General features: G+C 36.4%; 6 protein-coding genes and 1 non-coding gene across 10 annotated transcripts; 3 read left to right on the top strand and 4 right to left on the bottom strand.

Moving 5' to 3' along the window:
• Window positions 1-14,419: 14,419 nt before the first annotated feature.
• LOC109188620 lies at window positions 14,420-15,552 on the bottom strand. The gene is made up of 2 exons (XM_019339249.1): window positions 15,472-15,552; window positions 14,420-15,175 (listed from the first exon to the last, which is right to left on the bottom strand). The coding sequence occupies exons 1-2, from the start codon at window positions 15,550-15,552 to the stop codon at window positions 14,420-14,422; spliced, it is 837 nt and encodes a 278-aa protein (XP_019194794.1).
• A 2,983-nt stretch (window positions 15,553-18,535) lies between these two features.
• TRNAS-UGA lies at window positions 18,536-18,617 on the bottom strand. The gene has a single exon. It is a non-coding gene; the product is annotated as a tRNA-Ser (tRNA).
• Window positions 18,618-19,968: 1,351 nt separating this feature from the next.
• Window positions 19,969-21,784, bottom strand: LOC109188634 (acidic endochitinase-like). Its single transcript, XM_019339263.1, has 2 exons — window positions 21,449-21,784; window positions 19,969-20,704 (listed from the first exon to the last, which is right to left on the bottom strand). The coding sequence occupies exons 1-2, from the start codon at window positions 21,740-21,742 to the stop codon at window positions 20,084-20,086; spliced, it is 915 nt and encodes a 304-aa protein (XP_019194808.1). The 5' UTR covers window positions 21,743-21,784; the 3' UTR covers window positions 19,969-20,083.
• Window positions 21,785-35,939: 14,155 nt separating this feature from the next.
• LOC109188630 (protein ABIL1-like) lies at window positions 35,940-49,941 on the top strand. Of its 4 annotated transcripts, XM_019339258.1 has the most exons (11): window positions 35,940-35,950; window positions 45,272-45,366; window positions 47,913-47,995; window positions 48,273-48,423; window positions 48,499-48,598; window positions 48,687-48,776; window positions 48,843-48,939; window positions 49,067-49,153; window positions 49,266-49,318; window positions 49,410-49,510; window positions 49,594-49,941. In XM_019339258.1, exons 2-11 carry the CDS (start codon window positions 45,286-45,288, stop codon window positions 49,630-49,632), a joined length of 882 nt encoding a protein of 293 aa, XP_019194803.1. In that variant the 5' UTR covers window positions 35,940-35,950; window positions 45,272-45,285; the 3' UTR covers window positions 49,633-49,941. The 4 variants fall into 4 exon arrangements, with proteins under 4 accessions (XP_019194803.1, XP_019194806.1, XP_019194804.1 ...); XM_019339259.1 differs by lacking the exon at window positions 35,940-35,950 and having other exon boundaries at window positions 44,945-45,366; window positions 48,849-48,939; XM_019339257.1 differs by lacking the exon at window positions 35,940-35,950 and having other exon boundaries at window positions 44,947-45,366.
• A 6,987-nt stretch (window positions 49,942-56,928) lies between these two features.
• LOC109188619 lies at window positions 56,929-61,199 on the top strand. The gene is made up of 12 exons (XM_019339248.1): window positions 56,929-57,213; window positions 57,301-57,387; window positions 57,493-57,596; window positions 57,854-57,904; window positions 58,055-58,226; window positions 58,314-58,820; window positions 58,899-59,366; window positions 59,441-59,650; window positions 59,742-59,930; window positions 60,030-60,193; window positions 60,284-60,439; window positions 60,527-61,199. The coding sequence occupies exons 1-12, from the start codon at window positions 56,929-56,931 to the stop codon at window positions 61,023-61,025; spliced, it is 2,892 nt and encodes a 963-aa protein (XP_019194793.1). The 3' UTR covers window positions 61,026-61,199.
• Window positions 61,200-63,183: 1,984 nt separating this feature from the next.
• On the bottom strand, window positions 63,184-65,567 carry LOC109188598 (protein CURVATURE THYLAKOID 1A, chloroplastic-like). Its single transcript, XM_019339229.1, has 5 exons — window positions 65,302-65,567; window positions 64,708-64,802; window positions 64,409-64,516; window positions 63,810-63,881; window positions 63,184-63,403 (listed from the first exon to the last, which is right to left on the bottom strand). Exons 1-5 carry the CDS (start codon window positions 65,444-65,446, stop codon window positions 63,338-63,340), a joined length of 486 nt encoding a protein of 161 aa, XP_019194774.1. The 5' UTR covers window positions 65,447-65,567; the 3' UTR covers window positions 63,184-63,337.
• A 5,557-nt stretch (window positions 65,568-71,124) lies between these two features.
• Window positions 71,125-71,985, top strand: LOC109188618. The gene has a single exon (XM_019339247.1). It carries the CDS (start codon window positions 71,125-71,127, stop codon window positions 71,983-71,985), a length of 861 nt encoding a protein of 286 aa, XP_019194792.1.
• Window positions 71,986-131,035: the final 59,050 nt, after the last annotated feature.

The following is a 131,035-nucleotide window of genomic DNA, read 5'->3' as shown; positions in this document are numbered from 1 at the left end:
ATTATTTTAAGTAACAAGAGTATACTATAATCAAATGAAGGAAATCTCTATGTTTAATTACCATAATAAGATTAAAGTGTTAAATACAGGTTGGTAATATTGACGTAATATGTACATTTTTAATTTTTCCTTTAATTAGGGACGCGTACGTAATATGTGTATGTTTATTTTTCTTTAATTACCCACTGTAATATGTGTATGTTTAATTTAATTTCTTATACAGGCAGAAAATTTTATCATTAATTCCAATAAAAATGAGGTCGTTTTATTATGATTACAATATGATAATTAAAGATTATATATTATTCTTAATTAATAGTATACTAATTATGACGTCCATGTAATTTGAATAATTATGGTAATTAAAGAATATATATATATATATATATATATATATATATATATATATATATATATATATAGGGTCAGGTTCCTGTGAGGTCAGGTCTTCCCGTGCGGTCAGTGCGGCATACACCATTAGGTATGCATAAATGCACCACACAGTGTTCGTAAATACACCATTATGTGTTGTGTATTTTTTTGTGTGGTGTATTTTTTGTCATTTCATTCTGGTGTAGTTTCGAACACTGTATGATGCATTTATGCATACCTAATGATGTATGCCGCACTGACCGTACGAAAAAACATGGCCTCACAGGAACCAATATATATATATATATATATATATATATATATATATATATATATATATATATATATATATATATATATTACAACAAGTATGAAAAATAGTTTAATAAAAGTGTAATGTGTGAATTAATTTCTTAATTATCATAATTATTAAAATTTTATTCAAAAGTAACAATTAGCATATATGTGTAATACTCCGTGAATTGGAACAACTTGTATAATTGTATAGACGTAATAATCCGTGAATTAGCATAATACTAGTAATCTGTAAATTGGAATAATTATCATAAGTTTTTAAATCTCCTTTACTTATGGACGTAATATGTGTATTATCAATTTCTTTAACTGATTAGATAAAATTTATATTACAGAAAGTATTAATTCCTTAATTGCAATAATTTTTAAGATTTTATTCAAAAACAAAAGTAATCAATGGAAGTGCACGGGTGGTTGGACTTCCATGTGGAAGGTTGTGAGTTCGAGCCTCAGTGGAGGCATTATTAGCTCTTTGTGTTTCAGTAGGTTGAGAAAGTATATGAACAGATACTACAATGTAATAGAGTTAGTAGCATTCAAAAAAAAAAAATGGAAGTGCACGAGTAATTGATATTTTTTGAAGTAAAAAAAAAAATATAACATCTTCGTGAGAAGGGATTCTCTATGTTTAATTACCATAATAAATTTAGATGTTAAATATGGTTGGTAATTACCACGAGTTATTTAGATGGTAAATAGTATATGGTAATTACCTATATAGATTACCATAATAAACAGATTAAAATATATGGATCAATATTATAAAAAAAGGAGGAAACATTTTAGGTAAGATATATTAGAAAAAGTATCAATTAATTAAAATATGATAAGAAATTTATATGGCCCTTAGGGTTGGGGTTCAGCCTTTTGGAAGAATGATAAGAAATTTATATTAGAGAAATTATATTAGGAAATTGATTAGCTACTATCAATCCTGCTAATTTTTCCTAATTCTATATTTGTAATTACTGGTATAAACAATTTAATATAAAAATTTAATTAGGAACTTATATTATGAGTTTTGGGTTATTATTATTATTATTATTATTATTATTATTATTATTATTATTATTATTATTATTATTATTATTATTATTATTATTATTATTATTATTATTATTATTATTATTATTATTATATTAAGAAAATTAAATTAAGAAATTATATTAAGAGTTTGGGATTATTATTAGAGGAAATTTCAATTTTGGTCATATGACTATAGGAGTCTTGTTAATTTCAGTCCTTGACTTTTAAAAGTATCAATTTAGTACCTTAACTATGCAATTTTTGTCAATTTTGGTCACCCCGGTCAAATTGCCGGCCAAATTTTGCCAAAAAATTTTAATTGTTAAAATAATGAGGGTATTCTGGTCATTTCACGTCTCTTTTCTTCTTCCTAGGTGTGTCTATCACTTCCTCTCCCGTTTCTAGCGAATGCAATGAACTAAGATGATGCGAAAAGGAGGCTTGATGATATTAAAGATAGGGTTTACAGGGAGAAAGAACGTCGGAAACAGGAGAGAAAGGGATGGACTCGCCGGAGAAGAAGAAAAGAGGCTTGAAATGACCAAAATACCCTCATTATTTTAACTATTACAATTTTTCGGCGAAATTTGGCCGGAGTGACCAAAATTGACAAAAATTGCATAGTTATGGTACTAAATTGACACTTTTGAAAGTCAGGGGCTGAAATTAACAAGACCCCTATAGTCATATGACCAAAATTGAAATTTCCTCTTATTATTATTACGTATTATACTATTATTATTATTATTATCATATCATCATCATCATCATCATCATCATCATCATCATCATCATCATCATCATCATCATCATCATCATCATCATCATCATCATCATCATCATCATCATCATCATTCTTTATCATCATCATTCATCATCATCATCATCATCATCATCATCATCATCATCAATCATCATCATCATCATCATCATCATCATCATCATCATCATCATCATCATCATCATCATCATCATCATCATCATCATCATCATCATCATCATCATCATCATCATCATTCATCATCATCATCATCATCATCATCATCATCATCATCATCATCATCATCATCATCATCATCATCATCATCATCATCATCATCATCATCATCATCATCATCATCATCATCATCATCATCATCATCATCATCATCATCATCATCATCATCATCATCATCATCATCATCATCATCATCATCATCATCATCATCATCATCATCATCATCATCATCATCATCATCATCATCATCATCATCATCATCATCATCATCATCATCATCATCATCATCATCATCATCATCATCATCATCATCATCATCATCATCATCATCATCATCATCAATCATCATCATCATCATCATCATCAATCATCATCATCATCATCATCATCATCATCATCATCATCATCATCATCATCATCATCATCATCATCATCATCATCATCATCATCATCATATCATCATCATCATCATCAATCATCATCATCATCATCATCATCATCATCATCATCATCATCATCATCATCATCATCATCATCATCATCATCATCATCATCATCATCATCATCATCATCATCATATCATCATCATCATCATCATCATCAATCATCATCATCATCATCATCATCATCATCATCATCATCATCATCATCCATCATCATCATCATCATCATCATCATCATCATCATCATCATCATCATCATCATCATCATCATCATCATCAATCATCATCATCATCATCATCATCATCATCATCATCATCATCAATCATCATCATCATCATCATCATCATCATCATCATCATCATCATCATCATCATCATCTCATCTATCATCATCATCATCATCATCATCATCATCATCATCATCATCATCATCATCATCATCATCATCATCATCATCAATCATCATCATCATCATCATCATCATCATCATCATCATCATCATCATCATCATCATCTTAACATCAAAATAGATTTTAAATCAAGGCTACAAAAATGTAATACTATTCTTACCGAATTGATCCCTCGACTATTGTGAAATTATCAATTTGGTCCTCAACAGTTTTTCATGTCCAATTAAGTCATTGATTTTGAAAATGTTAACCAATTTGATCCTACGTTTATTTTGCCGTTAGACATCCGTTAACTCGAGATTAAATTGGTAAATTTTCTTCTTCTTTTTTTTTTTTTTGGGAAGAAGGAAGGGGGGGTTACCCAACTAACGCTAATGTAAATTGGTAAATTTTCTTTAATACTTGTTATTCTATGCAATCACATACTCTCTTTGGGTTAGCTCTCAAACACTCAATGCACTTGTGTTTAACCTCTCTCTACCCAAATCCTCTCTAGCCCCTCCTTGATGAGATGAATACTCACTTTTCATTCCCACTAGAAACCAACTTTTGGCCTTCATCAACGGAAAATATTGGCTTTTTTAAAGGTTTTGAATTTAAATTTTGTGAATGCATGAACCTATATTTTGGCCCTGTTTGGTAAAAAAATTGGCCTATAGGTCAATTTTGGCTTATTTGACCGCTATTAATTGTTTGATTTAGTTAAAATATCAATATAAATGTTTGGTTAATTAGCTTTTTGCAACTCCAAAAGGCTAAAATTCAAAAAGTTACTACAATCAACTTTTTCAATTAGCTTTTTGATAAAAAAAATTATACCAAACAGCTATCAGCTAATTTACCAAACCCTTTTCTACAATTCGCTAATGTTATCAACTATTTATATCCTCTAATTAACACAATCAGCTAACATCCATTTTACCAAACAAGACCTTTATATAACCAAAATTCAAGTTCGAAAGGAATTATGATATTTAAAAAAAAAAAAAAATGCAAGCCATTCCAATATATATAACTTTGGGGTCGGGGCGGCAAAGTTTACAATATTAAAGTGTATAATATATGTTGAGAGATAATGGTGGACCAACTGGTATCAGCATTGCATGAACTGCTCCACAAAGGCACAAAAAATGCCAGTAAAGAACAAAAAGAGAAAATATGAAGCCAACACCTATCCCTCTAGTAAATGCCAAAAACTCTGATCCATCTTCAATTCCGCCCATCTTAACGGTGAAACAAACCCACATTTTTGCAGTAACCTTTCTCAAGGTTGATGATTAGTATTTGTACACAAAGAAGTGATACAAAATTAATTAGCAAATTCTAATTAATTCCAAAAGGAAAAAAGACAATCATTTGTGGGTTTTAATTTTCTGAGAGAGTGTACAAATTAAAGGAGAGTTTTATTTATTTGTGGGGAAGACAAAATTTACAGATAGATGCATCCAAGAAAAAACAAAAAGGGGGATGAAAGAGCAATTGCCACAAGCCTTGTGAGCACCTGTTTTAAATTATATTCTTCCTGTAATTAAAAAATGCAACATTTTCCCAAGGAATATTTATAGAAAAGAAAAAATAAATAAAAAGAAGATGAGAGATTTATCATATATATCACAACATGCAAAAGCCCGCTGTAGCGTTGAAGATGAAGTAATATATATAACTTAAGTACTATATATCTAACAAGCCTGCAAGCCAAATGATTTTCTACAGTGGATAATTGCTTCAGTAATGGAAGTTTGAGCATCTGGTGATGAATGGTATGCAGTAGTGTAGTGCAAGGGAGATTCTTGTGGTGTATTGCTACAGCTTTTGGTTTTTCTGGGATCATCAGAATCAGAAGAAGAAGCTTTACAATTGATCTGAACCTCCATGGCCTTTCTGTTCAGATCATCAACTTTGGCACAATTCTTTCTTGATCTTGATGAGCCCCCTAACCTTTTGCAGAACCCAAACCACTTTCCCAGGATTCTGGTTCCTAGTAGTTTCTTCCATTTCTGGCTGATATAATCTTGAGGCTCCTTCTTGCCCCTCACAGAAACCCAGAAATTATTAGCAGGCGTCGCAGGTGCTGAAACTGCTTGTTCCACCGGGGGCTTTGGACGGTGGAGATACACGGGTATCATGTGCCCGTCTGAGAAAATTTCATCGGCGTCTACTAGCAGACCAGACTCTGATGAAGCATTAATATCAAACCTGAAATTCTTGGCTTCATCTGCTTCTGAGAATCTCATGGAATGAACCACCGAAAAGGCTATGTCTTGGTCTTGATGTTTGGATTCGGAATCTGAGAGGCTATCGAGAGAAGGTGGTCTCGCGTTCAACAACCAGCTATAGGAGAAGCTTTCTATGGCAAGAGGATGAGTTGCTTCCATGGCGAATATGCAGATCGAGAGAGAAAGAGAGAGAGAGAGTATTGTATATTTGTATTAGACACCAAGGAGAAATACTTTTATAGAGTTGCAGAAAAAAATTACCCCCGGTATTATATTATATTTCTCAATATAACACTCATATTAGCTTCCTTTTATAATTCATTCCATTTATTAACCAATACTTAATTACCTTATAGAGTTAATTTCATTTTTTGTCTTACATTCATTCCTTTTCTTTTAAAACTTTCCCGTTTGGTCTTATTATTATCGTTGAATGACCATTTTTTATTCTCAATCATCAAAGTTAATTATTTAATTGATTTTAAATACATATGGTATTTTGATTTATTCAAAAGTGTCGAGTCCTTTTCATTTTTTGGACATAAATTTTTATGTGTTATTCCACTAGTAGTCCTTTTTTTTCTTTTTCAAAACATCTCTGTTTGTCTTAACATTATTGTGGTATGATTATTTTTTGCCCTCCGTCAACAAATATGTTTAAATGACATTAGTAATTACTCAAAATTCCATATTGAGAAGTGAGAAATTTAAAGAGAAAGTATAAATTCAAAAAAAAAAAAAAAGAAAAAAAAAAGAGAAAATGACACCTTTTTTTTGTTTTGTTTTGTTTTTTTTTTTTTTTTTCTGAATTATATGTTTATAGCACATTATTCTATTAAATTATTCGAATATTCATATTAGCCCCCAATTGTTCTAAAAGTAGTGGATTTCCCCCTAATATATTAAATGAACATTTCTACCCTTAAAATAAACATTTTATTTATTTTTCTTCTCTAACAAATTATTGCTTATACATAGGGATGACCACGGTTCGATTCGAACTAAACCAGACACTATCAATCGAATTGAAAGTTTCCGATTATGATTCAGAACCTGAACTCAATATTTGGATTTCAGTTTATTAATATCATGAACCGAAAAACTAGATCCTAAACCGTGAACCAACTGTTTGAATCAGAACAACTAATAGCATTAGCTTAAAATTAGAACCAGATCTAATTTGAACTGCTGGTTTAAACTTTCTTTTAAAATAATCTAAAGGAAAAATGACACTTTTCCCCCTGAGTTATATACTTATAGCATTTTTTACCCCTGAATTATTCATGTAAGCACATTAGCCTCCTCAATTATTCTAAAAGTGGCGGTTTTCCCCCCTGATATATTAAATTGACATTCCTACCCTTAAAGTAAACATTTTATTTATTTTTCTTCTCCAACAAATTATCGCGTGTACGTAGGGATGACCACGGTTCGGTTCGAATTGAACCGGACACTATAGCAATTGAATTGAAAGTTTTCGATTATGATTCAGATCATAACCCAATATTTGGATTTCAGTTTATTAAAATTATTAATCGAAGAAAATGGATCCTGAACCGTAAACTGGCGGTTCCTGATCCGGTTCACGATTTTGAAGCGTCTTTATTTTAAAATTTTATTTTTTATTTTAAAATAGTCTAAATTCAATAATAAATGTATTTTATTTTTTCTTCAGTTTGGAACATGAATCGGCCGTTCCGATTCACGATTTTAATAAACTCTAAATATCGATTTTCGCTTCTAAATTGTAATTGGAATATTTCGGTTTGGTTGCTATAATATCTGTTCGGTTTGAACCAAATTGTAGTCAGAATTTGTTGGAGAAGAAAAGTAAATGAAATATTTATTTTAAGGGTAATATGTCCATGTAACATTTCAGGGAGAAAACAGTCACTTGAATAATTCAGGGGAAAAAAGTGCTATAAGTATATAACTTAGGGGAAAAAAGTGCTATTGTCCCATAATCTAAATTAAACAATTAATATATTTTATTTTTTCAGCTCGGAACATGAACTGGCCATTCCAGTTCGCGATTTTAATAAACTCTAAATATCAGATTTTGGTTCTAAATTGTAATCAGAACCTTTCGGTTGGTTTCTATAGTGTCTGTTTGGTTTGAATCAAACCATGATAATAATTTTTTTGAGAAGAAAAATAAATGAAATATTTATTTTAAGGGTAATATGTCCATTTAACATATCAGGGGGGAAACTGTGACTTAATAATTGAGAAAGAAATAGTGATACAAGTATATAACTCAAGAAAAAAAAAATGTTATTTTCCCTTTAAAAATAAATATGAAAAGAATAAACATAAAAAGGTGATGGATGGGCACACGTGAGAATGTTGAACATTGACCTCAATTTATTGGCATTTTAAAAGACAAAATGAAGATAAAAATATTTTATCTTGGGTGCATGCTCCATTGTCCATTCATATCAAACAACCAAATCGGTCAATTTTGGTATTCTTTATTTTTTAGTGGTGGTATTTTAAAACTTGTTTTGGTTTTTAGGTTTTTAATTTAATAATAACTAAAGGTATCACCGCCAATCTAACCTACAACACCAATCATCATAATCAAATAATACTTCTTACATCATCATTTATTTTGCTAGTGATTGCAAAAATCTTGCCACATTTTTCTCATTAAATTATCTCTAAATTTTCATCCGTTAACTTTTTTTTTTTGAGTACTATTGGCTCTGTTAAAATATAGTATCTATCTATATACACTTTCTTAACGTAACATATTAAAGCACAACCACAAAAAGTCAATGCCCTATAATCTTTCATTTAGGAGAGCAATTATTATGCCCCTTGACCACAAGGTAATTAATCCTGGGTGAGTATTCAGGGTGAGTATTCATAAGTAACAAATAAACATTACAAAAATTTGTAAACTTTACATAATGTCAGTGACGAAGTGACCATTTGAAGTAAAAGTAGGTGATCAAAATAGTAATTTTTTTTAATGAAGAAATGATTATAAAAATTATTTTTAAACTAAAGCTTTTTTCAATTTGGGGTTGTAAAAATAAACGCATAATCTTTATAGATTGGAGTCATTTTACCTGCCTCTACTACCACACAAAAATAATTTTTTTTTCATCTAATGTGATGATAGAATATAATAATATATGGTATATTATAATCAATTAATTAACATATAAATACATACTCATATGATGAAACTTGTGGAAATTTAGCAAAACTGTCAATATATAGTCAGAAAGGTTTGGCCACTAGAAGCATACAAAATCATGACATTATCTTATTTTAAAGTTAATTCCGGAGCCGTAACTATTATTCAATTCTAATTTTAAAGTCATCAAATTTAATCATGTAGTATTAAATTATTTTCAATTAAACTCAATGTTAAGGATTCACGCAGGGAAAATCTAATAATGGATACAATTTGAAATGATTCAATTGTTAAACATGTATATGTCCTATAAGAGTCAACATTTATTGTTTTGGGTATTAATTTCTTATTAAATAAATATAATAAATAGATATTTTATTTATTTTATTTTTGATATAGTTAATATTTGATATTATTCCGTACAATTTTTTTAATTCTTCATTCTTAAGAGTTAAGAATATGAGTGACGAAAAATTAATAAATGAAGTATTTTCTAATGATTTTATGTTTAAACAAATAGTTGTCCGTCTGGGTGGGCAACATTGAGGAGCCTTTAACGACTCTTCAATTAGGTTATTTAAAAAAAAAAATATAATCAAGGGCGTTTTGGAGAAAATTTAATTTTTCCCAAAACGCCAACTGTAAACGCTGCACTTTGCAGCGTTTGCACAACGGTTTGGAACAAACCGTTGCTTAACCAAACAACTTTTTTGACGATTTGACATGGTCTAACTGCCAAAAACAACGGATCCGCTGTTAACCAAACATGGCCATTGTATATACTCTAATTATACACCTTTTTGTTTACTCAGAGCAGTTAAAGGTTGGATTGACCTGCAATAGAAAGCATATATATATATATATATATATATATATATATATATATATATATATATATATATATATTTCGTTTTGTTAGCAATAAATCGGAACTGGAGCTTTGCTGGAAGGCCTTACTGCAAATATTGGAATAAATAATGAACACAAAAATATAATATAGCCATTATTTTAATTTGTATTGCAGGTTTGAAAGCCTTTAGCTCGTGAAGAACGAAGAACAATAAGAACAGTAAGAAGACAATGAAGAACAGAGAAAAGGATTCTTATTATTTTAGTTCAAGTTCTCTGTACAGCATTACATCATATATATAACAGCTATTCTAGAATCATACCATAAATATCAAGCTGTTACAAATCAAATCATTAATGCTAGAATAATGTCCATAATTAGATTTTACAACACTCCCCCTTGGACATTATTTGCCATAATCATGCCTCGTTAAAAACTCGCTAGAAAAACCCTGTGGGAAAAACCTAGTCGAGAAAAGAGTACATGATGTGTGGATAATCATGTGTTGCATTAGTTGTCTCATTAAAAACCTTACACTAAGAAAAACCCAGTGGGAAAAAATAACTTAGTTAAGGGAAAAAGAGTACAACTATAACCTTTTGGGTTTAATCTTCAGGATTCGCAAGAGTTGTTGGTCTTCTAGACCGATAATTTATGTGCACCGAGATGTTGTTGCTCCCCCTGAAGACAATAACCTTTCTAACCTACGCATACCGATTTTGTAAACATATTTCTCAAAGGTAGAAGTAGGTAAGGACTTAGTAAATAAATCTGCTAGATTTTCGCTTGATTGAACCTTTTGAACTTGTATGTCACCACTCTTCGGGAGCTCATGTGGATAAAAGAACTTTGGTGCAATATGTTTAGTGAGATTACCTTTAACATATCCGTTACTCATTTGTGCAACACATGCTGCATTGTCCTCATAAAGGACAGTGGGGGTCTTTCTAATACTCATTATTCCACACGAGTCTTGAATATTATGTATTAGTGACCTCAACCATACAGATTCTTTTGAGGCCTCGTATAAAGCAATGATTTCAGAGTGGTTAGATGAGGTAGCTACTAGTGTCTGTTTAACTGATTTCCATGAGATAGCAGTACCTCCAGATAGGAATACAAATCCAGTCTAAGATCTAGCATTATGCGGATCAGACATAAAACCAGCATCCGCATATCCCACTAATGTGGTGTCTTGGTTTCTTTTAAATAGAAGTTCAAGATCCTTTGTACCTTGTAAATATCTGAGGATATGTTTTATGCCATTCCAATGCCTTCTGGTTGGAGCAGCACTAAAACGAGCTAGCATGTTTACTGAAAAGGCAATATCAAGTCTAGTGTTATTGGCAAGATATAAAAGTGCTCCAATGGCACTTAAGTAGGGAACTTCTGGTCCTAGAATATCCTCATTATCCTCTTTAGGTCTGTACGGGTCCTTATCAACTTCAAGTGATCGGACTACCATTGGAGTACTAAGTGGATGTGACTTATCCATGTAGAATCTCTCCAATAATTTGTTTGTGTATTTGGATTGGTGTATGAATATTCCTTCAGGGAGGTGCTCGATCTGCAGGCCGAGACAAAACTTGGTTTTTCCCAAGTCTTTCATTTCGAATTCCTCCTTTAAACATAAGCATGCCCTCTTGACATCTTTGCATGTCCCTATGATGTTTATATCATCTACATAAATGGATATAATACAAAATCCATCAGATGATTTCTTAGTGAAGATGCAAGGACTGATATCGTTATTCTTATATCCTTGTTTTAAGAGGAATTCACTCAATCTATAAAACCACATTCTTCCTGATTGTTTTAAGCCATATAATGACTTTTGTAATTTTACGCTGAACATATTTTGATTTGTTTTTCCTTTACATAAAGGATTTTGGATGCCCTCGGGTATTTTCATATATATGTCAGCATCTAATGACCCATATAAATATGCGGTCACGACATCCATTAACTGCATTTCTAAATTCATTTTTACTGCCAGCGATATTAGATAACGGAACGATGTGCCATCTAAGACAGGAGAGTAAGTTTGTTCAAAATCTATTCCAGGTCTCTGTGAGAACCCTTGAGCTACCAGTCTCGCTTTGTATCTGACCACCTCATTTTGTTCATTCCTCTTTCGTACAAATACCCATTTGGATCCTACTGGGATCACGCCTTTAGGGGTAAGTACAGGAGGACTAAACACTTTTCTTTTATTTAGCGAGTTGAGCTCAGCCTCAATTTCTTCTTTCCATTTCAACCAATCGGAGCGCTTCCGGCACTCTACTATAGTTTTTGGTTCTGGATCCAGATTATTGAAAGAAATGTGAAGAGCAATTGTAGAGGCGAATTGGTCGTCGACGACTGTTACATTTCTATTAAGATTTTCTCCTGTTTCGAAAGAGTTTATGGCAGATTCTATATTTACTTCAACCAAGTCTTTCTCATTTGCTATCATATCTTGGTGAAGGTGTTCCGTATTCGCAGTGTTAGATTTATTTGTAGCACGTGCATTTACACTGGGTATTTCGTCTTCAGGACAATTTTGGAGTAACTGTGATTGTTTATTGTTTTTATTTTTCCGCGGATTTACATCTTTTGCACCAACTGGTCTTCCACGCTTTTGACGTTGGATAGTGTCGGTGTTAGTATTTGGTCCTTTGGGGACAATTATTCTTGATGGAGCATTTTCTGCAGGAATATAGGACCTAGTTACTCCTTTATAATCAGTAAACGCATCTGGCAGATTATTTGCTAGTTTTTGCAAATTTATTATTTTCTGAACTTCAAGTTCAGTTTGATTAGTACGTGGGTCAAGGTATTGAAGATCTTTTTCATCCCATGAAAATTTCTGGCATTTTTCCAAAGCTGGGCTTTTCTCTCCCCCTAATGCCGGGAAATGATCTTCATCAAACATGCAGTCAGCAAATCTTGCAGTAAACTGATATGCTGTCATGGGCTCAAGGTATTTAATTATAGATGGCGATTCATACCCAATGTAAATACCTAACCTACGATGTGGGCCCATCGAAGTACGATGTGGAGGTGGTATAGGTACGTAAACCGCACAACCAAAGACACGCAAATGAGAAATGTCTGGCTCATTACCACGTACAAGCTGTATAGGGGAGTAATCATGATATGCAGTTGGCCGGATTTGTAACAATTTAGCAGCATGCAATACTGCGTGTCCCCAACAAGTGACTGGTAGACTGGACCGTTGCAGTAATGGTCTAGCTATTAGCTTAATTCTTTTGATAAGGGATTCAGCTAAACCATTCTGGGTGTGGACATATGGTACAGGATGTTCCACCTTAATCCCCATGGCCATACAATAATCATCAAAAGCTGACGAGGTAAATTCACCAGCATTATCCATTCGTATGTTTTTAACAGGATAATCGGGTAATTGGGCATTCAACCTAATGATTTGGCTCATAAATTTTGCGAATGCCATATTTCGAGTGGACAACAAGCACACATGTGTCCATCGGGTGGAAGCATCAATAAGAACCATGAAATATCGAAATGGTCCGGATGAAGGATGAATTGGTCCACAAATATCACCATGTAACCTCTGCAGGAAGACAGGTGACTCAAAACCAATCTTAGGACGTGAGGGCCGAACAACAAGTTTTCCCTTTGCACAGGGAACACAAGTGTACTCTTTTGTAGAAAGAATGTTTGTCCTAAGAAGGTTATGTCCAGTCGAATTAGAAAGTATCCGGCTTATCATTGTTTACCCAGGGTGACCTAAGTGGTCATGCTATAGACCGAATGAATGTGTATCTTTAAATTTCACCGCATGTGAAATGCAGGAAATTTGGGGCCTGATATAACAATAATACAGGCCTGAAGAAAAGGAAGGAAGTTCTTCAATTTCCTTTTTCTGGTTATTGACCGTTTTGGTTAAGACAAGGAATTCTGTATTGTTTTTTGTTTTAGTTTCTATGTGAAGCCCGTTTGACCGAATATCCTTGAAACTAAGTAAAGTTCTTTTTGATTGAGGATATAGGAGGGCGGTTTCAATTATTAACTTCGTTCCGTTAGGAAGAATAAGTGAAGCTCTTCCAGAGCCCACAATAGGAATGTTATCATTTGCTATTGTTGAGAGTTTGCCTTCGTGTTCTTTGAGTGTTTGGAAAAATCTTCTGTCTGTCAAAACAGTGTGCGTGGTTGCACTATCGACCAAGCATAAAGCCGAAACATCCCTCATATCTGTATAGAGAAACAAGTAATTAGGAAAAGGAGGGATAGATATTTTATTCATCAGAAGATTTATTTAAAGAACATAGAGTACTCGTTCAAAAAGCACACAATCACTGAAAAAGTACGAAAGAAACTGTCGTGGGCAAACCACGATTATTACATAAAACAAGAATTATGGAAAAGAAAAGGAATCATTCTTGATCTCTAAAATCTTCAAGCTCATACTTCATGAGGTCATCATCATCAGCATTAACAAGTGCGTTTGCTTCTGGTAACGCAACATGGTGGGACTCATTTTTAGGTTGTGTTTTGTCCCTCTTCATCATTTGCTGATATGCCTCTACCAAATGCTTTGGGGTGCGACATGTACGAGACCAGTGTCCTATGCACCCACACCTATAGCAGGCTTGCTGCTGCCCGGAATGACTGTTTGATGAGATTAGTTGTCCTTGATGTTTGGGCTGCCTATTTTTGTTGCGGGAGTTATGATTCTTGTTGCCTCCATTTCTTCCTCCACGACTCGGACCCCTTCCATGACCTCTTCCTCGTCCTCTACCTCGGCCCCCCTAGTGTTGTTCGACTGGGCAACATTGTGTGCTTCAGGCACTGGTGCAGAGCCAACAGGGCGTGCATTATGGTTTCGCATTAACAACTGGTTATGCTTTTCAGCTACTAGGAGGGCAGAGATCAGCTCAGCATGCTGGGTATAGTTTTTGGCCCTGTACTGCTGCTGGAGTACAAGGTTACTAGCATGAAAGGTGGACAAAGTCTTTTCGATCAAGTCTTTGTCAGAAACTTCTTGCTTACAGAGCTTGAGCTGTGACACAATTTTATGTAATACTGAATTATATTCGGTGACAAACTTATAGTCTTGGAACCTCAAATTCAGCCAGTCATATTGTGCCTGGGGGAGGACAAGTGATATTTGTTGATCAAAGCGGTCCTTGAGGGATTTCCATAAAATGTAGGGGTCCTTTTCGGTAAGATATTCATTCTTAAGATCATGATTAAGATGGTGACGGAGGAAGATTAGTGATTTGGCCTTCTGGGCCGCATCACTTGTGGAATTAGCAATAATAGTATCTTGTAGCTCAGTAGATGTGAGATAAATCTCAACATCCAGAGCCCAAGTCAAATAGTTGCTCCCGTTTAGGGCCAATTCGGTAAATTCTCGCTTGGTTAGGGCAGCCATAATCTACAAAGATTATTAGGAATATTTTATTATTCCAAAATAGCCAACAATATAATTGAGAGATATTGATCAAGAAATATGGGTCCAAAACATAACATAACATAGGCTCATGTAGAGAATATCAAATCATTGGCCCAAAAAAAATTGATAAGGAATCAAAGAATGTTGGCCCAAAAAAAAAGAAAGGACATAGTATAATGGCCCAAAGAGATCAGATTATAGAAGCAATTAAAACATAGCATAAAGGCCTGTTATGATCTCAGGGAAAAAGGAATGCAGTAGCGGCGATCATCGCAGACCTGCCTAGCGCCGCCGCCGCCGCCGACCAACGTGCCGCCATCGCTGATTTGCCGGTCAGCATCGATCGTTGCCGATTCCATCTCCGGTCTCACGAGATCGAGACAGAACGCAGATCGGAAGAAATCCACGGCGATTCAGGTATGAAGTTCGAAAAACATATATTTTATTTCGATTTTGATTTTGGTTGGCGGAATATGAATTTATATATATATAGATCGGGGATGCTAAGCGCATATACATAAGCATACAGGCATGTACAAATTTCTGGAAAATATACACCCCCTTTTTAAAAAAAAATCAAGAAATTTGTTTATCATATATCCACTTTCTGTTAAGAAAAAAATTTGAATATGGAAAAAGGGTGTTTAAAAAAATTCTCCGTCTCTATTTGTCGGCTGAGATTTTTCGAATAAATAAATTTTCGAAAATATGGATAAAAGTTTCATAAATTTGTATATAATCTGGAAAAAAAAATTTCGGAACAAAAAAAATTGTTTGAGTCTATCTACCGTTTCCAGTTTTGTAAAAGATCCATGAACACAATGTGTATATGTCGAAACAAAAAAAATCATATGTATACGAAAAAAAAATGTATACAAAAAATCATATGTATATATTAAAAAAAATCATATGTATACGAAAAAAAAAATGTATCATCAATATTATTCACAAGAAATGCATATATATATATATATATATATATATATATATATATATATATATATATATATATATATATTAACATAAAATCTGATAGGTTCACAGTGTCTAAACATACTATAGATGTATATATTAGGGCTGGGCATTTCGGTTCGGTTTAACCGAACCGAACCGAACCAAACCGAACCGAAGCGGTTTGGTTCGGTTTGGTTTCAAACCGAAAAACCGATCGGTCCTAAGATTTGAGAAACCGATCGGTTCGGTTTGGTTCGGTTTAAAACCGAACCAAACCGACAAACCGATCGGTTTTTTAAAAAAAAAAATAAAAAAAATATATAATATATATAATAACTAATAATATATATAAATAAACTTTAATATAATCTAACATTCTAAGATCTAACCCTAATTTCCAGTTCACCCTTACCAGTTACGACAACACTTCACGCCTTCACGTATGCCATCGGTTTGATATGTGAAAAAGGAGATGTGCAACAAACATCAAATGAGTTGGATATATACTTGATGGAAAAGATTGAAATGCCAACTCCTAATAGATTGGGTATGCAATTTGATATTTTGTCATGGTGGAGGAAAGAAAGTATGAAATTTCCAATCTTGTCACAAATGGCACGTGATGTTCTTGCAATGCCAGTTTCTAGTGTTGCATCAGAGTCTGCTTTTAGCACTTCGGGCCGTATTTTAGACCAATATCGGAGTTCTTTGACACCGTATATGGTAGAGGCATTGATTTTGACACAAGATTGGTTACGGTCTTCACTCCAATCTGATTCAACAGTAAGCCTCGCTCAAATATTGGAAGAAACTCAGTTTATGGATATGCTTGCAGAAGGTAAGTTACAATTTTATATTTTTTTATGAATTTATGTATAGTATATACTATATTAGTTTATGCTTCAATATTTTATTATTTTAACTTGTTTTTGAACCTTTTGTTTTGTTGTACAGAGATTCGCAAATCAACAAGGCAACGTCATATTGATCTGTGACCGTGATGATGGATGAACAACTTAACAACCTATGAGTTTGGAATTCGTTTTGTTATGTTGATTGTTTTTGAATTGTTATGTTGGTATCCTTTATTTAGATATTAGACTTTGGATTTGAGTTATTGATTCATGTTTGTAATGTTTGAACTTTGAACTTTGGATTCTAATTTCTAAGTATGTGATGTTTTGGTAATTAGATTGCTATTAGTATGGGATGTTAGTATTTACTATTTAGTAGTATGTTTAAACTTTAAATTTTTATTTTGTTATATAACGTTTATATTTTAGATGTGGATTATGTGAATAGGTATTGTTTGGTAATTGGTAGTATGTTTGGAAAATTATGAAATGTTGAAATTTGATGAATGTAATTCTCGTAAAGTCTTAAACCGAACCGAAGACCGAACCGAATTAAATCCGAACCGAAACCAAACCGATTGAAACCAAACCGAACTACAATGTTAAACCGAATGGTTCAACTTTTTCTAAAACCGAAAAACCGAAACCGAAACCGAAACCGAAAAAACCAAACCGAAAACCGAAGTGCCCAGCCCTAGTATATATGTATACTACCAGTAAGATAATCATATGTCAAAAACCACATATTTTCAGATGCATAAACCATATGTGCGATTTTAGGCATAAAAAAAAAAACACAAATACATAAAACCATAAATACATGTGATTTTGAAGCATCCATAAAATAGCAAGACATAAAAGTTTATAGGATTACCGTTCACCGGGGTTGAGCGTGCTGATAACGTGTTGTATTGCAGGTTTGAAAGCCTTTAGCTCGTGAAGAACGAAGAACAATAAGAATAGTAAGAAGACAATGAAGAACAGAGAAAAGGATTCTTATTATTTTAATTCAAGTTCTCTGTACAGCATTACATCATATATATAACAGCTATTCTAGAATCATACCATACTCTATTACATCCTTATTACTATCTTTAATTTCTCTATTATTAAGTGTCCCTTTTTACTCTCCTTGTCTTCTTTCTTTCCGTAAACAATGGCATTATATTATGTTGATCTCAACAGCTTAACTTTTGATATTGCAATATGCTGCATATATATAGAATCTGAACTACTAAAATGTGATTGACTTCACTTTTATTTATGTGTAATTTAAGAAAATAGACTTAAGTCGACAATCACACAAATCATCAAAATAAGGAACTTTGGCATTGTTTAGTTATTGACAAATTCGTTTTGATTAAATATTTTTATTCCAAATTGTTGAAATTTCAAATGATAAACAAGTAACACTTTAAAATGATTTTTTACTCCTTAACAAAAAGCTCATCTTCCCTCTTCAAACTTCCTCGATGTGGGACAAAATAGGCACATATGGGAATACAATTAAGGCTGAACCAGTTGAACATATGATCGTCGACAGCAGGGTTCGAACCTGCGCGGGCAAAGCCCAACAGATTTCAAGTCTGTCTCCTTAACCACTCGGACATATCGACGCTGATGTTACATTAAGATTTTAAAATTATTTCTACATAATAAACATTATTCCAGGAAATTATTTGAATACTTCAGTATTCACTGATCCACGAGGCTGCAATGCTGCATCTACTTGGCAAACAAATGGAAACTCACCACTCTATCACTTCAATCTCTCCATAACCTTCCACCCCCAAAAACAATTTATTACGGAGTATTATATTATTATCATCCAAAGTAAAATGAAATTGTAAATATGCAACAAAAAATGGCATTAACGCGAATCATTATTGCATGGACAATGATCCATACAATTGTATGTATCATAAATAAAAAGTACACTTTTAATATACTAAAGGTACATTATTTGTATATGTAAAGTACATTATTTGAGAGTACATTAATTTAGTACAGAAATGTACATTATTTTATATATACTATCAAGTAATGTAAATTCAGTACACAAATAATGTACCTTTAATATATTAAAAATGTACCCTATATTCATAGTGCACACAATAATTTGCCCATTAACGCAGGTTACGCAGCTGCCCTGACCCGACAGAGCATATGAGAGAATGTAAATTATGATAACTCAGTTGAACACAGAAGCTACAGCTTTGTTTATATCTAAGTAATGCTCTATTGTACACGGAAGCTACACCTTTGTTTATGTCTAAGTAATGCTCTATTGTACATTTTAATTTCTCAATAGTTACTGATTCTTATTGTAATAATATAAGCTAAGGTATATTAATTGACTATGATTATACACAAGTCAAAATTGTGATAAGTAGAAGAGTCTTTTTGAGTCAAAGTGTGATTATACATTGATAGAGAAACAATTTTTTACCACATGGTTCACAAGTTGATAGCAAAAGATTGGGTAGTGGATTTTCAAGGATTGTTGCAACTTTTGAACATCTACTACTTGCTAAGTAACAACGAGCAAATTCAAATTTTAAGTTACACTCAACTCTCCTCATCTATAAAAGGAGGAACTCATTGCAATATTGTTCGAAAACATTTCATATTATTATATATTGAAAGACGTTTGACACTCAGCTAGTCCTCCTCATTTGCAATATTTAGTGACTGTTTCCACTTTCCAACTATACTTGGTTTGTTAAAGATATGTGTGGCTGATATCTTATGTTATTATATTTAGTCATAGTTTAACTCCTGTATAATAGTTATTAGGCTAGTTGTTGTAACTGATAGCTATCTTTTCTCATTTGTAGAGCTATTTACTGCTGCCTGTGGTTTCATTAATCATTTGTTCATAATCTTTACATGGTTGACATGGGAAGGCCAGAACCCATGCAAAACACTCTCCTTCTTTCTCTCTCTCATTTCATGCATCCAAACAAGTTCATGAGTAATTTAAGTCCATAACAATTGAAAATACTTGAGAATTTATTCACACGAAAAAGTTTATAGTAGTATTAGAAAACAAGTGCAGTGCAGGACTGCAGGTAGAATTGGATCAGACATGGTCTTTGATGGCAGAACTATAGCCTGTCTGATCATCATAGTACTTAGACCACAGCATAACGCCTCCATACTTAGCTGAACCCTTTATAGCTGGAAGCACTTGTGAAGTTAAATCAATGGGCGGAATAAACCCACTTCCAGCTGCATCAGGCGCAGCAGGCAATCCAAGCATAATGTTCTTAGCAGGAATGGCTGAAGTCCATAACTTCCATGAATTCTCCAGATTGGTTAGATTCCCTGAAGTGTACTGGCAGGGCGGGTTGTTATAGAACTGAACCCAAACGTAGTCGAAAAGGCCTGTGTTCAAGGCTCCTCCCACCCACTGGTCAGGAAATGGGCACTGAGGAGCTGCACTTAAGTAAACCTTACTGTTACTACTACCTCTAGATCTCCTCTTGCTATATCCGGACAGAAACCTGGCAAGATCATCCCAGTGTTCGCCGTTTCCTTGCTCGATATCGAAGTCGATTCCATCCAAAACAGCATCCCCAAGTGGTCGTTCCTGGGATTTTCCACCCAGGAAGTTGTTCCACAGGTAAGTGGCAACTTGTCTAGCGTCTTCTGAGGAATCCAGGGAGTAGGCTCCGGCTCCTCCTCCAATGGAGAGCATCACCTGTAGGAGTGAAATACATATGAGAGAACCTCTAAACTATACAATTCTTACTCTTTCTCTAGAAGGGTATTATCTTATGCGTAAACTAGGGTGCATTTGGAAACCGGAAAATGATTTCCGGAAAATGTTTTTCGAGTTTTCTGTGTTTGGTAAGAAATGGGAAAATGAGGTCAATGAAAAATGATTCATTAGTCAAAGGAAAATATGTATGTTTTGGGGGAAAATGACTTGCCCTTTACTTTTGGGGAAGTCATTTTCCAAGAGATAGCAAAATTTTTCGGGCCTAATTTTTTGTGGACTTTTGCAAGTCTGCCAACCAAACTCACAAACTAGGGTTTATGCAGGGCCAGTCCGCGAGAATTTTTTTTAATTCAAAGTTTAAGAAAAATAGTCTACAAATAATATTAATTTTTTTTTTGTATTTAAAAAGTTACATTTTTTTTAAATGTTAATATATATATATATATATATATATATATATATATATATATATATATATATATAAAATTAAAATTTTGAAGTATTCCAATTTTTTTCATTTTTCTACTCATTTTCTGGAAAATGAATCAAACACACAAGTTTTTCGTTGTGTAGCTAAACACTAAAGAAAAATATTTTATGGAAAATGACTTTCATTTTTCAGAAAACATTTTCCATGAGTTATTTTCCTACTTTACAAACGAAGCCTTAATGTAAAAAAATACCCTTTAAAATGTCATTTTTGCTAAAGAGTTTTAACATCACCTTCACTCCTTTTGCCTGACAGGATCTGATTTCAGAGGTGAGATTAGTGCAAGCGTTACTGTATGGGTCGCAGTGCCCGGCCAGGTTGATCATTGGCTTCCGGCCGCCACCAAACGTTGCAAGAAATGCGAGGTTGACGTAATCATAGTTGCCGGTGGCGCAAGTCTCCGACAGTGTGCCTTCGTTCCCGTTCTGTCCCCAGTAAATAGCAATTCCTCCGGCGGCGTTACAACCCACTGCTAACACAAGCGCAGTAAGCACTGCCACCACAATTAAAGCGTTTGCTTTGCTCATCTTTCCGGCCGCCGGAATACCTCTTGAGGCGTCTTATCTGTTGACAAGAGGAAACTAGATATGCATGGGTTTTATAGAGCAAGAGCAATGCGAAAATATGTGATTAAGAATGCTGCTAGTTTGTAGTTTTACAAGTCTGCGTAGCTGAACAGCTGCTCTACTCTTGACTTTCTTGCTGAAACATAGCGTACGTGCCGAACTCTACCCAAAATAAGTTGTCTTCTTTTTTGTTTTATATCCGATCTTCCTATTTTACTCATCTTTTAATTTTATTTCATTAAACAAATTATAATTTATATTATGCATACATTAAATACTTATTTTTCCACTTTCAAAAAAAAAAAAAATACTTATTTTTCCGCCATGGAACTTCTGGTCTAGTGGCACCATGTTGCTCTCCCATACGGAGTTGTAGGTTCTAGCCTACGTGACTCTTTGTGTTAACAGAGTTGGTAGTACTCAAAAAAATAGTTATTTTTCCCACAAAGTATCTGTCCTCTATTACATTGTAGTATCTGTTCATATACTTTCTCAACCTACTAAAACACAAAGTATCTGCCCTCTATTACATTGTAGTATCTTGAGGCTTGAACTCACAACCTTCTAAATGGAAGTCCAACCCGGGTACCATTAGACCACATAGTCCTGGTAATTCAAATAGTTATTTTTCCTTATTTTATAAATCTATTTTAGTTAACTCAAATTATGTAAATGGTTTAAGTACTTAATTTAATTTGTACATATTCTATATTGAGTTAATATCCAAAATCGTCCTCGACTATAGTGGTTTTTCTCAATTTTGTCCTAAACGACTTTGGTGACTTAATGTAGTCCTAGAGTTTTGTGTTTTTACTCAATTTAGTCTCTGACTCTTGTATTTTTGCTCAATTTAGTCCCCCATTTGTTATTCCGTCCATTTGTTGTTAAAAAAATAGACAATTAAGTAATTTTAATATTAGCATCTATTTACTCATAGACATGTAAAGTGCGAAATTCCTCTTTTTTTAAAGAATTACTCCCAGAATCACTCCTAAACCTGCGAATATAAAATTTGATTCGTAAGTCTGGGAGTAATTCTGAGTGTAATTCGTGCAAGAAAGAGGGATTTCTCACTTCGCAGGTTGAAAGTAAAGAGATGTCAATATTGATATTATTGAATTGTTCCTTTACTTAACACCAATTTGACGGAATAACAAACGGAGGACTAAATTGAGTGAAACACAAAAGTCTGGGACTATATTAGGTCACCAAAGTCGTTTAGGACGAAATTGAGAAAAACCACTATAGTCGGGGACAATTTTGAGTATTAACTCATTCTATATTGTATGATGTTCAATTTAATCTCTATATATACAATACAAATTGGTCAATTTAACTTTTGTACTATTCAAATTATTAACACCCCTTAGTGAAATATGCTGACATGGGAATTATACGGTTGTTAAATCAATAATATTTTAATAAATGTTTCAAGTTATGAGTTAGGAACTTATTTTTGTTTACTTGTAAAAATAGAAAATGAGTGTCTTACAAAAAAGGAAGTCGGACAAAAAGGAAACAAGATTCATTTATCAAGAAGGATTCAAGGTCTCAAGCTTCCTTTATCAAGAAGGATACGAAATATCAATTCAACAAAGATTGTGAATAAGAAAGTGGTCTATTTAAATGAAGATCAACAAAGCATAGCGGAGCTAAAAATTCAACATCTAGAGCGATCATAGAACTTGAGGATTGTTTAGCATGTGTATTATACGTTGTAATTTTTCTTGTAAGTCTCAGTCAACAATTTATTATTATTCTTTATTGGGTTAGACACTATCTATAGGTGGTACACAAGATAGGAGAAATCTTGTGTGTTCTAAGTTCTCGTATAGTGATACTAGATTGGGTTACAATTGGTAGATGATCGAGTTTCTACAATTGGATAAATTAGTCTTTTTGAATCTTGTATACTCCGTATTAAATTGCTATAGTGAATTTGGCTCACATTAAGGTGTTGTGTCTAGTAGAATAAGAAGTTTTTGAACTGCGTTAAAATCGATCTAGTGTTATATTGTTAGGAATAATCTTTGTAAAGATTTTTATAATGTTACATTTGTAATTTAGAATCTTAGACTCTCCAAATTCTCTTGTAAGCTTTGTAAGCCTTGTTCATAGCCTTCCAAAAGAGGTCTTGGCTATGACAGACCTTAGATGTATTTTGTGAGGCATGGATTTTAGTTGAAGGATGCCTAAGGGAAGCTGATTGTGATCACTTCCGGCAAACCTCGTGTATATATATTATTGTAAGGTCAAATGATAGTTGTTAGTTATATGATGTAGGATCTTCCGATAGATGTTTTATCATTCAATCTTTCCTGTTAGAAATCTCCCAATGAAGATTGGCTTATCTTCAACAGCATACCAGTAGAGAAGTACAAGCATACGAGGAAAGTCTTATTATAAGAGTTGTTGTGCACGCTCCTCAAGAACGTTTGACTTCGAGATATTTTTTGACAAAGAGCAAACATGTTTTTTGGCCTCTGAAAAGAAGTGGGTAATGTCGTGCTCAAAAAGGAGAAGTGTATTATCGAAAGGCAAAACACGTGCAGTCGTAAAAGTATGATAGGCTTTTAGGCACCTACCACTTTAAAAGGTGCCAATGAAAAGATTTCAAACGATCCTTAAGCCTTCAGCTCTATATATGGAGTCTCTCCTAAAGTGTGAAGAAGTGACAAGCAACAGGCAACAAGTTACAAATGAAAATGAGCAAATATTCAAAAGCTCTCAAAGCCATCCAAATTGCAAAATGCTTCAAGAATCTTTGTGATTCTGTCCAAACTATTAGTATTCTTAACTAATCTCTCAGCTTGGTTCTCATCCTATGAAAGGCGACTTTGTGGTAAATCCCTGAAGAAGGAGGTGTTGCAGTGAAGAACATGCAACTTGGTGTTGAAAGCCATTCTTATTGTCTTTTGTAGTGTGATCGCTTGTATCTGGGTGAAATACTAGTGAAATTCCATGTGTTGAGGAGAAAAGTGGAGTATGGAATTTTCCAAACTAATATAAATTCTTGACTCAATTTCTCTATCTATCATTTACTTTTTTCTTTTAACTAAATGATAAATGTCATGATCGTATGATTATGGGTCATTGGATACTAATAGTACTTATTTTTGAGAAGCCCCTAATGAATTTAGAGTTCTTGAAATGCAAGAAAATGGAAATCACAACATGTATAGTATCAATTTATATGACTTGGATTAGTTAACAATTGACTTAGTGATTTCCTGTTGGAGATGAAATATGTGAACAATAATAAATGCCATTTTGTTACCCACAATGGAGAAATCCCTCCCGCCAGCAAGGGTCCCACACCCTAGCTCGACATGATAGTGTTGGTATAAATCACAATAATTCAACCACCTCTTAGGTGGAATGACCAATGCCTAGTGCCCATAAGAAATCCACCACATTAGGTGTAATTCTTACATTGCGACTGACAGGTCTTGACCTTGCATCCTTATCCATAATTTACCACCTGTGTACCAATTGAGTTGCTCGTGAAGAGGGGGTGGGCGGGCGGGCTTATTCTTTCATCTAATTAAATAATGGAGCTATTTATTTACGGAGTATTTATTATCTTAGTCTGTGTTGGTGATATTTGTTCATGCCTTAAGATGGAGTTTGGAATGGAAAAACTTACAAAAACCAAGTATTGTTTTAGTCTACAGATCGACTATCTCCTTGAAGAAATTTTATACACTAGTTAACATACCTTAGAAAAATGTCATAGAAATGTTTTATATGTATAAACATCATTTATTTATGACACTAGTGATTGTCCAATCTCTTGAAGTAGATAAATGACCATTTAAACTCAAAAAGGATAATAAAGATATTTTATAACCTGAAGTCCATTATTTCACCGTTGTTGGAACATTATTTTAGGACCAAAAGTCATAATGACATTAGGCCTAATATTATATTTGCGATGAACTTGCTATCAACATTTTTAGTGTTTTTCCTACCATGAAACATTGGATTAGTGTTTACCATATCCGTTGGAAAAATATTTTGGCCTATTTTATGTAAAAAAAAAAATCAAGATATTGTTTTGGTGATCTACTTGGATACTGATTACTAGTTTGATCCCTATAATGCTATGTTCCAAATTGGTTATACATGTGATGTATTACTCCAATTGTCCTACATGATGATATAAAGTTTGTGTTGCACAAATGAGAAATTGGTACATTAAGGAATATTTGACAAAACATATAGTGTCAAGATTCAATCCACGTACGTGAACTTCAAAAGAATTACAAGATTATTATACAAAATGTTCGATCACTGTACTCTAGTGACACTATAGCGAAGTTTTTCACCAAATCTCTTTTTACACTTATTTTTGGAAAAATATGTTCATAATAATAGAACATGTAGCCTTTGAAGACTGTTTTTTGGTGGAGTGATATTTTCTTGATCTTTGATTGAATTTTGAAATAATTTTCTTAATTAATTAAAGATTCTATAACGAGGCAGCTAGTGCAACACTTGAATAAACATACATTATGCACTTTTTTTTTTCAACTAGGTTTTTCTTATTGGATTTTTCTAGTGAAGTTTTTAATGATGAATAAGTATGATACAGTAATGTTTAAGGGAGAATGTTATAAATAAATATATGTGGACATTATTAGAAGAAATACATTATGATTATACATCTTTATCATGTATAGACTTATTTGTAGACGAGATTTTGTATATCTAGTATATATTAGCTTAAAGGATAAATAGCTAGATAGGGATTATATATTTTCCTAAAGGATAAATAGTTAGGGATGACAATGGGGTAGGACATGGGCAGTGTGTATACTCCTCATCCGTGTCCTAGTGACCCCTCCCCACTCCTTGACCCTGCGGATGGAGAATCCCTGCCCGTGGTTAACCCTATAGCCAGACTAGTATTAAAGCATCGGGGACGGGGAGGAGCAGGGTATCCACGTCCCATCCCCATCCCCCGCAGGGAAGAGATATGACTTACCATCCCGCCCTCGTTCCACAAATTTGGTCTCCATCCCTATCTCCGTTGGAGCAAGGATCGGGAATGCCCTCAGGGTCAGGAAGTATTACTATTCCTATAAATAATAAAAGACCGATGATTCTCTTACTCTTCTCTTCACTTTATTCAATATTGTAATATCTATTCCATTTTCGGGATAAAAGCGATACAATAATTCATGCAAGGATATCTCTTAGTTATTAATAATTTTCTTAATTGCTAGAAATTTTTAAACTAGTTTTTTCCAAAAGAAAAAAGAAAAAAATACTAAACAATTAACAATTATACATATTTTAAAAAGCATTTACAAATACATAATTATGATATATAATAATTAAAGGAAAAAATAACCAAAAATGAAAGATGACAAGAAAGAAGTATCATTTTTTTTCTCCAAGAAATGAAACATGATAGCGGATACGCACTCCGAAGGAACTGAACCGGCGGCGACCAATCGGTCGCCGGAGGAACCAGAATCAAGCGAAAGATCATCTAAGAAGACTAAGAGAACCCGAGATCAGGTAGAGACGCCGATGTCCAGACCACAGAAGAATGCAGTACCAGAGGACCCTTTCTCGACAAGCGCAAATCCCAACACAGAGGCATACCCGGAATCAATGGACACGGCGGTAGAAGGAAACCAACAGGTGTTCTTGAACCCGCCCTTGCCAGCAAGCTACAAGCTCAGCCTGCGGAAATTCATGACTTACAAGAAGGACGACCTTGAAGGCTTCGAAGAGGACACATCTGATGATGAAGGTTCAGAGGAGCAAGACGACCCAGAATGCCCAAGAATTAGGTTATCAAAGGAGGATACAATTAGAATTAGGAGACCGTGGCAGAGAACGCTTATCATCCAACTCTTGGGAAAGTCAATCGGCTACAATTTCCTGGTTCGACGGCTGCGCACACTATGGAAACCAGAAGGACACATGGAGCTGATAGATCTGGAACATGACTACTTCTTGGCACGGTTTGAATTGCAGAGGGATTATGACATTGCAAGGTGTGAGGGGCCGTGGGTAATTCAGGACCATTATCTGGTTGCCCAACAGTGGAATTCAAACTTCAGGCCTTAAACGAACAAAACTCAGAAGATTTGTGTGTGGGTTCGGCTTCCCGACATCCCAATCGAATATTTTGATGAGGAAACGCTGATTAAGCTAGGGGATAAGATTGGAAAAACTATCAAGATTGACGATACAACTTGTCTGGCATCCCGAGGGATGTTCGCTTGTATCTGTGTAGAAATCGACTTAACAAAACAACAACTGGCTAAATTCACAATCGAAGATGAGGAATACCCGGTGGAATACAAGGGCATCCATCTCATCTGCTTCAAGTGCGGAAAGTATGGGCACAAGCTGGACTCTTGCGGCCAAGAATTTCAACCGCGAACTGACCCCAGCTCTGAATCCATGGAGGACGATGCATGCAAAGATAAGGCAAACATCCCTTATCAGGAACCAGCGGAAATTCACCAGAAGGACACATCTAAAAGACTAAAACCCATCTTAAGGAAAGATTTGGTCCATGGATGCTGGTAACAAGGAAGGATCGGCGACCACCAAAGAGAGACGGGAATCGTGGTGCTACCCATAAACAGAGCACGATGGAAAGGAACCAAGGCCCAAGCATATCGAGTGACCCTAACCATCAGAATTTCACCACCAGATTTGGCCCCTTGAGTAATTTGAATGAGGATAACCTGGAAGAGGAAGGGATGGGGGAAGAAATCACCATCCAGAGGAATCCGGACAAAGCACCTATGGAAGATTCGCCGGCTAATGGACAGACTAAAACCCTGATGTGCATATTTTACACTCATATTTTAGGTACATTTTTATAATATTTTTGCATTAGTTATTTAATATTATTTAATAATTAGTTCTTTTTATATAATATATAATATATAATATATAATATATAATATATAGAATACATATTAATATATATTTATATATATATTACGTACTATACTAGTATATATATTATTATGAATCCTAATATTTTAAATATTACTTCATATATATTTGTTTAGTCCACATCACAAATCAAACATGTAAATGCTTCCTTTTCTTTTCCTTCATACAGGCAATCAACAGGAGCGATTCTCGTGGCGCCATTCGGACGTGCGGAGAGAAATTAGGAAAATGAGTGGTAGAAAATAGCCTAGGTCCATTTCAGAAAGTGTATAAATAGTGGAAGATTTCTATTCTAAAATGTTCATTCTTTCCCTCTCGATTATTGTAACACCCCGAAATTTCAAGATATTTAAAACTTATAAAATAAAGGCGAAATCTCCTTAAATTCCAAAACGTAATACAAGAGTACGGGGTGCTATGTCACACCTGAGCTAGAGAAATCAGGTGCACAAGCTAACTAACTAATATCCTTGATAATGTAAATGCATAAGCATGACACGCAGGCCGAAATGGAAATTATCTACTTCTACGCTCCAATTTCTAGCGCGCTCCAGTGACTTATTCTTCTGTGCCTGAAAGCCAAATATATCTGTTCAGCGAGAGATGCTGGTAACCCACTCCAACGCGTTGAAATACAATACATATAGATATATATAGATATACGAAAACCATTTTGATCATGAGGATACATCCTACGAACTCTAACTTTTAAAACCGGGAGTGACTCGACAGATAAGGCTAGGCACAAGCAACAGTTATAACAAGCGTATACAATCCACAACAGGCAAGACAGATAAAGCTGAGCACAATTAATAATCATAACCCAACATAAACAATCCCCAGCATAAATCCCATAGTCACATCCCCCAAGATACTCATAATCACAACTCATCCATATCTCATCACATAGCACACTTTGTTGGCGCCACAGGACCAATCGCATGCCCATACATGAGGGTCAGCGCATATAGCTCTGACACGGCCCCGCAGCACCCTGCCCCGTATCGCAACACGGAGGGGTCGATCGCAACCGACCGATGAACCACAGCTCATCATAATGTTTGATCGCAACCAAACAGTGGACCGCAGCCCAAGAGAATGTCATCTGACCGCAGCCAGGAAATATGAACCGCAGCTCATGTAGAAACGTTTGATCGCAACCAAACGGTGGACCGCAGCCCAAGAGTGTAAATCTGACCGCAGCCAGCTTCTGAACCGCAGCTCAGGAATAACCAATCCGATCGCAACCGAATTGGGGTGTCATGCACACATAACACATAGCAAGCACATGCAACCCACATTAACACATTGGGAAGGGGAGAAAGCGTATAACAAAACCTATGAGTGATCCTTCACATACTAAGAATGGTCCTAAGGGGTTCATACTTCTTCCACCTAGGTCAACGGGATACCGATTCAACTAGCATGCAATATATAAGACTCATAAACCTACGAACGGTACCCGAAACATCAAACTAGACACGGCACGATGAACGGAGTCCGTTGGGACACCACGGGGAAGCCGGGGTCCCGAATGGGGGAGATTTCCAGCGGGTAGCTGGTGGGTGGGGGGCCACTCGCCGGCTGCCCGCCGGTAAGCACTGTTCCGGGCAGCGGGTCGCCGGCGGGCAGCTGCCCGCTGCCGGAGACGTCCCTTCTGGCCGCGGGTAGGTGGCGGGTCCCCTACCCCCCACTGACTCTTTATACACAAAACGCCCCGGGAACCATCATGGAACCCGAAATCATGCTTAGACACTTTACAACGCACTTAACGATCAACACGTAGACAATTAACGGATCAAATACGAGAGACGTACGGCACATAACCTATCATGCTTTTCTAAACATAATCGACACCCAAACATGCGATTTCCCCACCCGATACACCAAGAATAATATCATACGATACAACCTAGGGTTCTAATCACTTTTATACCAACAAGAATACGATTTGTCTTCTAATTACAAGATTTGGTAAGAATATCACATAAGCATCAAGAACATCACACAAGCATCAAGAACGCCAACAAGAACATCAACCTAGGGTTCTAATTACTTTTACATCAACAAGAATATGGTTCGTCTTCTAATTACAAGATTCGGTACAAATAACACATAAGCATCAAGAACACCATAATTATCAAGAATCTCCCAATATCAAGATCACCCATGGAATTATCCCATCAATCATCAATAATAACATCACAAATCATCAATACACAATAATACGGGGAAATCTTACGGGGGAAATCATAGCTATGAAAATAGGTTTTGTTGAGACATGGGTTACCTCTTAGCCTTAATTAATTCCTTGGCTATGAAGGGTCTTTCTTTAAGCTTTCTTGCTTTCTTGATTTCTTCTAAGGGGATTCTTGGAGCTCTTTTGGGGTGGTGGGGCGTTATTCTTGTGGGAGTTCTAGGTGCCTTCTAAGTTCCCTATTTATATATCTAAGGGTCTTATTTAGGGTCTAATCCTTTTAGGACTAGGGGTTGGGTTTAGGGATGAGGGCCCATGGACTATGGTGGGCCTTTTTCCCTAATTAATTATTATAATTTATTCTTTCTCTTGGGCTATGGGTTAATTAATTAATTGGTTTTAGGGGCCGTAACACGGGGTGTTACACTCTCCCCCCCCCCCCCCCCTTACGAGGGGCTTCGTCCCCGAAGCCCGGTGCGTTAATCCATTCTTTCACCCCCTAGGCATTCCGCATCTTGGCCTCCCGGTTAGGAATGTGGCCCCACGTTTTGCCTTAGCTGGGGTAGACTGGATTTCTGGTGGTGTTGTGATAGAAAGGTTTTGGGTCTACCTCGGTCTCCTGCTCCTGAGCTGGACGTCCCGCGAGTGCCCAAGGTGGCCTCGATTGCTGCCACCCTCTGATCTAGTGCGCGTGTCGTACGGATCAAGGATGAGAGCCCTTCCTCCATGATTTGGTTTTGCTGGTTGAGCTGTGCGAGTATGCGTTCATTGATTGAGCCCTCGTTTTGCTCCCTTGGGTTCCCTCCTGATCGTGGTTGCACCGACGGGTTGGGTTCGTCATCCTCCTCCTGGTCCTCATTTCCCTCCAGGACTCCGCAATCTTGCATTGCTCGTTTGAGCTTCTTGTTGGAAATGTCTAATTGGTCGACCAATTCTCTTCGTTCATCCTCGGGTTTTTGGCAAATTTCTTCGAGGGTGAGGTAATGTCCTCCCTCGGTGTAGTAGATATCATTGCGGCGTAGGTTCTAGGCGTTAAAGACCATGCCATTTGCGGTCTTGACCTTGATGTGGCTTAGGTCCACCCCCTTTTTCTCCATGATCCAACTTAGGATCATCCCGTAGGGTAGGCTAAGCCGGTTGCTTGATTTGCAAAACTCCATGTGTTTTAGCATGAGGGCCGGCAGGTTGAACTTGATTTTGTGTTTCAAGAAGTAGGCAAAGGTGCACTCTAAACTCCCCACGTCCTTGCTTTTATTGTTCGTGGGCAGGAGGCTATCGGTTACAATCATAACCAATATGTTTTGTTCCGCCGATAGCCACTTTCTATTCGGTCGTGTGGCCGAGGTGAATCTGGCTACCAATTCTGCCAATTCTGATTTAGAAGAGGAACCCATGGCTCAAAATCGAACTTTAAAAGAGCTTGGAGCTCCAAATTTGGATCAGCAACCTTTATGCATTACTTTTCCTGCTCTGGATGCTAATGTACAATTTGAATTAAAATCTGGGCTAATTCATTTGTTGCCTTCTTTTCATGGACTTGCAGGTGAAGATCCCCACAAACACTTAAAATAATTCCATGTGGTGTGTTCGAGTATGAAACCCACAAGGGTTACCGAAGAACAAATCAAGTTGAGAGCCTTTCCCTTTTCGTTGAAAGATTCAGCGAAGGATTGGCTATACTACCTACCTTCCGGAAGCATCACCACATGGAATAACTTAAAGACATCATTTCTTGGAAAATATTTCCCAGCTTCAAGGGCGGCCAACATTAGAAAGGAAATCTGTGGTATAAGGCAAAACAATGGAGAGTCATTATATGAATATTGGGAGCGTTTCAAAATGCTTTGTGCAAGCTGCCCACACCATCAAATTAGCGAGCAATTTCTCATTCAGTACTTTTATGAAGGACTTTTTCCAATGGATAGAAGCATGATTGATGCTGCAAGCGGTGGTGCTTTAGTTGACAAGACACCAGACGCTGCAAGAACTCTAATTGCGAACATGGCTGCAAATTCTCAACACTTTGGCAATAGAATAGTCCAACCGTCTAAGCATGTGAATGAGGTAAATATTTCTACTCTTGAACAGTAAATTTCTGGTTTAACTACTCTTGTCCGTCAATTAGCAGTAGGCAATATGCAAACTGTAAAAGCATGTGGAATTTGCTCGGTAGTTGGACATCAAACTGATGCCTGCCCAACTCTTCAAGAAGAACCTATTGAACAAGTTAACATGGCTGGAGGTTTTCCTGGACAACCTCAAGGTAAGTATGATCCATTTTCCAATACATATAATCCTGGATGGAGGGATCACCCAAACCTTAGCTATGGAAACTCACAAGGGAACCAGTTTGTTCAGAATCGTTCTAATTGTCAGCAGTATAGACAACCGTTTCCTTCAAGACAACAACCGAACCAAGGCTCTAGCTCAAGTATGAATCTAGAAGATATTGTTAAATCTCTTGCTACTAACACTTTGCAGTTTCAACAAGAAACACAACTATTCCAACAAGGGACAAGAGCTAGTATTCAAGAAACAAATGTTAGTATTCAAAACTTGGAAAGACAAATGGGCCAACTAGCAACTACGGTTAGTCGGTTGGAAGCACAGAGTTCTGGCAAACTACCCTCTCAAACAGTGGTTAATCCAAGAGAAAATGCAAGTGCAATTGTGTTGAGGAGTGGTAAGAAAATTGAAGGCCCTGCGATTGCTACCCCATCAGTGAACCAAGAAAAAGAGGGAACTAGCAACAATGAAAATTCTCAAGGTAAGTCTCCCAATCTTTCGAACTATGAACCAATTCCCCCATTCCCTCAAGCTTTGTCAGAATCTATAAAAGGAACGAATGATGAAGAGTTATATGAAACTTTCAAAAATTGTGAAGTGAATATTCCATTACTTGATGCAATAAAACAAGTTCCTAGATATGCTAAATTCTTAAAGGAGTTGTGTACAACAAAAAGGACACAAAAGTCAAAAAAGGTGAGAAAGTGCTAATGGGTAAGAATGTTTCTGCTGTGATTCAAAGCAAGCTTCCTGAAAAATGCAAGGATCCAGGTATGTTTACTATTCCTTGTATGATAGGCGATACTAAACTTGAGAAAGCCATGCTAGACTTAGGAGCATCTATTAATGTTATGCCATATTCTGTGTATGCTTCTTTAAAACTTGGACCTTTGAATGAAACTAGTGTAGTTATCCAGTTGGCTGATAGGTCTAATGCATACCCCAAGGGTGTAATTGAAGATGTATTGTTGCAAGTTAATAATTTAATCTTCCCTACTGATTTCTATGTGCTAGATATGGAAAATAATGATCATTCTGCACCTATTCTGTTAGGAAGACCATTTCTAAAAACTGCAAAAACAAAAATTGATATTCACAGTGGTACACTTACTATGGAATTTGATGGTAATGTTGTTACATTCAATATTTATGATGCTATGAAATACCCTGGGGGTGATAACTCTGCTTATTCTGTTGATATTATTGATTCACTGGTTGAAGAAGTTTTTGAATTTAATGGTGAAGATAAATTAGAAGTTGTTATTTGTGAGCACCTTGAAAAAGGAAATAATGAGTTTTCTCTGAGTGCCAATTTACATGAAGTTATTGCATCATTGAATCATTGTCCTAAATTGCACCAACAAAATAATGTTTCTTATATGGCTTTACCTGTCTCTATCAAAAAATTGTTACCATCTATCGTGCAGGCACCTATCCCTGAGTTGAAGCCTCTTCCCAACCATCTTAAATATGCTTTCTTAGGAGAAAATAAAACATTGCCAGTCATAATTTCAACTAAACTCTCTGCAATAGAAGAGGAAAAACTTGTCCAAGTGCTAAAAGAACACAAAACTGCCATTGGGTGGACAATTGCAGATATCAAAGGGATAAGTCCATCCACTTGCATGCACCGAATTCTTCTAGAGGAAGGAGCAAAACCATCTCGTCAACCACAAAGAAGGCTAAACCCGCCCATGATGGAAGTAGTCAAGGAAGAGGTCCTCAAACTCCTTGGAGCTGGGATAATCTATCCTATTTCAGACAGCAAATGGGTTAGCCCAACTCAAGTGGTTCCTAAGAAAACAGGGATTACAGTTGTCAGAAATCAAAATAATGAACTTGTCACCACTCGTATTCAAAATGGGTGGCGAGTTTGTATAGACTATAGGAAGTTGAATGCTATTACAAGAAAAGATCACTTCCTTTTACCGTTTATTGACCAAATGCTAGAAAGGTTGGCCGGTCGCTCTTATTTTTGTTTTCTTGATGGTTATTCAGGTTATTTCCAGGTTCCAATCGCTCCGGAAGACCAGGAAAAGACGACTTTTACATGTCCCTTCGGCACTTTTGCATATCGACGCATGTCGTTTGGCCTCTGTAATGCCCCGGGTACCTTTCAGAGGTGTATGGTTAGCATATTTTCTGATTATGTTGGGCATATGATTGAAGTTTTCATGGATGATTTTACAGTTTATGGCGACTCTTTTGACTCCTGCTTACATAACCTTTCACTTATTTTGAAAAGGTGCATAGAGAGTAATCTTGTGTTAAATTCTGAAAAATGTCATTTTATGGTTAATCAAGGTAATGTTTTGGGGCATGTTATTTCATCTAGTGGGATTGAGGTTGATAAAGCCAAAGTTGATATTATAGAGTCTCTGTCGTATCCTACTAATGTGCGGGAAGTCCGCTCTTTTCTTGGACATGCAGGTTTTTACCGAAGGTTTATCAAAGACTTCTCGAAAATAGCACTACCTTTATGCAAATTGTTGCAGAAAGAGACATCCTTTGAGTTTGACAAAAAGTGTAAGGGAGCATTTGACGAATTGAAGGAGTTGTTGACATCTGCGCCGATCATTCAGCCACCTAACTGGAACTACCCATTTGAGATTATGTGTGATGCAAGTGATCACGCAGTAGGGACTGTGTTGGGCCAAAAGATCAGGAAATCGTCCCATGTTATTTATTATGCTTCTAGGACTTTAAATGATGCTCAGAAAAACTATTCTACTACAGAAAAAGAACTTTTAGCCATTGTTTTTGCTTTAGAAAAATTTAGGTCCTATTTGTTGGGCACCAAAGTTATCGTTTATTCTGACCATGCAGCTCTTCGCTACTTGATGAAAAAGTAGGAAGCCAAACCAAGATTGATAAGATGGATACTCCTCTTAAGTGAGTTTGATGTGGAGATCAAAGATAAGAAGGGGTCAGAGAATCTTGTGGCCGATCATTTGAGTCGGTTGGTACACATTGAACCTGAACCTCCGCTGCAAGAAACATTCCCTGATGAGCACTTATTGGCTGCGACTGTGGTTTTACCTTGGTATGCTAACGTAGTCAACTTTTTGGTTGCCAACAAGTTTCCTCATAATTCGTCTAAAGCCCAAAAAGATAAAATCAGGAGTAACGCCAAGTACTATGTATGGGATGAACCGTACCTCTGGAAACATTGTGCTGACCAAGTGGTAAAGCGGTGTGTACCTGATAGCGAAATAGCCTCAATCCTTGCCTTTTGTTATTCTTATGCTTGTGGCGGCCACTTTGGTGCTAAGAGAACAGCAAGGAAAGTGTTGGAGTCTGGGTTTTATTGGCCAACTTTATTTAAAGATTCATACTCATTTTGCAAGTGTTGTGATGCTTGCCAAAAGTCAGGTAATTTATCTCGGAGAAATGAAATGCCACAAACTCCGGTCCTATTTTGTGAGGTCTTTGATGTTTGGGGTATTGATTTTATGGGCCCATTTCCTGCCTCTTTTGGTTTTTTCTATATTTTACTTGTTGTTGATTATGTTTCGAAGTGGGTAGAAGCTAGAGCTACCAGGACTGATGATTCTAAAGCTGTTGCAGATTTTATCAAATCTAACATCTTTTCCAGGTTTGGCATTCCAAGAGCTATAATAAGTGATCAGGGTACTCACTTTTGTAATCGCACCATCGAAGCATTGCTTAAGAAGTACCATGTCACCCATAAGGTGTCAACTGCCTACCACCCACAGACTAATGGGCAGGCAGAGGTGTCCAACCGAGAGGTGAAGTCAATCCTTGAGAAAACAGTCAGCCCAAACAGAAAGGATTGGAGTTTGCGATTAGATGATGCATTGTGGGCGTATAGAACCGCATACAAAACACCTATTGGTATGTCCCCTTATCGTATTGTGTTTGGGAAAGCTTGTCACCTTCTCGTTGAGTTGGAGCACAGAGCCTATTGGGCTGTCAAGAGCTTTAATATGAACATTGATGAAAGTGGCCTACACCGGAAGTTGCAACTTTCTGAGTTGGAGGAGATTCGCAATGAGGCCTACGAGAATTCAAGAATCTACAAAGAAAAGACAAAAGCATTCCATGACAAGATGCTTTTGAGAAAGGAATTTTCAATTGGACAAAAAGTCCTCCTCTTCCAGTCACGTCTTCGGCTATTCCCAAGTAAGTTACGTTCTCGTTGGGTTGGTCCATTTATTATCACTAATATTTTTCCTCATGGGGCGATAGAGATTCAAAGTTTACAGACTTCAAAGATATTCAAGGTTAATGGCCATCGGCTTAAACCTTACCATGAAGGGGCTCAAGTTGAATATATTGCCGACATACTTCTTGAAGATCCCAGCTATTTTGAATAGTATGAACAACTAGAAGGGGAGTTTGTTCTATTATTTTTTTTCTTAATCTTTATGTTACATTTAATAACCTTTTTCTGTGCTTTTTTTTCAACATTGGGGACAATGTTGATAATAAGTGTGGGGGAGGGGATTTAGATTTATTATTATTTGTTTGCTTATGTCAAAATTTTCACAAATTTTTTTACTAGTATTTTATGCAAAATAAGTATTATTTTGAAAAAAAAAAATTCATTTCCTGAAATTCATAATGTGATTGAATAAATAATTTGGCAAATTGTGATTAGTTTGTTAGCATTTCTTGTTTGATATGTAGTGGCTATATTAAGTAAGCAATAAACCCGTGAGTTTTTGAGCCATTGACTGACACTTCGGTCTTATTTTCTTTCCATTGTGTGATTTCTTCCATAATTTTGTTTCTCTAGAACTTGCCTTGATTCTCTTTTAAAGCTAATTTGACCATGCATGACTCAAGTGTGATTAAGGCCATTATTTGATTTTGAGCCTCATTAGCCAAGTAACCAGTTTGTCCTATGAATTATTTCTCCTTTGTTAACCCACTTTGAGCTTTACAGCCATTCTTTTCTTTATCTTGAACCACATTACAAGCCTTTTATATCTAAAAATAATGTCTTCACCAGCTGAATAACTAGTGGAGCAAATTTTGGATTATTCTTGATGTGAGATTGTGAAGAATAAGTGTGGGGGAGGCCATTTGTTTTGTTAATATGATGGAGAATGAGGTGGGTTGTATCTTCATTGCCGATTTGTCACTGGTCTTCTATGAAAAAGAAAACGAAGACAATTCATGATTCCAAAAAAATATGGAAATTGAAAAAATGGAAAAATGGAGAATATATGTTTGAAAAAGAAAAATATTGCTGAAAATTTATGAGAAAATGAGAAAGAATCAGCAATTGATTTTGAGTTGAAGTTACTTCTAAATAAATGAAGTAAGGGGAAATTCTGGTAATACTGAGGAAGCATTCTATACTTGGTGTTGAGCAAGTATCTTGGATTATTTGTATTTATTTGCTCCTCTAGTTTGAAAGCTTTTGTTTAAGCTACTTTCCTAAATATTCCCTACCTTAACCCTGCCCCATTACAACCTGTGGGAAGTCCTTATGATTTGTGTCATGCATGACTCTTGTAGTGGTGATTGAGAAGATATGCAAGCCTATGGTAGAGCAATTTTATAGGAATGAACTTGAGTGAAATTTATACCCATCAAACACTTGAGTGATGAGTGATATTCATGTGAGGGCTTACTTATTTAGTTCTCTCCATTTCCAGACAGGGGTGCTATCTTATTAATTGCAGGATGCTTCAGATTGTTGTTCATGATATGTTATGAGTTTTGGGGATTTTATTTATTTACTTCGCAAATAATATTTTTGCTTGGGGACAAGCAAACGTTTTAGTGTGGGGGAATTTGATGTGCATATTTTACACTCATATTTTAGGTACATTTTTATAATATTTTTGCATTAGTTATTTAATATTATTTAATAATTAGTTCTTTTTATATAATATATAATATATAATATATAGAATACATATTAATATGTATATATATATATATATATATATATATATATATATATATATATATATATATATATATATATTACGTACTATACTAGTATATATATTATTATGAATCCTAATATTTTAAATATTACTTCATATATATTTGTTTAGTCCACATCACAAATCAAACATGTAAATGCTTCCTTTTCTTTTCCTTCATACAGGCAATCAACAGGAGCGATTCTCGTGGCGCCATTCGGACGTGTGGAGAGAAATTAGGAAAATGAGTGGTAGAAAATAGCCTAGGTCCATTTTGGAAAGTGTATAAACAGTGGAAGATTTCTATTCTAAAATGTTCATTCTTTCCCTCTCGATTATTCTGTAAAGCTGCTATCAATGTCCATTCATTGCTAATTTCTTTAGCTTGGTTTAGTGAATTGAAGCCCCGGAATTGATTATGCTGTAAGATTATTTATTTATTTTATTATATAATTTTTATGCATTTGGGTATTAAATATTCTTCTAAGTTATTTGATATAATTATTTGCTATATTAGATAATGTTGTACTACAAATTATTCTAATATTCAGTAGCAACTGGGTTAATTATTGACGGCTTAGTGATAATTGGACTCGGGTAGAATATTTTCCTAAATTAAATGCAAACGCTTGTGCTTGTGTTATTTAGTTTGTCGGTTTTCCTAGTTCCTATTGCTGCTATTAAATTAAATCTATAGCGCTTGTCTTAGGTTATTTAGTAGTTAGGGGTAATTAAACCGCATGTGCTTTAGTTACCTACAACTAAGGGAAAACGGAAATGAAATAATTTCACGACAAATATTCAATTGCATATCAATTACCTTTTTGAGTCAATGATCAGTGTTAAATTCCGGTGGTGGATCTTTGCTAACCAAGGTTTTCTATTCTGAGTGTTTTCAATATATTGTTTTCATTGCTTTATTAGTTTATTTTCTTTGATTATCACCTTCATATCAAACCCCCTTTACTTTAATTTGAACACATACATTAAACTAGTTACTCCTCGTGGGATCGATCCTTACTCCCGCTACTACGTTTGTAAGGTTTTAATTTGGGAGCCTACGACAGCTCACCAAACCCGTCCTCCATCTGCCCATCAGCGAACTGGGATGAAGCAGGCCACCCCACATAAGTATCAAGAAAGAAGGAAGACCTCGAGCCCTCCCAGAAGTGCCAACCCAGTAATCGACAAAAGACCTGGAATGCTTCCTGCCGAAGCGACTCCGATAGTAGTTAGCCAGAGGAGCAGCGACCCCAACAGTTTCCTCTCTCTTACTCGCCGGTTAGCGGGCATCAGGACGAATGAACCTTTCCAGCAGGAAAGAAAGGGAAGGCCGTCCACCCCTCGGAGGGTAGCAGCTGAAGACGAACACACACTTGTGAGGGGTTCGGCAAGGGGACAACCAGTCATAAGAACGATTGTCAACCACCGGCAAATTGATCCCGGAATAATACTAGACTGCCCGACAGCAGGCACCAATGTCGATGTTGCTCCGGATGATGGAGCCGATTTTTATGACTGTGATACGCCAAAGGATGCAATGGAGGAGGACGTGTTGTCCAGAAGCCGGCACAGTCTGGCTACGGGTTCCCCTTTGCTCAATTGAGCTTTTTCTTTCACTCTTGTTTTTTAATGAATGTCTTAGTATGGAATTGCCAAGGGGCGGCGTCTAGAGCATTTCGCCGCACTCTTAAATTTTTCTTGCATGATTTTAAGGCTAGTATTATGTGTCTACTGGAGCCAAGAGTCTCTGGAGACCATGCCAATGAGATTTGCTTTGATCTTGGTTTTGATCAATGGCTAAGAGTTGAAGCCTTTGGCTTTTCGGGTGGGTTGTGGTCTTCTGGAAAGACGTGATTCAAGTCGGGACCTGTATGACCAATCCTCAGTTTATACTACTAAAGATTATAGAGGAGAATTCACAACCATGGAATCTATCCTTTGTGTATGGCAGCCCTGATCATGCCCTTAGAAGAAACCTCTTTGAGAACTTGTCTCAGGAGGGTCTAAATATGCAAGGACCTTGGCTATTAGTTGGTGATTATAACTCAGTACTCTCTGCGGACGAAGTCTCTAATAGTACTAACTTTTCATCTTCTCGATGTGCAGGTTTTAGGAAATGGATCTTCGACGAGGGTTTAATTGACCTCGGCTTTGAGGGTCCCCAGTTCATGTGGAGTAGAGACCTAAGCGCAACTTCATTCAGGGCAGCTAGGCTTGACCGTGCTCTGTGTAATTCAGAGTGGAGAATGCGATTCCCGGATGCAAGGGTACAGCACCTGCCTATAGTTAGCTCCGACCACGCCCCCCTCCTCATAAGAACCGTGGAAAAGAAAAATTTCTAGGGCCCGAGAAGCTTTAATTATAATGCAGCTTGGTCTTTACATCCGGAGTTCCCAAGTTTTATTAAGAATAACTGGAAAGCCGAATATGACCCGGAGCATGCCAAGAAAGATCTAGCAAGTAAACTTCAGAGCTGGAATCGTAATTCGTTCGGGAACATATTCCAAAGGAAACGAAGAGTCCTAGCCAGGATTAATGGGGTTCAAAAGGCTCTCGATAATTGCCCAAGGACAGACCTAATTAGGTTGTATAACAAACTGCAAAAGGAGTTAGAAGAGATTTTGAATCAAGAAGAGCTCTATTGGTTTCAGAGTTCCTGTGAGGATTGGATAGCAACTGGAGATCGTAATACGAGATTCTACCACGCTGCGACAGCTGCCAAAAAGGCCTATGCTAGGATCACCAAGTTAAGAAATAACCAAGGGGAATGGCTGGAAACCGAGGAGGCCATCTCACGCCACATTACTGACTTCTTCACAGATTTGTATACGGAGGAGGTTAACAGCCGAGATCATACCGCCTAGAGTAAGTCATTCCCGGCCCTGCAAGAAGCCGAATGGGACTATGTGAATGCCCCTTTTACACCATTGGAAGTCAAGCAAGCATGCTTTGACATGGCCCCGTTTAAAGCCCCTGGACCAGATGGATATCATGCTGGTTTTTTTCAACATAACTGGTCGGTTGTGGGGGAGAATTTGGTATCCTTTGTGATGGATTATTTTGCGACTGGCAACCTTGCGGAGGGATGTAATGATACTGTTATAACTTTGATACCGAAAGTCCAGTGTCCAGAGAACGCGAAGCAGCTACGACCTATTAGTTTGTGTAATGTTTCCTACAAGGTAATATCAAGGACTCTTACCTCTAGACTGAAAGCAGCTATCCAGAAGCTTGTTGGCCCCAATCAGTCAAGCTTTGTTCCCGGGAGACAAATAGTGGACAATATAATCGCATATCAAGAAGTTTTGAATACAGGTAATCACAAAAAAGGAAAAGTGGGATTAATGACCCTTAAGATAGATTTTGAGAAGGCATATGACAGGCTGTCATGGAGTTTTGTCCAAGATACTCTTCAAGATGCAGGTTTCAATGAGGTCTGGATCAGACATATTATGGGATGTATCACAACAACAAGGTTGGCAGTTTCCTTAAATGGACAGCGGTCGCAATGGTTCAAGCCTTCGAGGGGTATCCGACAAGGTGATCCTATATCCCCACTAATCTTTGTGCTCTGTATTGAACGGCTAAGCCACCTAATCCATGAGAAGGTCGAAGAAGGCCATTGGAAAGGGATTAGCGTTTCCAGAAATGGCCCATGCATCTCACACCTCCTCTTCGCGGATGATATGGTGCTCTTTGGGGAGGCATCACCACAACAAGCATTGGTGATAAAGCAATGTCTAGACCTTTTCTGCAACAGCTCAGGACAAAAAGTTAACTTTGATAAGTCTCTAATGCACTTTTCTAAGAGCTGCCGATCAACGTGCAATAGCTGAGATACTCAACATCACAATTACTAAGAATCTAGGTAAATATCTGGGGGTGACCTCGCAGCACGGCAGACTGAAAAATGACTCTTTTCAGGGGATTATTGATAAGGTCCAAAATAGACTCTCAGGTTGGAAGATGAAAACTCTCACTATGGCAAGTAGGAAAGTCCTTGCCCAAGCAGTCCTCTCTGCTATACCCATCTACGCAATGCAGTCGACGACGATACCATTGGGAGCCCTTGATGAAATTGAAAAGCTAATTCGAGTCTTCTTATGGGGATGGACTGCCGATGAAAGAAAGTCCAATCTCGTGGTGTGGGATATAGTTACGAAGGACACAAGGAATGGAGGAATTGGAATTAGGAAGTTGGTTAACATGAATTCTGCCTTTATGGTGAAACTGGGGTGGAGGATACACTTGGGCGAAGAAGGACTATGGGCTCAGATCATGAAAGCTAAGTATGGGGTACAGAATCCAGACCCTAATACATGGCAGCCAAAGACAGGTATGTCTAATGCTTGGAGAGGAATCCTGAAGGCAGCACCAACTCTTATGAAAGGCCTCAAAAAAATCGTTGTGAATGGCAGAAAGACCCTCTTTTGGATGGAACCTTGGATCGAACAGCAGCCCTTGATCAATTTAGTTACAATCAATTTGCTGTTACCAACTTTGTATGCCCGAGTCTCGGAATACTGGGAGACCTCCAAAGGTTGGAAATGGGAAGAGTTAATGGACCTTCTGCCAATTCAGGTATTGCAAAAATTAGAAGCTTTATCTTAACGGACAGTAATGACGTGGAAGATACTACTGGGTGGGGATGCAGTTCCACCGAGGAATTTTTGGTGTCTTCGGCATATTCTTTAATATCCAATCCACAATTCCAACCTGAGACGCGCAAATGGAGTAACATCTGGAAACTGGAGGTCCCGAGCAAAATGCAATTTTTTCTTTGGCTAGTTAGGCACGACAGGATCATGTCCAATGAAAATAGAGCCAAAAGAGGATTCACAGATAATAGCAACTGTGACTTATGCGGAGATCAAGTGGAATCAACGGAGCATATCCTTCAAGCTTGGCCTATTGCTAGACCAATCTGGGAAGCAGTTATGCCTAACACAGGCAACATTACCCATGCCTCGTCTTTTTTGGAATGGTTTGACGCAGGGGTTGAAGGTTGGGGTTGTAACAGACGAAAGCATAACAACAAGATCATCTTTGCCTTGTCAATTTGGTGGTTATGGAGATGGAGAAATGACAGAGTATTCAATGGTAAGAACTTAAGTGTTAATCAAAAAGTCTACTGGATCCACACACAATGCAGAGAAATCAATGAGGCCTTCAACAAAATCGGTATGATGGGGCCAAGGGCGGCAACGCGCAAGTGGAAACTCATCAGGTGGACCAAACCCCCAAACGGATGGTCGAAGGTAAACATCGACGCATGCCTTAACATCACCACAAATTAGGCTAGGTGTGGTGGGTTAGTCAGGAATGATCAAGAAAGTTGGGTTAAAGGCTTCACATATGCAGTTGGGGTTTGCTCGATTGATGCCGCCGAAGCCTGGGCACTCCTTAGAGGTATCCAGTTAGCCACTGCCCTGGGATTGAAAGAGGTTTGCTTCGAAAGAGATTCCATGAGTATCGTCAAGGCAGTCAACCAGGATGGGGTCATTGATAATGTCGCAAGGAACATCATTCATGAATGTAAGCGAGAACTCTGCAATATTGCTAGTTGGACAGTATCTTATGCACCGAGGGAACAGAACCGTGCTGCAGATTGCCTAGCCAATTCAACCAATGCATTTGCTGGCCTCAAGATTTATGATGTTTCACCAGAAGAGCTCAAACAGATCCTAGAAGAAGACAGAGTTGGTATACCAGAATGGAGACAAATAGATAGTCCCCTTATGTAATTACCTGGGTTTCCCCCTTCCATATTTTCTAAAAAATACATAATTATGATTACTGCGTTTCCTATTTCTATATTTCCTCATTTCCCTTTCGATGCAACCTCGTGAGCAAGTATATAAATTATAAACATTTTTGCCATTTGAGAACAAGAATAACATAAGAGCTAAATGGACATTTCTGCCCTCTAAGGATTCATTTCACATTTTCACAGCCCGCCATTAAACTTTTGCTTCTACTACACATATAAAGCACTTAATTCTGTCTCTAATCATTTCCCACCTCCACTCAAACCTTACTTAATTCCTAAACCAACGAAATATGATCATCAATCTTCAGAACAAAGAATCCCAGTTTATGATTATTGCAATTATAAATGCGTTTAGCCCTATTTTATTGGTCATTTGGGTGAAATTAATCTTGTGTCTTGAGTGTAGAGGACGGAGATGGAGGTGCAGAAAACGAAGCCCATGACGCTCCATCAATTGTCATTTGAGCGAAACAACAGTTTTGTCAATGCCTTACAGGTTGAATTTTCATCTGCATTCACAAATACGAACTTAAGATCTGGTTTAGGTTACTTATTCGCAGTTGAATAGTTCATGTTTGACTTTCCCCTGCATATTAATCTTCACTTCGTCTACTAACTACTGCAATTTCTCTGTCATCAGCTTTATTTTTTCGAATAATTTTTTTAAAGACAATATTTTAATTCTGAGTTGGGGTGTCAAATGAGCTTAAATCCGTGGACCAATTCTAAATCCTCTCGCGGTGGGACAGGTTAAGGTTTAAGACTTTTTCTGGCATGCCAAAATGTGGGCCTCGTGGTCTTGGCCCATGCGAGTTGGCAAGCTACGCTGGTTAGCTCACATGGGCTAACCCACGGGCTTTCAAATAAAATATATATATATATATATATATATATATATATATATATATATATATATATATATATATATATATATATATATACTAGTTTTTTACGCGCATTGCGCGATTGAGATAATGCCCAATGTTTTTTTTTTTAAAATAAGTACTTTAAAGTATATCAAGGCAATATTATATTGGAATCGTTCATGTGATAATTGAATGTTGAATTTGCGTATTTAAATATGTAATTCCAAGTTTACACATGTAAGATAATATAGTCAAGATTGATTATAATTGTCAATAAAATAATTGTATAGGCATGGTTGAAATCAAATACGGGACATAAGGGAGAGCAAATACAAATTAGGGCATAAAATATTAAATATATACTAATATTGTTTGAGGAGATTCCGACATTAGGATTTGTGGTTAAGTTCTATTAAGACTTTAATATTAGAATTAGATTAATGGTGTAGTTATAATTCTATATTAGACTTTAATATTAGAATTAGATTAATGGTGTAGTTAATCAATTGATGAATTTGAATTTTAAATGTAAAGAATTTTTATATTGAAGAAAAATAAAGACAATATAACTAATGAAATTATTTCTCTTATTTAATTTATTGATAATGAATATTTTTTTTTTGAATAAAGGTATTGTGGACACATAATTCTAAATTAAAGAAATGCATATGTATTTTTTTTTGTTGTAACTACTAAATTATTATTTATATAATTTAATAAGAGTAAAATAGAGTACTAATTATGCCAACTTTGATTGGAATGGGGTTTGAACCTAAGACTTTTTTTTTATTGAAATCAATAAGTTAACAGTGAACTAACAGCAATTCTTAAAATTTTAACGGAATTAGGAATGGTGTGTGTGTATTTTAGGAAATTTTAGTGTAAAATTTAAATCTGATCAATCTTTTAATCAATTTGAGTCATTCATTTGATTAAAATCTGTGACCGCCATTTTTTCTACCCATTATAGGTCTAACTCTCTTGGGCTCTTATTAGTATAGTAGATATATATATATATATATATATATATATATATATATATATATATATATATATATAACATTATAAAATTTTTAAAAATATTTTTTTTTTAGTTTTTGAAGTTAGCCCTGGGGACCCACGAGCCCGTATAAGGTTGGCTAGGGTTGAAGAGTTTTAGCCCGTGTACTTTGTGGGCCAGCTTGCAAAATTTTACAAAAATTTCAACTTGCAGTGGGGCAGGCCTAATGCAGTGGGCTAGCCCGCATTGACACTATTGATTCTGTGGGTGTTATAGATTCGGTTGTTATATCATGCACCGCGCGTCAGATACTACAGTGTCTCTAAACCGACATTGTTTCACGTATTATTTTTATATTATCAAATGAAACTACAGTTATATCAAAATGATACTGTAGTTGTGGTGAAATGAAATTACAGTATATATAAAATGAAACTGAATAACATTTCACATATTTGAGTGTATATTGTACAATGAAACTGTAATTATATAGAAATGATCATGTAGTTGTGTTTTAATGAAATTATAGTGTATATAAAATAAAATAAAATAACATTTTCACATTTTGAGTGTATAAATATTGAATGAAACTATAGTTATATCGAAATGAAACTGTAGCTGTGTTGAACTGAAACTGCAGTGTATACAAAATGAAACTGAAGAACAAAGTTATTTTTTGCGAAGATTCTGTTTCTTTTCATTAAATAAAACGACGTCGTTTTGACAGTGTCGGTTTAGACACACTGTAGTGTCTGACGCGCGGTCGGTGCATGATTGATCATGCACTGTGGTGCATGATATAGTTTGCCTTATAGATTAGAGTCTTCTTGATTCCTCACCTCCAATATGAAAATGGTGATGAAAAAGAGCTGAAAAACGCTTACCCGCGACATGGCTCTGATATATACCCTTTGTTAGATCAAGTTTTTGCCATTACGTCAAAAGTTAGGCGCAACTTTATTTCTTTATAGACTGTCATCACAATTTCAAGAGGTAAAGCGCTGTACTTGACCCTTTACCGACCCTACCTAATAATTTTCTAACCACCAATTGATGGATTTAACCCTTTACCGACTTCCGCCCAACATGTTCATTGTTCTTCTGAAACGGCTTTGATGGGATAAGCACTTGTGCACTACTTAAGTTATTTTGACTCTTGTGTAATGCCTGCTTCAGGAGCTCAAGAACTTGAGGCCGCAACTTTATTCTGCTGCAGAGTTTTGTGAAGAATCATACCTTTACAGTGAGCAGAAACCAATGTAAGATAAACAAGCTCACTCATTTTCCTGTCTTATTATTGAATTATGCGCTTGATAGTCAGTCTATCTGTGTTTACTCATCTCAAGTAGTATATAAAAGAGAGACTATAATGCTGTTAGAGCTCTTGTCAACTAATATATATCAGTCTGCATTTAGTAATATCTATCTATGATAATGCTCTCCATCTTACTCTGTATGAACTTTTAGGGTCTTTATCAACCTAAAAGATTATGCTCTATGATAATGCTCTCCATCTTACTCTGTATGAACTTTTAGGGTCTTTATCAACCTAAAAGATTATGCTGCTAGAGCTCTTGTGAATGCCATTGATCACCTAGGCACTGTTGCTTACAAATTGTGTGACCTCCTTGAGCACCAAAGCTTAGATATTTCAATCATGGAGTCGAAGATCGCATGTTTAAATCAGGTAATGTATTAGTCCACATTTTTCTTAAAGAATTAATGCAATCATGGGCTGAACTTAACGCTACGGTTTCTGCAGAAATTTCTAACATTCCAAATGTATGCGGTTAAAGAAGGCCTCAGGAGACATCAGCTACTAGCAATCATCCCGAGGCATCACAAACATTATACTTTACCAAGTATGACTACTTGTGTATCTAAAAGTACTTGTGATAAGAAGAGTTGCATATCCATTTAGTCTAATTATATGATTGACTTTTGAGCTAGATTCTGTCAGCAAGAAAGTGCAGTTTAGCCCACAGATTCAGATGGATCCTGGGCAACATATACAAGCAAGTTCATTTCTTTGTTCTTCAGGTATGGTTGACTAGTAGTCTTATGTTGTCTGCACAAAAATGTCAAAAACTATCTTATGTGCCATAGATGAAGGTACCCCTGCTACAAATTCTCTTTCGATCCCGAGGAATCTAGCATTAGAAACCAAATCAGCTTTGAAAGAGGCTTTGTATGCATTCACAAGGTTAGTCATATATCTTATTATATATATACACCTTTCACCTGATAAGTGAAATAACTTCCTATCTTTATACCAATATATATAGTTTCTGGTGTGCTTAAAAGATTTTGATGTTTCTTTCCCTCTACAGTTGCGAGGACATAAAACTAAAAGGTTCTGAAAGAGCATCAGAAACCAAGTCAACTTTGAAAGAGGCTTTGCGTGCATTATCCATGAGGCTAGTCATGCCTGCCTTTCTGCCGATAAGTGAAATAACTTGCTATCTTAAGTTGCTGGAGACTTTAAGAGGGTATGGTATAAAAGATTTTGATGTTTCTTTCCCTTTACAGTTGTGAGGACACAAAAGGTTCTGAAAGAGCATCCGGTGCGCCCAACATGTTAGGTATGTATGTAAAGATTCTTTGCTCCCTATAGCAGATCATGCATGCGCTTTCAATTTCAGAATTACAGACCTGGCCCCTTTGTCTCTTCAGTTTTATTGACAGATAGTGAAGAGATCAATAGGGCACCTCAATCAACAAATGTGGATTCTGCATCTAGTGTAAGGATGCAAGCGTTGGGCCTCTTGGGGCGGGTAATGCTAAAGCACTTGATAGCTTGTTATATGTACTAGATTCTGGTTATTAATGGCTCGATCTGATCCTCGTGTTTCTGCAGATTATGTGTGCATGCGTGATACATGAAGCTATTGCCTGAAGAATCGTATATCAGTAGTATCTGCCCAGCTTATTGCTGCTCGATCAGCTCTGTATAATCAGTACATTATATTCAAAGGAATCCCATTTTGTTTTGCAGAAATCAATGTTGCCTTACAGATCATTGGAAGATTGTCCAGGCACGCATTCCTTCTGCTTTCTTCTTCAAGCAGAACAGATCAAAATTGGAGACTGGTATTGCAATGACATAAAGTGTTATTGCCTTAGGAATGCAGGATACATAGTACTGCTTTCTGTCACTTCTTTCAAAGATTCTTGGTTAATAATATCTATAATTTTTTTCTGTGTATTTGCAAATGCTTATTTGCACTACTTTTCTCCTCGATCTGTGTATTGCTCTAAGATTAAAGAGTTTATAGCAATTGGTGTTAACTTTTTAAAAAGACTTGAGTAATGGTCCTTCGAGTATTGTGATATTACCAGCAAACGTCCTCCGAATATAAAATGACCAGCAAACGTCCTCGAGTATCAAAAAGTAACCATCAAATGTCCTTTGAGTATAAAAATAAATGACCATATGTGGTCTTCGGTTAGCAAAGGCATGAAAATGACATTAAAAGTTGGGTACACTCAATTTACCCTTCAATTTAATGCCACTTTCACTGTTTCACACATTTGCTAACGGAAGACTACGTGCGGGTGGTCACTTTTTGATACTCAAAGGACGTTTGCTGGTAATAGCAAAATACTCGAAGGATCATTAAATGTATTAACTCAAAACACTTTCTAGAACCTTAAACTTACCACTCAATCACTTAATGTAATCCATTTTATTTAAATATTACTAAAACAAATTAATAGAGTTGTCAAATTAGGTGCAGAGCAGAGAGCATTTCTGGTTTAACATGATGAAGAAACATAAGAGTATATTGATGAATGGAATCACTTACAGCTCAGGTGTACAAAGCTAGATTATATACAAAAAGCTAACCAAGGACCTTGTGGTCCAATGGTATTTGATTGCTCTTTTAAGTGGGAGGTGATAGGTTCGAGTTTTAGTGGAGGCGATTAGTAGTTTGGGTATTCCCTTCCATCGTAATAAAAAATATACAAGAATATACAAGAATTTAAGAGGCGAGCATGTATCATATGCACCAAACATAAGGAATTGAACCTATTCTTAGACAAACACAACCCTAAGGAATTGAACCTATTCTTAGACAAACACAACCCTTCGTGTTTCAACACTCCCCCTCAAGTTAGAGCATGTATATTGCACCAAACATGTTATAAATATATTCAAACTTAGCACTTCTTAAATATTTAGTAAATATATCATTTAATTGGTCATTCGAGCCTAGAACAATAGTAATATCTCTAGATGCAACTTTGTCTCAAACAACATGGTGGTAATTAAATTACTATTGGGTGTATGGATACTAGTCTGGCAGCTAGGGAATGAAGGACGGGGGGGGGAGGGGGGAGGATCCCGAGCTTATGCTAAAAGTCCCCTCCCACAAGCATTATTAAATGTGGTATTTATAGGGACTTAGTAGACACATGCTAAGAAGTCGGCATGTGTGACATGTGTTCCTCATGCACTCAGTGGTCTCGGAGGCTAAGGAGGGATGTCCACGTGTGATGAAATATCTGATTAACCATATTTGGTGCACTTGGGATGAGCGTAACTATTTATATTTGTCTTTTAGTACTTAGCACATGGGCTCGGGAACCTTAGCTGGGCAGTAGGGTCGGGACCGAGCCCATGATGCGCTACACAGTTAATACGGCATATAATGAGATTGCATTTCGGGTTGGGTTGGGTCTCATTACTTAACCGGGCCGGGTCGGGGACTGTTCCTTGTGTCCCAAGCGGTACATACCGAGCACTTATATGGCAAGTTGTCTAGAGTATATTTCCCATCAAATGTGTTTTGTTCTTTCATGAAAAATTAAATTTGACGCAATACATAGAGCTGCTTGATTATGACAAATGAGCTTTATGGACTCCATTGTACAAATTAACTTCAATTTAGTAAGGAGGTTTTCAAGTACAATAAGTTCACATGTCCCGAAGGTCATGGATCAATATTCAGTTTCTGCACTTGATCGAGAAAAAACATTTTGCTTTTTAGTTTTTCAAGAGATTAAGTTGTCACGAAGGAAGATGCAATATCATGATGTTGGCTTTCTATCCCATGAACATCATGCCTAGTCTACATTTGTATAACAAGCCAGTGTCTGGCGATAATTCAATTAGCAATGAATCCCACTCTCATGGCAATTCAATCCTAATTGAAACATTTTATCAAACACATAACCTATAAGTCTTCTTCCAATCTCATTTTTCCAAAGCAAACTTAGAATTGAGAGAAGTGTATGTTGCAAGAATTCTCAAGCATAATTGGACCCTAATTATACAGAACACTTAACACACAATAAGAACCATAACCTACTCAATACACATTCACTTAATGCATTTGGACTTATAAAAGAATCTATAACAAGAGAAAACTCAATACAAATCTCAATAGAAAATCTAGCTATTCATGATTTGACTTGCAAACTAAAAGAACAATGAAACTACATGTATTGAAAGCACAAAGGAGATCGAAGGAATTGAAATGTAGGTAATGAAAGCTTAGCTCTTATCCAATGTTGATTGAAGATATAAGTTTGAATTGAAGTTGTAATTGAATTGCAATATTAAATTGAAATCTAATATAACCTAACCTAAAGCTATTTTAAGCGGAGAGAAGTTAAAAAGCGAAAATATCAAAAATGCCTCTAAAAATAACTATTAATCCCCATTTATAGTGGTTAGAATCGTACCTCATTATAGAATATTAGGTCCGCTCATGATCAATCTCAGGGTCATGAATTCGGTCGTGACAATTTTATGTGTGTAACAATTTTGATTTCTAAGCCAATTTTTACCTTGTAGACCTTTGAATTAGACATTGTAATCTTCATAAAAGTTGTAGCTTTTTGCATTATATTTTCAAGGCCATTTGAATCACTTGATTTGGACTATATATACTACACTAAGATATGATTCAAATGTCAATACATCGTCTAGTAGATCGAGCAAAACAGGGTCGAGTTTATCACGCTAACAGTCACGGTCATGAGTGTCAGCGTGACGCTTTGTCCTCACTCCAATTTCGAAGGGGGGAGCTCCTATAGAATCCTATCCCCATTTTTCTTTTGCTAGGCCCAAAAAAAAAAAAAAAAAAAAAAAAAAAAAAAAAAAAAAACTCACTTTTTTTACGATTATAGGGTTTATTTGAATATGAAATCCAATCTTGGAAATACAACATCCCACTTTTTTTTACTACCCATAAGGTTTCGATACATTTCGCAATCGAGAAATTTCTACGGATGCGGGTTCTATTCTAGAACAATTAGCCGATCTAGATTTACGAATTATTATAGAGAATTCTTTACTAGAATGGAAAGATTTGGGGGAAGAAGAGCACATAGGGAATGAATGGGAAGATCGAAAAGTTGGAAGACGAAAGGATTTTTTTGGTTAGACGTATGGAGTTGGCTAAGCATTTTCTTCGAACAAATATAGAACCCGAATGGATGGTTTTGTGTCTATTATCAGTCCTTCCTCCTGAGTTGAGGCCAATCATTCAGATAGATGGGGGAAAACTAGCTAATGAGCTTGGATATTAATGAACTCTATCGAAGAGTTATCTATCAGAACAATACCCTTACTGATCTATTAACAACAAGTAGATCTATGCCAGGAGAATTAGTAACTCCAAAATGCATGTTTCTTCATTTTCTTTACTCCTTTGTGTTCTTGGATTATGTTATGGTACTTCCAACTCACTTTTTTTTTTTTTTAAAACCTTTTAGGACTCTTGAAACACATCTTTGTGCCAATATGACTTCTAAAAACATCTAATTGATCTCTAATTTACATTATTATAAAATTAATGTTCTTCCTTAACCTCTCACGACTCTCGAAACTCACCTTTGTGACAATATGACTTCAAAACTGTTCTCAAATGTACATTATTTTAAAATAATGTCTCCAAATGACCTAAATGACACGTAAGAATCAAATAAGAACAGAACATGCTTATTAACTTCAAATTAGCAAAGACCCGTATGAATTTGATATTAAATATGAACATAAAAATAGACTAAATAGTAAGAATGGGCACTCAACATCTACACTAGTTTTTTTTTTTTTCATAATTCAATCAATCACTTATTTTCATCTCCAATTACATTATTAAATTTCTCTCAATTTTATGTTCTTTCTTAATTATAATTTATTTTTTAATTTCTTTTCAAGGGGTAAAAGAATATAAAATTATCCCAACTTTTTTTTTTTAAACCAACTTATGAAAAGAGAAGTACAAGTTTCTACATTAATATGTTTCAAACTATTTTTAAGATTTAGTAATCTATACTATTAATATAAATTGTCAAAATTAAAAAGGAAAAAATTAAAGCAAAATAAGATATATGAGTATGTCACATTGCTAAATATATATATATTTTTTTAAGAAGGAACTCTTATTAAAAATCAAAACAATGTCTTGCCAAGGCTCAAAAAGTAACCAAGGCTACAAAGAGATAAAAGAATAAAGCAAAGAGGCCTAAGGCTAACTAATAAAGGAAATAAACTCTAAACCACCAAGTGGGCCCAACACCCATACAAACCACCTGTACCACATGCAAAGCTGGACAATTCCTGGGCGTCATGCCCTACACCAAGGGTGGGAACGGTGCTCCAAAACCAAAGAAGGACTAGTTTCACCCTCAAGCGTCAGGTCAATCTCCCGCGGTACAGAGCTCTGCATTTTTATCCGAGGGGACCTATGTGACCATCCACAGAAGCAATGAAACCAGCCTCCCGAAACCCTACCACCCTTATGCGTTGGACAGATCCCCTCCGGTACAGATCTCTGCATTTTTATCCGGAGGACCGTGAATAGTCCGCCACATAGCAATGGTTCTCACCTCCACCCACCCTTGGAACCCAGGCCACCCTCGTACGTACAGAGCTCTGCAGTTTATCGCAGAGGGCTTCAACGGTCCAAAGTCCCAAGCGATGGCTCCCTAACCACTGATGCCAACGTTGCTAAATATTTTACTTTCAAAGAAGCATAGACTCCTCTATCAAATGGGAACTTCATGCCCCCATTCACATAGTATCAATCATGCACTGGATATCGCTTTTTAAATTGAAGAGAGTTTAATTTCACTCTCCTATTTTGTCAAAATATTGCTCTAAGTAGCATTCATTTTGCATTAAAAACACATTTATTTAGGCATTTTACTTGAAAAATTTGTTATTTATTTACTTGAAATTATAATATTTATACATTTACTTGTCTACAACCCAACCTGTAAAGATTATTTGCATGCATTAACTTTTAAACCTATTTATTATTGACATAACATAAGCATTTATTCACACGACTACAATGTAATTAGGTTGAAATAAGCAAGAGTTACATATTCAAGCCCATAGGAAGCAATACAACTCTAATCCAAACCCCTAAATCTACTACTCACGATCGCAATACATCTTATCAAGAACAAAACACATAGGCCCTATTTGGTAAAATAGTTAGTCTATAGGTCAATTATATTTTAGCTTATTTCACCAGTATTAGTTGTTTGACTTGGTTTAAAAATTAATATAAGTGTTTAGTTAATTAGTTTTTTGTACTCCAAAATGTTAAAATTCAAAAAGCTACTCAAAATAACTTTTACAAACAGCTTTTTGATAAAAGAAATTATATCAAATAGCTATTAGCTAACAACTAATTTACCAAACACCTTTCTACAATCAGCTAATGTTATTAACTAGTTATACCCTCTAATTAACCTAATCAACTAACAGCTAAGATCCATTTAGCAAACAGGGTAATAAAAGATAGCATAGCATAAATGAAGGCAAATAAATTAAAGAGAACTTCCCTATTTCATCATCTAATCTACACTGGTTGCTTTAATTTTTTTTTTCATAAATCAGCCAATCACTTTTTTCATTTCCTATTACATTACTAAAATTTATCTCATCACTTATGTTCTTTAATTTCTTAATTATCATTTATTTTTTAATTTCTTTTCGAGGTGATAAAAGAATATAAAATTATCTCATCAACTTATTAGGTATGAAAGGATCGGAGAAGTAAAAGTTTCAATAATGTACTGTTAACATGTTTCAAACTATTATTAAGATTTAGTAATCTATACTATTAATATAAATTGTCAAAATTAAAAAGGAAAACATTAAAGCAAAATTAGAGATGTGTATGTGTATTTCACATTGCTAATTTACTTTGAAGGAAGCATGCATCATGGACTCTCATTCAAATATAGTATCAATCATGCACTGCGGGCATATTGTTTTTTGAATTGAAGAGAGTTTCACTCACCTATTTTGTTAAAATTTTGCCCTATGTAGCATTTGTTTTTAATTGGAAAAACATTTATTTCGAAATTTTACTTGACAAATTAAAGTTGTTAAAGGGATCAATATTTGGTAATAAACTAATAATTATATTAATTAAGCCCCAAATGAAATGATCTATCAAAGTACCTTCAAAATTAAACATTAATTATCTAAATAGAGCTTAGGCAAAACTCTCTCTCTATATATTTAAAACATTTCAATGATAAAGATTATTTGCATGCATTAACTTTTAAACATATTTATTATTGGCATAACCAGTGTTGAAAAAATTGCGCATAAGCGGTCCCCAGGCGCCTAGTTATTTTTTCAACCTTGGGCATAACATAATTAAGCAATTAGTAATATTATTTTTGAATGCTACTGACTTTATGACATTATAATATATCTGTTCAACCCCTGATGCTCGATCTCATAATCTCTCACATGAGAAAAGTCATTACATGTCATCTGAGCACAAGGACTGCAATGGAATTAGGTTAAATATAAAATAGAAATAATTTAATTTTGTTGTTGGAAATGTCACTCTAGACCCCAAACTTGAACTACGTATGCTGATATATGCATGGCATTATTTCTCATTTTAAAGTAACTGAATTGAAGGACGATCATAACTAACGGTCCATGAAATGAAATATCTGGGTTTTAATTTGTTGAATTTATCGTCGTCACTTTTTCAACTTCCAAATCTCGTCATTTATCGTTGACGGGCGCGCGCTCTGATCTGAGTGTCTATAAATACTATATTAACTCGCAAGCTAAGCTAGCTAGCTAGCTAGCGTCAAATTAAACCTCTACTTCTCTTCTTGAAACTACTCTGATCTTCAAGAAAGGATCGGAGCTTTAATTTTCTGCATTTCATTCGCACTTTCAATTCGTTCTGGGCAAGAAATGGCAAGGCGGGGAGGTTATCGGCATCCTCAGTCCCCGCCCCAGGCGGCGTTGCCCCCTCGTGCTCAGAGGAATCGGAGGTTCGACTGGAAGTTTTCACTATTCCTTTGCTTCCTAGTGGTAGTGGCCCTCATATCTTATCTCGCGCCCTTATTCTTCTCCGTTCCTCGCCCGGAAAGACCTGATGATTTATCCAAGTTTGAGCCTTATAATCGCATTGATAAGTTGAGGCGGGAAAATTCCAAGTTTTACACACTCCGCTCTGTAAAACTCAAACTTGCTTTGGTCAGTTAATTTAATCGATCATTTTCTTCTTCACTTCACTTTCTTGAGAATTGCATCCTAATCCTGATTATTATTCATTATATCTAGGTTTTTACACATCTCTTAGTTGATCCATATCAAGATTTGATGATTAATTTTGCATTATCTTTGAAGGAGATTGGCCATGAATTCCAGGTAGATAGTTTTAATTTGCATGCCAAGTTGAATTGGGTGAATAAACATATATGCATGTATCCATCTCTGATCTAATGGTCTTAACATTATATCTAATCAATCTAGGTGCTCACACTTGAAGATGGTCCTCTGAGTACTGTATGGAGAAATGAAGGAATTTCTGTCAGTAACATAGATACTAATGGAAGTCTGAAAGTAGATTGGCTAAAGTATGTCTCCATCTGATCTGCTTCATTTCTATATATATCATTTGCTAGTTTTATTTTTTGAACTAAAGACTAGTGCATTGATTGTTTCTTGTTTTCTTTCGTTGAACACCCATTGCAGAAATGAGAAACATTCAATTCTTCTGTGAATTTAATTTTAATCTGCTTATTGATTGATTCTATATATATCATCTATATATCTATCAAATTGAATTGAGCTTTCTTGTTAAGTAACTTTATTGTTTAATGGTTTTATGCAGCTATGATGCAGTGCTTCTGAACTCATTTGAAGCTGTGGATATCCTGTCTTGGTAAGAAACAGATGAGAATATATGCTAGCAATTGATTGTTTTGAAGTATCTTAATTGAAATAGATCTATCTCTTGTATGTGTTCTTTATATGTATGTTGATTTTAGTTGTTGTTTTAGTGGATTGAGTGTACGTTTTGTGGTTACTACAGTCTTATGAAGGAACCTTTTAAAAGTGTGGCTGTTATATGGACTGTCGGTGAAAGTGCACTTGCTGGCCGACTGGAAAAATATAACTCAACTGGCCAGAATATGTTAGCTGATAGTTGGAGAAAAGTTTTCGGGCGTGCCAATGCTATTGTGTTCCCATACTACAATTTGCGGGTACAGATTTTGAAAAATTTATTAACTTAACTTTTTGGAATTCGATCTTCGTTATATAACTAATTTGGGTTTGGCTATTCTTTTCAGATTGCATATTCAGTATGTGATACTGGAAACTACTATGTAATTCCAGAGTTTCCTATTGAACCACAAGATGTTGATGATTACATTGTGAGTAATTCGGAAATATATGCTAAGATGGGGTGTGGGCCACAACACTTGATCATTGCAATTGTGGGAAGCCAACGACCGTACAAGTATCTCTGGGTCGAACAAGCCCTTGTTTTGCAGGCTCTAATACCAGTTTTGCAAACCATTGACAATTTGAAGAATCCTCCTCTCAAAGTAATTGTCCTTTCAAACCAAACTTCCTTGTTGTGGGAATCTAACTTCACATTCTCGCTTAATCAGACCGGAGTGGTGAAGCGTGTTGCAGCTTCAGATGAATTAGATGCAGAGAGGATTTTGAAATTGAGTGATATTGTGATATATGCATCAGTCCGCGAACAGCAATCTTTTCCATACACTTTGCTAAAAGCAATGCTCTTTGGGAAACCTATAGTAGCTCCAGACCTGTCAATTATCAAGAAACATGTATGTAGGATTTTGATTTTGATTTTGTTTTTAACTTCAATTTGTGCTTCAATTCATGATGATTTTTATATTTGCCAGGTTGTTGATGGAGTCAGTGCCTTTCTTTATCCAAAAGAGGACATCACGGTTCTAACTGAGGTAATGGCCCGTGTAGTTTCGAATGGAAAATTGTCACGTGTAGCTCGAAAAGTTGCACTTGTTGGAGAGCATATAGCCCTGAACATTATGGTTCCGAAGAGTATCCAAGCGTACGCTTTGATATTGGAAAACATTATCCCACCTGGAGTTGCAGGAAAGTCTCTGGCTCTCCCGGTCCCTAAGTTTCTAGTGCCAAAATGGAAGTGGCATCTTTCTGAAACAGTAAATAAGTATGTGAGCACAAGATTTTGGACCCATAGCATTTTAAACAAGTTTGAGAAGCAATTTAATCCTATTCAGACAGAGAGTTCAATGGATGAGATGGACAACATTATTATGAATCGTTTCTTGGATGAAGAAAAAGAGTTACAAATTGCAAATAGCATCGAGGAAGCTGAGGAGGAAGAGGTAACTAACTAACTGATTCTCTCTCATTTTCGTTCTTTCCAGAATAGAATTATATTTGGATTTGACGGATGCAGATAGAAGGCAGAAATGTTCAACGAAGGCGAACATGGGAGGAAATAAACAAACTTGTAAAAAAGGCTGAGCGTTTAAGGAAAGTTTTGCAAGAAAGGGGGTATGGGGAGCTTGAAAGGACAGGCCAACCATTGTGCATATATGAACCTTATTATGGAGAGGGGACCTGGCCATTTTTGCACAATTCATCACTCTATCGAGGACTTGGGCTTGTGAGTAGTCATCGTCTTGTTCTTCGTCTACTATATATATATATATATATAGTACTTGTCTTAACTGTTGATACATTTAATTTGCTGGCAGTCTACTAAAGGACGCAGACCTGAATTTGATGACATTGATGCACCTTCTCGTCTTCCACTACTGCGTGACCCTTATTACAGAGATGTCCTTGGCGAATATGGAGGCTTCTTTGCCATTGCAAACCGGACTGGTCGCATACATAAACATCCTTGGATAGGTTTCCAATCTTGGAGAGCAACCGCAAGAAAGGTTGGTTCGTTTGTTACTCTTAAGTTTGATATTTTTCTTATAAACTACCTACCTAGCTTATCAGAAAAATATTTATTGAATTCTGCCTGGATTAAGCAGGAATCTTTGTCTAAGCTAGCAGAAACATCATTGTTAGAGGCCATTGAAGCACACAGATATGGTGACGCTTTGTTCTTCTGGGCTCCCATGGACAGGGATCCCAGAAACCCACAAAGACAGGATTTCTGGTCATTCTGTGATGCTATTAATGCTGGAAACTGCCAGTAAGACTCATGACATAAATTTTTTTTATTTTTTCTGAAATATCAAATATGTCTTTCTTATTAGGGGTTTCTTTAATTTGTTGAATGAAGGGATGCTTTCTCTAAGGCTATGAAGCAGATGTATGTTATTAACCTGCAGAATTCGATTGTTGTTCCTCCTATGCCTTCTGTTGGTGGCAATTGGTCTGTCATGCATAGCTGGGTTTTACCAACAAGATCCTTCCTAGAGTTTGCAATGTTTTCTCGGTATGGTAGATACATACATTCTTAATTAAATCTTGGTTTTTAAATTGCACGTACGATACATATAATCTATCTGGCATTATATTGCAGGATGTTTGTGGATGCACTTGATTCACAGTGGTATGATCAACACCATCAAAGTGGACATTGCTATTTGAGTGCAAGAAACGAGGACAAGCATTGCTACTCTAGGATGCTGGAGTTGGTCATAAATGTTTGGGCGTATCACAGTGGCAGAAGAATGGTGTATGTAGACCCGAAGAGAGGGACGATGCAAGAAGAACACGAATTGGAGAGGCGGAGAGGGAAAATGTGGGTGAAATGGTTCGACTACACCACTCTAAAACAGATGGATGAAGAACTGGCAGAGGATGCAGACATTGATCCACCGGAGAAGCGGTGGGTATGGCCATCCACAGGTGAAGTGGTGTGGCAAGGTGTGTTGGAGAGGGAGAAGCTTGAAATGAAGGAGAAGAAAGAGTTGCGGAGGCAGCAGAAGGAGGAAAAGAGGGCAAGAATGAGAGAACGGCAGAGGCACCGCGAACATTTTCAGAAATCATTGGGGGGAAAATATGTGAAGCCACTTTAGCTGGATGCCTATATATACATACCACTAGTAGTAGTTCAGATGATACATACTTAGATTAGTTAGTTAGATATATAGATTCGATGATGCATACTTAGATTAGTTAGTTAGATATACAGATGATTTTCCTTGTGAATGATTAGTTTCGTTGATATGATGGTGCCAAAGCTTCAAGCATTTTAATATGATGACTAGCTAGTGTTTGGAATGAAACTGCAGGCTGGCTAGATTGCATCAAATTCTAAACTACACATATATATGCTAAAATAAGTAGTTTTACTATATATTTATGGGATTGCTAATATAGGTAGGCATAGATAAGATACTTGGAAATCAATATAATGCCATCAAGCTAGCACAGAATCACCTTATTGAAAAGGGGTAATTGTGTTAAACGTCTGAAAAATAAAGCTCAGGGAATAGAGACACGACTCTTTGCTTGATCTCCACAAACGGATGCAATGTTGGTTCCGTGACTAATGCGTAGTCAACTGACAAACCAACATAATCATATATAAAATCAATGTTGGTGCACTTGCACCGCGGTAAAAAACGGCGCCGTTTCTTTAAGTAAAGAAACGGCACGCCGTTATCATTAACGGAGCGCGCATGTTTGGTGTATTAATTACCAATCTACAGTATCTAAATTGACACTGCCTCACGTATTATTTTTATATTATCAAGTGAAACTGCAATTGAAATAAAATGAAACTATAGTTGTGTTGAAATGAAACTACAATGTATACAAAATGAAACTGAATAACAAAATTTCACATATTTGAGTATATATTACCCAGCGAAACTGTAGTTATATCAAAATGATACTGTAGTTGTTTTGAAATGAATCTGCAGTGTATATATAAAATGAAACTGAATAACATTTCACATATTTGAGTGTATATTATGCAATGAAGCTGTAGTTATATCGAAATGATCATGTAGTTATGTTTTAATGAAACTATAGTGTATATAAAATAAAATTAAATAACATTTTCACATATTTGAGTGTATAAATATCGAATGAAACTGTAGTTATATCAAAATGAAACTGTAGCTGTGTTGAACTGAAACTGCAGTATATACAAAATGAAACTTAATAACAGAGTTACTTTTTGCGAAACGGCGTGGAACAGTGCAAAAAGGGTACCGTTTCTTTTCATTAAACAAAACGACGCCGTTTTGAAACTCGGTGCATAATTGATTATGCACCACGGTGCACGATATAATTTGCTTTATAGATTGGGCTACCAGACTAAATAAAATAATAATAATAATAATAATAATAATAATAATAATAATAATAATAATAATAATAATAATAATAATAATAATAATAGGATAAGAATTAGGAATTGAGCTTTAATATATTTATATAGACTATTATTTGTTTGAAGAAACTGGACTACTAGAAATAATAAATCCCTTACAAGAACAGTTACAGGATATAACTTCCATAATGAAAAATACAGGATGTCAGAGATGGTTTGCTCAAGTAAAGTTGTGATCAAGTGAATGTTTGCTCAAGTGAAGTTGTGATAAAGTGATATCTAAAGTCAAATGATCAAATGATATCTCAAACGAAATGATAGTCATAATCAAGTGATATGTTTCGCAGAAAAAAAAAAAAAAAAAAAAAAAGTTAAAGGAGAAGATTGTTAATATCAATTTTATGTTGGCAATATAATGATATATTTTGGCAAAACATGTAGATTTGGAAAAAAAATTGTCTTTCTTTGAAGTAGAATTTAAAAAAAAAAAAAAAAAAAAAATCTTAGAGGTTAAATAAAAAAGAATGAATTAAGAATCTTGAAGTTCAAATAAAAGTTGAAGTGTGAAATACTTAGGAAAAGAATTTAAAGAAACTACCCCCCCATCTCAAAGAGATTGGGACAATGATTTACTATCTATATAAGCAAAAAGGAATCACCAATTCTTCAATTGAGCTTATATTGAACACCCAAGAGCACCTTTGAGAACTTAAAAGAATTCCTTAATATTGTGTTTTCTTGTAAATCTCAAGCTATTATTTTGTTCTTCATAAACTCTTGTGTTAGACCTTTATAGGTGATATATATACAAGATATGAGAAATCTTGTATGGTCTAAATTCTTATATAGTGATACTAAGGGTAATAATTCATTTAATCTTAAACACCATGAACAGTGACCAGAATACGCAATCTCATTGGAAGAGATGGTTGAAAAAAAATACACAGTGGAACCCTACTGCTCTATATAACATGAGTATGTGCCTCTTATACAGAAACATAACAAAGCCATTTGAAGTGATGCCAGGATTTATGTACCCAAATGCATCTACTCAGTTCCAGCGATCTTCTTCTTCAATTGTTCAATGTCTGTTGCCAATTCCTTCCTACTTGACTGTAAACAAGAAAGAAAGATCAGAAGACCAGTTAGAAACCCCAACAACGGTTCACTCAACGGGGTTGCATCTTTTCCAAAACAAAATCGAGCTGAAATTGGTTCATGTCAATAAAAGATCGCGTGTTGCAGAGCTTCTGCAACACGAATGTTGTTAGGATCAAGCGTTTACCACTAAGCCAAAAGCTATAGCTCGTAGCGAAAGGCGCAACTTTATTTTCTTACAGACCGCCATCACATTTTCGAGAGGCAGGGTGTTGGACTTGACCCTTCACTGGCCTCAGCTCAATAATCCCCCTAGCGGCCAATTGATGGACTTGCCACTTTACCGGCCTCCGCCCAACAAATGCAATAATCAACCATGACCTATGTGTTACGACTCAATAGTGACGATTCTTAGTCATACCTTGAAGAGGAGGTAGCGATAGACAAACCATCCCGTATATCCAAGCCCCACCAATTCCATGATTTTCGGGAGCTGGAGATGATGAATATAGAGTCTTAGGAGATTGTGTTTAATTAATATAGAATCTAAGAAGAATTGAACAAAAGCTGCAAGACAATGTATGGAAATAGCTATTCCTTGCCAAAAATCTGCCTCAAGTGATAATTCAAGGACTAAGGAGTCAACCAAGAGTTAATACCATCTGAGGTTCTCCGAGTATGCCACGTTTAGTCCTAAACTTTCAAATTGATCATATGTGGTCCTTCGACTTTCAAATTTAACCATTCATGGTCCAAGTTAACCACCCTTGGTCCTTCAAGTTTCAAAATTTAACCAGTTGTGGTCCTCTTGAAAGGACCATGGTTGGTTAAAATTTAATAGTTGAAGGACCATGAGTGGTTAACTTGGACTACGAATGGTTAAATTTGAAAGTCGAAAGACCACAGATGGTCAATTTGAAAGTTTACAACTAAACGTATCAAAACCACTATACTCGGAGGATCTCGGATGGTATTAACTCAGTCAACCAAGAAGCGAGGCCAAAGAACTTAGTGGCCTACCAAAGGAATTGAGTTAATAGCACCAACAACAGTTGCAGAGAGCCAAACTGCAACAATTGCCCCAGCTCCATAAACAATTACGGTAGATTTGTTTTCAATAGCATCCCACTACAAATATTAGCAGAAAAACGAGAAATAAGTTAGATGTAAACTAGAACTCGATTAAGAAATGCCATACCAACCTAAAAGCAGGTAGTACTCTTAGATTCTAATACCCAATTCAAAAGCATTTAAGGAGTTCAAACAGACTGAATAGCAGACAGGAAAAGTTTGGTCTTGCAAAAGGGCACTCAGTTCACCTTTTCTTTTAGATCAGTTAGCAGCTCATTAGGATCAACTGATGTATCCTCTGATGAAGTGGCTTTGACCTGGAGCAGTGAAGACCTCTTGGGTTCTGTTCAAAAATTAGAATTAGAAACATCAACAGTTTGCTCCCATCCACCTTGAATATAGATTTGGTCGGAATTTTTACTGGGAACTTCTGAGAATCATTAGAAAAGTTTGGCTAGTAATTGCAATCTTCACTTCCTAATTTCAATTTCAACTCCATTTTTCTCCTAGCATTTTCTAGTAGATAACATCATTATTCAAAAAGTAAAGCTCTTGCCATATGTTTCTTAATAGCATTCAAGCCAGAAATATCCCACAATTTTGATCTAAAATTTCAAGAAATCAGAAAAGTGAACTTCTTGAGAAAAATGCGATATTGTGTGTATCAAGTTACACTCTACTTAGGCTAAAGAATTGAAAACTGGGTATCATCGATTCACCATTCCAAGTTCAATTTCCTAATATCGATTGAATTTTAACTTCAAAAGTTGCCGTCTTTCCCCCAATACAAAGAAGTCAACTACCCCTTCTCCCCAAAAGTAGCAGAAAAAAGAAGAGATGACCTGCAAGTTTGAGAAAGGCCGTGTTAGAGAGTCGCGGCGGCAAGTAAGGCATGGCGGAGCGGCGAGCTGGGGTGGAGCAAACAGGGAATCTTGGTCGGAAGACGGCCGCGGCCGCCATGGAAGTGGAAGCTACCGCCGCTGCCATTTGTTTGGATGTGGGTGTTTTTGAATGGCCTCAATCCAGCGGAATTGAAATGAAAAATGAAAGCCTTTTTGCTCTTCTGTTTAATCTTTCAAAAAGAAGAGATTTTTTGTGGGCGCTCCTCCTCGGCCTCTATATCCACAACATTTCCACTTTTCTTCAGGACAACAGAAATTGATCTCACAGCTGACACGTGGACGCCTTCATCTTTCTGATTGGTTCACTCCCTATCTTCAAATCCATGTGTCCTCCATTCTCACTTCTCACTAATCCTCAACAATTTCATTCTTTGCATAATATTCTTACTTCTATATTGAATTCTAAGAAAAATTGAATATTAGTATAGGATTTCTTTGCCTAAAATTCTTACATTACATGCTCATACACAACTAAGTAAATAAGAAATGTTAACTTAGTGTGCCCGCTACGCACACGCGCCATGACTATTATGCATAAAGCAAATTGTGGCAATATATACCGCCCACGCTTCACAGTTAATTCGCACATACCATATTTGATGCGCACAAACTGCAATTTGGTTTGCACACACTTAAATACGAAAAGAAAAAGTGAAAGGTAACCCCAACAAAACATAAATTGAAACTGAAAAAGACATATTCTAAGATCTATTGAACACAACGAATGTATTAGGGAAAGTAACACAAAAAGTTATTACCAAAGAGATTTATCTAATCAAAATTACCATAAAATATCATAGACTTGGTAACGTGAGGTTAATTCCATGAATTGTTAGACCCATTGATGTAACATAGACATGTGATAATACCTTTAAGTATAAACATCAGAAAAAAATGAGTTATCTTGACGTGGACCATTCAAAAGAAATCTATTGCATGACTTGATAAGAATAGAAAGAATATATTAGCATAGTAACCAAATGAATATGATCAAGGTAAAAACTCTACCACCAAGAAGATTGAATATTAGAATTATAACTCATAGAAGAAACTTTTATTTTAGTAAGTATAATTAATTAGAATATAGCACATCCCCCCCAAAAAAAATAATGATATCAAACGCACAATAAACATTGCAAATTGCACATTGAACATTGCAAATAAAGCATATATATGTCCTACACATAACTGCCAATTTGAACATTGAAACTATGGATATCAAACGCACATACTTCATTCCTAACTTGCATTCACCTTAATTCACACAAACCCGAAAGAAAAAAAAAACTTCAGGTCAAAGCATTCAACAAACTGTATTCACGCACACACACCTCCACTCTGTCACACGCACCCACCACCCAACAAATAATTATATAAATAACACACAAAAAAAAAAAAAAAAAAAAAAAAAAAAAAAAAAAAAAAAAAAATTGAACTGGAAACCACCGCCACCCACACGCTGGAAACCCCAAACCCTGCGCCGAAACTGGAAATGGGTTGAACTACTACCCGAACATATACTCATCCTCCTCCCACTCCAACACCAAAAAATCTGTTTACAAAATGAAAAAAAAAAAAACCAAAATAACTACACGAACCCAAAAAATCATTTAACAAAAGGAAACAGTACCCCTGAATCCTCCCCACCCCCTCGTCAGACTTCCTAAAACCCTGACTACCACCGGCGCACTCAGGTCGCCCCCACCCCCCCCCCCCCCCCACCCCCCGAACATACACCCACTTTCTCCCCACTTTACCAAAATTTTGTTTATTGAATGAATTATTTTATTCTAGATAATAATTAAATTAAAACATTTAATTATGAAAAGATTTTGAAATAAATAATTATATATATATATTGTGTGCATTTGGCTAGTATTATTTGAAAAAAAAAATTGTAACCAAATAATGGTCACTCATAAAAATATTAAGATTAATAATAATGATATTATTTCAACTTATTTTAGTAACACTGCCACTAATATTCAGTATTGTTACGGGTTTAGTTAACACCAATGATTATTTCAGAGTTAAATTTTTTTTTTTGTCACAAATAAATACAATATTTGTTACCATGATTGCTGTAACAACAAAATAATTATTTGTTACAACTTTTTAGGTCACTGATTATCATTTTTGAGTCAATAACAATTCTCACAAATAAGTATAAGTATTGTGACTAAATTGTTGTCACAATAAAATAATTAATTGCAACGATTTTAGTTGTCACTAGATCAATTTTTTGTAATAACATATTTCGTCACCAAATGTACATTTATTGTGACAACTATTGATATCACTCAAATACTACTTTTAGTGTACGTAAACATTGTTACAAAAGTCTTAGTAATTGTGACAACTTTTCAAAAGTCGCCACTACTACAATTGTGACGGAGGATATAGTGACGACTTCAAAAATTGGTTACTAATTTCAATAGTGACCAAAATCGATAGTTTTGGTGACAACTTCTATTATCACTAAATGTGAAATTTCTTGTAGTGATATATATGGATGGATCACATTAGTCCTCACTCTTTACGTGGGAGAATACTCTCACTTGGACCTCCCATGTGTGTATGTGTGTGTGTGTCTGTGTGTTGATGGAGTAGATTTTGTGGGTGAATGGTTGTGTTAGAGGGTATCCTCACACTGGATATTGTTCTTGGCGATTGGAGTTGAGCATTTTGCTTTTCAACCACAAGGTAATAACTCTTCTAAAGGAAATCTAGCCCAAACAAAGGTTTAATTTGGAGAGTGCAATAGCAAAAGTAACTAATTAAAAATATGAGATACTAATAAAGACAAAGACCGAGGGGAATTAGAACTTCAACTAGGATAAGGAACCGTAATCGAATCGGGAATAAGGGAAAGATTCAATTGATTAGATGAATGATGTCATATTAACCAAGGGGAAGCATTTCTCAAGATTATTCCAAATCATTAGAACATTTAAGGACATTCTCATGCCTAATAAAGGAGTCGACACTCACTCTTATCTGACTTCCTTGAAAAAAGAGTCAGCAACAAAGTTATAAGGGGTTGAGGTTTGACTGGCGACCTGAAAAAGGAGTTGACATTTAGTCTTACAGTGTCTCCTTGAAAAAGGAGTCGGAAACGAAGTCCTAAGAGGTTAAGCTTCGACTGGTGCCCTAAAAAATGAGTCAGTGCTCAATTTTGCCACGCCTTCGTGAGAAAGAAATCAACAACGACGTCATAAGGACTTGAAAGGGGAAACCTCCAATGTAAAAGGTTAGAAGTCGCCCTTATGATTACATTCATGTGGCGTCAGCATGGTAAGACACAGGAAAATATTTACAAGATGCTGAGAAGATATTCAAAAGATTCGTTGCCAAATCCGTGCCAATTTTCCTTTAGGAAAGAAATCTTATAACTTAGGAAGGAAATCTAAGGTTGATTCGGGAAAATTTCCTAATCTAAATTTGTAAACTGTTTCCTTTCCTTTTGAGGGTTAACCGTCTATGTATAAGAACCTTTCGGGGGCACATTGTAGGGAGTTCAAACATTACTTTCTGACAATAAAAAATACTCTTGTTTCGTTAAATTAGTTGATTCGCGGTTGTGTTAGCCTTCCAACCGACTACCTCGTAGTCTTAAAACCAACACCTACAATAGTAATTTAACGAACATGTAGTTGTGACTTAATAAAACTTACTAGTTATTTAATGAACATGCAGTAATAGTTTCATGAACCTAGAATAATGATGAAATTGTGTTGGATCTCAGAGGCAGCGCTATGCTTACTTCTCTCCCAGAGGGTTCTTACTTCTCTCCTAGGGGGTCACCCATCCCGAGATTGTCGGAAGTCAAACAGTTCTATAGTACCTGGTTGACATATTCTACTTAAAATCAATTGGTGATAAGTAGGTGAACATTAACCATTTAACCACATCTCTCCATGGTAAGCCACAATGCCATGTCTCGAATCGAGCAGGGGCTGAAGTCGGCCAACTCAGCCGACGCCCAACAAATTGTACTAGTGACTTAATGAGCCTATAGTAATGACTTGATAGACGACAAATGCTGTGTGTCGACCACGGTCCAAAACAACATCGTTGAATTTTATGAGTTAGAATAATGTATATTATGAGTTAAAATAATGTACTTTATGTGTTAGAATAATGTAAATTATGTGTTAAAGTAATGAAACTTCTGGGGTAAGCTAATGTACTTTATGAGTTAGAAGAATGTACATTATGGATTAGAATAATATAATGAACATTATGAATTATAAAATGTATTTTGTTGTGGATCGCATGAAAAAAATTACGTGAAACGACGTCGTTTTTGGACTGTGGTCCACACAACGGTCCACACAATAACTATTGTTGATAGACGTGATTGGAGGCCAATTATATGGTGGACTAGGGTCCATAGTGCACTTGACCCTAGTCCAATACACAGAATTTGACTTTATAAGGTATAAAATTCATATTCATAATGGATAGAATTCATGTTTATAATACACATACACATAAACAAGATATAATAAACATGAATTTTGTGTATTGGACCAAGGTCCATAGTGCATTGTGGACCCTGCCCCACGATATAACGATTGGTCGCTGGGGAATATAACAATGGGTAGAATAGATGGCGATCGAGTAGGTTGAGAAAGTATATGAACAGATACTACAATGTAATAGAGCCAGTAACTTTCAAAAAGATGGCGATCGAGTGTTTTTTTTTTAATAATATATTAAAATTTATTTTTTTTTTTGAATGCATATTCAAATTTAAATTAAGATTTAATTAATTGTAAAAATCTCTCAACCATTCATCTATCAACAAATCAAAATAGTTTACAAAATTCCAAAAGGGATATCCAAGTGGGTGAAACATAATCCCCGTACATGAAAGTCTTGCTATGTTGTCTGCTAGCTATGAGTTATTATACAGAGTGATGATGTGAAAGTGAAATTAGTCCTTATTTATATTATCGATATCTCTTTATAATTTTATTATCATTTTCACATTATTAATCATTTATTTAATCACAATATTCGATTTTTTTTGTTCTTGAGTACTACTGACTTTATTACATTATTGTAATATCTGTTCATCAATATTGGACTTATATATTAAGAGAAATAACGCTTAAACCTAAATAACAATAAACAATATTTAGCATAAGACGGTTGCATGGAATTGTTGTTGAATTTAGCTTTTAACAAAGAATTAAGTATAAATTAATGCAGGCAGCCTTACTTACCCACATACATTCTTAAAAAAAACATGAACTTCAAAAGAACTATTCCAAAGGGCCCCTTTATCTTCCTTTACAAGTGCCAAAAATTAAGGTGGGGGTGGCCAACTCAAATTTCATACAACAGTCCAAACTACCAAAAAGACCCTTTACCTTTTTTTAATTTCCATGACCAACAAATATTCGCTTAATCCCAATCATCATCTCATGATATACAACTCACACCCCTCTAAATCCAACTATATTATATTGCAATTGCAATTCAAGGACATCTTCTCAGGTCATACGCATACACCTTCTTACCTGTTTTTCTTCACCTTTTCTGTTGGCCCTATAATTCTTGCAGTTTAATTTCCACTGGTTCACGAAACTTTCCAGCTGGTTTCGCAGTGTATATATGTTGTTGATTGAACATCAATTAAGATTCTATATATCTTTTTGGGTTTTCTTGAATTAATATAAAGCTAAGGCATGCTAAAGCGATCAGATCGCTCCGGCAATTCTCTTGATGGGATCGAGTAACATTATTATCCTCGCGATGTGTTGTGTGTTATTGTCGTTGCCAGTGTCGCCGCATGCAATTCATGATCCTGATTCCTTGGATTCTTTCATTCGTGATTTTGCATCGTCCACCAGGAAACGCCGCACGGGTAGACTGTACGAGGTTGTCCTTCCGGCTAATTTCTCCGGCATTGAAGCTTCCATTGTGACCTTGAAAAGTGGGAGTCTATGGACGAGAGGGGCTAATTTCAGCTTGTTCGAAATCCCACCAAGAGCCCTGCCATGGCCGTACGTGAGGAGACTTGAGATAGTCTATGAAAATCTGGGAAACTGGTCCTCCTCTTACTTCGTCAACCCCCCCAATCACACGTTGATTTCTCCCGTCATGGGCTTGATAGCCTACGAAGCAAACGGGACAAATGGAAGCTCTGGGAAGATCGAGCTGAACGTAATAAAGGACCCAATTACACTCCATTTCCCCCACATCTCTTTCCCCAATCCTTCCGCGGTGAAATGCGTGGGTTTTCAGAGCAATGGCACAGTTGAGTTCAGCAATCTGAGCCGGAAAAGGACGTGCAGCGTGCGAGGAATTGGGCATTTCTCCCTGGCGATTCCAACTCCGACCCCGCCGGAAAAGCAGCAGAAGAAGAAGAAGAAGAAAAGCTCGGCGTGGAAATGGGGGGTTATTATAGGGTCGTCGATAGTACTGGGAATTGTGGGACTGGTTTTGTTGATTGGCTTCACATACAAAGGTGTTAAGGGGAAGAGACTTGGGAAAATGGAGAGACAGTCGGAAAAGAGCGAGAGTCTGGATTGTGTTTGGGTAGGGAGCAGTAAAATGCCTTGTGCTACAAGTATCAGAACTCAACCAGCTCTAGAGAATGCCTATGTTCCTTGACTTTCAATTCATTCAATCATTATTATTTTCTCCTTTCGATCAATTCCATTCATTCTTTCTTCATCTGTATATACATTCATTCATACATACATACATATGTCTTGTTTTCAATTCCGAGTTCTAAATTCATCAGGCCGGCAGTCAAGTTTCTTCAATTCTTATTATTACCTCCTAAATAATTTGTTTGTTTAAGAAAAGCATGTCTGTTGAGGTGGTCAATAGTGGTTAATTGGGGACATAATTTAATGGATTCTCTATTTTGAATTGTATATCTTTAAGCTAAGCAACCACCCCACACAAATTCAATGCATATACATATAATCTCTACTGTATAATATTGATTACTTGCAACTTGGCAGATTCGGTGTGTACACACAAATATACATATTTTATGGAAAGATTTTGATGTTTTTATTCCAGTTTTCTCATCTTTAGAAACAAAATATGAACAATTTTGAAAAATAAAAACACATTCTATTTTCTTTTCTCAACTACTCTAGGTTGGTTTTATGACATTTGGTCCGTCCAAAACTAGCATCAAAATAATGAGTATATGAGAAATATATGGAGTAAAAAGAATATAAAGAGAATAAATATTTGTTTTATGGAAAATTGCTCCCTTTTTCCCTATAAGTACTCCTCTCTCTCTCTCTCTCTCTCTCTCTCTCTCTCTCTCTCTCTCTCCCTCCTGTAGGACCCTCCACTCAAATCTCCTCGCTACATAATTGACCAATTTCCAGATCCGCTCGCACTCCTCGCTAAACTCTTGGGTTGTTTCTGCTTTCGTCTTTGGTGAGCATTATGTCCTCTTCTTCTTCCTCCAATCTGTCTTAGCTTCCTCCTCGTTTGATCGGTCTTCTTCTTTTGGTGCCAATTCGCCTATTTCACCTTTCGGTCGGCTAGGTATTATCGATCACCCCATTACGTCTACCTTTCAACCATCCCCCTCTACACCTGTAGTTGTACCCTGATGTTCTCCTTCCCCCTACGGCGAACGCTCCTTCCATCTGCCCGACCACCTCGAGCGGTCACCCCTCTTCCTAAACTCCTATCTCGCTCGTTCCTCTCCAAGCAATTACTCCCCCATCTTTGGTCTGCGATCCATCTTCTTCGCCCTTGTCTCCCCTGTTCAGCTCCGAGCAGTACCTCCTCCTCATTTGATCATAAAGACTTTGGTTTCTTTAAGGATATAGAAATCCCCCCCCCCCCCCCCTCCTCCCCCCTTCCTCGGACTTTCATTCTCGACATCGCCAACCTCTGTTTTACCCGAGCGATGCTTGGTGCCTCTGCCGATGTTGTACTAGAAAAATCCCGACTAATCCATAACCTTCTTAAGGGTGGTTACATGGGGGTGTCTTTGCAAGAAATTCGTTATGGCTTTTGCATTCCCGGCCCCCTGCCCTTTTAGACAAGGTCTGTAGATATTTTAGTGCTCGGGTAGCTTCCACCCAACTCCTTCCATGTGCTATCTAGTTTCTTTAGCTATTTCAAGTCACCGTAGTGGGCACTTGATCCCCCGACTATAAGTATATCTCTCAGCGAGATAGTATACAGTTTCCGGATGACTTAGATACCTCTGTGAAGTACTAGAAGGAGTAGTTCATATTCATTCGACTGCCCAGCGAATCTGTTAACTTTCCCACTATTTGGCCTCGGTCATATTATAAACTTGATCGTTCTCCTGCACCGACCAAGGAGCTTGCCTAGCAGAAAGAGGCTTTCTGCGACCTGGGTCTGGTGTAAGTATCCACCTAGTTCCAGTTAAAGGCCCTTAAGAAGGTTGGGCTGCTACCCGATGCGGCCATGGGAGACTGGTCTATGTCTCTAACTTTACACTCCATACCTCTAGAATCCTTTGTGTCAATCACTCACCCTTTCTTCGTTGTTTTGTAGGAAACTCTGACATCGAGCCTGACTCTAGTGGTAATGAGGCTCCACCCGACCAACTGTTCGCTAGCTATCGGCCTGATCGCCAGAGTAGTTTTCCTATCTCCACTCCTCTTGCACAAATCCACCTACAAACAAGCACAGAGATGGTCACCCACTAAGAAGCCCTCCGTGCCCAATTCCACCAAGGAGCCTAGACTTAGTCCTCACGAAAGGACGTCGTCGCCAAGGGGTATGTTGTCGAGACTGTGAGAAACAAGGGCAAAAAGCCCATGACAAAGGTCCCTAAAGCACTACCTCCGCCCCAACTGCTTGAAAAGTTGGGATTATCATCAATTCTACGCTGATAACCACCGCTACTGCTACAAAGAAGAGAAAGCGGACCTGAGCGCTCAGAAAAAGAGTAGGGGAGATCCCGACCGATAGGATAATTAATTAGTCATCGGAGCCGGAGCCACAAACGCTGACTTTGACGGTGGAAGGTTGGTCCGATTCATCCAAGGCTGGCAAACACTACAACTTCAACCCTTTAGAGTGGGTCGATAAGGTGGTCTCTCCTTTTGACCTGCATATGCTTGAAACCACCGAGGACGAGAGTCTTCGCATGCGCCTTACTGCTCCTCTATAGTGTAAGTGTATCTTCTTTGATCGCTTTGATTCTGACTATCTTTTTATGTCTTTTTACAGGCTATCTAGATCAACATGGATGTCCATAAGCGGGCTAAGGTGCACTCCTCCGAGGTGGAGGTTTTCTGCAGCCGCGAGAATGAGCTAACTGAGGAGAATGAAAAGGGGCTCATTTACCAAGATGATCCCTCGTCAAGGTGAGATGAATAGATAAAGTGGACAAAAGAGGCTAAGCGAAACACGAAGCTCTTTCAGGCAGCCAAAGCGGCAGCTCTGCAATCTCAGAAGGTGATAGAGGAGGCGTTGAAGGCAACATAGGAGGGTTAGTGAGAAGGTGAGGATGCTCTTCGGTCTGCCATTGCAAATTACAACTCCTCCAAGCAATTCCACCTGGATGCTATAGTGAGGTCCGAAGGGTAGCGAAATATTGGCGCATAGGTTAGAAAATATTGGTTGACGACTGAGAAGTGTGTGACTTATGTGGTTGGGATGGCGATGGAAGATTACTATACATGGATGCGGGACATGCAGTTGGACATCTACACTGTGAAGAAGGTGAAAGATCCCAATTTCAAACCCTCCGACCACAAGTTACCGCCAGTTCTTCATCCTTGGTCTAAGTGGCATCTAAACGAGGAATCGACTACTCCCATATTATTAGTATTCATATATTGTATTAGTATTAGTTTTGTGATTTATCTTGTGCGTTTGGATATAGATAGATATCTGAATGTGGCAATATATAACACTTTGTTTTCCTTTGATTTTATTTTCGCTTCCGCAACTGTATTGACTTTTCAATCAAATAATTAATGTATTTTCAAAAGTATCTCTGGTTTTGGAAAATAGGGGTTTTATAGAATTGAAGTCTTTAATAACACGATTAACAAACTCAGTTCCTTGATCTGAACGAATCTTCACAATGCTTGCACCTTTCTCATTTTGCAACTACTTCAACAGCTCGGGTAGTAGCCTTTCGGTCTCATTCTTTCTCTTCAATAATAGAATTCAAGTATACTCAATGTAGTCATCTACTGCCACTAAAGTATATTTTCCTTCCACATAAGCTTACAGGGTCAACTGGCCCAAATAAATCCATGTGGAGTATACTCAAAGGTGTAGAGGTTGACTCCATAGATTTTGACTTAGATGAAGATTTGATTTGTTTAACCTTTTGACAGGCTTCACAAACCCTATCCTTATTATACGTCACATTTGGTAGTCCCTCTACCAAATCTCCTCTTGCTAGCTTGTTGATTGCCTTAAAGTTGAGATGGTTTAACTTATTATTATGTCAGGTTTCAATTTCCTTTGGCTACTAGGCAAACATTCAGTTTAGCTTAATCCCAATCAACCACATACATGTTCTTCCTCCTCCTTGCTGAAAGAACGACTTCCTTGGTTTCTTCATTGATGATGTAGCAGTCATTCTTGGAGAATTCAACTTTGTAGCCCATGTCATATAACTGACTTGTACTTAGAAGATTGAACATCAAGCCTTCAATATGACATGTCCATGCATGATAGTCAATCAGTTATTCAAAATATCACCAATCCCTTTTGTTTGACCATTCACCTCACGACAAAAAATAATATTCGGACCATTAATTGTTTGGTAGTTGCACATATTCGAGTTATCTCCGATTATATATATGAGTATATGAGAAATATAAAGAGAATATAGAGAGAATAAATATTTGTATTATGAAAAATTATTCCCTATTTCCCCATGTATGGGATCTATTTATACAAACCGGATAAAAGCCCTAAAAGAAATAAAAATCTTAAACTGCCTCATATTGGGAGTCCTTGTTACATTAGAAATAGGAAGCCCAATCCTTATTATATTATGAATAGTAAGCCCAATCCTATTAAACTCCTGAATTACTTCGTATTAGGTATCCTTCTAGTGCTCATTCGGCCCAGTTACTTCTTGGATGGACTTATACAATCAGGGCCAGTCATTGTGGTTACCGGTCCAACCAGCTAATATAAGGGCAGTCCAATCGGTAAGCTTAGTATGTCATCTATCATCTAGTCCCCAACTTTCTTGAGATTTCATGAAGTCGATGTCTCGGGAAGGTAATTAAGAATATTCTCCGACCAATTTCCTGCTTTTATGGTTGTCGTTCTTCGGGTTCTGCCCAGTCATGCCGCCCTGTGTTTGGTTCCTTGGCCTCTTGGGTGTTAGCTTCGACCGATCATTTTGATATAGTTTTTTCTTCAGGATGTTTATGACCAGTCTCTCATGGGTGCTGTCGACCAGGTCCCTTTACACTTATCCCTTTTTTGTCAAGATGAATTGCATGAATTCCAGAGAGTAACGGTCGCATCAATCATGGTAACCTGCTAGCCAATGGGATTGTGCCACGTGTCAATAATGCCCTTCTCCCTATAAGTACTCATCTCCCTCTGCTATGGGACCCTCCACTCAAATCTCCCCGCTACAGAAATAACCGATTGGCCATTTTCAGATACACTCGCACTCCACACCAAATTTTTCGATTCTTTCCGCTTTTGTCTTAAGTGAGCATTATGTCCTATTTTTCTTCTTCCTCCAATCAGTCTTCCCCTCATCCGATCAGTCTTTTTCTGTCGCTAGTTTTCCTATTTCACCTTCCGGTCGGTCCTCTCTTGGCGAGTAACAAAATACTCTCTTTGGTAGTGGCCGCAATAGCTGTGGTAGATGCGGAGGCCATTGGAGTCAGCATGGTGGTTGCCAGGGTCATGGTGGTTCTCCGAGGTGTCAGATTTGCCGTAGCCATGGGCATACAACAGTCTCGTGCTTCCAGCAGTATTATAAGACACACGCGCCCCAAGCGCACTTGGCGGTAGGTGGTGATGCTTCTGCTCCAGTGGCTGGCGCGTCTTCATCTTCTTCATGGTTTTCAGATACGGGTGCTTCTGCCCATGCCACGCCGGACAGTGAGCTCTTGACTAGAGTCAAGGAGCATCACGGTGGTGATGTGCTTCGCGTCAGTAATGGTACAGGTGTGGGTATTTCTTGTATTGTTCATGCTTCGGTTCCTTCCCAATCTAGGTCTTTAAAGTTGTCAAATTTTTTGAATGTTCCTGATTTGTTTACCTCTCTTTTATCTGTTCAACGCTTTGCTACGGATAATAATGTTTTCTTTGAATTCCATCCGACCTTATTTGTGTGAAGGACCGCATCACCAAGGTAATTCTTCTTAGGGTCCTAGTTCTGGTTGTTTGTACTCCCTGTCCATTCAGTGTTCGCCGTTTGCTTTCGTTTCAGCTCGGGCTTCTTCCGTTGTGTGGCATCGTCGGTTGGGTCACCCCGCGAGTCTTACAGCATCTTCTGCGAGATTGTTCAATCACCTCCACTAAAGTAGGTTTGTCTGTGTTATGTTTGGCTTGCCCGTTAGGCAAGTCGTCCCGTCTTTCGTTAGATAGGGTAGATTCGTCTAGCACTCATGTTATTGATCTTGTATACACGGACATTTGGGGTCCTACCCCGGTTATTTTTGCGAATGGATATCGTTATTTTGTATTGTTTGTTGATGACCATACTAGATACAGTTAGTTTATCCTTTACGTTTGAAAACTGATCTTTACAAAGTTTTAGATCTTTTTCGTGCTATGGTTGAACGTTTGTTTTCCACCTCTATTAAATCTATTCAGTCTGATTTAGGGGGTCAATATCGTAAATTTCATTTCGTGTTTTCCTCTCTTGGTATTGTTCACAAGCAGTCGTGTGCTTATGCACACGAGTATAATGGTCGGGTAGAGCGCCGTTATCGGCACATTGTCAAGACTGGTCTTACTCTGCTTGCTCATAGTTCTGTTCCTTTGAGGCATTGGGATTTGGCCTATGAAACGGCTGTTTACCTCATTAATCGTCCCCCGTCTTCAGTGTTATAGTTTGATAGTCCGCGTTCTCGCTTGTTTAAAACTCGCCCTACATACACTTTTTTGCGTGTCTTTGGATGCCTTTGTTTTCTGTATCTACGACCTTACAATAAACATAAGGTTGAGTTTAGGTTAGCTCCTTGTGTTTTTCTGGGGTATCCTGTGTCATTCCCGGGTTACCGTTGCATGAACCTTATCACATGGAAGACATTTATTTGTCGCCATGTTCGATTTGATGAGGATGTGTTTCCTTTTGCTTTAGTTTCCTTTGTGTAGGGTTTGGTTTTGTCTTTTGGTATGGCTTATGTGCCTTGGACCGCTAGTGCCGTGGTTCTGGTGCTAGAGCGGTCTTCGTTGCCTGCGGTTGCTCCTCCCACTAATGGAGAAACGGTGTCTAGCACGGGTGCACCTGTTCGATCGACTAGGAGGTGAGCTCCGAAGGCTGTGCCACAGGACCGCACTCATACCATGCTTTTGCGTCACATGCCTCGGGGTCCTGATCAGTCGCTGCTGGTGTTGGTAACCTTTCCTCCTTCTGTTGATCCCACTTGCTATTCGCAGGCGGTGGCTTATCCTGAGTTGCGTGACGCGATGGATCAGGAGTTTAATGCCCTCTTGCACAATAATACTTGGCGGTTGGTCCCGGCTAAACCCGACATGAACGTCATTGGGTACAAGTGGGTGTACCGTACAAAGCATAAGGCGGACGGCTCTGTGGAGCGTTACAAAGCCCGCTTGGTTGCCAAGGCTTCAACCAGGTTGCTGGGGAAGATTTCTTTGACACGTTTAGTCCGGTGGTCAAGCCGACCACGGTGCGCCTTTTGTTGTCCCTTGCTGTCTCAAGAGGCTGGACACTTCGGCAGTTGGATGTCCACAATGCCTTCCTCAACGGGCATTTATATGAGATTGTATTCATGAAGCAGCCGCATGGTTATGCTGACTCGGTTCATCCTGATCATGTGTGCCTCTTACAGTGGTTTCTTTATGGCTTAGCAAGCACCGTGGGCGTGGTTTATCCCTCTTCATGAATTTTTACTTTCTACTGGGTTTTGTTCTTCGAAGACTGATATCTCACTTTTTCACTACTTTGTTTGGTGATTCTAGAGTGTTTCTGCTTGTTTATATAGATGATATAATCCGGATGGGTAACGACTGTGTGTTGATTAGCAGGCTTCTTGAACGTCTTTCTTCTACATTCAAGATTCGGGATCTTGGCTCGCCGAGGTTCTTTCTTGGTATTGAGACGTTGCCTGTCGATGGTGGTCTTTTTCTTTCTCAACGCAGGTATATGGGTGACATTCTAAAGCATACGGGTATGACGGAGTGTAAACCGCTTACGACTCCTGCCCCGGTGGTTCACTCTTCGCCGAATGACGAGCTTTTTGGTGATCCTACACGTTATAGGCAGTTGGCGGTGCTTTGCAATACTTGGCAGTTACTAGACCGGACCTCTCTTATGCGGTCAACCGTTTGTGTCAGTTTATGCACTCTCCCACAGTTGATCATTGGGGTATTATGAATCGGGTTCTTCGCTTTGTGAAGGGTACTCTTGATTTTGGTTTACGGTTGTTTGTTTCAACATCGAGTGATATATATGCGCTCTCAGACTTTGACTGGGCTGGGTGTCCGATGGATCTTAAGTCCACTATCGGGTTTGCTATTTGCCTTGGTTCGAATCTCATTTCGTGGGTGTCTTGTAAGCAGCGGACAATGGCGCGATCTTCCACTGAGGCTGAATACAAGGGTATGATTGACGTTTCTGCTGAGATCACTTGGGTTGTCTCTTTACTGCGTGAGCTTAATTGGCCTCAATTCGGGTCACCTGCCTAGTCTGTGGTGTGAAAATTTGGAGACGACTTATCTTTGTGCTAATCCAGTATTCCATGCTCGGACGAAGCACGAGGATATAGACTTTTACTTTGTACGGAACAAGTTGGCTTCCGGGGATTTGCAGGTTAGTGTTATCTCCACCAAGGATAAGCTCGCAGATATCTTCACTAAACCGTTGTCGGGTCCGCAATTTGCATTTCTTCGTGACAAGCTCAATGTTGTTTCTCATTACCCTTGAATTTGAGGGGGTGTATTAGGACTCTTAGAGTTATATCTCAATCAAACTTCTACTAGAATGTTATCTTGTATAGACTTCATATCTATTATTACTTGTGTAAGTGTAAAAAATGTAGCACATTAAACCTCTTAATATTGGCTTGGATTAGTTGTCAAAGTAGTTCTGGATTAGATGCTAGATTAGTCATAACGTCTGGAGTAGTTGACTGGATCAGCACAAGAAAGTAATCCAGGAGTTATAAAACCTCTTCAAATATTTTATTCAGTCAAGACCTATCTTGGAGGAGATCTAAATCGATTGGAGCAGCCGAAATCAAGGAAGGAAAGAATGCATGATTTGTGGATCGAAGAAACTTCTCATTACCTATATATAATGCTACTTTGGTTAGCATTTTGATTACACACTTTGACAAGCTGTTGTACTAAGTTTCTTCATCTATTTACTCTAATTATATTCTGTATTACTGAGTGTGGAGAAGAGTTCTTCACAAGATCATGAAGTAATATAATGAAGATCGCCTACACATCGGATCCACTGGAGTAGGCTCTGCAGTAGTTATAGGTTATACTTTAGTGTGTAATAAACTCTCCTCTTGAACTCATTTTTATCATAGTGGATTTGGGTTGATGTGAGTGGCCCCGCAGACGTAGGAGTGAGGCTCCGAACTGCGTGAACATTTCCTGGTGCACATTTTCCTTTATTACTCTCATTTTTATGTTCGTTTTTATAACTGGAGTAGTACTGAAACTAGTCTAACTTTATAATTGAAATAAAATTAATTAGAATCCTAGGTTAATTCTTGCATTCAAAAGATTTTTCAACTTGTACTACGATTGTTATGTTACGTAATACAGAAAGCCCTTCTCTCATCAATATATTTCAATTATCTTTTATTTTTCTATTTTAATATGAAGATATCGGCAAGGCAGAAATGCAAAATGGCACGCAGTTGCCAGCGCCGCCCCAAATTAAAGTTGTTTGTTAGTCTAATGATTGTGCGAATAAAATAAATGATAGATATTGCTTGGGAGATTCCTCATTATTATCACCTATGATCCATTTGTTATATTGTCAGCCTCACCCAGTTGTCCTCTTCTCTTGTCGCTTCCTAGCCAAGATACATAAATTGGAATTTTCTGCTCTGCCTATTCCCTAACATGCATATTCAGCCCGCCATCCTTTATATTAATTTTTTTTTTTAATTGCATTTCTCTCTAATTTTTAATTCTATAATTATTATTATATTGTTGAAAGATAACAAATAATTGTAGTCTCTTCCCTAAAAGTACGTCTATTAATATATAATTACACCATATATGTCCCGTGCGATGCATGAAAAATATGTTATAAGAATATACCCTATATGAGGTTTATTTATATATAAAATTTTTGTTATTTAATAATTATTATGTGTGAATTCATATAATAAGATTAAGAACATAAATATATTTACAATTAAAATAATATTTAAGGTGGGTGATTACTACAAATCTTAAATTATATTAAAAATTTAGTACATAGTATTTAATATTACAAATTTTTAAGAACTTAATAAACTACAATAGTAATTGAATTATAATTTTAGAGTCACCACGGATCAAAATTTTTAGACCTTTGAGATTTCTAACTCTAGATGTAGCAACATACAATTGACCTTTAAAAACCAAAATCACAATCTTAGTTCGAACATTGATTTTTTCTTCCAAATACTATCGAATTAAGTGAGTAATCAATAAAAGATGAGAACTAATAATTCGAGAATATAATCTTAATGTTACTAAGCCTACTTCACGTCAATTAAGTTGGAGAGTGTTGTTGGATAGTATCTGATGAATCCATGAATAACGCATCTTTGTCTCCGTAGTCCTCAATATGCACATCAACAATCTTAAATATTAGGCCGTCTAGCTATGCCATATATTAATTTCAAACTTATGAACTTTGGGGTTGCATGCAATAAAAAGTATATTTTAAATATACTAAGCGTACATTATATATGTGTGTAAGGTACTTTCAATATAAAAATAATGTATTTTTAATATATTAAAAATGTATTTGATATTCATGACCATCGTTCACACAATAATTTGCCAGTAGAAATTGAAATATAAATAAATATAATAAATAAATAAATATATATATATATATATATATATATATATATATATATATATATATATATATATATATATATATTAGAAACTATCAGTGGAAATTGTTATCATTATTATTATTGCAATTATTATTATTATTGTTATTGTAATTAACAATATTATTATTGTCGATCTTGTGAAAATTAAATGTTGATTATCACCATTTAATTTTCACAATAACCATAATATAATAACAATATTATTATGGTCTTATGAAAATTAAATGTTGCTTATCAACATTTAATTTTCAAAAGACCATATGACTTTATTATATATAGGATAGGATAGGATAGGATAGGATAGGATTACACCATATATACACAAGTCACACTTCATTACATGGACTCTTTTAATTAATAAGATATCTTTATTATCTGATTGATCATGATGAAAATTAATCAATAAATGAGTAGGTAATAAATACAAATATTTTTCAAACTTTCATGTCCAATGAGTAAATGTAGAAAGCATTTTATGAAGGCATAAAAATAGCTTTTTATATAATAATAATAATAATAATAATAATAATAATAATAATAATAATAATAATAATAATAATAATATTATTATTATTATTATTATTATTATTATTATTATTATTATTATTATTATTGTCAAGATCTTGTGGTCTAATGGCATGCACCAAGGTTAGACTCTCATAAGAGAGGTTGTAGGTTCAAGTCTCAATGGAATTATATCGTAATAGAGTCAGTAGCATTCAACAAAATAATAATATTATTATAATAATAACCAATATTATAATAATAACCATCATCATTATTATGATGGACTAATTTTTTATCAAAAAAAGTTTACAAAATGGTGATATGCTATATATATTGCCAAATTTGCTAATGGTAACACGTCATATAAAAAATTGATTAAAATGGAACTAATTGTTTTTTCATCCATTAAAGCAATTTTTACAAGTAATATTTAATCGTTACAACATATTTGGTTAACTTTAAGAAAAAGGAATCATGATTTATAAGGAATATAATATAATAAACAAAAAATAAAATATAAACTCTATTCCATTGTCTAGTTCATCATTTAAAGAATAATTTTTTTTTATTATATTTCAATGATTTTTTTTGTTGAGCAATACTGACTCTGTTAAAATGTAATATATGTTTATAACTACTTTATCAACCTCCTAAAGCACAAAAAGTCAATATCACTCCTATTGAGATTCAAACACATAACCTCTGGAGAAAAATACTTCATGCCACTAGATCACAAGGTCATTGACTATTTTAATGTTTAGTTGTCTTAAAAAATTAATATAAATGAAATAATTTATTTAAAACAGAAAAATACACCTAACCTAAATATGTGCAAATACATGTTATATCTGTGTATTAGATTTTTTTGGGTTTTTGGTAAGAATAATTCCTAACAATCTAAGAATATACAGCTTAATAATATTAGCATTCTTAGGATGAGAACTGAATAAATTGTATTGAATCAATCAAGTTCTAAGAATACAGATTACAAGAATATATACAATGAGAGAATCACAGGGAGACTAGGATAGAGAGTCATAAACTAACTTAAATACATAGAGTCGTAATACTCTCCTCAAGTACAGGGTAAACTAGTAACCTGTAGCTTGTCTCTAAGAAGGAAAACCTGGGACCAGGAAGAGCTTTAGTAAATATGTCAGCAAGTTGATCTTTAATTTGTTGAAATAAAATTAACTTGAATATCTCTAGAAGCAACTTTGTCTCTCACAAAATGATAATCAATCTCCACATGCTTAATGCGAACATGGAAGATTGGATTTGCACACATATACGTAGCACCAAGATTGTCACACCATAACTTGGTAACAGGAATTTCAGGAATATTAATCTCACGTAGTAAATATAAAATCCAGATCACCTCAGCATAGATATTTGCTAGAGCTTTATATTCAACCTCAGTAGAAGATCTAGCAATAGTTCTTTGCTTCCTACAGACCCAAGACACAATATTAAATCCAAGAAACACAGCATAACCACTAGTTGATTTACGGTCTTCAGGACAGCCAACCCAATTAGAATCAGAAAGAGCATGAAGATCTCTTGACACTGACTTCCTTATATGTAAACCAAAAGAAATTGGGCCCTTAACATACCCCAGTACACGTTTCAGTTGCTCCTAATGTGAAACCGTAGGCGAGTGCATATGTTGACAGAGCTGATTGACCGCAAAAGACAAGTCTGGTCGCGTGATCATGAGATACTGAAGCGCCCCCGCTAGACTTCTGTACTTGGTAGGATCATCAAATAGATCTACATTTAAAGGCACAAACTTCAAGACAGAAATATGGGTAGCTAGAGACTTACAGTCTGTCATACCAGCACGTTTTAAAATATATGTCATGTACCTTTGCTAAGCCAGTAATATACCATCATCACATTTAACAATCTCAATCCCAAGAAAAGAATCAGGCTAACAAAGGTCCCTAATCTTGAATGCAGTAGACAACTTTGATAGTAAATTATTCACTAGATTCTGGTCACTCCCCATCACAAGTATATCATCAACATAAAACAATAGATACACAGAGGCAAAATTCTAAGAGTAATAGAATAATGACACATCCGTCTTACATGCCTTAAACCTAACAGATAGTAAAAACGCATGCAACCGGTTATAACAGGCTCTATAAGCCTGTTTCAGACCATATAAAGAGCGTTTTAACAGACAAACATGATTAGTGAACTAAGTATCAATTTAACCAGACGATTGACGCATGTAGACCGTTTTAGAGAAGTTACCATTTCAAGAAAGCATTATGAACATCTAGCTGTCTAATGACCCAGCCAGAAGATAAGGCTAATGATAAGAGTAACCTGACTGTAGTGGGTTTCACAACTGGGTTGAATGTGTCAAAGAAGTCCTGGCCAGGAGCCTGATTGAACCCTTTCGCAACTAATCTGGCTTTGTGTTTTTCTATTGTACCATTTGGTTTCCTTTTTGTGCAAAAAACCCATTTACAACCAATGATGTCCATACCTGAGCGAGAAGGAACAAGAGTCCATGTCTAATTGTGTAGTAGAACATTGAATTCTTGGTCCATGCTTCTGGGTATTTGACTGCTTGTGTATAACAAGTGGGCTCATAGGGACAAACCTGTACATACAAAACTGTAGGAGGAGCCTGAGACTGGCTCCTAGTGGTCATGGCATGAGCCCAAGTACCTGCCTTTGTAGATCGACCACGAGGGCAGCTGCGTGGCCATGTGGCAGCCACCACGGGCACGGGCTCAACTAGTGTGGCTGTGTGTACAGAACCCGTGTACCTAGTGGGTACGACTTAGCACAACCGCTAAACATACTCATCTCAAGGAGGAGGCTCGGAAACCGAGGGTTCTTGCAAAGCAGTCTTAGTAGCAAAGGGAAATCCCGTTTCATCAAACTACACATGCCTAGAAACATATATCTTATTAGTCTGTAGGTGAGTAAGTCTATGCACTTATACCCCCGAAATTTATCAGGATAACAAAGACAACCAAAGACATAAAGAAAGGAATATGATGGAGGAGACTTGTGCAGTATATGATAAGGACTATAATTATTCAAAACACTATATGTCATTTTATTAATTAGATAAAAAGTAGTCTCAAGCAAAATCCCAAAACCGAGAAGGAACAAAGACATGAGCAATAAGAGTTAGCCCAGTCTCAATAATATGCATGTGTTTCCTATCAACACGTCCATTTTGCTCATGAGTGTATGCACATGACTATCTATGATTAATGCGTAGTTGCACAAGTAGAGAATGCAATTTCTTATACTCAGCTCCTAGACCAGAATAAATGAATTTAATTTTGCGATTAAATGAACGCTCAACCAAAGCACGAAATTGATCAAATATGGCATAAAGATCAGATTTCAACTTCATAGGAAAATACCATGTGTAACGAGAATAATCATCCACAAAAATAACAAAATATCTTTAACCACTAGAGGATAGCAAAGGAGCTGGATCCAAATATCATTGTATATTAAATCAAGAACATCTGAACTAGTAGACTTAACACGTGGCAAAGGGAAACGAGCGTATTTACATAATTGACATGCAGAACACAAACTAGAATTCCAACGAATAGTACTACTAGACCCACTAACCGAACATGACTGAAGAATATGACTAAGGACACACTGATATTGATGACCCAAACGATCATGCCAAATTGATGCAGAATCACAAGTAGAGAGAAACGCGGAAAGAGACGAACGTGGAACTGGCAAAGTGTATAATCCACCCAAACTATTGCACTGCAAGAGGATTTCGTTGGTGGTGATATCCTTCACAACAACAAAAAAAGACATTGTTATCTGTAGCAAAACGTTGAACATATAATAAAGAAGTAGACAAACCAGGAACATGCAATATATCAAACATTCTAAAAGACCTAGACGGGGTATTAAAGGAAGCATGACCAACACGACTTATAGATAAATCCATACTGTCACCAACATGAAGCGTGTCATTATCAATATACTCCTTAGAGGAAGATAGGGCAGCAATATTTAGAGTAACATGATTGGTTGCCCCAATGTCAGGGATCCACATATGTGAGCGATGATTGATATCAGGAATATTATCTTCATATGTTAAATGAGCCTGAGAAGCAGTATCATAACAATTGTAACAAGTAACCGTAGTGTGACCATTAATGCCGCAGATCTGACACCGTGGCTGCCACCAACTACCATGGCCGCGTTGACCACGACCGCCACCGTGATTTTGACCACCGCCCCGAGTTTGACCTCCCAGACCAAAGCGACGGCCACCTCCTCGCTAGGTAGAAAACGCCGACGGCTGTTGTACTCTACCACCCTATCCTCCATAATGTTCGCTGGAAATAAACTCCTAAGCTCCCAAGAATTCGACGAGCTCCTAGAGAGAAACCGACTGTCCATGCATGGCAAGGGACGCCGTCAAGGCACGAAACTCTGACCGGAGACCCCTAAAAACGTATAAGTTTTGTTCGTCAAGGGTGACCAGACGGCTGCTGAGTGCGGGATTTTCAACAACCATTTGAGCACGTCCAATGTAGTCGAAAACCGAGGATTCCCCTTATTTAAGGGACTGCAACTGTCCAAGGAGATGAAGCAACCGGGCGCGGGAAGAAAACGCTAGAGATTACTCAACGGCGACCCAAACTTCCCTGGACGTACAGCGATTGACGGCAAGATGCATCATCTCTAGTGAGAGAGAGGAGATGAGCATAGACATGACAGCCTGATCATGGCGAACCCAAGCCGCGTAGGCTGTGTTCGGTTGAGGTGCGCTGCCTTCGTCGCCAGCAATCATGGGTGGCGGACAAGGGTTAGTCCCATCTACAAACCCTATGAGATCATGTCCACTATGTAAAAACGGAACTACTTGAGTCCTCCACAACAGAAAATTTTTATTGGTTAATTTGATACTGATAAAAGGATGAGCAGTGGACAGGGAATTCACGGCCAGAGAGACCGAGGAAGTGATAGCAACATCTGAGACGGTCCGTTTAAAGGAATTAACAGATCCGCCAGCCATGGGAACAAGAAACCCTAGCTAGCTAATATCATATGAGAACTGAATGAATTGTATTGAATCAATCAAGTTCTAAGAATACAGATTATAGGAATATATACAATGAGAGAATCACATGGAAATTAGGATAAGCTAGGAGTCATAAACTAACTCAAATACATAGAGTCCTAATATTTAGGAATAGTTGTTTACTTAAAAATGAATATCTCATTTAAAAGTAATATTTTGAGAAATAAATAGTGATCTATTTTTAAAAATATTATTCCATTCGAAAACTATTATGCAAATCAAACACGTAGTTAGTATTTATGGGAATTGAATTCCTGGGGCAAATTTTAGTATGGACCATGCATAGTCCATGTAATAGCGTGAAGCTCTGTTTCCATTTAATTTTTCACACGTACTAGTTTCACAATATTATTTTAATTACACTTTATGCATGTGCTATCTAATTTCATTTTATGCACATAATAGGTTTATTATAGAAACACTAAATTATCATTTTAATTTTGTTTGAGTAATTCTGTTATTCAGGTTCATCTTTTATATATATATATATATATATATATATATATATATATATATATATATATATATATATATAAATAATAAGTTTATTATAGCAACACTAAAGAATCAATTTAATTCTACTATAAGTTCACTAGACAATATACATATTTATATGAGCTCTACTATTTAGTTTTCTTTTATTCACACAATAGATTAATTATTGCAAAACTAAATTATCATTTTAATTACTACAAATTTATTTAACAATATACATATTTGTAGCATATCAATATGATTCAAAACTGTGTGAACCATGGTCTACCGTATTACAATGGGAATTCCTCACACTTGGTATATAAAACCACGAATAGTTATGTTGTGCATCCGTATGCACCATGCATGGTGCATACGGATGCAAAAACGACGTCGTTTTATTAAAAACGCGCGTCTCCCCGTAAACAAAAAAAATTCAGGTTCGAATCCCAGCAACAGCATTATGTTGTTTATTCATTATGGAATTTTAGTTCATAGATTATGGAATTATAGTTCATCGATTATGGAATTATAGTTCATCGATTCTGAAATTTTAGTTCATAAATTCTGGAATTTTAGTTCATTTATTCTGGAATTTTTAGTTCATAGATTAGATTCTGGAATTATAGTTCATCGATTATGAAATTATAGTTCATCGATTATGGAATTTTAATTCATATGTTATTGCTGGGAATTGAACCTGAATTTTTTTTAAGGGAAGAGACGCATTTTTAATAAAACGACGTCGTTTTTGCATCCGTATGCACCATGCATGCATGGTGCATACGGATGCACAACATAATTTGCCATAAAACCAGTGAGTAGTATCTATTTTACTAAGCCCATCTTTTTAAGCCCATCAGGCTTTGATAGATCCAGATCATCCATTCCATGGATATGATTAAATAACTAATAAGCTCTGTTACGTTGTGCATTTATCCAATCGTTATATCCTAGACCTTGATCATTTTTTAAGATTAATTTTGATTTATATATATTACAAAAATAACAATTTTATTAATCAAGCAAAATAAATATCTTACAAATGATGACTCAAAAATGATCATAAAACAAACTTAATCCTAAAGAAGCGCAAATTATGCTGTGGACTCGTGTCCACAATGCATTGTGAACACGAGTCCAAAACGACGTCGTTTTTAGGGAAAACGCGGCATTCTAGTTTTAAAAAAATAATTAATTTTGTCTCGCCGTTAACGGCGTTATTCGTTTGTGGCATTATGAATGTACAGTTATGGAATTATGAATGCACAGTTATGGAATTATGAATGTAAGTTATGGAATTATAAACACAGAGCTCTGACATTATGAACTTACAATTATGAACATATAGTGATAAAATTATGAACATAGAGCTCTAAAATTGCGAACATAGAGCTTCAAAAATTATGAATGTACAGTTATGGAATTATGAATGTACAGTTAGGGAATTATGAATGTACAATTATAGAATTATGAATGTACAGTTATGGACTTATGAATGTACAGTCATGAAATTATGAACTGAGCTCTGACATTATGAATTTACAATATGAACATATATAGTAATAAAATAGGAACATAGAGCTTCGAAAATTATGACATTACAGTTATTGAATTATGAATGTACAGTTACGAAATTATGAATGTACAATTATAGAAGTATGAATGTACAATTATGGAATTATGAACACAGAGCTCTGACATTATGAACTTATAATTATGAACATATAATGATAAAATCATGAACATATACTTCGATAACGAAGCGGTTTGAATTTTTGTTTTTTTAAAAAAAAGTGTGAAAATAACAGTGCCACTAACGGTACCGTTACTGTGTCCACAATGCATGTTGGACACGGGTCCATAGCATAACGATTGCTAAAGAAGTGACTCATACTAAACTAAAGAATAAAAATAAAAATGGACCTAACCCCACAAAAAGAGGCCAAGACCTAAAGAATGGAATAAATACAATAAGAAATGCTCAAACTAAACCCAACATGGTAGTTCAAGTGGTAAATAAGCTTTTTTTTGTGGGAGAAATTTCGAGATTACCCGAGTTCAATTCCCACAAATGACGATTCTCTTTTAGCCAGCTTCTGTGTACCTGGACCATGACCCGGACCACATTGTGGTTTACACCAAAAAAAAAAAAAAAGAAAGGCTCAAACCAACCAAGGCAAATTATACCGTGCACCAGGGTGCACAATGCATTGTGCGCCCTGACCCAAAATGACGTCGTTTTGTACCTTTTTCGCGTGTCTGTTGTTAATTCCTTAAAAAAAATCATGTTTTGAATGTACAGAATTATATAATAGAAAACACAGAATTTTATACATGAAAACACATAATTTTTATAACTGAAAATCCTCATGTTTCGAATGTACAGAATTATATAATAGAAAACACATAATTTTATACCCGAAAACACAGAATTTTATACCTGAAAACACATAATTTTATAACTGAAAGTTCTCATGTTTCGAATGTACAGAATTATATAATAGAAAACACAGAATTTTATACCTGAAAACACATAATTTTATATCTGAAAATACTTAATCTTTTTTAAAAGAATAAAAATCCCTTGTTTCGAATGTACAGAATTTTATACCTGGAAACACATAATTTTATAACAAAATACAAATCGACGTCGTTTTGGGAGGCGCGGGGCGCACATTGCTATGTTTGCCTGGTGCACGATTGGCCAACCAAGACCCAAATCTATATAATGAAACCTATATATATATATATATATATATATATATATATATATATATATATATATATATATATATATATAATAATAATAATAATAATAATAATAATAATAATAATAATAATCTATATATCTATATATATATATAAAAGTAAAATCCTCCTATTTCATTTTCCCGCCCAAACTTTGTAGTCAAATTAATTAAATATATTTTATATTTTATTGGTCAAATACTTAATAAAGCTTATTTGGTAAGTAAATGAAAAATGGAAATTTAGTAATATCAATATTATGAATTAATTAGGAATAAGATTAATTAGGAATATTAATATAATGAATTGATTAGGAATATCAATATAATGAATTGATTAGGGCAATACCTTAAATAAAAAAATACACTTTCTTTTTGAAAAATTTTACAAATTTATAATTCTCATATTTTTCACCTATAAATACAATGAGTTGATGACTACAAAATTTATAAGTCTTCATTTTATATTGCATCCCTTTTTTCCCACTAGGTCTTCAACTTTGATCATCCAGTTTAGTTGCGTTTCGAAATTAACGGTAGGTTTAGCATCCAAGTAGTTTGATTGGATTGGATACAATACGTTTTTCATGATTGTATTGTCTAAATTTAATACTTTTTTCAGCGAAAAACTATTCATATCATATGCCTAGATTATGATTTATTCTGAATATTTCTACGGTTATTCCAAGTCCATTTTCAGATATTGATTTTTTGCTTCTATTGAAGTTTCATTATCATTGATGAAAGGCAGCCTCATGTGAATCTCGCTTTAAGTGGTGCCTATTCTTGCCCGATTAATTTAAAGGGATGCTGAGTGCTGACTCCTCTAATATCCCTCTTCATTTTTTTGCTATACTGTCATTGGTCAAGAATTTAAAGTGCTACACAATAAAATGTGTGACTCACGGGTGATTGGAGAATGGGGAGTGGTTAAGTTTCTATTGTAATATACACGACAAGATATAGCAGGAATCACTTTTAATACACCAATTGACTATTATTATATTCTTCTTAGTTCTTTGCGTTGATTATTGAAATAATCGGAGTTCTGAAGTTCTGATTTGTTAAGTTGTTTTATTCTCATGGTGCCGATTTTGACAGTTATGAAGTTCATGCTCAATTCCTCATTGTATATGTCAAAAGTGTATTTCTTTTTTGGCGTAATTATGGGATCGCCATAATTACTCAGTAATAATAATAATAATAATAAGTGGTAATATTATTGTTCAAATATAATATTAAAAAAATCTAATTTTAATTGGTAATCTATATTATATATTAATCTATATTTATTCTATATTAATTAATAAAAACAAATCTTCGTTTACAAGTTCTTGCCTAAACAATTAATAATAATATGAAAAAATGAAAAAGAATGGAAGGAAGCGGTACGCCCAAACAATTAATAATAATATTGGAAAGAAAACTAATAATAATATGGAAATATGGAAAATAATGGAAGGAATATTAGTCATGTGAATGTTTTCTACACTCTGAAAAATTGAAAAGAATCAATAAGTAATATAAGGAAAAGAATCATTAAGATATTTTACTATTAATCTTTTACGGAAGATTTTGCGTAAAAAATAGAATAGATTTGGTTATTAATAATTTAGCATTATTTTACTATTAATCTTTAAGAAAAATTTATAGTAAAAAATGTAATAGAATCAGTTATTAATAATTTAGCTTTATTTTAACTATATTAATCTTTAAGAAAAGTTATGCGTAAAAAATTATATTAGAATCGGTTATTAATATTTTAACTTTATTTTACTATTAATCTTTAAGATTTTGTTAAAAAAATAAAATAGAATTAATTATTAATAATTTAAATTAATATTAAAGTACATATATTTTCCTATCCGTAATACAATTTTACTTATTATTTTACAAAATTTTCAAATAATAATTGATAATATTATTGTTCAATTGTAATAAAAATTTTAATTTTATATGGAAAAATGGAAATGAATGGAAGGAAATGTTAGTCATGTGAATTTTTTCTACACTCTAAAAAATGAAAAAGAATCAATAAGCAGTATAAGATAAAGAATCATTAAGATATTTACTATTAATCTTTTAGAAAAGATTTTGCATAAAAAATAGAATAGAATTGGTTATTAATAATTTAGCCTTATTTTACTATTAATCTTTAAGGAAGATTTTGCTTAAAAAATGAAATAGAATCAATCTATCTATATATAATTAAAATTAAAATCATCCTACCCAAATTTTCACTCAAAATTTAGGGACATTTCTGTAATATCATCTATCATTTATAAATAGATATTATATACAATTAATATATATATATATATATATATATATATATATATATATATATATATATATATATATATGTATGGGAAGAAGAATATTATTATACTAGGAAATTTGGAATTTATGCATAGTGCATATATAAATTACACGTAATTTATAAAACTAATCAAATGATAACGTTAATAATAATAATAAGTTTAAATTCAGAATTATAAATTAGATATTAGGGTAATAATTAATATATATATATATATATATATATATATATATATATATATATATATTATATATATATATAAAAATCATCCTATATTATTTTTCCGTCCAAACTTTTGTAATAAAGCTTATTTGGTAAGTAAATCTCAAATCGAAATTAAATAAAATCTATTAATTCTTAAATAATAATAATAATAATAATAATAATAATAATAATAATAATAATAATAATAATAATAATAATAATAGTTATGTAATTATGAATATAGAGATTCAATAATTGTGAATATGAAGTTTAAAAATTATGAATATATAGCTTTATAATTATGAACATATAGTTCAGTAATTATGAACATAGAGTTTTGTAGTTGTGAATATAGAGTTCAATAATTATGAATATGAAGTTCAAAGATTATGAATATTTAACTTTATAATTATGAACATATAGTTCAGTAATTATGAATATAGAACTATGTCCACCTTGCAAAGTCGACACGGTTCCACATCATAACTATTCGATTCACCGTGTTACATGTAGTATCTGTTCATATAAACTTTCTCAACCTATTGAAGCCCAACGTTTCAAAAAGCTCTTATGAAAGAAACCTTATTTTAATGGCTTCTTATTTTAGTTTATTTTTTTTAAAAAAAATTGATTAGGTGGTTTGACTAAGATTAACCCAAAATGTATATGTGTTGTTTTAGTTTTTAGCAGTGAGCAAAATTGCTAAGTTATTAAATAATTTTTTTAATTTTTTGATTAAATATAAAATGTTAAACAGGCGAATTTTTTTAAAATTTTGGAGAATTCTCCAAATAATCAAATTACAATAACAATAACAACAACAACAGCAACAACAACAACAACAACAGCAACAACAACAACAACAACAACAACAACAACAACAACAACAATAATAATAATAATAATAATAATAATAATAATAATAATAATAATAATAATCCAAACAAAACTATATACAAAATAAAATAAAATAAAAATAAAGAGGAGTCACAAACTCCTTTTGTAAATGATGTAGGATCATTTTGATCACACATTGAAAATGTTTGAAAAGAGAGAGCTCATCTATATAAGAAGAGCAAAACTCTTCTTACAAACATAATTACTTGCCCATCAATGTGGGCAAGTATTGAGAAGTCAAAAGGTTCTTATTTAAGAAGTTTTAGCGTTGTCTTCTTATTTTAGTTTTTATTAATTTATTATTTATTTATTTATTTATTTATTTATTTATTATTAGTGGGGGTCTAGAAAGATTAACTCAAAATGTATGTGTTGTTTTAGTTTTTAGCAGTTTGGAACAAATTGCTAAATTATTAAATAATATTTTTATTTTTTTGATTAAATATAAAATATTAAACAGACGAATTTCTTAAAATTTTGGTGAATTTGCCAAATAATCAAATTACAACAAAATAACAACAACAACAACAACAACAATAATAATAATAATATAATAATAATAATAATAATAATAATAATAATCCAAACAAAACTATGCACATAATGAAATTAAAATTAACAACAACAACAAAAAAAAAAAAAAAAAAAAAAAAAAAAAAGACAAAGGGGAGCCACAAGCTCCCTTTATAAATAATGTGGGTTTATTTTCATCCCTCTATATAAGAGGTACAAACATAATTGTTTGCCCATCGATGTGACGAGTATTGAGAAGTCAAAAGGTTCTTATTTAAGAAACCTTAGTTTTGTCTTCTTATTTTAATTTTATTTATTTATTATTTATTATTTATTAGTGGGCGTTAGGAAAGATTAACCCAAAATGTATGTGTTGTTTTAGTTTTTAGCAGTTTGGAGCAAATTACTTAGTTACTAAATAATATTTTTGGTGTTTTGATTAAAGATAAATTGTTAAAATGATGAATTTGTCAATAATAATAATAATAATCAAAACAAAACAATATGCAAAATAAAATTAAAATTTAAAAAAAATAAGAAGAAAACAAAAGGGAGTCACGGGCTCCCTTTGTAAATGATGTGGGATCATTTTAATCTCACATTGAAAATGTTTGGAAAGAGGAATGTTTGGAAATAGGAGCTCTTGAACTCCTCTATATAAGAGGAGCAATGCTCCCCTTACAAACATAATTGCTTGCCCATCATGGACAGTGTGGTTGAGTGTAAGGGACTCATCCATTCTTAACCAAAGGTCAAGGGTTCGATCCTTGGATTTGGGAACGGAGTAATCTTAAATCTCTAAACCAGCTGCCCCACACAAAAGAGGTGCTTACAATTCAACGAGGGGATTAGTCACTGTGTCTGACGGTGAAAATCCTGGATTTACCAAAAAAAAAAAAAAATCAATGTGGACAAGTATTGACAAGTCCAAAGTCTTTTTTTTTTTTTTTTTTTTTTTTTTTTTTTTTTTTTTTTTTTGGTTAGAAGTAAAGGAAAATTAGAAATGGAAAGGAAATTTTCAAAAATAATATTTTACATCATCAAATAGTAAACACATATTTTAAAAAACAGTAAAGATAAATTTAAAATGGAACGAAAATATTTCATTAATAATATTCTACATCATCAAATTAAAATGGAACGAAAATTATGTAAAAATATCACTGCATCTATATTCTAATTAACTAATTGATTAGAAATAAAAAAGAATAATTGACTGAAAATGAATCTAATATTACTAATTGACTGAAAATATAAAAGTAAATGAATATTAATAATTGAGTGTAAATAAAAAATGATCTATAATCATGGTTGCAAAAATCGCGCCTAGGCGCTCGGCCGCCGCTGCGAAGAATGCCGGAATCTGCCTCCTCCGCGGCCGGCTGAACCGGCGCCGGACCGGCGTTTATAATGTTTTTTTTTTTTTTTTTTTTTTTTTTGCGTTTTAAATTGCGAAAAGTTCGGGAAGGCATAACTTTTGACTCGGTTGTCCGTTTTGGACAATTTTTTTTTTCAAATCGCGTATTTTTTCGAGATCTATCCACCGCAAACCGCCAAAGGCGGTTTGGTCCACTAATTTTTCAAAAAAATGCTTCTTTAGCTCTTAATTTTAGTTTTTTTTTATGTATTTAGATGGTTTAAACAATCTTTTGAACACTTTTACAACTACTTTCGTAAATAGTTTCTAAGAAATAACTATGGAAACCTTATGTTTTCTTACTAAATTTTTAAAAAATTTAATTTTTAATTTTATTTTTAATTAAAAATAAATAAATAAATAAATAAAAATAAAAATAAAAAAATCGGCGGCGCCTAGGCGCCGATTAGGCGCCCCCTTGCCGCCTAGGGGGCGCCTAGCGTGTTTTGCAACATTGTCTATAATTGACTAAAAAAATGGTCAGATCATTGCATTTTAATTAAAAATGGAATGAAAAATAAAAATTGGAGGAAAATATTCTAATAATAATATTCTACATTATCAATAGTAAATGCATATTTTAAACAGTAGTAAAGGTAAATTAAAAATGGAACGGAAATATTTCAATAATAATATCAACATCAAAAATTAAAAATAGAACAAAAGTTAGGTAAAAATATCACTGCATTTGATATTCTAATGGACTAATTGACTGAAAATAAAAAAGAATAATTGGCTGAAAATGAATATGATATTACGAATTGACTGAAAATATAAAAGGATAACTAATTGAGTGATATTCTACCATTATATATTTTCACCCAAGTAACCAGTCCTGATGGAGAAGATGTTAGCTCTAGACGAAGATGAACAAGATTGTGTTGTCAATACCAATGTCGTCTATAAAGAGGTTTCAATAATGTATAAATATAATCGGTGATATTAATTTTTTTTAAATGAAAATATTATTATATATCTAGACAAAAATATATATCTTACTTCCATACAAATGAATAAGGATAGCAATTCATTTCTATAACTGAGTTGTTAGAGAACAAGCACATTTGCCTAATTTATGAAAATAATAAACAATGATAAATAAAATCTTTAAAATTATAGGACCGCATGCGTACATCTAGACATTAGCTATTAATTTGAGCAATTATTTGCACAAATTCAAGCAATGATAACATCAAAATATATAAACAATTCAAATCATATCTTTAATTGCATTATATAATATTTGATGTTCTAATTTAAATAATTATATATCGATTCATATATTCTTAATATATTACAACAAATTCATTCCGTGCATCGCACGGGCGCAAATACTAGTAATAATAATAATAGAAGTGCCTATAATATCAATTATTTGGACAAAAATATCATTAATTACACTTTTTTTTTATATGGTAATTTTATGTTAATTTTAACTTGAGTTTATTTTTCTCTTTTTCTTTTTGTAGAAATACAACTAATGTATAAAAAATATATCATTAAAAAGTTCTAATTAAGATTTTTTGAATGATATTTATATCGATATATTTTATGTTAAATTTTTAAATAAATCTATATGTACATAAAATCATTACTTTAGTGTAATATTTATATACATTAACTCATTAAGCTTTGTTTTTATTAACATCTAGAAATAACATTATGAACCTACTATAAATAAAATGAATATAAATGCATATGATGATGTGCATTTAGTTTAGAATTTTTGGACATTACAACTTATATTTATAGACATATATAGAATAAATTTCTGTTTTAGACAACTCACTATTATACATGAATCGTATTTGGTCCTTGACTATTAAAATTTTCTAATTAGGTGTACGACTATGTAATTTTTTGGCCAACTATTGTCGGAAGTGCTCCTTCCAAAATTAGTAAATGCATGCACTGCTCCTTCCATAACTGGTCATTCCGGAAGAAGCATTCAGCACTTCCGGCAATAGTTCTTCCAAAAGGTTGAACCCAACCCGACAGAGCATTTGGGAGGATGTAAATCATGGTAAATCAACTGAACATGAACCACAGAGGCTAGACCTTTGATCACTGCGCACAAGGAACCCCTCTCACTTTGAAAGGTAGCTCACACACTGCCGCTGGTGAAACTTGATCCCTGGTCATTCTTCCAAAGTTTCACCTCTATGACTAGTTGAGCTGCCCATGTGGGTACTTCTGGCAATAGTTAGCTAGGAAATTGGACGACAAGACCAAGTGTGATACAAATTACATAATCATGCACCTAATATTAGAAAATTTTAATAGTCAAGGACCAAATGTGATTCATGTATTATTGTCAAGGGACCAAAAGTGAAACTTTTCTAAATTTTATTGACATAGTACATGATGAATGTTATTAAATATGATGCGTCTATAGTAATATTTATATACATTAAACTTTGTTTTTATGAACAGTATGAACCTACTATAGAGTGCATGTAATTACATATGATGTATATTTAGTTTAGTGTTCATGAACTTTAATGTTTATGGTTATAGACATATATAACAAATATTATAAGTATATCACACAATGAATATTACTAAACATGATGTGGCGTTCATAGTATACTGTCTATGAACATTAAATTTTATTTTTATGAACATATAGAATGAATATTATGAGCCAACTATAGATGAATATAATGAAAATGCACCACATATTATTGAAACAAAATCTTGGTTATTATTCAACTAATTTTTTTTTTTTTTTTTTGTGAAAATTAAATTCAAGAGCAAACTTATGGGTAGTTGAGAACGACAAAGTCTTGTTGACTTTGAATTTTTCAACAATCCTCCACAAATGCAAAGGCAAGACAATGAAGATTCTAAAAAGCTTAAAGATAGGTTTAATTTGACCCTTAAATGCTAACTAACGAATCTTGAACTAACACGTAGTGACATACGATATTCTTCGGTCTTCTGATTCAAAGAATTTTGATGAACTCTTAGAGTAGAAGTTTAAACGAAAATGACACATATTTCAACATGAACACCCACTAATACAAAACTGCTCACCCACGACCTTGAACAGGACTTTTCTGACCCTTGTACAAGATAAAGGACGCGTATCCTAAGATTGCAAAAAGCTTTGTGTTTTTCACGACCCTTGTGAAATGGTAGCGGATACCATTTAAAATAGAATCAACAAAACAACAGATATTCCTTCTGCACACTGCAATTCTCACAAAAAAAAATGTAAGCCAAATAAATATAAATCAATGAACTAACACTTCCAAAAATAATTTAAAGGTACAAAATACACACAAAAAAATAGCTAAATTCGAACACCTACATTATTCACTCTAAATGATAGGGGTGGAAATAGGCCAGGCCCCTTGTAGGGGCCTATAACCAGGCCTAATTAAAGCCTAGTTAGGCCTAGCTCGTTTAGTAAAAAGGCTAGGCTTGAGCCAATTTCAAAGCCTATTAAACTAAACAGGCCAGGCCTATATATACCAGGCTCGGCCTTCAGGCCTACAGGCCTGGCCTATATATATATATATATATATATATATATATATATATATATATATATATATATATATATATATATATATATATATATATATATATATAGGGCCACGACCAACTCCTACCGGCGACTTCAACACCGTACCAATGGCGGACGGAACACCCAGGCGGAGCAACTGGCGTGCGTCGATCGAAGCTTCGAGCAGACTGCGTAAGTGTTTTTTTTTTTTTTTTTTTTTTAAATAATCAGTCTTAATTTTTTTTATGCGCGATTGAGTGCAAAATGCAATTGCATGTATGTGTTAGTTGATTAGGGGTTACAAAACAGAAAAATGGTGGGTTGGATTTGGGGAAAAAAATAGAGTGTTTGAAGTTGATGACGGCAGCGATTCTGCCGGAATCGGAGAAAACCGGCGAGTTTGAGGAGAATTTTACATAGGTATGGGGTAGTAGTGGGCTGATTCCTGGAAGAACCTCTGAACCTTGAGTTTTACGATGGGTGTTCTGTATGTGTGTTATTATTATTTTTTTTTAAAGAAAGATTAGCAAGACTGGAAAAAATATTGCTGTGTTTAGTTACCCGTTAATGAAGAACGACGGTGTTCATATGGTATAAAGCACAAAAGAAAGTGGAATAATTTTTGCTAGGTGTGCATAGTAATGTAGTTGTTATGAAACTGTGATGGAAGGGGTGTAAAAAACTGACGATGTATGTTCTGACTGTTTGTATTTGTTTTTTGTTTTTTGTTTTTTTAATTTTTTTATTTAATGTTTAGTACTGATAAGCAACAGTGGGAAAAACATGACTGTTTAGTTACCCATTGATGAAGAAGCACGGTGCTGATATACTGTAATGCACAAATGAAAAATCCATGTTTGTAGTTTATTATGCATAGTTTTATGACTGTTTTTGAAACTGTGATGGTAGGGGTGTATAAAATTAAGCATTGTATAAATTAAATAATGTGAGTAATGGATAATGTTGCAGTTTTGATGTTTGATTCTGTAAGTGTGTGCATATGTGCAGTGTAGACAATAATAAGAATGGATAATGTTGTGCAGGAAAAGGAATTAAAAACACATTGCATGAATACATGATTGGCTGCAAAAATAGGAAAAAGTGAATCGAGGGACCACACAGGAACAGATGGGGAAATAAACAAATAGGGTATAAGGCAATAAATGTTCGACTAAAGTTTGTCTTTACCAAAGTGTTTTCACTTAGAAAGGAATTAAAAAAAAAAAAGAATAAATGGGACCCCTTGCCTGCACCATAGAAAAACAATTAAAAAGGATAGTAAATGGGACCCCTTAACTGCAACCTAATATAAATAAAGTATGAAGTGTGGCATGTGGCATTTTGTTGCATACTGAGCTATGCCATTTGTGTTTGTTCCTTGTTGGTGAATATGTGTGCAGGGAAGAAGGCAAACATATCAAAGGTGTAGCCAAGTATTGTGAGTGATCCCAACCTAGATGACGACTTCGTAAGCCCACCAAAAGGAGACCTTCAACCGCAAAGACCGAATGCCAATGATTGCTCAGAATACGAACTACTACCGGAAGAGGAGGCACGGTTTCCAAGATTCGAGACCCGGGCTATGGCAAAACACCTCGTTGAACCGATGAAAAAATTTGGATCGCTGCAAAGGACTGCAGTTAGGGCACTAGGCTTTGGAGATTTGTTGAAACTAAAGGTCGAACACACGCCTCTGCGAATGGGGCATTGGTTGATGAGGAACTTTGACGGGAGATAAAAAACGGTAAATTTAGGTCAGGGCCGGTTGCTAAAGATAACAAAAGAGGATGTGGAGGCAGTCCTTGGATTTCCACAAGGACCCCGGCAGATTAAAAAGAGGGGCCGGAATGCAAAATGTGCCGAGCTCGATGCATGGAGAGCACAATACGAAAAGGGGGACCACACAATAACCCCTTACATGATAGGGCTGATCTTAAAGGAGCATAAAGATGGTGGAATTTGGTTCAAGAAGCACTTCACAGTCCTAGTGGCAAGCATCCTAATTTGCATCCAACAAAATGGATATGCAAATAAATCAATAATGCACGAGCTCAAGGATGTGAGCAAGATAAGGGAACTGAATTGGTGCAAGTATCTGATTGACGAGCTAGTTGAATGTCACAACAAATGGGTGACAAAGCAGCATACAAAGTTTACTGGACCACTGCTATTTATAACGGTAAGCTCAGCATTCTGTGTATAATTGTTTATATTTTTGGCGCAAGGTAAAATGGTAATATGTGTATTGAGATTATGATTATAACAATAACACTGTTGTCATGACAAATGAAAATGCAGATGTTGTACGTGGATAAAGTTGTGAACCCATGCCGATATGTCGAGCGAAACAGACCATCATTCATAGGCTGGACTGCGAAGCTGTTAAACGAGCGTGAGTTTGCGGAGATTAAGAAGGGAGGGTTTGGTTTATGAGTGATTGAGACAAACAGAGAAGAAGACAAGCAATTGAACGAGCACAACACAGTCGAAACCCAAGAAGATGAAGCCGAAGATGCAGTAAAGGTAAAACCGTATAAAGGTTAATTGAATAAGAGACTTTAATTATTTAAAAACAAGCAAGTTGATTTGGTTAGTACTAACAATATGGAAAACGAAATGGCAGGCCATGGAGGACCGATTTACAGATGATGCAAGCCACGTTATAAATAAAGTGCAAGAACTCAGTAAACTTGCGGATGAAGCTGGAAAGAGCACACTGAGTCATACGACCTTCGAGAGGTTAGTGGAGGCGGGAAAGTTGCTGTTAAGAGTAGGACAATGATATGTGGCAGCGAGAGCAAAATGCAATCAGAATCAAGCACCCCCCGAAACACAAAGAGCCGAAGAGCCAGTGAGAAGTGCATCAAAAAATAATAATGAGGAGGGGGGCGAAGCGGATTTAGGCGACAAGGAGACAGAAGTAGAAAACGAGATAAGCATGAATATGGAAGACAATCAGGCAGCAAATGAAATGCCATCATTCAGTCTAGGCTTAACCCAGGAGATGCACAATCTACCGGTAGTGAGCGAACCAAATCAGGACCCCGTGACTGCAGATGATGCTGTAAGTAAAAAAAGGAATGTTAATAAATTAATCAAATTTAATATACACCATATATATAATTTTGTACAACATCAGCTTGTGAGTGTGATTTCGAGGAAGCGATGCAGACGGAAGATGAAGGAAGAGAAACCAGGAGCGAATCGATACCCGGCAATGATAAGCACCCCACGCCAAACCAACCAGAAGACTCATTCCTCACACCTCCGGAGGTATGTCGCGTGCTAAATTTGATAGAAGCTTAGTTATGGAAAAAAATAAAAAGTACAAAAATGTGCATGATAGTATGAAACAGAATTCCAATTTTGCTTGGTTAAAAATAGCTAAATGTTTGGAAAGTAGATGTGTGAAATGTTTGAAAATGAGTTTAAAATTAAAAAGTTGGTAACTGTGCATGTGTGAACTGTTTGGCAGCGAGTGGTTGAAGTGTTTGGGAAGTGATTGTGCAGCAATGTGGTTAATTGAATTGCAATGTTGGTTGATTTAAAAATAAGTAAATGTTTGGGAAGTGGATGTGTGAAATGTTTGAAAATGAGGTTGAAATAAAAATGTTGGTAACTGTGCATGTGTGAACTGTCTGGAAGTGAGTGTTTGAAGTGTTTGGGAAGTGATTGTGCAGCAATGTGGTTAATTGAATTGCAATGTTGCTTGATTTAAAATAAGTAAATGTTTGGGAAGTGGATGTGTGAAATGTTTGAAAATGAGGTTGAAATAAAAATGTTGGTAATTGTGCATGTGTGAACTGTTTGGCAGTGAGTGATTGGGAAGTGATTGTGTAGCAATGTGGTTAATTGAATTGCAATGTTGCTTGATTTAAAATAAGTAAATGTTTGGGAAGTGGATGTGTGAAATGTTTGAAAATGAGGTTGAAATAAAAATGTTTGTAATTGTGCATGTGTGAACTGTTTGGGCAGTGAGAGTTTGAATTGTTTGGGAAGTGATTGTGAAGCAATGTGATTAATCGAATTGCAATGTTAACATATTTGACAGAAGTACATGGTATGACTATTAGACCTCTAAAAGTTAGGTATATTTGGGAAATTAAATATACTAGACTCGAAACTGTTAATCACACATTGGGCATCCAACGACCAAAAAACGAGTGTTACACTAATTTTAAATCACACATTTTGCAGCAACTGATTAACCCGAATGGAAAGGACACAAGAGACCAAGGAGGGACCATAGAAAGGGCACCAATGAAAATGCAACGAACTGAAGCCAACACGACCAACTTACCACAAAACCCAGGCACACCGTCAGACCATGATAGCATAGCACGAAGAGAGCTCACAAAATGGTACTCCCCCACCCCAAGTGAGATGAAGAAGTGGATAATCCAGAATGCACATGCTGACATGTAAGAACGATTACATTATAAATCACCCCCCTAATGAAAAAATAGTAATACACATCATCTAATTTGCTAACACACAGGGACGAGGAGCTCTTCCACTTCAACACCCAACGAGCATTAAGATCTGACATGCTGACACTGGACACGGGCAAAGAAGTGAACGCGACAGTTATAGACAGCTGGGCATGCGTACTAAATGACAAAGAACGGGCAAAGACAGACCTTGATCCGGCACGATTCTTTGCATCAACCAAACTAACGGTATACAAATTCTATTTAAAAAAAAAAAAGGAATACTAGAAAGACTCCAATAATATGAATACTGTATTGGGCTAAATATGAATATGTATGCATGCACAGATGGAAACAGTGGTGGGATGGACAGGGACACGAGCACAACAGCTCAAACTATTTAAAAGGAAGATGAAAAGCGAGATGACTTTCAGCCCATACAAAAAGTGGACAGAGATTGACATGGTAAGTTAACATAAGACTTAAAATGGTGAGAAGTAACAAATGTATTAGTTCATGGTTTTAAAAACTCCTTGCTAACCAATTCGAAATCAATGTGCAATGCAGTTCATATTCCCATTATTGGACAAATCTCACTACTATGTCATCGCCGCCGATCTAAAGGGAGGGACAATGCAAATCATTGACAACTCATCTGCTGGAAAAAAAGAGGAAGTGTATGGAAAAATCCCTGAAATTTTGGTAAGAACTTCTAATCATACGCGTGTTAAATGATTGGATTACCAATTGGAAATAACTGCAAGGAATATGAGCACAGTTTAAATTTTAAAAACCTGCAAAACAGATGTATAAAAAAAAAAGAGAAAAAATAGTGTAAATGTGGAGAGTGTTATACGGAAAAAAAGATACACCGTGGAAATGAGAAAGAAAAAGAGAAACTGTGCATCTATTACTGCTCTTTAGGTGCAATATAGGTATAAATGTGTAGCATTAGGGAATAAGTGCATTCTAATCTAGATTGAAATAATGAAAACCAGTGATATGATAAAAAGTTACTAACCGTGTGTATGTATGAAACCAGAAGGACATGCTCGCTGCTTCCTAGACGATAACAAGGACCATAAAAGGGCGGCTGAAATACTGAAAATGGAACCAAAGAGAATGCAAATGCCTTGGAGGGATGCAACACAAAACCCAGACAGTGGAGTATACACAATGAGGCACATGGAATCCTTCATTGGGGAGAAAGCGAAGAGTTGGGAATGTGGGCTGACCAAGGGAGACAAAGCCACAATAGAAACATACCGAGCGAGGTACATGAAGGATATCCTGCTCAGCGAATGCAATGAGCAACACAGCAAAAACCTCCAAAGCTCACCACTGTACGGCCAGGGAGTATTCACGCAATTCCGCTAAGCAGTAAGATGTGTGAATGTGCATTTATTTTTGACTACTTAAAAACACATGACTAAGGACAACAATCAAAGGTTTAAAAGTGGGAATTAGTTTTTTGCAATGGACATCTATTTTTTTTTGGTAAAGTTGTGGAAAAAGTAGATGCATGGTTTTTATTTAAAAAGACTATCTGCTGAAAATGCACACTCATTAATTTGTGTTTCAATGGATTACACCATTGTGCAATTACTTTATATTTGGATGAATCAGTGTGTGCATCACCGGTTACTGAATTAATGCACTGCTAAATGTTAACAAAATAACCCGTATACCACTAAATACATTAAGACATGTTAAGGTGATGTGCATCCACATAGAACGGAAAATAAAAGCAATTTAAGTTTAAGGTTGTAATAAAATGCATGTTGGCATTACACCCCTCAGTCAAATTGATAGGGTAAAGCGAAGGAACCGAACGTGCAAGACAGCGCCCAAACCCAGATTTTATGCCAAAATCTCTACCCTAAACTGTGCGTTAGGGAGAAGTTAACAAATCGGGGAATCGAAATAAAACACGCAAACGCGTATAGTACAGATGAATTATGGTGTAACATTGATGGGAGCATACGAGCAACCGTGCACAAACATCCAGTCACCAAAAACACTGCACACAGAAACACATCATGCATGTTTGTATGACACCCCTAAGTCGAAATAATAGGGTACATCAAAGGGGGGTGCAAGACAACACTCCAAAACAAAGTACAAAGACAAATGAATTGTTGTGCAACATCGAAAGAATGATACGTGCAAATATGCGCAAAATCGCAATTACCATGTGCATCTACGGAAACCTATACTATGCAAGTTGGAAGTGGTTACAGTATATAGTAAAAAAGAATAAAAGAATACCAGGACCATCTTATCTAACAAACGGGTAATATAAAATTATTCCACATAATAGAAACACAAATCCAATAACCAAAACCACACCACATCCATATTTGAAAAACAACATGAAATTCGAAATAAAAACCAGTCAGTGACGAAGTAAAAAACAAAGCAACGTGTTTAAATTGAAATTTAATCCAAAGGGTAATACGACCCCCTTCCTCATACGTCAACGTTGCGCATCGGGCAGGTACGACTATTATGCCCATACTTTTCACAAGTTTGGCATTGGCGTTGTCGACGGCCCGACTTTTCAATCGCTAATTCCCTTGAACTTTTGTAACGTTTGCCACCACCCTTGTTATTAGAGATTGGAGGAGGACGAACACTGACTTGACCATCGGGCGAAGCACCGCAAAACGACTCAAAAAGTTACTTCTTAGAAGACGAAGCACGAATTCTAGGACCATTCTCAGCCAGTAAAAAAACATTGAACTCTTTCAAAGCTGCATTCAACTTGGTAACATGATCAACACTCCGTGAAGCCATGGTCACGCACGAAAAAAATTCTGCCCAAGCTTCACCAATTGCGACATCTACCTCCGAAGCGCCCCCACGTTGAACACCCAACAACTGTCGCACACAAGCCCCCCTTGTCCACCGTGCGATCACATACCGAGAAGGGATAGAAACAACCCTACGATCCTTGAAAACCCAGAAAATATGACGACAAAGTAACCCAACCCGTGAAAACATGTTACACGTGCACTCGACAACATCATTACCAGAGTAAAAAGTCACGGTGCGCACCGCCCATCATCACCTTGAACCTCATACCGGGTTACCAGCCCTTCAACATTTGAACGCACAGAACGACAGGAAAAAGATCCCGCAATAACCTCGGCTTACACATCATAAAAAACATTAACAGTATACACCGCAACCGCATGCTTCTCAATCAACAACGGAGTCTGGCACGAAGGAAAGTGGCCCTCACATTCGGCATTTAGTTTGGCCTGCGCCAAACATTGAGCATCAATAGCCCCTTCAAAATTGTTAAACAACTCAGACAAACTAGCATGTTGGTTTGTGCAACTACCAAACACACTATTCGCAGCTTCGGACCTAGATGTCGTGCGAAGCAAACCACCCATGAAAAGATCATTAAAAAACGCAGGAATCCAAAACGATCTCAGATCATACATAAGACGAAACCACCGGTGATCACCAAGGCTATACTTTTTCATTACGTCCTGCCAACCCCGCTCAAACTCCTCAACAGACAACGTCTCACACCAGACAACATCATTCAAAGCACGCCGAAATTCCTCGTCTTTAGATAGAACATTACCAACCTTCTCACCAACCTTTGACATTATATGCCACATACAAAACCTATGCTGCGTAGTACCAAACACCTGTGGGACTGCAATCCGCATCGAAGGATCTTGATCAGTGATGGTGCAACTAGGCACACAACCCATTGCACTTTTAAATTGCTGGAGAAGCCACACATACGAGTCCACATCTTCACGGGAAATCAATCCCATTGCAAATGTGACGCCTCTCTTGTGATTATCAACACCCGCAAACGGAACCAATACCATCCCATACCTGCAAGACATAACACCAAACCAAAAAAAAAAAAAAAACAAGGTTTTTAGCATACTGCATGCACAAATAAAAACGAAGAAACTGCACAGACCAGAAATTTAAAAAAAAAAAAAAAAAAAACTAAAATGAAGTTCATTTTATGACAACATGGCTTACCTATTAGTCCCATAAGTCGCATCAAACGACACCACTTCCCAAAAAGTTGAAAAATTTTCCTTCGCAATAGGGTTAGCCCAAAAAGCCCTACATAACTGATCCTAAGAATCTACATCATATTTAAAGACATACTCCGGGCAATCATCTACCTTCTTAGCATATTTTTTCACAACAATATGAGCATCAGAAGTCCCAATAAATGCCATTAAATCACGCTTCAGATTTTTAAAATTGACACACGTCGCCCCCACATTAGAATACGACCCAGCAAACTCCCTAGCCAAACGAAACGACCTATTAGGCCCAACGTTGGCCCTAGCACACTTAAGCACAAAAATCTGATGTTGCACATCCATGGAACGATTACCCCGCAAGAACGGCTTAGCCACGTCCGAGCACAAACAATGATTATGCCGGTGCTCAATGAAATGAACCACAAAAACCCCATCGTCACCCATCTTCAACACCAACCTCGCTCGGCAACCCGCCCTATTTGAAACACGCCGGCGCTTCGGAACCACCGGTGCTTGATCCAACGCAGCATCCACAACAACGGGGCCCTGCACCCCCTGCTTGAACCCCTCACGCGAACAAACCAACAAGTCTTTCACAACAACACCCTCCCTATTCTTACGCACCGAACTACAACGTACATCAAAACCAACGAGAGACGCATACTGACGATAAAAATCAATACCATGAGCGAGAGAAGGAAAAGTCTGCCCCTCAAAAGGCCTAACCGCCTCATCACACGACGGCGTCCAAAACTTAGTTCCATCGGGGGACACATCCATAACACACCCTTCCAGCGATTCAGAACGTACTGCACACATCAAACAGAAATACACACACAAACATAGAACCAGTCAAATAAAATCGACATGCACAACATTAAAAAAAAAATCCGCTGCTTGCACATATCATTTAACAAAACTTGCACTTTACGAAGTAATCACCAACCCCCCCCCCCCCCAAACAAAATCTTTCAAATCAATATAAAACGCAAAAACCATGTACACCGAACAAAAACCCAGCACACACAAAGTCATGTTGCCAACACAACCATGAAATGCATAAATTAGCAAAACAATATATAACGGAAAACACATGCCGGTAGCAAACACACTGCTTGCACATATCAAATAACAAAACATGCACTTTGCGAACTAACCACCCCCCCCCCCCCCCCCCCAAAAAAAAAATCTTTCAAATAACTCCATAAACATGACTTTTTTTTATTTCAAATAACAAAACAACTACGACTGAAATATAAAAACTAAAAAAAAAAAAAAACCCGCTGCTTGCACATATCATTTAACAAAACTTGCACTTTACGAAGTAATCACCTAACCCCCCCCCCCCTCCCCAAACAAAATCTATCAAATCAATATAAAACGCAAATACCATGTACACCGAACAAAAACCCAGCACACACAAAGTCATGTTGTCAATACAACCATGAAATGCATAAATTAGCAAAATAATATATAACGGAAAACACATGCCGGTAGCAAACACACTGCTTGCACATATCAAATAACAAAACATGCACTTTGCGAACTAACCACCACCCCCCCCCCCCCCCCCCCCCCAAAAAAAAAAAAACAAAATCTTTCAAATAACTCCATAAACATGACTTGTTTTTTATTTCAAATAACAAAACAACTACGACTGAAATATAAAAACTAAAACTTCATAAACAACAACCACCTAACACACACTTCATACAAATGAACACATACTTATACACAAACCAAATACCAACAGATGCTCAATAAAAATATACAATAAACAAACGAAAATACCAACCTGGAGAATCCATCAGCCTTCGCCCAAAGAATGTCGAAACAATAAGGACTGCAAACAAATAAACGACGCAAAGAAAATCCACAAAAACTAGAAAGTTTATAAAGTGAAGCGCTGAATCAGAATATAAACAATCACAATCTTAATTTACCATGTATAATACTCCTAAAAAAGAGCAACTCAGCGGACAAACATATCCAAAAAAAAAAAAGGAAAGAAAAGACAAAGACAAAAAACACCTTACACACTCACGCGGCAAAGAGAAAAAAGAAAGAATAATAAATATCCTAAAAAACAACAACCATAGATCAACACACAATCAACGACCAGATTTTGACCACAGACCTCATGTGGGAACATGACCTCATATGATCCTCTATCTATATATGACTCAACTATAAACACTGCTGTTAATCCTGCTATAAGTGTTCTTATTGTGTAATTTTTTTATTAACTGTTCTTACTATCATAATATTTAATGAAATGTCACAACTTAATTGTGTGAGTTGATTGTTAATTATTTACGATATTATATTATAACAAACAATAATACAATTGAATTTATTTCTAAACAAGTTAACGAGCATGCTGAAGTCGTGACTTGTTTTGTTTTATTTTATATTTATTTGCTATTATGTTTGCATTGTGGTGATATACTTATGTAATTATGTATTAGTTTTGTATTAGGCACATGCATTTCTTATATTATTTAGACATACTAAAGTTTTTAAAAAGTCTTAACATGTAGGCTTTAATAGACTCAAGGTAGGACTTGCTTTGAAGTATTTTTAATGACCTAAATATTAAATAGACTTTTAAAGAGGCTTCAGGCCAGGTCAGGCTAATTGCAGGCTCAGGCTTGAGCCTAACAAAAAGCCTACATACAGGCTCAGGCCCGGGCCTAGGCCTTAGATTTTCGTAACAGGCCCAGGCCTAATTTTTCAAAGAGTTAATAACCGATTTGGTCCTCCGACTATTGCGAAACTACCGATTTAGTCCTCAACTATAATTCTTACCAAATTAAGTCCTCAACTTTTGTATTTTTACCCGATTTCGTCCTTCCTCTCTTTGACCGTGAAACCTCCGGTCTTCTCCAAGGATAATAACGTAAATACACATTGCAGCTCAGCGCTATGCCGCCATAGCCTTCCCCTTGCTTCGTCTCCGCTACTCACGCTTTGTCACCATTTTCCGTTCGAATGGAGGACGACGACAGTTTTCGACTAATATGATTATTGATGTCTCTCAACTCCATTGCTCCCGTCGGGGCTCTGTCTATCTGTCTGTGCTTGCAGAATAATGAAATCGGAGCTTTGCTGAATTGCTGTACACCATTATTTGTAATGCCAAAGGATTTTATTTCATTAAATCTATGAATACAAAGCCATTCCACAGACTGTGCAAGAGTATCTACCGGAGGAGGTTCCTAGACCTAGCGTATATTATCCCCATGACGACCCCCATGGCGACTGAACTCATAAGAATTGAACACTATACATGCATGTACTTTGTCAAAGAAGGAAGAAGGAAGCCCCTAAATACAATCTCTTACCAAATCGGAGCACATACGACCAGTACTAGTGCATAGAGCGTCATAGCCACCAGATCTCGTGCCATTATTGACTGCTCAACGCTGGAGAGTGTGACGGGAGTGGAAAGGCAGCACATGAAGCAGGTCGAGGTTGAATGGTGAGAGCCGATTTACAAGTGGAAACATGAAGCATCCAAGAACGAGATCAAAGATCCAGTTTCTGCTCACGCTAAATTTGAACCAATCACAAGAAAGGGGATGGAAACGAGATAAGCACCATTGGCGCTCCAAAAGGAATCATCCACGAACCAATAAACCAGAAGGACATAATCCAAAGGAGCATAACCTGCAATACCATAGGATGCACTTGGTAAACACATATGGCTATTGTATACACCAAAGTGGACGTCAAACAAACTTTAAATGCATTTAATAGGAGGCACGAGACTACCATCAAAAGGAATTTGCATAAAAAACTCATCAACTAATCCCGCCAGCACCATGCCCGATCTTCTTCTCCGTGATCCGCGTTGCATTTCTCAGCAACCGTTGCTGTTTCTTGCTAGAGATGAGTTTCCCGCAGAAAATAATATTGTCCGGAGGGTTAGAAACGGCGTTCTTCTTCTACTCCTCGCTAAAAAAACTCGAAGCCGCCGTCACCTTCTCCTTCGGAAGCCGCCACCGCCGATGACGAGACATGAACGTTGCTTCTTCTCGACGGCGACTTCACCAAACAACAAATTTGATGGGCGCGACTGATTCTTGGTCTTTCCATGTTTCACGATGACCGGAGAGCAGCTTCAATGGATGGTTGTTTGTCTTTGACTCCCTTATTGGACTGTTCCAATTTGAAATGGCGTCTGGAGCTTGGATTCAGTTGGAGTTGGTGTATGGTGGCTGATGTTCCATTGTTACACTCCAATGTCCGCGATTTTTCCGGCCGCTTTGGATGGTCTCTAGTCCGTGACGACGGGTGGTATACAAACCACGCACTTGTCGGCGATGGGAGGAAAACCAGAAAACGGGGAGAAGGAAGAGAAATGTGAAATTACATTTTTGCCCTTAAATTTAACAGCTTATGGATGGAATGTTAACGGAGGACTAAATCGAGTAAGATTTTAATAGTTGAGGACTTAATTTGATAAAGATTATAGTCGAGGACCAAATCGGTAGTTTCGCAATAGTCGGAGGACCAAATCGGTTATTAACTCTTTTTCAAAGCTTGGCTCGGCTCCGCCCATTTCCACCCCTACTAAATGAGTTCATTACTTGCGAATATCGCTCTCCTCCTCAAAGAATTCCTTCTTGAACGTTTCTACTCTTACTTCTTTTGAACAAGTCTACGAACAACAGTACCTACCGAAAAAAAAAAAAAAAAAAAAAGACAAACAAGAAAAAAGGAGAAAAAACTACATAAATCTAATTCAATGATGTCATAGTTAAACATGAATCGGAACATAAGAGAAATTATATTGAGTTAAATATGTACCCATTTTGAGTACGTGTTGTTCAAATACCAAACTTCTTCTTGTGTACCCATGTTGGATACATCCACCAGCACTTCCCCCATTTCTTCACTTTTTCTCCTTCTTTCTCAAACTTCTTCTCATGCATGTCCTTCAAAGGCTTCTCCAAACTTTCCCTTTTGTTTCCATACACTCCACGTTGGATCTTCAATACTTCCTCCAAACACCACATTCATCCAGACCATGAAACAAACACAAAAAACAAAGGCTTCTAGAAGTAGGCAACAGAGCAATCAATGCCAAAAAAAAAAAAAACATGCAACCTTTCTTCTCTCCACCAACACTGCCGCCGCCGATCTCTGCCGCTCACAACCTACACAAGAAAAGAGGATGAAGAACAACATCGGCACCAACACCCCGCTAGCAAAACCTTCGCACTTCTAGATTTGAAGAGAGACGCCATTAGAGAGAGAGAGAGAGAGAGAGAGAGAGAGTGGAGTTTCGGACCAAGCATTGAGAAGTGATTATTTGTAGAATTGGATAAGGCTTTAACTTTATTATTATTTGTTATTTACTTTGTTTTTTAAATTTGAAGACTGGGGGCCGTTTACTAACTGGAAATTTCCGAAAACTGGAAAATAGAAAACAGAAAACATGTTTACTAACACAGTTTCCATTTTGAAAACTGAAAATAATTTCTGGAAATTTCTGAAAAACTGGAACACACTTAAAAACTGTTTTTAAAATGGAAAACAGAATCATCTTTCATTTATTTAGTTATATATCACTATAACCACATTATTATGATTACATTTAATATCATCTTATTATACTTATCACTATCTTCTATCATTTCTACTTACTTTACTTATTTAAACATAATTTATTTGTTTACACTTTAAAGTTAGACATTATTTACATGATCAAAATTAAGAATTGAACTCTATATAATGTTTTAGATTTTGATTGAACTCACTAGATTATTAGTTCGAATATTTTTAATTATGTTACATCATAATACAAGTTCAGTCTAGATATCGAATATTGAAATCTCACATATATTAGAATTCAAAGTAAAAGTTATATATTCATAAACATGTCATTCAAATGAATATATCCAAAAAAACATATTTTAAATATTAGTTCAAAATATGTTAATATTATCTAAACTAAATTTTAAGTGAAAACTGAAAAATTAGAAAATATAAGATAGAGAACAGTTTTCTGTTTGTAAACAAGTTTTCTAAATAGAAAACTGAGAATGGAAAACAGAGAATGAAAGCTGAAAAATTAGAAAACAGAAAACAGAGAACATTTTTCTGTTAGTAAACGGACCCTTGGAGTTTTTGTATTGATTTCATTATTTTGGGGTTTGAACTTGATTATTTTCTCTACGATTCTATGAATTGATTTGGAAATTTAGAAATACGTTGATACTTTGTGAGTTGTAACTTTTTGAAATTGTGCTTTGATTCTTTAAATTTTTATACAATTTACAGTTTTAGATGTTTTTTAGGTTAATATTTTATATTTTGATATTAACTATTAAAGTATTAAATTGTTTGTAATTACAAGTCCTAAAACATTATTAAAAAATTGACAAAAATAAAAATAAATAATAAAAAAGGGCTCCTCAAGGAGCACCTAGCAATTTTTTCAACACTGATTTCAACAAAGAGAAAATTTCAATTTTGGTCACATGACTATAGGGGTTTTGTTAATTTCAGCACCTAACTTTCAAAAGTGTCAATTTAGTATTTGAGTATGTAATTTTTTAAATTTTGGTCACTCCGGCCAAATTTGGCTGGATAAATTTAATCCTACATTTAGTCTATAATCTGAAGGGCAAAATGGTCTTTTGATCCTTTCTCCTAATTGTTGTTGACCCGGTTCAGACACATTTGACCAGGTTCGACTTTAGCTTCTCCGGTTTACATATCTCCGTTGAGGTTTTGGCGTCATTATCCAACAACGCGTTGCAGGAAGACGACGGCTGGCGCCGCGCTGCATCGGCAAAACAGCTGAATCATTATTATCCACGGTGCCGCAAGAGATTAAGTTTCGGAAAATGCTTGAACTTCCGCCGCCGCTGGAACTGCTCCGGCTCTTGCCGAACGTGGAAATCGAGGTTGTCGAGCGCGGCGTGCCGCTCTTTTCCTCGTCGTCATGCTTTTTCTTCACGAACAGCGAGCGAAGGGAGGATGATTTCTGATCGGCGTCGACGCTACGCCTTATGTCATGCAGCTCTTCTTCTTCTTCAAGCTAAACCGGGTCAACAAAAATTAGAAAAAAGGATCAAAAGACCATTTTCCCCCTCAGATTATAGACTAAATGTTGGATTAAATTTTTCAGGTCAAATTTGGCCGGAGTGACCAAAATTGACAAAAATATATACTCAAGGTACTAAATTGACACTTTTGAAAGTTAAGTGCTAAAATTAACAAAGCCCATATAGTCATGTGACCAAAATTGAAATTTTCTCTTTCAACAAATTACATCATAACACAATTCTTATATCTTTAATGTGCTTTATTGGGTGAACCAATAAATGTAGTTTACATGCTACATTAGGATGATTAAGATTAAAATGCCCGCATGGGTAGCTCAACTGGTCATAGAGGTGAAACTTTGGAAGAATGATTAGGGATCGAGTCTCACCAGCGGCAGTGTGGGAGCAACCTCTCAAAGTGAGCATCGGTCTAGCCTCTGTGGTTCATGTTCAGTTGAGTCACCACAATTTACATCCTTCCAAATGCTCTGTCGGGTTAGGGTTCAACCTTTTGGAAGAATCATTAAGATTAAAACAACATACTCATAATTATGTCATAATATTTTTGAGGTGATTTCAACTATTTTTTTTCCCGTTTAAAAATTCACAAACTTCATAGCACTGACATAATGTAAATTAATATAAGCTACTTGCAGGGCTTAGATTTCAAACATCATATGAAAGCTAATCTCATTTTAAGAGAAGCTAATCTCATTTTAAAAGAGAATCAAGTGACACTTTAACTAGCCTACATGATCAACTCTCTACTTCTTAAAAATCTCAAGTCAAATGGTGTGATAAGTGCCAAAGGTACATTATTCTTTGGGATCATTTTGGGTTGTTTTGTGCTTTATTGATATTTTTGTGCTTATGTAATGTAGTGATTGTTCATAATTGCATAAAACTAGCACAAGGACTAATGATGAGTGCATTTGGTTATTTTAGGATTTTGGGGTTGAATTGGAATCATTTTGACTAGAATTGAAGCTCAAAGTTAAGAAGGTCCAAGATTGCCTCGTGTACTAAGCCTTGCACAGTCGTACAAGGGTCGTGGGCCCGCCAGTCGACTGATGCACGAAGTATGCATGCATGTACATGTTGTGTAGAAGAATTCAGAAGGATGCACTAACGCGCGTACACTCGTACGTTGGTCTTGCAAGCATCAAGACTTAAGTATATATTGTTAGTGTTTTTAATAGTTCAAAAACCCCATAGTATAATTGGCAATATTATTATGGCATACTAAGATAGGTTTAGAGTCTGTCCGTCCAGCTCTACAGATGACTGATGAATCAGAAGCAACAACAGAAGGACTAACACTGAAGATCTGATTTAGGAAGCTGATTTCTAAATGCCTTACGCGGTATCATCAGACTAGTTTGGAAAGAAGATCAGCGTATATTTTCAAGAAAGGTATGGACCTAATCTTCTGAGATTACATTTCGTTCTTATTGTCCTACCTTCTACAATCAAAGTCATCTATGGAAAGTGTTTATTGGAGAATCTATAAGTACCCATACTCGAAGAGAACTAGGGTTTCGCCGAAAAAGAAAGAAGAAACACTTCCTATCAGATTTATGAGACCAGATCTTTGATTGTAATGCATCTTCTCAAAACAATATGTTCATGGTGATTAAGATGATGAACTTGAGAAGAATCACTGCTGCTTAAACGAAAGGACACTGTGATCACATGGTTGTGGGAACAACCTTTTAAGAGCGTCGTTGAAGTGGACTGCATCAAAGTTGGCTCTCCAAGAGAAGGGATTTCCTTGGACTTCTGGATGCATGGCTCTCCACCTTCAACAATCCACTAAATCTGTGTAGACTGGGTACGTACCTTGTGTGGGGCACTTGGGTGAGATTATTGTTTCTCTACCGTTGTACATTTGATTATGTTATAGTGGATTGGACGCCTATGTGATCGTCCTCCAGACGTAGATACACACTGTATCGAACTGGGTAAATATTCTGTATCGTGGTTTTGAGCTGTCATCTTTTTCTTTTATGATCTTCGTGATTTATTATTACTGATTGGTTTCACAACTGAATCAACCAGTAATCTCGATCAGTCGACTAATTCAATTAATCTATCTAAAAGGAGAAATTGCAAAATTACATATATTGAAGTTTGAAGGAGTAAGAAAGGATATTTTGTCACTTTTATTTCACTTTTAGGTACTCCATTTTAGTGTACTTCAATTGTAGAGAGGGAAAGCTCTCTCTAGGGTTCAAGAACAACTTGACACATTTCCTTGAAATCTTGGAGATCTCTTCTTGCTTAATTGGAGTTTTGATTGTGGATCACAATTGTAATTAAGCTAAGTATAATTCCTATGATTTCATTCTTTCTTACTCCATTGTTTCATAACCACTTGTTGAATTGTGATTGTGATTTATTTGAGATCATGAGTGGCTAATCTTTCTAGGGAATTGGGTTAAGAATTGCTTGTTATGGTGCTAGTATGAATTATATTGCATTTAGGAAGATGTTATGACTTAATTGATGTGGATTCATGTTGGAAGTGGATGATTGTTGAGACTCCTATGTGGTTAGGGCCCAACCATATAGGTATATGGTTTGTATGTTGCTAAAGAGATTGAGACTATACTATAGCTTATTCCACATGCAATTCCCACCTTGCACCGAGAGGTGGAGCTCGGAAGAAGATGAATGTGGACTTATAGTGTTCGGTGAAAAGTCTCAAGCTAGTATAGTGGTCACTCGGGTGAGATTCTACTACTGGATAGGCCTAGAAAGCTAGTTTTGACATTGGCATTAGTAACATCTTTCATGAATCCCAACTAAGGTGTAACATACTTACTATCTAGGACTCTATGGTGCACCTAACAAGGAAGACTTATCCAAGTCCCCCATTTATCTTTGATTGTTTAATTGTTCATTTGTGTTCCTTTCTCTCTTGCTTATTTAATTGCTTCTAGTTTACCTGTGACTTCATACTTGCGTTTGCAAAAACTCTCGATCTGACTTCTTGTAGATATTTGCACTCTTGTATTCAACCACACATTGTTCACTCCCATTCACCATCCTTTGAGAACATTCTGGGAAGTTCCACCTTCTTCAACCTTCTTTCCATCCACTGCTAACACTGCGCTTGTCAAAATGACGTTGTTGTTGGGGATGGAAAACAATATTGGATGATGTGATTCCTTCGGTTTATATGAGCAAGTTCAAGTACCTTGTAGATTAGGTCAATTCTTTCCTTTACTCTTCTATTACTTTGTGTTGATTTTAATTTGTTGCATTATTAGTTTTGCTTTGCGTTGATAGTTTGGCTTTGCATTATGCTTATTGACCTCTTAGAGAAGCAACTACTTTTAGTTGCACAAAACTTCTTGTTTTTGAGCTTTTGTGGGATTGAATGCACAATAGATCAAATGTTTCTCAAGCGCGCTTTACACTACTTGACTTAGAAATCAATGCCCACAGAAGGAGAAGAAGAGAACTAATTCGTCAAGAACATCAAGAAGAATGCCATCCTCTAGTTCCAATCATCAAGAAGAAGTACCAAGGAAAACCAACTCTAGACCCCACCACCAATGAACCCTCAAGGAGGCTATGAAACCGGATGCTTATGAGGAACCTCAACTTTCTCCTAAACATGCTCCCTATGAGGAAGAAGGACATTTCCATGGACCACCTAGGCAACCACCTCAACAAAGAAGGGAATATTATTTTGATGCTAATGGTGGAGAGAAACAGAGGAAGACAATTGCGGAGTATATGACCCCGGGATTTTCCATGTATAATTTTATCTACATTCCTCCAATTGACGCAATAACTTTGAGATCTGCCCAGCGGTTATCACCTTGCAGCAAAACTTACCATTTAGCAGTTCTCCATCGGAGGATCCACATGTGCATATCACAAGATTCATTCGGTCTTGTGGTATGTACCACCAAAAATAGGGTGTCCGATGGGGTTGTGTTGCTTAAGCTCTTTCCATTTTCGGTCATTGGCCGGCTAGATGGTTGGACTCAACTCCTACAATAACAACCATTTTCGGTTATGGAACCAACTTCACAATGATTTTATGAATGAGTTCTTTTCATTGACCAAGACTCTCAAGATTCATAAGCAAGTCCAAAACTTCAAACAAGGGTCAATGGAGTCACTAGGTGAAGCTTGGAGATGGTTCAAGAGCTTAAAGAGAAAATGTTCACTCGACTTGTTGCATTCTTGGGACATCATTAGCTTTTTCTTTGGAGGGCTAAATGACGAAAGTAAAATGTTGCTTAATTCTTCATCAAAAGGTGCTTTTGTGACTTCACCAATGGATGATGCCGAAGAGCTAATTGAGACAATCTTAACTACCACTTCATTTTTGGTACAACAAAAGGGACCATAAAGACGGGATGTATGAGGTAAGCGGAAAAGGCGGTAAAGGATGCCGAGATTGAGGCTATGGGACTTGAGATCAAATGGTTGCAAGCCAAGGGTGAGAATATGGGCAAGCAATCTCAACGTTGCATGGTCATTGCTCTCTATTGTGATATTTGTAGAGGACTACATGGCACCGCGGAGTGCACCCCCTCCTTAAGTGAGAATTATGAGCATGTTGATGTCGTTGTCTATCAACAACGCCCCCAAGGTCAATGCTACAACAACTATGGGCAAGGTTAGAAGTAAGGAAGTGGATGGACTGATCAAAATTACGGAGGATAGAACCATGGCATGAGGCCAAGTGCTAATAAAGGTGGCAAACCCACCAATGGATCTTATAGTGAAGGAGGCCAATCTACCTACGACCCACCTCAAGGAAGTACTAGAAACGCTCCCTATAACCCACCTCAAACCTCACAAGGTGGTACTTACCCTCCAAGACATGATGGTCGGAATTATTTCAAGGAGAGAATCATGAAGATGATGAATGAGTTGAAGTAAGATGTAGCACTCTTGAGGCAAGAATAGAGGTAAGACCTCCGACAAGAGATTGAAACTTTGATGCAAGAGATCTGTAACACCCCGAAATTTTGAAACTTTTAAAGCTTATATAAAGGGGTAATTTCTCATAAAATCCCAAACAGAGTAATACAAATAACAAGTGTACGGGGTGCTATGCCACATATGAGCTGGAGAACTCAGATGCACAGGCTAAACTAAATAATATCCTCAATACATTATTATGGCACGCAGGCCGAAAGGAAAGACTATCTATCTAATCCACGATCTTCTAGCGCGCTCTGGGATCTACTCGTTTGTGCCTGAAAGCCAAATATATCTGTTCAGCGAGAGATGCTGGTAACCCACTCCAATGCGTTGAAATACATTATAGATAGATATATATAGATATAAGAAAAGTCATTTTGAAGCAGGAAGATATATCCTAGGAAACTCTAGTTTCAAAACCGGAATAGACTCGACAGATAGGGATAAGCACATTTAGCACATAATCAAGCATATAGAGATACTAGCATATATCCTATGGTCACAGATTCACTTCATCTCATTCATATCTTCATCCCAATTCGTATCTCATCACACACAAGCACACTTTGGTGGCGCCACAGGACCAATCGCATGCCCATACATGAGGGTCAGCGCATATAGCTCTGACACGGCCCCGCAACACCCTGCCTCGTATCGCAATACGAAGGGGTCGATCGCAATCGACCGATGAACCGCAGCTCATCATAATGTTTGATCGCAAACAAACAGTGGACCGCAGCCCAAGAGTAGTCATCTGACCGCAGCCAGGAATATGAACCGCAGCTCATGTAAAACGTTTGATCGCAACCAAACGGTGGACCGCAGCCCAAGAGTGTAATTCTGACCGCAGCCAGCTTTTGAACCGCAGCTCAGGAATAACCAATTTGATCGCAACCAAATTGGGGTAACATGCACACATAACACATAACAAGCACATGCAACCCATATTAACACATTGGGAAATGGGAGAAAACGTATAACGAAATCTATGCGTGGTCATCCACATACTAGGAATAATCCTAAGGGGTTCATACTTCTTTCACCTAGGCCAACGGGATACCAATTCCACTAGCATGCAACATATATATACATATATAAGACTCGTTTATCCTACGAATGGTACCCGAAACATCAAACTAGACTTTAGGCACGATAAACGGGGTCCGTTGGGACACCACGGGGGTCGGGGAAACATCAAATGGGGAAGCCGGAGTCCCGAGTTGGGATAATTTCCAGCGGGTAGCCGGTGGGTGGTGGACCAACTACCGGCTGCCCGCCGGTGTTAGGTCTCCGGGCAGCGGGTGCCCGGCGGGCAGTCGGCTGCCCGCTGCCGGCGATGCCCTTCTCGGGCAGCGGGTAGGTGGCGGGTCCCCCTACCCCCACCTACCCCCCACTGACTCTTTATTAAAATAAACATCCCGGGATCCGTTATGGAACCCGAAACCATGCTTAGACACTTTTAAACGCGATTGATGACACCACGTAGACAATTAACGGATCAAAAGCAAGAATCATATAGCATCCTATCATGACTTCTAAACTTAATCAACACCCGAACATGCGAAATCCCACCCAATTATATCAAGAACAACACAATACAAAATTCCCAATTTTAACCTAGGGCTCTAATCATATTCAAATCAATAAAATCATAGTTCCTCTTTTAATCATCAAACATCAAGATTCATCAAGAACATCACATAATCATCAAGAATCTCTTATCATCATCAAGATCATCAAGATCACACATAAAATCATCTCATAATCATCAAGAACTCATCATCAATATCATAAATGATTTAAAAAGACACAAGTATAGAGAGGAGGCCAAAGAAGATAATTATAGCAAGGAAAATAGGTTTTGTTGAGACATGGGTTATCTCTTAGCCTTAATTAATTTCCTTGGCTATGAATGGTCTTTCTTTAAGATTCCTTCTTTCTTGATTTCTCCTAGGGGAATTCTTGGAATTTCCTGTGTGGTGAGAGATTATTTGTGGTGTGACTTCTAGGTGCCTCCTATGTCCTTATATATATATATATATATATATATATATATATATATATATATATATATATATATATATATATATATATATATATATATATATATATATATATATATATATGTTAAAGAGTCCTAATTAGGGTCTGAATGGTATGGGTTTACTAATCCTATTCCTTATAGGACTAAGGACTTGTTTTAGGGATAAGGGTCCATGGTCCATAGTGGACCATATTAATTAATTAAAGGGAATCCTAATCATAATCCGAATAGTAAAAGGCCTACTTCCTTTATTCCTAATAGATAAATAGGTCTAGGATTCCTAATTAGAATCTGACTAGTAAAAGGTTTTCTTTCTTTATTCCTAATAGGCTTAAAACTCTAGTTTAGGCAAGGGTCCACGATTCATGGTGGACCTTATTAGTTATTTAGAGGAAAACCTAACCAAGTTAAATCATATTTAATTATTATTAACGGGATTAATTAAAGAATTAATCCGGGATTGAAGGCCGTAACACGGGGTGTTACACTCTCCCCCCCCCTTACGAGAAGCTTCGTCCCCGAAGCTTAGAAATCTTTACAGGGATAACGAGTCAAAAGTAGTACGGTGGTCATATAGGGAGAATGTATTCTATGGGGAGAATATATAATTGTATATCTATGTGTACTGGGTTTTTGGGAACGATTGGGTTAAATGGATTAAGAGAGCGGGTTTCAAACTTGAGGACAAAGTGAATTTAGGAATTAGGATCAAAGTGTTCAAGGTTTGCAACTTTAGGAGGTGAGGTTGCTACCTTGTATGGAATCGTTAAAATAGGGAATCAAGAATGGGGTTTGAAGGGTAGAAAGGGTTTTGCAATAAGGAGGGGCTCGGTTGTCCAAGGGAGGGAAAGGGATTCGGTTAGGATGGGTTAAGGGTTCTCGATTCAAGTGACTATTCTGGTTTGATGCTTTGATCACGACGTATTGATGAACTGATGATCCTTCTCCTTTGGTGTTGGCACTTGCTTTATTTTAAGATCCTTGTCGGGCCTTGCTTCCCAAGCTTAAGTTTCATCCTTCTTTTTTATCTTGAGGGAATCTCTCGAGACGATTTAATACTTTTTAATGCGTCTAAGGTCTTGACCAAGTTTGGTCAACCAAGCCAATCTTTTAGAGCGCACTTCCCAAATTCTTCCCAAAGTCTCTTGGGAGTCGATAAACTTTGGGTTGACTTTTTCTTCTTATTGAATTTCATCTCCTCTTTAGTGAATGAAATTCTTAGTAAGACTTCATGTCTCCCCCGAGGTTCGGCTTGTTGTGCCCTTTTGTGTTTACTTTTAATGATGAAGGTGCCCTTGCATGTTCTTTTTCTTCTTGAAGCGCAGTTGGTTACCTAATCTCGTTGTGGAATGACTCGGTGACTTTACGAGTCATCTCATTTCCTTGTGGGTCCTTAATAACCCTTGAGGCCTTGGCGCAAATGTGCTCTTTTACCCTTTTTTTTTCCTAGCACCACGGGCTACGTCGTTCTTGATTTTATATAACTTGTAAGGAGCCCTCTGATTTGCTTGAACGATATCCATGGTTTGAGGGAGTCCCGGTCCATCCTTAGCATTTTGACTTTTAAGGCCTTTGTGAGTCCTTAGCACGAGTTCCCAACTCCCCTCCTTGGTTTGCACAATCCTTCATGCCAATCATCCCTAGTCGGTTGCATCGTAGAGTCCAACTTCAACTCCTCGTGTAATGCAATTGGTCGTGCTTTTCCGACGGTGTCTCGCGTGTCAAGGTCTTTTACCGAGGAAGCCATGTTTGGGCAACCCATGGTTCCTTACCCAAAACTCGCGTTCATCAATCGAGGCACACAAGTGCGCCATGAATCAATAAAACGAGGAGTTTAAAAATCAGCACATTGTACTAGTGGGCGCGAGGTGGGCTGTCGTCCGCCTGCCAAGCTCCTGTCAGGGCCCCGTTAAGGTCCCGCCAAGGTCCCGTCAAGGACCAGTTAGGGTCCCATCAAGGTCCCGTTGGGGACCCGCGGGAAGGTGACTAGGAAGAGTGAATTCATTCGGGAAAAATCCCAAGAATGCACAGATTCACGTCCTGACAAGCCCCATGCCTATGTGCACAATAAAGGAATTCGAATACATAGGATGACCCATCGTACAGTGTTATTCATCCTTAAGCACGGGTTCTAGATGAGTCAAGACTCTCGTATGTTCTTTCCGCTCAGTAGGTCGGTGTAACACCCCGAAATTTTAAAACTTTTAAAGACTATATAACAAAGGTAAATGATCATAAATCTCAAAAACATTTATAAGAGTACGGGGTGTTATGCCATACCTGAGCTAGAGAACTCAGGTGCACACGCTAGATTCTAACAATCTCAATCAGTATCAATACAAGTCATGGCACGCAGGCCGAAAGGGAAGAACTATCTAATCTACGCCCCAACCTCTAGCGCGCTCCAGTGATCTACTCGTCCATGCCTGAAAGCCAAATATATCTGTTCAGCGAGAGATGCTGGTAACCCACTCCAACGCGTTGAAATACAATACATATAGACATATATATAGATATACGAAAACCATTTTGAAGCATGAAGATATATCCTACGAGACTCTAGCTTTTAAAACAGGGATAGACTCGATAGATAGAGCTAAGCACAGACAACAGTTATACCAAGCATATACAGTTTACAAATAGGCAAGACAGATAAAGATAAGCACAATTAATAACCATAACCCAACATATACGATTCCCAGTATAAATCCCATAGTCACATCCCCAAGACACTCATAACAACAACTCGTCCATATCTCACCACACAAGCACACTTTGTTGGCGCCACAGGGCCAATCGCATGCCCACACATGAGGGTCAGCGCATATAGCTCTGACACGGCCCAGCAGCACCCTGCCCCGTATCGCAACACGGAGGAGTCGATCGCAACCGACCGATGAACCGCAGCTCATCATAGTGTTTGATCGCAACCAAATAGTGGACCGCAGCCCAAGAGTATGCCATCTGACCGCAACCAGGAAATATGAACCGCAGCTCATGTAGAAACGTTTGATCACAACCAAACGGTGGACCGCAGCCCGAGAGTGTAAATCTGACCGCAGCCAGCTTCTGAACCGCAGCTCAGGAATAACCAATCCGATCGCAACCGAATTGGGGTATCATGCACACATAACACATAGCAAGCACATGCAACCCACATTAACACATTGGGAAGGGGGGAGAAAATGTATAACAAAACCTACGCGTGATCCTTCACATACTAAGAATAATCCTAAGGGGTTCATACTTCTTCCACCTAGGTCAACGGGATACCAATTCAACTAGCATGCAATATATAAGACTTATAAACCTACGAACGGTACCCGAAACATCAAACTAGACACAGGCACGATAGACGGAGTCCGTTGGGACACCACGTGGGTCGGGGGAACATCAAACGGGGAAGCCAAAATCCCAAGTTGGGTATTTTTCCAGCGGGTAGCCGGTGGGTGAGGGGTCACCCGCCGGCTGCCCGTCGGCGACGATGATTCCGGGCAGCGGGTGCCCGGCGGGCAGCTGCCCGCTGCCAGCGACGTCAACAATGGCCACGGGTAGGTGGCGGGTCCCCTACCCCCACCTACCCTCCACTGACTCTTTTATCACAAAAACGTCCCGGGAACCTTTGTGGAACCCGAAACCATGCTCAGACACTTTTAAACGCAATTGACAACAACACGTAGACAATTAACGGATCCAAACGCAAGAAACATACGGCACATAACCTATCATGCTTTTCTAAACATAATCAACACCCAAACATGCGAATTCCCACCCAATGCACCAAGAATAATACCATACGCGTTTCACGATACAACCTAGGGTTCTAATCACTTTTAAATCAACTAGAACACAATTCATCTTCTAATATCAAGATTCGGTAAGAATATCACATAAACATCAAGAACATCATACAATTATCAAGAACATCACATAATCAACAAGAACATCATAAATCATCAAGAACACCATATAAACATCAAGAACCTCTTATCATCATCAAGATCATCAAGATTACCCATGGAATCATAACACCAATTACCATGATCAATATAACGAATCATCAACACACAAGAATATGGGGAAGGCCTAAGAGGGGAATCATAGCTATGAAAATAGGTTTTGTTGAGACATGGGTTACCTCTTAGCCTTAATTAATTCCTTGGCTATGAAGGGTCTTTCTTTAAGCTTTCTTCTTTCTTGTTTTCTGCTAAGGGATTTCTTAGAACTCTTTGGGTGGTGAGAGATTATTGTGGTGGGGGTTCTAGGTGACTCTTATGTCCCCTATTTATATACCTGGGAGTCCTAATTAGGGTCTAATATTATAGGCTTGCTAATTCTATTCCTTCTAGGGCTAGGGGTTGGGTTTTAGGGGGTGAGGGCCCACGGACTATGGTGGACCTCTTCTAATTTAATTATTGTAATTTAATTCTTTCTTTGGATATTTGGTTAAATGGTTAATTGGTTTTAGGGTTCGTAACACGGGGTGTTACAGTCGGGTCCGGTTTCCAATTAGAAACCTCGTCATCTTCACCGGGTAGTTGGTTATAAGCCAACTTTGTCTTTTCCTTGCTTGATTAATGATAAGCCTTCTTGGTTTTTCTTGGAGTTCGGCTTGTCGCTTGCTCTTTGTTCAATCCTTTGGTGATCAAGTGCTTGGTGATGCATTTCTCTTCCTTGGAATGCATTTGATTGACTGCCCTCGACGTCGTATGGTGTTTTGGCAATTTTGTGTGTCACATGCACTTCTTACGGTGCCTTAAAACCATCAAGGTCCTTGTTCCAAGGTAAGACCTTTATTGTAGGGAAGCTTTAGTTGTATGGTACTTCCCACGCGTCTGTTGCCTCTTCTTGTCATATCGAGCCCTTTTCGACAATTTGCGCTAACGATTAAGAAAAGATGTTGTTTATGTACTACTTTACTTCCTTGCATTTAATTGGCGTTCCCGGTTCTCTTTACAAGTGGTCTCCCACTTCTGTTATTTCTTCTTTAGGGTTTGTTCCTGAATTTCCCATTTGTAGAAGTTGGATTTGATAGAGGTAGGCAGCACTGGTGTAGGCTTCGTTAGGGGTTCGGGGTTTGCTTACAATTAGGGCCTTCTAGGTTTCGTAGTTGGTGGTCTGTCATAGACTTCTTTATCTTGGTTGTTTCTGTAGGATCTAATTCAGGCGCGAAACGAGCCGGCTGGAGGAATTGTTTGTGGTATTCCCTGACGGTGGCCATCCCTTGTTTTAGGTGGAGAATTTCCTCGTACATGGTTGCCCTTACAGGTGCGGGGTGGAATCATCCTCGTAGCCGTGCTCCTAGGCACTCCCAGTTGTACCCCCGGTTGTTGCCCATAAGTGGGTTCTTCGTGGATTTACCAAAGATCGGCTTTGTGTCTGAAGTGGGACGAGGCTATCTCTACGCTGCGTTCCTATGGGCATTCCACTAACCTGAGGATTTTGTTGAAGGTTCGGATCCATTCTTCGAGGAGTGTGGGGTCCTTGACTGACTTCTTGTTGGTGCCATGCTGCTGGTTTTCGGGGCTATTTATTGTAATGATGAGTCAGTGTGTTGCACCCTTACCTTGGTGTGGTAAGCGTAGGGGAAGTTCTTTTTTAAATTAGGGAGGGATAAAGTGAGGGGAGGTTATGTGTAGGTTTCACAATCTCACCGCGCGTCCTAAGATTCCCGAGTCCTATGTTCCTAAATACTTAGAGTTCAAGCTTATTGTCCTAAAGTCTGATTTTAAGAGTCTTATCCTAGGGTCAAACTTAGGCTCTGATACCAACTGTAACACCCCGAAATTTTGAAACTTTTAAAGCTTATATAAAGGGGTAATTTCTCATAAAATCCCAAACAGAGTAATACTAATAATAAGTGTACGGGGTGCTATGGCACATCTGAGCTGGAGAACTCAGATGCACAGGCTAAACTAAATAATATCCTCAATACATTATTATGGCACGCAGGCCGAAAGGAAAGACTATCTATCTAATCCACGATCTTCTAGCGCGCTCTGGGATCTACTCGTCTGTGCCTGAAAGCCAAATATATCTGTTCAGCGAGAGATGCTGGTAACCCACTCCAACGCGTTGAAATACATTATAGATAGATATATATAGATATAAGAAAAGTCATTTTGAAGCAGGAAGATATATCCTAGGAAACTCTAGTTTCAAAACCGGAATAGACTCGACAGATAGGGATAAGCACATTTAGCACATAATCAAGCATATAGAGATACTAGCATATATCCTATGGTCACAGATTCACTTCATCTCATTCATATCTTCATCCCAATTCGTATCTCATCACACACAAGCACACTTTGGTGGCGCCACAGGACCAATCGCTTGCCCATACATGAGGGTCAGCGCATATAGCTCTGACACGGCCCCGCAGCACCCTGCCTCGTATCGCAATACGAAGGGGTCGATCGCAACCGACCGATGAACCGCAGCTCATCATAATGTTTGATTGCAACCAAACAGTGGACCGCAGCCCAAGAGTAGTCATCTGACCGCAGCCAGGAATATGAACCGCAGCTCATGTAAAACGTTTGATTGCAACCAAACGGTGGACCGCAGCCCAAGAGTGTAATTCTGACCGCAGCCAGCTTCTGAACCGCAGCTCAGGAATAATCAATTTGATCGCAACCAAATTGGGGTAACATGCACACATAACACATAACAAGCACATGCAACCCATATTAACACATTGGGAAAGGGGAGAAAACGTATAACGAAACCTATGGTGGTCATCCACATACTAGGAATAATCCTAAGGGGTTCATACTTCTTTCACCTAGGCCAACGGGATACCAATTCCACTAGCATGCAACATATATATACATATATAAGACTCGTTTATCCTACGAATGGTTCCCGAAACATCAAACTAGACTTTAGGCACGATAAACGGGGTCCGTTGGGACACCACGGGGGTCGGGGAAACATCAAACGGGGAAGTCGGGGTCCCGAGTTGGGATAATTTCCAGCGGGTAGCCTGTGGGTGGTGGACCACCCGCCGGTGTGAGGTCTCCGGGCAGCGGGTGCCCGGCGGGCAGTTGCCTGCCCGCCGGCTGCCCGCTGCCGGCGATGCCCTTCTCGGACAGCGGGTAGGTGGCGGGTCCCCCTACCCCCCACTGACTCTTTATTAAAATAAACGTCCCGGGGTCCGTTATGGAACCCGAAACCATGCTTAGACACTTTTAAACGCGATTGATGACACCACGTAGACAATTAACGGATCAAAAGCAAGAATCATATAGCATCCTATCATGACTTCTAAACTTAATCAACACCCGAACATGCGAAATCCCACCCAATTATATCAAGAACAACACAATACAAAATTCCCAATTTTAACCTAGGGCTCTAATCATATTCAAATCAATAAAATCATAGTTCCTCTTTTAATCATCAAACATCAAGATTCATCAAGAACATCACATAATCATCAAGAATCTCTTATCATCATCAAGATCATTAAGATCACACATAGAATCATCTCATAATCATCAAGAACTCATCATCAATATCATAAATGATTTAAAAAGACACAAGTATAGAGAGGAGGCCAAAGAAGATAATTATAGCAAGGAAAATAAGTTTTGTTGAGACATGGGTTACCTCTTAGCCTTAATTAATTTCCTTGGCTATGAATGGTCTTTCTTTAAGATTCCTTCTTTCTTGATTTCTCCTAGGAGAATTCTTGGAACTTCCTGTGTGGTGAGAGATTATTTGTGGTGTGACTTTTAGGTGCCTCCTATGTCCTTTTATTTATATATATATATATATATATATATATATATATATATATATATGTATATATATATATATATATATACATATATATATATATATATACATATATATATACATATATATATATATATATATATATACATATATATATACATATATATATATATATATATATATATACATATATATATATATATATATATATATATATATATATATATATATATATATATATATATATATATATATATATATATATTTAAGAGTCCTAATTAGGGTCTGAATGGTATGGGTTTACTAATCCTATTCCTTATAGGACTAAGGACTTGTTTTAGGGATAAGGGTCCATGGTCCATAGTGGACCATATTAATTAATTAAAGGGAATCCTAATCATTATCCGAATAGTAAAAGGCCTACTTCCTTTATTCCTAATAGATAAATAGGTCTAGGATTCCTAATTAGAATCTGACTAGTAAAAGGTTTTCTTTCTTTATT

The sequence above is a fragment of the Ipomoea nil genome, unplaced genomic scaffold (genome assembly GCF_001879475.1).
Source record: "Ipomoea nil cultivar Tokyo-kokei standard unplaced genomic scaffold, Asagao_1.1 scaffold1447, whole genome shotgun sequence".
NCBI lineage: Eukaryota > Viridiplantae > Streptophyta > Magnoliopsida > Solanales > Convolvulaceae > Ipomoea > Ipomoea nil.
This window is presented reverse-complemented; position numbering and strand designations above follow the sequence as displayed.

Excerpts from the sequence above, each read along its gene's own strand:
- LOC109188620 (XM_019339249.1), bottom strand. The coding sequence starts at position 15,552 with ATGGAATCGGCAACGATCGATGCTGACCGGCAAATCAGCGATGGCGGC. Across the intron at positions 15,176-15,471 it reads GCGGCGGCGGCGCTAGGCAG|ATTATGGCTGCCCTAACCAA; the intron begins GTCTGCGATGAT and ends TAATCTTTGTAG.
- LOC109188634 (XM_019339263.1), bottom strand. The coding sequence starts at position 21,742 with ATGAGCAAAGCAAACGCTTTAATTGTGGTGGCAGTGCTTACTGCGCTT. Across the intron at positions 20,705-21,448 it reads GTCAGGCAAAAGGAGTGAAG|GTGATGCTCTCCATTGGAGG; the intron begins GTGATGTTAAAA and ends TCACTCCTACAG.
- LOC109188630 (XM_019339258.1), top strand. The coding sequence starts at position 45,286 with ATGGAGGTGCAGAAAACGAAGCCCATGACGCTCCATCAATTGTCATTT. Across the intron at positions 48,424-48,498 it reads AGATCGCATGTTTAAATCAG|AAATTTCTAACATTCCAAAT; the intron begins GTAATGTATTAG and ends CGGTTTCTGCAG. Across the intron at positions 48,940-49,066 it reads GCTTTGTATGCATTCACAAG|TTGCGAGGACATAAAACTAA; the intron begins GTTAGTCATATA and ends TTCCCTCTACAG.
- LOC109188619 (XM_019339248.1), top strand. The coding sequence starts at position 56,929 with ATGGCAAGGCGGGGAGGTTATCGGCATCCTCAGTCCCCGCCCCAGGCG. Across the intron at positions 57,905-58,054 it reads GCTGTGGATATCCTGTCTTG|TCTTATGAAGGAACCTTTTA; the intron begins GTAAGAAACAGA and ends TGGTTACTACAG. Across the intron at positions 60,194-60,283 it reads ATTAATGCTGGAAACTGCCA|GGATGCTTTCTCTAAGGCTA; the intron begins GTAAGACTCATG and ends TGTTGAATGAAG.
- LOC109188598 (XM_019339229.1), bottom strand. The coding sequence starts at position 65,446 with ATGGCAGCGGCGGTAGCTTCCACTTCCATGGCGGCCGCGGCCGTCTTC. Across the intron at positions 64,803-65,301 it reads GGCCTTTCTCAAACTTGCAG|AACCCAAGAGGTCTTCACTG; the intron begins GTCATCTCTTCT and ends ATTTTTGAACAG. Across the intron at positions 63,404-63,809 it reads ATCGCTACCTCCTCTTCAAG|TCAAGTAGGAAGGAATTGGC; the intron begins GTATGACTAAGA and ends TCTTGTTTACAG.
- LOC109188618 (XM_019339247.1), top strand. The coding sequence starts at position 71,125 with ATGTGTTGTGTGTTATTGTCGTTGCCAGTGTCGCCGCATGCAATTCAT.